This window comes from Lithobates pipiens, unplaced genomic scaffold, assembly GCF_037356315.1.
Source record: "Lithobates pipiens isolate NorthernLeopardFrog02 unplaced genomic scaffold, aLitPip1_a1.2 Scaffold_16, whole genome shotgun sequence".
NCBI classification, from domain to species: Eukaryota; Metazoa; Chordata; class Amphibia; order Anura; family Ranidae; genus Lithobates; species Lithobates pipiens.
The window spans coordinates 621410694-621554872 of record NW_027507748.1 but is presented as its reverse complement, the minus strand read 5'-3'; the positions used below and the strand labels follow the sequence as shown (position 1 = coordinate 621554872).

The 144179-nt window shown below is 46.0% G+C and overlaps 1 long non-coding RNA gene across 1 annotated transcript; it reads right to left on the bottom strand.

The window, feature by feature from the left end:
* Positions 1-48510: 48510 nt before the first annotated feature.
* LOC143984482 (uncharacterized) lies at positions 48511-136708 on the bottom strand. The gene is made up of 3 exons (XR_013274880.1): positions 136671-136708; positions 109856-110022; positions 48511-48598 (listed from the first exon to the last, which is right to left on the bottom strand). It is a non-coding gene; the product is annotated as an uncharacterized LOC143984482 (long non-coding RNA).
* Positions 136709-144179: the final 7471 nt, after the last annotated feature.

Here is a 144179-nt window from a genome sequence, read left to right as displayed (position 1 = left end):
GGTCATAGTTGGGTCTGAGGCCAGATTTCAGCAAACAATGACGTCCCTGGAAGCGGCCCGTCCTGGCTTGCCCCCCCCCAAAGCGCCCATGAAGTGCGGAATATTGTTCGGGGGGGGGGGGGGTGCATTGCTTTGCCAGCACATGTTGAATACATTTTACATTTAATCTGCTAAAATCTGGATTTTGATTTCCTGCTTGTGTTTCTTTTTTCTGTCTCCTAGTGCACTTGTAGTGCCAAGTGGTTTGTACATTATCTAACACCCATTGACACCGTAAACACCAATTTAAACACAACAAATGGTATTGATCATTGAAAGAAGAAGCCACACATTGTTGAGTAAAAATCCTTTTACTTCGTACACATTCACATGTGCGTTGTAAAACATTTTTTGTAAAAAAGTATAACATTTTGAGTTATCTACATTTTTTTTAAGGTTACATAAACAGCCATGTTTCAAAACAGAACATACACAACTCTGGAACTTACAAAGCCCACCACTGAAAAATGGAAAGGCAAGATCACACATTATATTGTCCAAAATGTGTGGATCTTGCCTTCAACAGGGGGGGTGAAGTCACCCCTGTAAAAGCCTAATTTTGAAGATGCACACAAATTAGGAGTCAAACTGGGGATTTACATTCTGATCCCATGCCTAATGTCAACATGTGCTCCCATCATGGGGGATAAATGGATGTGTTTTGGGGGTCGACCCCTTACTCTCACCTACATGAGTATTGAGGAAGGGGTTGCAGGCACAAAACGTGTACATTGATATCCCCTGATGACAGATAGCACATGTTGACATACTGTGTGCATCTTCAAAATTAGGCTTTTTTAAAATGTTGTCAAAATGGAACAAAAAAAAACACAAAATGGTGCCTTTTTTGTAAATTAAATTATTCCAAGGACATCAATCATGTTCTTAAGTTTTACTTCAATATCCATAGTTTTTTTTTTTTGATAATGTCTAAATCCTGACTACACCACATTATGTTCTGGAATAGCCTTTGGGCACTCTCACTGGTGAAATGATCTGATTGTTCTTCCACAACCTGTACATCACCTAAAAATTAAAAAAACACACCATGTATTAGAAATATGCAAGCATACATCTCTTATAACCTGAAGCTGGGGTGTCAGACAGACGGTGTTCCGGCGTGCAGGGAAAGAGCTAGATAGGCAGGGACAGTGTGTTCTTTTCTCAGGCATCTGCAGGAGTTAAAGTGGGTGTTGTGTGCCTCCAGCACAGTATACACCTGTATCTACCCTTTATTGCTGGTGTTCTCTAATACAGGCATCTGCAGGAGTTAGTGGGTGTTGTGTCCCTCCAGCACAGTATACACCTGTATCTACCCTTTATTGCTGTTGTTCTCTAATACAGGCATCTGCAGGAGTTAGTGGGTGTTGTGTGCCTCCAGCACAGTCTACACCTTTATCTACCCTTTTTTGCTGGTGTTCTCTAATACAGGCATCTGCAGGAGTTAGTGGATGTTGTGTGCCCCCAGCACAGCACAGTATACACCTGTATCTACACTTTTTTGCTGTTTTTCTCTAATACAGGCATCTGCAGGAGTTAGTGGGTGTTGTGTGCCTCCAGCACAGCACAGTATACACCTATATCTGCACTTTATTGCTGGTGTTCTCTAATATAGGCATCTGCACTTTTAAAGTGGGTGTTGTGTGCCTCCAGCACAGTCTACACCTGTATCTACCCTTTATTGCTGGTGTTCTCCAATACAGGCATCTGCAGGAGTTAGTGCGTGTTGTGTGCCTCCAGCACAGTATACACCTGTATCTACCCTTTATTGCTGGTGTTCTCTAATACAGGCATCTGCAGAAGTTAGTGGGTGTTGTGTGCCTCCAGCACAGTATACACCTGTATCTAACCTTTATTGCTGGTGTTCTCTAATACAGGCATCTGCAGGAGTTAGTGGGTGTTGTGTGCCTCCAGCACAGTATACACCTTTATCTACCCTTTTTAGCTGGTGTTCTCTAATACAGGCATCTGCAGGAGTTAGTGGATGTTGTGTGCCCCCAGCACAGCACAGTATACACCTGTATCTACACTTTTTTGCTGTTGTTCTCTAATACAGGCATCTGCAGGAGTTAGTGGGTGTTGTGTGCCTCCAGCACAGCACAGTATACACCTGTATCTACACTTTTTTGCTGGTGTTCTCTAATACAGGCATCTGCAGGAGTTAGTGGGTGTTGTGTGCCTCCAGCACAGCACAGTATACACCTATATCTGCACTTTATTGCTGGTGTTCTCTAATATAGGCATCTGCACTTTTAAAGTGGGTGTTGTGTGCCTCCAGCACAGTCTACACCTGTATCTACCCTTTATTGCTGGTGTTCTCTAATACAGGCATCTGCAGAAGTTAGTGGGTGTTGTGTGCCTCCAGCACAGTATACACCTGTATCTACCCTTTATTGCTGGTGTTCTCTAATACAGGCATCTGCAGGAGTTAGTGGGTGTTGTGTGCCTGCACCACAGCACAGTAAACACCTGTATCTACACTTTTTTGCTGGTGTTCTCTAATACAGGCATCTGTAGGAGTTAGTGGGTGTTGTGTGCCTCCAGCACAGCATAGTATACACCTGTATCTACCCTTTATTGCTGGTGTTCTTTAATACAGGCATCTGTAGCTTTTACAGTGGGTGTTGTGTGCCTCCGGCACACTATACACTACCCAATTGCTGGTTTTCCCATCTCCCTGCAGGCCATTACTATGTCCAGAAGGCCAACAAGGAGAAGCAGACAGTTATGAGCCAATATAAGAGAGCAAGCTGGCTCTGTGTCTAGAGATATCAGCACGTGGCCATGGGACATGCTTGTCCATATTTTCGGCATCATACCAAAGACTTGGTAGAGTGGATGACCAAGCCCTCTTCATCCTCCTCATTCTCTCTCACCCAAGCTCAGGGTACTAGCAAAGCAGCTGCCAATGCGTCCTCTTCCCTCATCTCAATGTCATCAGTCACTCCTTCCCTAGACCCACCATGTCCTCCTGATGAGTGCCCCGAACTGTTTGAGCACAGTGTTGGGTACATGCTCCAGGAGGATGCCCAGCGTTTTGAAGGCTCTGATGATGATACCCAGCTAGAGGAAGGCAGTAGCGTGAGCGCAGAGAGAGGGGATGCTCAAGAAGGACAGCAATCTGGCAGTCATGTTCCACCAGCTACAGCATACTGCCAGGTTTGCTCCAGTGATGAAGAGGGAGGGGATGATGAGGTCATTGACTCCACATGGGTGCCTGATAGGAGAGAGGAGGAGAAGGCACATCTCCAACGAAGCAGGATGCCCTCCGGGGGCCAGGAGCACACCGACTAAATCACACCGCAGTGCTCCACCTGTGCAGGGCACTGCCTCTGCGTGTTATTCCAAAAGTTCTTTGGTGTGGCCCTTTTTTGAGACCAGTGCATCAGATCGTACCGCTGCTATTTGCAACATATGTCTCAAGCGTATCTCACGTGGCCAAAACATCAGCCGCTTGGGCACCACATGCTTGACCAGACATATGTAGACCTGCCATACAGCTCGTTGGCAAGCATACCTTAAAGACCCACAATAAAGAACAAAGTGGACCTCTCCTTGCTCCTCATCAGCTGGGATCTCAAACCCCACTAGACACTCAGTCCTCTCTGAAACCTGCACTGAGAGGAATGAAGGTGTAGAATTAGGTGTGTCACAGCCAAGTACTTGCGGGCACTCTGATAGTAGTACACCCACGTCTGATTGTAAAAGGCAAATTTCCCTGCCCCAGCTGCTGGACCATCAAAAGAAGTTCACTCGCAGCCATCCACATGCCCAGCGGTTGAATGCTAGCTTGGCTAAATTGCTAGCACTTCAACTGCTTCCTTTTCAGTTGGTAGACTCGGCCCCCTTCCGTGAGTTTGTGCAATGTGCGGTTCCTCAGTGGCAGGTCCCCAAACGCCACTTTTTCTCATGGAAGGCGATTCCGGCTCTCTACCGGCATGTGGAAGGCAATGTCCATACCTCGCTGGACAGGGCGGTCAGTGGTAAGGTGCATATTTCCGCTGACTCATGGTCCAGCAGGCATAGACAGGGACATTACCTATCTTTCACGGCCCATTGGGTCACTCTTTTGGTAGCTGGGAAGGATGCAGGACAAGGCGCAGTAGCGTTGGAGGTTGTTCCGCCACCAAAATGCTACTACTGGTTGTGACACACCTCTCTCCTCCACCCCTACTCTTCTTCTTCCTCCATGGCCTCTTCCAGTGCTCTGTCCTCAGAACCAGCGGTGCTCCGTAGGCGTTCAAGAGGCTATGCAAGTACGCAGGCAAAAAGATTCCATGCCGTGTTTGTGCTAGTTTGTTTGGGAGACAGGAGCCACACTGGGGCAGATATTTTGTCAGCTCTGCAGGGGCAAACCAAGAGGTGGTTGACGCCATGCCAGCTTAAGCCAGGAATGGTGGTTTGCGACAATGGCACCAACCTCCTCTCCGCCCTCCGACAGGGACAACTGTCCCATGTGCCCTGTGTGGCTCACATCCTTAACCTGGTGGTGCAGCGGTTCTTGGGCAGGTACCTGGACTTACAGGATGTCCTGAGGCAGGCCAGAAAAGTCTGTGTGCATTTCTGCCAATCATTTAATGCCAGTGCTCGGCTGGCTGAGCTCCAAAAGGAGTTGAACCGCCTTATATCTGACATGCCCACCAGGTGGAACTCAACGTTGGCCAATGCTGCAGCAGTGGCACGCGCAGCAGAGGGCCATCAATTAGTACCTGTGCGACTACGGCACCAGGACAGGGTCAGGGGAGCTTGTTTTTTTTCATCACGCCAGTGGGGCATGATCAGGGATGCATGCACTGTCCTGTCACCATTTGAGGAGGCCACGAGGATGGTGAGCAGTGACAGTGCATGCATCAGTGACACTGTGCCTCTTGTTCACCTGTTGGAGCATACGCTGCATGGAATAATGGACAGGGCACTTGAGGCAGGAAGGGGAGGACTTCCTAGCCTCTCAAGGCCCCCTTTATCCAGACATTGTTCCTGCTGCCCTACTCATCACACAGGAAGAGGAGGAGGAGGAGGAGGAGGAGGAGGAGGCTTGCGTCAGCATGGAGGTGGAGTCTGGCACTCAGCATCAGCAGCAGCAGCCTTTTAGGGATGATTTACAGTACCAAGAAACTTGTACGTGGCTGGGAGGAGGTGGCTGCGGATAATGTTGTCCTTAGTGACCCAGAGGTCTCTGGACCAAATGCCTCAGCTAACCTATGCTGCAAAGCCTGCGGAAGGATCCTCGTATTCTTCAGATTAAGGAGAGGGACCATTACTGGCTGGCCACTCTCCTTGATTCACGGTACAAGGGTAAGGTTGCGGACCTTATCTTGCCATCGCAGAGAGAGCAGAGGATGAGACATCTTCGGGAGGCCTTGCAGAAAGGTATGTGTAATGCATTCTCAGAGACTGGGAGGTTACAAACTCCTCGTCCTGGGCAACATTTTGCTGAGGCTTCAGTCAGTCAGAGAAGGAGTGGTGGAGAAGGTGGCCGTCTGACCGATGCGTTCAGACAATTTTTTAGTCCGCAGCCCCCAAGGTATGATCGATTTCAGCAACCATCGGCAGCGTCTGATTTACATGGTGCAGGAATACCTAGGGGCAAGGTCAGACTTGGACACCTTTCCCACCAAAAATCCTCTGGCTTACTGGGTTTTGAGGATGGATCACTGGCCAGAGATTGCACCCAGTGTTCTTTTGAAGCTCACGTTCAGTGCTGCTGGTGGCTTTGTAACCGATCACAGGGTGTGCCTGTCCACCGGCTCGGTTGATCGACTGACCTTCATAAAGATGAATCAGTCTTGAAACACCACCAGCTACCAAGCACCTGAAGCTGATGTAACCGAATAATTTTTTTTTAAATATCACATCCTTTCAAGACTGCCTATGCTGATGCTGAGTGACTGTCCTGTTATGTTGACTGACTATCCTCTTCCTCCTCAATGATCATGTTGATATCTTGGAAGAACATTTTTGGTTCTGGGTGATGCCACCAGCCCAATTTTTCAGCCCCTGTTTAACTGGGGCATGTAATTAAAATTTTTGATGCAATGCTTTGCAGGACGGCTCATTCCTGCACTCCAACTAGAGTATATGGGAGAGGTTGCAGTGTCGTGGCACCAGTACCAGTGCCTAAGTCCCAATTTTTCAGCCTCTGTTTAACAGGGGCATGTAATTACAATTCTTGATATAATAGTTCACAGCAGGGCGCTCCAGCGCCCACAAAGAGTCACGTTGAGGGCTTACAGTGTTAACTTGTGACAACACCAACACCTTATTTCTGCAGAGAATATAGGGCAGGCCCCTACTTTTAAACATCCAACTTACAAACGTCTCCTACTTGCAAACGGAAGGAGACAACAGGAAGTGAGATGAAAAAAGATGGATGCCAAAAAAAAATAAAAAATTATACAGGGGTGATAACTCTTCCCTATGTTTTCCAAAAAGCTTAAAAATAGATTTTTGGACTGGACCTACACTTTAAAAATGTGCCAGTTCAAAATTACAAACAGATTCTACTTAACAAACCTACGCAGTCCCTGTCTTGTTTGCACCGCCTGTATACTGCTGTTCTGAGTATATAGGGCCTGGGAGGCCCCAAGCCTTTCCTGTTTTTAATTTGGGTACGGGGTTCCCCTTAATATCCATACAAGACCCAAAGGGGCTGGTAATGGGCACCCATGCCATTTTTCTCAAAGATTTTCATCCGTGTTGCCAGAACCAGATATTACATTAAAACCGCAAGCAGTTTTAAATGACTTTTTTTCAGTTAAATGTCATTTTGTGCAGGGACTGTTCTAAACACGGGAAACACATGCCACTTCACAGGCATACTATAGACACCCCCAGGCACGATATTTAAAGGAATATTTCACCTTTTTTTTCACTTTAATCGTCATTAAAATCAGTGCTCCCAGAAAACTGACATTTTAAAAAAATTGTCATTGACCCATGTCCCCTGGGGCAGGAGCAAGGTCCCCAAACCCTTTTTGGACAATATCTTGCATATTAGCCATTCAAATTAGCACTTTTTATTTTGAACGTTTGAGTCCCATAGACTTCAATGGTGTTCTAAAGTTTGCACGTATTTTCGGTCCGTTTAAAAGTTCTGGTGCAAACCGAACTGGGGGGGGGGGGGGGGGTGTTCCGCTCATCCCTACTCCCCTATGAGAATGAAACAAAAGGTATAGTTAGCACACAGATATTTGAGGCAACAGATATGAATGATAAACATTGCTTAGAAGTGGGGTACAATTGTCTGTTTGGGCAGAATTCCAAGTTGAAGACATGATTTATTCCTTTACTAAGGCTTTGGATTCTCAAGTATCCAATGGAGTACCTGTATTTGACACCCTAAAAAGTTTGTTCTTGTGTCCCACACTAGTGCACCTGAGTCCTGACGTGTAAACAGCTGCTGAGTGTCCTCTCCATACATTACACTGAATCTAGTTTGCCATTCCTTCTAGGTTCAAACACATCTAGACAACAATGTCCTAAACCTCTTTTATTAAATTCAAAATTAACATGAACAAATGTATTTAATCAGGTATCTGGGAAAACATCTTATTTATTTGGGAAATGAACAATGTTTAGTATGACCGATTACCGTGCGTATGAACATAAAAGTTTTAAATGTACAACACCATAAAGAAAAACACATGGTGCAGCATGCAATATTAATAATAATAGGAACACACGACAAATACTTACTTTTTCAAAGAACTTTCTTGATCTTTCTATACCGATCCTGCTCCCTTAATTTGAGGTCTGACCAGCGTTTCCTCAATTGATCCTTGGATCGTCGTACCCCAAAATTCCTGTACAGACTCTTCACAACTTTAGTCATGATCTTGGCCTTTCTCAGATTTGGGTATGGATCATAATTCCCATCATAGTCGTTCCTCCTCAAGATGTCGACCATCTCCAACATCTCAGCAAAGGACGTATTTGTGGCCTTAAATCTCCTCCGGGATCGGGACGTTCCTGGATACGAGCTTTCCTCCCCCTCATTACTGGAATTATGCACCTGCTTTGTCTCCGCCATGTTTCTCTCCCACTGCGATGAAAGAGACAGGGCGGGGAATATTCTAGAAAGAACCTCAGGGGTGGGCGATGCTGGCGCAGTGTATATAAAGCTTAACACATGTGTGTCGTAACTACGTTCTGTGTGCAGAGGAAGGAGGAACGGAAGCGAAGAACACTATAACGAAGGTAAGATTTTAACTTTGGTGACATGAGCGGACTATACTGAATCTAGATTTATGCCTATATTGGCTTAAAAGATTATCCTGACATGAGTGTTTTTGTCTTTTGTTTTGTCTTGCAGAGAAAATTTATCCATTTAAAGACCAAGAATTCTTGGGGCGAATTCATGGATAAATACCGAGATATGAGAAATCTATGGGAGGTGAAAACCCCTTTATTTCACAACAAAGCAGCTGGGAAGTCAACACTGGAGAAGCTGCTTGAATTTGTAAAGACCCGGGCCCCCAATGCAGATATGAGGTCTCTGGAAACGAAAATTGATAGCTTGAGAAGCACCTATAGGAAGGAGTATCAGAAGGGCCAGCAGTCCCTGAGGTCAGGAGCAGCAGCAGATCAGGTGTATGTACCCAGTCTGTGGTACTATAACAGGATGCATTTTCTTGATGACCAGATTGAGGGCAGGGAATCGTTTACAACTCTTCTGGCACCCCTTCCCTCCAGCCTTCCATCCAGCCTTCCCTCAACCCCAGCTAAGGCTTCCGTGGACCAACCTGGGCCTTCCATCCAGGAAGAGATTGAGGAGCCCAGCTGGAGCCAGGTATAGGATTATTATTATACATATTTTTTATGTGAAAATTATGGTTGTTAACTAGATGTTATTATTGATAACAAATTAATGATTTAACAAAAAGTGTTTCAGATATCAATAGACAGTAGTGACCAAAAATGATTGGGGCAGGAATGAAAAATGCTGGGCTCAGAATCAGTCTTTTCTATTTAGTAACATTACATTTGCAACAGTCATGAACTGAAAATTGTGTGTGTTTGATGAATAAAAAACTAAAACTATATCCCTTTTTCATACACAAGAAGACCTCAGACAGGACAGGGCTCTGACAAGTGGCACAGGAGGAGGCGGGAGAAGGTGTCAGCCAGGAGGTGGCAGGGCCCAGTAACACCCAAACCCAGGTGCCTCCCCTCCTCCTTTCATACAAAAGGCCCAGGAAGGGGACTAAAACAGAGGAGGCAGCACTGGCCCTAACGTCCTGAAATCCCCCTTGATGCTGTAGAGGCCTATGGCATCTACATAGCCTCCAATTTACAGCAAATGGAGAAGGGCCAATGGTGCAAATGTGAAAAAAATTATTTCTGCAACCTTCAAAAAGGGGTTGAGTGGCAAACTAAATGATGATGACCATCTGTGTGCGGTCTCCCATCTTCCTCCTCCTACCACAAGTCCACCTCCAGAGCCACAGCCTCCAGGGAAGGCTACATGGAAGGCAGTACAGAAGACAAGAAAATGATTGCCTGCCTTCAGTCTGGTCTGACAGAACATGCAGCCTGTTGTAGTACCACAGCCTGGGTACACATGTCATCTGCTGCTGTTCCTGTTCTCTGGGATTCCTGGACCAGATTGACCTCCTTTTTATATGGACTTCTCAAGCTACTAAGTTTTTGAGCCACAAAGTTGATGTGTGCCTTGGGGGCCAAAGACTTTGCAGATTCAAGCACTTTCTCCAGCATTGCCTTCATATTTCCTTTCTTATTATGATGGAAAATAAATTGTGATTTTTTTTTCAGAAAATAGTTGCCTATGTGTTTTTCTTCAAATTGCAAATATAATTTTTTTTGGGTGAGTAGGCAGGTACATTTCAAAAATACAATGTCAAAATTAACAAGGGACACCAACACCAAACAGGTTTACAAATACAACATAATAATGGTGTTGTGGAAACGTGACATAAAAAAATAAAAAGGAGAGCACGAGAAAATAATACAATAATCCAAAAATGTATATTAAAGAAAAAAAACATATATATTATGTAGATCTGGCTTAAATTCAAATAAAGATTATTCAGGAGATACCTAGAAATAATAAAGAAATACATTTGTGATAACCCTGTGTGAATATGAGCAGCAAAACAACTTAATTCTTCTAGCATTATAAAGAAGAGAATGCGCGGCATTGTACAATTTAAAAATTTGCAGTGTGAAGAATCTGCTATCTCCATTACGAATGCTAGTTTTACCAGACTGAGTGGTTCCGACTGGATTCTGAGCATGTGTGATTTTTGGCATGTCGGAATTGCGTACACATGTTCGGAATTACCGATAGAACGTTTTTCCGTTGGGAAAATTGAGAACATGCTATCAATTTTTGGCTGGCGGGAATTCTAATGGAGCATACACACGGTCGCATTTTCCGATGAAAAGCTCTCATCAGTCTTTTTCTTTCTGGAATTCCGATTGTGTGTACGTAGCATTAGAGTCCGTGGTCACAGAGAGACCTAAGAAATGCAGAAAGTGACACATTTTATGGAAATGGAAAGTTTTTGAGGAGAGCATTTTCAGTTTGGATCAACAATGTGCCAAAGTGTAAGGGCCTTGATGGGTCACAAAATGTCCTATTCTATACAAGCCTTTGTTTAGCCAACAACGATAGGCTTTGATGATTGAGTGGGTTAAAAAGGTGAAACTAATTTAGGGTTATTTCACACTCGATCCCGGGGAGTTATGGAGTTGCCCTTTAATGTGATTAACAAAAGATTTTTCAACTGACAGCAAACTTGCTCTATGTACAGATTTACAGGATTTATATGATTTAAAAAACATCATTCAAATTAAGGGAGTGATTTGTCAGTGGAATGCTATTTTTAATCAAAATGTTGGATCTTTTTTTTTGTTTTATCCCAATTTTTTAAAAGTAAAATTAAAAAAAAATTTTTTTTTTTTTTAAAAGGGCTCTAAGGCCGCGTACACACGAGAGGATTGTCCGTCCAACTTAGTCCGCTCGTGTGTGGGCTTCAGCGGACTTTTTCAGCGGACAGTCTGGCGGACTAAGTCTTTCGGAATTTCCGTAATACAGTCCGTCCAACTTTGGTTTCAGCGGACAGTCCGCTCGTGAGTAGGCAAGTTGGACGGACTAAGTATGGCGCATGCTCAGAAAGGATTTACACGGCCGAAGGTTGCATTGCAGTGTATTGGACGTCGTATTTCTAGTCCCGTCGTACGTGCTGTACACGTCATCGCGCAAGCTTTCAGCGGACTGTCTGTTCATCGTGTGTGGTCAAGTCCGTTCATTCAAAAGTAGGACGGACTGTCTGTCGGATTGTCTGACGGACTTAGTTGGTCAGACAGTCCGCCCGTGTGTACGCGGCCTAAGGAAGGTGCAAATAATCAAATTTATCTGAAAAGTATTTTTATTGGTATCAAAAATATATATCTTAAAAAACAGTAAAAAAGGTATCCTCAATACAATGCATAAACACTTGCCACCTTGGACAAATTTGATCTCAAAGATTTATAAATGTTTGCTCGCAAACTTACACTACAAAGTATTTATAACAAACAAGAAGGAGATCACACTCAGGGTAAACCTAAAGAGGAACAAAAAGGTAATTGATCAACTCATCTCAATTTTAGAAGAAAATGACCAGACCAATTTAATAGACTGTAGACTTGTGCACAGCAGAAAATTTTGTTTCCTTTCGATTCGTTGTCATTTGTAAAATACATCATTTCGTTCTGTTATATTCGTTATGTTACGTTAATACGTTTTCGGATAATTCGTTATTATTCGTAGAGTGTCGAATTCATTCGTTCGTATTCGTTGAAATTCGCTATTTATGCATGTATAGACATTCGTGATAATGATTTGTAGTTTGTAAAGTCGTTTGTTTATTGAATCTTTTAACACACACAATGACAACGTCTCTTCTCCTCGGCTCAGATACAATACAACACCCTTCTCACTCGGTTCTCAGGAATGCACTTTGCCAGTAATCCATCCTCTGGCACAAAATTAATTAGCTGATTGGACTATAAGATTTACTTTGAGCTGACCTTTTGTTTCATTAGATCTTTAAAGAATTACCAAATCATGTCGAATTCATTCGAATTCATTCGTTATAATTCTTTCATATTCGTTGTTATTCGTTATTTTTCTATTCGGACATTCGGATGCATCCGAATGTCGGAAAGATGCAAAATTCGGCCGAATTTCGATTCGTTACAAAACGAATTGCGCAAGCCTAATAGACTGTGTTGACATGGATAAACTTCTGGACAAATGTGCTCAAAGGACAGATCTACCACCTCCAACAGGATCAATGCTCAGAAAAAAAAAATAAAAAAATCGGACTGCTTTCCCTCTCCCAGTATTAACCCAAATGTGGTGTCTTTTCTCAGATTAGTCTCTAGGGGTATTGACAAACCACTGCAATCCAAATATGAACAAAATTTAACCTATGAGAAGCCCTTAAGGACCTTGCCAATAATCTCTCTTTAACCATCAAACAGTCAGACAAGGGAGAGAATATTGTGGTAATGGACAGTAAACAGTATGTACATATGTGTAGAAAGATTTTGGACAATACCCAATGGTATAGACCTATCGCTTCTAGACAAATTCAAACACTCAATTCTATGAATTCGTTGACAATGCCTTTGCCAATGGCACCATTTTCCAAAAAAGAAATTATCAAAAAGACATTTCCCTAAGGTCCCCATCTATTGCTGCCTCCCTAAAGTTCACAAAAGTCTTTTCAATCCACCTGGGAGACCTATCATCTCAATGACAAACACTTAAGACCCATTTAACCAGTCTTCCTTCACTTATGAAAGATACCATATATTTTTTTGAAAATTCTTGAACATCTCTGCATTCCCACACACTCCTATTTGGTCACTATAGACGTTGGGGCCCTATACAGTTCAGTTCCCCACAATCTTGGTCTGGCTGCCATTAGACACATGTCCTTTCTCAGAGAACCCAGGTTGACTGGGCCTATAGCGACTTCATCGTGCAGACTTTGGATTTTGTCCTCAACCACAATGTGTTTGCCTTCGATGGATCCCTTATTTTCCAGGTGCAGGGGGTTCCAATGGGGACATGTTGTGCCCCATTGTATGACAACCTGTACCTGGGGGAATGGGAAAACATGATCATGTCAAATTAATGGCTTTTGATATATGTGGACCACATAACCATCTGGTACGATACATCAATGACATTTTTGTGTACCCGAGTACCTGTCACAGTCCATCTGAGTACCCAAGTACCTGAGCACCTGTCAGCCCATCTGAGTACCCGAGTACCTGTCCCAGCCCATCTGAGTACCCGAGTACCCGAGTACTTGTCTCAGCCCATCTGAGTACCTGAGTACCTGAGTACCTGTCCCAGCCCATCTGAGTACCCGAGTACCTGAGTACCTGTCCCAGCCCATCTGAGTACCCGAGTACCTGTCACAGCCCACCTGAGTACCCGAGTACCTGTCACAGCCCATCTGAGTACCCGAGTACCTGTCACAGCCCACCTGAGTACCCGAGTACCTGTCACAGCCCATCTGAGTACCTTAGTACCTGTCACAGCCCATCTGAGTACCTTAGTACCTGTCACAGTCCATCTGAGTACCTGTCACAGTCCATCTGAGTACCCGAGTACCTAAGTACCTGTCCCAGCCCATCTGAGTACCCGAGTACCTGAGTATCTGTCAGCCCATCTGAGTACCCGAGTACCTGTCAGCCCATCTGAGTACCCGAGTACCTGTCAGCCCATCTGAGTACCTGAGTACCTGTCAGCCCATCTGAGTACCTGAGTACCTGTCAGCCCATCTGAGTACCCGAGTACCTGAGTACCTGTCAGCCCATCTGAGTACCCGAGTACCTGTCAGCCCATCTGAGTACCCGAGTACCTGTCAGCCCATCTGAGTACCTGAGTACCTGTCAGCCCATCTGAGTACCCGAGTACCTGTCAGCCCATCTGAGTACCCGAGTACCTGAGTACCTGTCAGCCCATCTGAGTACCCAAGTACCCGTCAGCCCATCTGAGTACCCGAGTACCTGTCAGCCCATCTAAATACCCGAGTACCTGAGTACCTGTCAGCCCATCTGAATACCCGAGTACCTGTCAGCCCATCTGAGTACCCGAGTACCTGTCAGCCCATCTGAGTACCCGAGTACCTGTCAGCCCATCTGAGTACCCGAGTACCTGTCAGCCCATCTGAGTACCCGAGTACCTGTCAGCCCATCTGAGTACCCGAGTACCTGTCAGCCCATCTGAGTACCCGAGTACCCGTCAGCCCATCTAAATACCCGAGTACCTGAGTACCTGTCAGCCCATCTGAGTACCCGAGTACCTGTCAGCCCATCTGAGTACCCGAGTACCTGTCAGCCCATCTGAGTACCCGAGTACCTGTCAGCCCATCTGAGTACCCGAGTACCTGTCAGCCCATCTGAGTACCCGAGTACCTGTCAGCCCATCTGAGTACCCGAGTACCTGTCAGCCCATCTGAGTACCCGAGTACCCGTCAGCCCATCTAAATACCCGAGTACCTGAGTACCTGTCAGCCCATCTGAGTACCTGAGTACCTGTCAGCCCATCTGAGTACCCGAGTACCTGTCAGCCCATCTGAGTACCCGAGTACCTGTCAGCCCATCTGAGTACCCGAGTACCTGTCAGCCCATCTGAGTACCCGAGTACCTGTCAGCCCATCTGAGTACCCGAGTACCTGTCAGCCCATCTGAGTACCCGAGTACCTGTCAGCCCATCTGAGTACCCGAGTACCTGTCAGCCCATCTGAGTACCCGAGTACCTGTCAGCCCATCTGAGTACCCGAGTACCTGTCAGCCCATCTGAGTACCCGAGTACCTGTCAGCCCATCTGAGTACCCGAGTACCTGTGAGCCCATCTGAGTACCCGAGTACCTGTCACATTCCATCTGAGTACCCAAGTACCTGAGCACCTGTCAGCCCATCTGAGTACCCGAGTACCTGTCCCAGTCCATCTGAGTACCCGAGTACCTGAGTACCTGTCACAGCCCATCTGAGTACCTTAGTACCTGTCACAGTCCATCTGAGTACCTTAGTACCTGTCACAGTCCATCTGAGTACCTGTCACAGTCCATCTGAGTACCCGATTACCCAAGTACCTGTCACAGCCCATCTGAGTACCTGTCACAGTTCATCTGAGTACCCGAATGCCTGTCACCAGCCCATCGGAGTACCCGAGTACCTGCCACCAGCCCATCGGAGTACCAGAGTACCTGTCACCAGCCCGTCGGAGTACCCAAGTACCTGTCACCAGCCCGTCGGAGTACCCAAGTACCTGTCACCAGCCCGTCGGAGTACCCAAGTACCTGTCACCAGCCCGTCGGAGTACCCGAGTACCTGTCACCAGCCCGTCGGAGTACCCGAGTACCTGTCACCAGCCCGTCGGAGTAACAGAGTACCTGTCACCAGCCCATTAGAGTATCCGAGTACCTATTTGCAGCCCATGCCTCATAGAATACACATTGGGGTGTTTGCTTTCCAAAATGGGGTCATTTTGTGGGTAATTTCTCCAGGACCTAAAAAAGTGTAATAGGTAGGAACGAAATTAGATGTGTAATTTATGCTCCTAGAACGCCTGAAGGTATCACTTCCATGTTGGACTTCTGTATATGGCCAGGCTGTGTAAAAGTGTCACACATGTGGTATCGCAATACTCAGGAGGAGTAGCAGAATGTGTTTTGGGGTGTAATTTTTGCTATATACATGCTATGTGTTAGAAATATCTTATAAATGGACAACTTTGTGTAAAAAAAAAAAAAAGATTTTAATTTTCTTTCCACGTTTTCTGAAGACTTGTGTAAAAAAATTAACCACTCAAAAGACTCATAATGCTTCATAGAATATACTTTGGGGTGTTTGTTTTCCAAAATGGGTTCATTTTGTGGGTAATTCCATTGTCCTGGTGCTCTGGGGCCTTCACAAATGTAATAGGTCGTTAGGAAATTAGAGGTGTCATTTAGGCTCCTAGAACACCTGACGGTGCTCCCTGCATGTTGGGCCTCTATGTGGACACGTTGTGTAAAAGTCACACACTTGTGGTATTGCCATACTCAGGATGAGTAGCAGAATGTATTTTGGGGTGTAATTTTTGCTATTTACATGCTCTGAGTTAGAAATAAACTGACCAATTTGTGTAAAAAATAAATATGTTTTCATTTTCTTTCCACGTTTTTTGAAGATTTGTGGAAAAAAAATTAACTGTTCAAAAGACTCATTATGCCTCATAGAATATACGTTGGGGTGTCTGCTTTCCAAAATGGGGTAATTTTGTGGGTAATTCTACTGTCCTGGTGCTCCAGGGCCTTCACAAATGTAATAGGTCGTTAGGAAATTAGAGGTGTCATTTATGCTCCTAGAACCCCCTACGGTGCTCCCTGCATTTTGGACTTCTCTGTGTGGCCAGCCTGTGTAAAAGTCCCACACATGTGGTATCGCCATACTCGGGAAGAGTTGCAGAATGTATTTTGGGGTGTAATTGGAAGTATTCATATGCTGTGTATGAGAAATAACTTGTTATTATGACAATTTTGTAAAAACAAAAAAAAAAAAACATTCTTCTTTTTCCCAAGAATTGTGGGAAAAAAATTACAACTTCAAAAAGCTCACCATGACTCTTACTAAATACCTTGGACTGTCTACTTTTCAAAAAGGGGTCATTTGGGGGGTATTTGTACTTTCCTGACATTTCAGAGCCTCAAGAAATGAGATAGGCCGTCAGTGCATCAGGTGTGATCAGACGTGATCAATTTTCAATGATTTGCACCATAGCTTGTAGACTCTATAACTTTCAAATAGACTAAATAATATCCACTAATTTGGTTTATTTTTACCAAAGAGATGTAGCCGTATAAATTTTGGCCCAAATTTATAACAAAAATGACTTATTTGCAAAAATTTTTTTTAATTTTCTCTATTTTTTCACGTATGCCGCAAAAAATAAAAAACCCTGTGGTGATTAAATACCACCAAAAGAAAGCTCTATTTGTATGAAAAAAATGATAAAAATTTTTGTTTGGGTACAGTGTTGCATGACTGAGTAATTCAAAGCGTGAGAGCGCTGAAAGCTAAAAATGTATCTGGTAAGGAAGCTGTATAAATGCCCTGTATTGAAGTGGTTAATCGGCATTCCTTTCACATACACCTGTCCACTGAGTCCCAAGCTGGCAGAGACCATCATGGCCTCCTTAATGATGTCCTTTTGCATTACATAACAGAATATCTCCCTAAATGCTTGCAGCTTCCTCAAATGCCAGGGCCCATAGTCATCAAGAGGCTAGCATTCAGTCCCCTCCAAAAGCCCCTGTCCCAGGTGAGTCTATTACAATTACTACTGGGCGAAACGGCCTACATTGGCTTGTGGTTTTCACCATCTTTCATGTGTTTATGTATTGTATTGAGGATACCTTTTAAACATTTTTTTAAACATATATTTTTGATACCAATAAAAATACTTTTCATATAAATTTGATTGTTTGCACCTTCCTTAAGCCACGTACACACGTAGCCGTCTGTCCGACGTACTTAGAGCCGTCTATCCGACGTACTTAGTCTGGCGGACTTCCCGCCAGACTGTCCATCGGACTTTCCGAACGGGCTACTTGCCCACACACGGCACTTTTTCAGCGGACTAATACGGCGTACTAAGTTCGCCGTACTATCCGCCCTACTGAACGGACTCGCAAAGAGTCCGACCCCCGAAGTCGGAAGAAGAGGGCGGCGGCGAGGAAGAAAGCCAGACTCCTCCGCTAGTAAAAGAGCTACAAGAAGATAGCGGAGGAGTCCGGCGAGAAGACCCCCGAAGACGGAAGACCCCCGGAGCTGTGCAATAAACTATTTTATCTTGTGTGTTGTGTTTTTTTTGTACTTTGTTTTACAGGTGAATGGGTAGGGGTACATTGTACCCCATACTCATTCACATAGGGTGGGGGGCCGGATTCCGATAAGCCCCCCGCCCGCAGACCCCGACAACCAACGGCCAGGGTTGTCGGGAAGAGGCCCTTGTCCTCATCAACATGGGGACAAGGTGCTTTGGGGTGGGGGGCCGCGCGGCCCCCCCTTCCCCAAGACACCCCCCATGTTGAGGGCACGTGGCCTGGTACGGCTCAGGGGGGGGCGCTCGCTCGCCCCTCCTTTCCTGGCCGGCCGGGTAGCGTGCTCGGACAAGGGTCTTTTGTGGACTTTGGGGGGACCCCCACGCCGATTTTTTTCGGCGTTGGGGTTCCCCTTTAAGTCCATACCAGGTGGCGGGGCCAGCGACGTCTCCTTCGCGGGCCCCGCCTACCTGGAGACCCGCTCGAAATGAGCGGACTTTTCTCCGGGCGGGAAAAGTCCGTTCATTTCAAAAGTACGGCGGACTGGCATACACACGGCCGGATTGTCCGCCGAAATGCGAGTCCGGCGGGAAGATTGGAGTGCAAAACTACATTCTAAGTCCGCCGTACTTTCGGGTCAAAAAAGTATGCCGGAGGCTACACACAGGGGGATTGTTTGGCGGACTTGAGTTTGCCGGACTTTTCCACCCGCTTGTTTGATTGTGTGTACGCGGCATTAGAAACCTTAAAGTCTCATATGTGAGGGAGCTTTCTTTTTCTCTCAATCTATCAGGGATGTAGCCACTATTTTAACAGAGTTGAACCTCTTCCTTTTTTATATCTGAAAAATTGCTAGTTAATTATTACAGTAATCTTCTGGCTTCAATACTGTCTTAGTCTCTGATGTGTAACAAATATGCAGATTATCAAAAAATCTAAATACTTATATGAATACTTCTGCTTTAACAAGTAAAAGTCAAATCAGTGTATCAGTATGATAGCCAGGCAGCTAACATTTTCAGGACCACCAACAGTCACCTTCCATATCTGTATTAGGATTGGTTTTCTAAAACTCTATTAAATCTCCAAATCCCCTGGTTCCCTGCTACATATTTCTAAACTGTTCTGAAAGCTAGGTACATTGCAGGAATTGTGCTGAGCATTTCCTTTGAAATAAATAACTTTTTTTTATAAGCAGATTTGGCATGAAATAAATATTGGAAATGAAATTATAAAGAAATACTATTACAAGACTTGGTTTTAAATATGGTATTTACATTGATTTTAGATGCTTAGATGTCTAAAAAACAATTCTACAACTGGCCCATTATTGTACGTCTTAACTGTTATATCCTCTAATATAAAAATATCTTCAGTCAGTGCAAAAATTAATCAGTAATCTCCTGACGTAATTCAATATCAGCCACACCGAAGTAAGAAACTAACAAGGTTTGAGGTATATTGATGCAGCACCATGAGAGACAGTAATATTTTCACAGTGATAACTGGTGAAAAATTAATCTATGTTCACATGATTATATGTTGAGAAAGCATTATTTAGATCCACTGACCTAAATGGCCTGAGAAAGCATTATTTAGATCCACTGACCTAAATGGCCTCCCATTTACAGATTCAAAGTAGGTATACTCATCAAGATAGAACTAAGGGAAGTGCCCCTGATGGCTTATTTGTCCATAGAGCAGGTTCTGTGTTTAGAAATATATTAATACATAAATACTGCTGGAGTTTGGAGATTCTGCAATAAATAAGCCAGGTCCAGAAATCACCAAGATTTTTGTGTAGCACAAACTGCAGGGTTGTCATCCTTACACTTGTGCGCAGTCCAAAAAAAAAAAAAAAAAGTGTCAGCGCACTTCACCTGAATGCTTGTTCAAGGTCAACGATTCACAAAGTAAAGAAGCAAAGAAAGGATCTAGGTCTCTAAATGTGCATCTTTAACCCCTTCCCACCGAGCGTACTCAGATCTGCGTACTCGGCTTCCTGGGGTTATACCTGCAGGCATCATCCTGGTAAAGTTTTTTCCAGCGGGCGATTGGCTATCCAGCCATAACAACTGAAGTGGCTAAAAGCCGCTCAGCTGTTATGCCGGAGGAGCGGGAGGGGACGCCCCCCCTTCCACCGCCTCCCGCCACTGTTACCGGTGCTCCCGCTCAATCGGGAGCACCGATTCACGATGCGATGCCCCTGGCTGCTGGGGAGGAACTGGAATGAAGCCGTAATCAGCTTAATTCCAGTATCCTAATAGTAAACACGGAAGCGACGTCATGACGTCACTTCCCGTTTACTCGGCTGCCAATGGCGCCAGTTTTAAAAAAAAATATCCGGTATTCAGAATCACCGTTTTCAGCAATCTGAATACATTGAAGTGTAAAGGAGGGATCGGGGGTCTTTTAGACCACCGATCCCTCCATAAAGAGTACCTGTCACCACCTATTACTGTCACAAGGGATGTTTACATTCTGTGTGACAGCAATAAAAGTGATCAATTTAAAAAAAACCCGGGAGCTCGCAAAGCAAAGTACACGCATACGGAAGTCGCGCCCGCATATGTAAACGGTGTTTAAATCACACATGTAAGGTATCGCCGCGATCGTCAGAGCGAGAGCAATAATTCTAGCACTAGACCTTCTCTGCAACGCTAACCTGGTAACTGTAAAAAAAATTAAAGCGTCGCCTATTGAGATTTTTAGGTATTGTACTTTGTCGTCAATCCACGAGTGCGTGCAATTATAAAGTGTGACGTGTTTGGCATCTATTTACTCGGCGTAGCATTATCTTTCACATTATGCAAAAAAATTGGGCTAATTTTACTGTTTTTTTTTTTTTAATTCATGAAAGTGTCCCTTTTCCCAAAAAGTTGCGTTTAAAACACCGCTGCGAAAATACAGTGCGACATAAAATATTGCAACAATCGCCGTTTTATTCTCTAGAGTCTTTGCTAAAAAATATATATATATAATGTTTGTGGGTTCCAAGTAATTTTCTAGCAAAAAATATGGATTTTAACTTATAAACACCATATGCCAAAAATAGGCTTAGTCAAGAAAGGGTTAAAAGAATGAAAGCAAGAACAGCAATTAATTTTCTATACAGAATTTCCTTTTAGCCCCTGTTCACATCGGCATGATTTGACATGCGATTTGACAGGTCAAATCGCATGTCAAATTGGAGCCTATTCCCGGCAATAGGAGCGTTACAATCGGTGTGACACTGAATATTTGTGGCTCCGCACCAATTTCCAAAAATAATTCCTGCACTACTTTTGGCAACTTCTAGGGCATTTTAAATAGACATCTGTACATGAACCCACGATTTCAGAGCCAAGTTCAGTGTGAACGAGAGCTCAAGAAGAAGGCCCCTTTCACATGGCTTTCCGATTAGGTCCACCTGTCAGTTTTTCAGGCGGACCCGATTGGATGCTTTATTCACTCTTATGGAACGGCTCATGTCATGGGTGACATATCAGCTGACACCCGCCACTATCCGATGCTGTCTGTGAAATCCAGACGGATGGTGGCCCTATTTTCCATCTGTCTGGTGGATGGGATTGAATATGATTTCCCCATAGAGGAGAGCGAAGCTCTCACAGTTCCATCTCAGCACAGTGAGCAGAGGTGAACCTGTCATCTGCCTGCTCAGAGGGGATCAGTGGATTGATCTCCCACTAAGCAAAGCGGAGTCCACTGGGCAGACCATCAATGTGAAGGGACCCTTTGAATTTAGCTATCAGTCCAAGGTGAATTCAATGATTATAATTACAGGTAAAGACAGATATGGCGATCAATTTTACCACCTCTGATCTTTATGAACTATTGATGCTGATATTCTTCAGTATAGTTGAACGTGTGAGACACCACTGATTATATTGCCACACTAGGGATGATTTGGAACAATTTCATGCTGTTTGTTTTTTTATCCTCTTCCCCAAAGGGGTTGGGGGTTTTCTCTTTCTGGTTTGGTCTTCCTTTTTTTATTCTTACACCTTCTTTCTTCCCTTTTGCACTTTTCTACTGCCTGCCTCTTGGATTTTTTTTCTCTAGCTCTTTTTGGCTCCTTGGACTCTGATAGACCCTGGTACTGGGTCCTAGCCTGGTCTTTTATTGTTCACAGTCACTGTATTGTCCTAAAATTTTGTGTCATGATGTTTGTAATATGTCCCTGAGTTTCCCTGGGACATGTGCCTCTGTGGAGACAATAGGGTTTTTGATAATTGCTGTATTTTTGGATTCTGGCAGTCTACTTGTGTCCTCTTGATACACTGGGGTTGATTTACTAAAACTGGAGAGTGCAAAATCTGTGCATAGGAACCAATCAGCTTTCAGGGTTTTGTCAAAGCTTAAAGGGGTTGTAAACCTTCATGTTTTTTCACCTGAATGCATCCTATGCATTCAGGTGAAAAAACACCTGGCAGGTGAAAAACACCTGGCAGTGACCAGTCCCCCAGCCCCCCGTTTTACTTACCTAAACCCTGTAACTTAACCCGGTGGGGACACATTGTCTCTTTGCAGGTTCCTTGTAAGGTAGAGAGGGGGAAGAGGGAACCCAGCCCAGGCCCCCCTGGGACTCGTGAGCTACGGAGGAATGAAGCTGGGGCATCTAATCAAGACTGGCAGACAGTGGAGCAACAAATTATACAGAAGAGGCAAACTTTGGAGAATGTCCAAATTTAGTCCAAAATGACCATGTGAGGGCATATACCTTCTGCCTTTAGAACTACTTTCTTAAAGAAGAGCTCCAATTTGTTAAAAATCAACAGCTACAAGTATTTTAGCTGCTGACTTTTAATATAAGGACATATACCCATCCATGGATCCAGTGATGGCGGCACCCGAGACAGTTCTTCACTGCCGGTTTCCTACTGCTCATGCATGTGCTGCCCTTGGTGAATGGTCCCACAGTCCTCAGGGACCTGTGTGTGTCCCAGAAGGCTGTGGGGGGGGAAAGAGGAGGGGCCGAAGATCCTCAGATTGCCACGGCGATCTGTTCCAGAAGTGGGAAAAGGTACCTGTCAGAACCAGATATCCACCCCCCCAAAAAGTACCAAATGTGGCAGTGGAGGGTACAAAGAAGAATAGCTTCCTCTTTTGGGTGGAGCTCCGCTTTAACCACTTCATCCTCTGGCCAATTCTGACATTCCTCTCCTACTTGTAAAAATCAGCATTTTTTTGCTATAAAATTATTTGGAACGCCCAAACACAATATATTTTTTTTAAAAGCAGGGGCTCTAGAGGATAAAAGTGTGGGGGTTGCACTTTTTTATGCCACATGGTATCTGCGCAGCGGTTTTTCAAATGCAATTTTTGGGGGAGGGATCCACTTTAATGAATCTTAAAGCACAAAAACACAAAAGAATATATAATTGTTTGGCAAAATATAAATGATAATGTTACGCATAGTAAATAGATACCTAACATGTCACGCTAAAATTGAGGATGCTCATGGACTGATGAAGAACAACAGTTGATTAAATTATCGGTAGACCATGCGTTAAAAGCCTTTACAGGTTACAAGTTAAGAGTTACACAGGAGGTCTGGTGCTAACATTATTGCTCTCCCTATAACATTTGTGGCAATACCTCTCATGTGCAATGTGTGGTGGCTTTTTACAGTAAATAGCCTAGCACTGGGATGATGCCTTTAGCTGCAGGTATAAACACTTCAATCTGGCGATGTATGGGTACATCGCGGAGGCTGAAGTAGTTATACTATCTCCCATTTTTAGGTTTACATATGAGACAGCCACATGCCTCTTAAAATCTGTTCGAAATGAGACACTTGTCGTTGTCATTTAAGTTTAAAATTGTGATAGAAAGGGTTGCATGACAGAAATGCTGAAATCTCTGCCATTGTTATTACAGGCATGGATTCACCCATTGCTCACCGAACACGAGTTGCTCTTCAAAAGCAGCGAGAGAATGCCAGGCCCAATAGAAGTCGATCTCCAAGGGACCGCATCATTGCTAAGGACCAGCCTGCACCAGCCAGACCACCGGCCAGGGAGTATCAAGTGGTACCCACCTGTTCCATCTGTTTAAGTGAAATGGATGTGGGAGAGGACAATACAACTCTAACCTGCTCTCACCTATTTCACTCGACCTGCATTGGAACATGGAGGGTGCAAAGCAATACATGCCCCATTTGCAGAGCTATAATTGTTTTTTTACCTCCACAGCATGCAAACAGAAGAGTGCCCCGGAGAATCGCGTTCTGGGAGCTAGCCACCCTAACTCTAGAAGACTTCCTCAACCTTCAGATTGCATATGAAATTGATGACTTTGCTCATAACTGTGTTGTCCTCTATGTGTAACACCATTTTTTGGTTTCACGTTTACAGGATAGTGAAAAGTAGTGTTAAAAACGAAAAAACATATTTTTTTAAATGCATAAAAATGTATATTATTATTATATGCATAAAAAAAATATGGAGCCAGGCCCGGCGGGGCACTAGGCGGATGGAGCCAGGCCCGGCGGCGCACTAGGCGGATGGAGCCAGGCCCGGCGGCGCACTAGGCGGATGGAGCCAGGCCCGGCGGCGCACTAGGCGGATGGAGCCAGGCCCGGCGGCGCACTAGGCGGATGGAGCCAGGCCCGGCGGCGCACTAGGCGGATGGAGCCAGGCCCGGCGGCGCACTAGGCGGATGGAGCCAGGCCCGATGGCGCACTAGGCGGATGGAGCCAGGCCCGGCGGCGCACTAGGCGGATGGAGCCAGGCCCGGCGGCGCACTAGGCGGATGGAGCCAGGCCCGGCGGCGCACTAGGCGGATGGAGCCAGGCCCGGCGGCGCACTAGGCGGATGGAGCCAGGCCCGACGGCGCACTAGGCAGATGGAGCCAGGCCCGACGGCGCACTAAGCACATAGAGCCAGGCCCAGAGGAGCACTAGGCGGATGGTGCCAGGCACGTAGAGGCACTAGGCACATAGAGCCAGGCACGGTGGGGGCGCGGAGCGCGGCCCAGTGGGACAAACACCTGGTGGGGCACTAGGCAGATGGAGCCAGGCCCAGTAGGGCACTAGGCATATGGAGACAGGCCCGGCGGTGCACTAGGCGGATGGAGCCAGGCCCGGCGGGGCACTAGGCGGATGGAGCCAGGCCCGGCTGGGCACTAGGCGGATGGAGCCAGGCCCGGCTGGGCACTAGGCGAATGGAGCCATACTCAGCGGGGCACTAGGCAGATGGAGCCAGGCCCGACGGCGCACTAGGCAGATGGAGCCAGGCCCGACGGCGCACTAAGCACATAGAGCCAGGCCCAGAGGAGCACTAGGCGGATGGTGCCAGGCACGTAGAGGCACTAGGCACATAGAGCCAGGCACGGTGGGGGCGCGGAGCGCGGCCCAGTGGGACAAACACCTGGTGGGGCACTAGGCAGATGGAGCCAGGCCCAGTAGGGCACTAGGCATATGGAGACAGGCCCGGCGGTGCACTAGGCGGATGGAGCCAGGCCCGGCGGGGCACTAGGCGGATGGAGCCAGGCCCGGCTGGGCACTAGGCGGATGGAGCCAGGCCCGGCTGGGCACTAGGCGAATGGAGCCATACTCAGTGGGGCACTAGGTGGTTGGAGCCAGTCCTGGTGGGGCACTAGGTGGACTGAGCCAGGCCCGGTGGAGCACTAGGTAGATGGAGCCAGGCCCGGCTGGGAACTAGGGGAATGGACCCAGGCCCATAGAGGCACAAGGTAGATGGACCCAGGCCTGTAGAAGCACTAGGCGGATGGAGTCAGGTATGTAGAGGCACTAGGCGGTGCCAGGCTCATAGAGGCACTAGGCGGATGCAAGCAGGCATGGTGGGGCACTAGGTGGATGGAGCCAGGCCCGTAGAGGCATTAGGCAGATGAAACCAGGCCCAGTGGTGCACTAAGCGGATGGAACCAGGCCTAGTGGGGCACTAGGCGGATGGAACCAGGCCTAGTGGGGCACTAGGCGGATGGAACCAGGCCTAGTGGGGCACTAGGCAGATGGAGCCAGGCCCGTAGAGGCATTAGGCAGATGGAACCAGGCCCAGTGGTGCACTAAGCGGATGGAACCAGGCCTAGTGGGGCACTAGGCGGATGGAACCAGGCCTAGTGGGGCACTAGGCGGATGGAACCAGGCCTAGTGGGGCACTAGGCGGATGGAACCAGGCCTAGTGGGGCACTAGGCGGATGGAACCAGGCCTAGTGGGGCACTAGGCGGATGGAACCAGGCCTAGTGGGGCACTAGGCGGATGGAACCAAGCCCAGTGGGGCAGTAGGTAGATGGAGCATGGCCCATCGGTGCACTAGGCAGATGAAGCCAGACCCAGCTGGGCACTAGGCCAATGGAGCCTGGCCCATAGAGGCATGAGGCAGATGGACCAAGGCCCGTAGAGGCACTAGGCGGATGGAGCAAGGCCTGGCTGGGCACTAGGTGGATGGAGTCAGGCCCGGCTGAGCACTAGGCAGATGGAGCCTGGCCCAGCTGGGCACTAGGCAGATGGAGCCAGGCCTGTAGAGGCACTAGGCAGATGGAGCAGGGCCTGTAGAGGAACCCGGTGGATGGAGCCAGGCCCATAGAGGCACTAGGTGGATGGAGCCAGGCCAGGCCCAGTGGGGCAGTAGGTGGATGGAGTATGGCCCGGCGGGGCACTAGGTGGACGAAGCCAGACCCGGCAGGGCACTAGGCAAATGGAGCAAGGCCGTAGAGGCACTAGGCAAATGGAGCCAGGCCCGGCTGGGGACTAGGTAGATGGAGCTAGGCCCGGCTGGGCACGAGGCAGAGGGAGCCAGGCCCGTAGAGGAACTAGGCAGATGGAGCAAGGCCCATAGAGGAACTAGGCAGATGGAGCAAGGCCCATAGAGGAACTAGGCAGATGGAGCAAGGCCCATAGAGGAACTAGGCAGATAGAGCCATTCCCATGGAAGCACTAGGCAGATGGAGCCAGGCCCGTGGAAGCACTAGGCAGATGGAGCCAGGCCCGTGGAAGCACTAGGCAGATGGAGCCAGGCCCGTGGAAGCACTAGGCAGATGGAGCCAGGCCCGTGGAAGCACTAGGCAGATGGAGCCAGGCCCGTGGAAGCACTAGGCAGATGGAGCCAGGCCCGTGGAAGCACTAGGCAGATGGAGCCAGGCCCGTGGAAGCACTAGGCAGATGGAGCCAGGCCCGTGGAAGCACTAGGCAGATGGAGCCAGGCCCAGTGGGGCACTAGGCAGATGGAGCCAGGCATAGTGGGGCACTAGGCAGATGGAGCCAGGCATAGTGGGGCACTAGGCAGATGTAGCATGGCCCGGTGGGACACTAGACAGATGAAGCCAGACCCAGCTGGGCACTAGGCGGATGGAGCCAGGCCCATAGAGGCACTAGGCGGATGGAGCCAGGCCCATAGAGGCACTAGGCGGATGGAGCCAGGCCCATAGAGGCACTAGGCGGATGGAGCCAGGCCCATAGAGGCACTAGGCGGATGGAGCCAGGCCCATAGAGGCACTAGGCGGATGGAGCCAGGCCCATAGAGGCACTAGGCAGATGGAGCCAGGCCCAGTGGGGCACTAGGTGGATGGAGCTATGACCAGTGGGGCACTAGGCGGATGGAGCCATGACCAGTGAGGCACTAGGCGGATGGAGCATGGCCCGGCAGGGCACTAGGTGGACTAAGCCAGACCCAGCTGTGCACTAAGTGAATGGAACCAGGCCCATAGAGGCATGAGGCAGATGGACCAAGGCCTGTAGAGGCACTAGGTGGATGGAGCAAGGCCCAGCTGTGCACTAGGCAGATTGAGCTAGGCCAGCTGGGCACTAGGCAGAGGGAGTCAGGCCCGGTGGGGCACTAGGTAGATGGAGTCAGGCCCGAGTGGGCACTAGGCAGATGGAGCCAGACCCAGTGGGGCACTAGGTGGTTGGAGCCAGGCCTGGCGAGGCACTACGTGGATGGAGCCAGGCCTGGTGGGGCACTAGGCGGATTGAAGCAGGCATGGTGGGGCACTAAGGTGACGGAGCCCATAGAGGCATGAGGCAGATGGACCCAGGCCCATAGAGACAGGCCCGGCATGGCACTAGGCGGATGGAGCCAGGCCCAGTGGGGCAGTAGGCAAATGGAGTCAGGCCCGTGGAAGCACTAGGCAGATGGAGCCAGGCCCGTGGAAGCACTAGGCAGATGGAGCCAGGCCCGTGGAAGCACTAGGCAGATGGAGCCAGGCCCGTGGAAGCACTAGGCAGATGGAGCCAGGCCCGTGGAAGCACTAGGCAGATGAAGCCAGGCCCGTGGAAGCACTAGGCAGATGGAGCCAGGCCCGTGGAAGCACTAGGCAGATGGAGCCAGGCCCGTGGAGGCACTAGGCAGATGGAGCCAGGCCCGTGGAAGCACTAGGCAGATGGAGCCAGGCCCGTGGAAGCACTAGGCAGATGGAGCCAGGCCCGAGGAAGCACTAGGCAGATGGAGCCAGGCCCAGTGGGGCACTAGGCAGATGGAGCCAGGCATAGTGGGCACTAGGCAGATGGAGCCAGGCATAGTGGGGCACTAGGCAGATGTAGCATGGCCCGGTGGGGCACTAGACAGATGAAGCCAGACCCAGCTGGGCACTAGGCGAATGGAGCCAGGCCCATAGAGGCACTAGGCGGATGGACCAAGGCCCATAGAGGCACTAGGCGGATGGAGCCAAGGCCCATAGAGGCACTAGGCGGATGGAGCCAGGCCCATAGAGGCACTAGGCGGATGGAGCCAGGCCCATAGAGGCACTAGGCGGATGGAGCCAGCCCCATAGAGGCACTAGGCGGATGGAGCCAGCCCCATAGAGGCACTAGGCGGATGGAGCCAGGCCCATAGAGGCACTAGGCGGATGGAGCCAGGCCCATAGAGGCACTAGGCGGATGGACCCAGGCCCATAGAGGCACTAGGCGGATGGAGCCAGGCCCATAGAGGCACTAGGTGGATGGAGCCAGGCCCATAGAGGCACTAAGAGGATGCAGCCAGGCCCAGTGGGGCACTAGGTGGATGGAGCCATGACCAGTGGGGCACTAGGCGGATGGAGCATAGCCCGGCAGGGCACTAGGTGGACTAAGCCAGACCCAGCTGTGCACTAAGTGAATGGAACCAGGCCCATAGAGGCATGAGGCAGATGGACCAAGGCCTGTAGAGGCACTAGGTGGATGGAGCAAGGCCCAACTGTGCACTAGGCAGATTGAGCTAGGCCAGCTGGGCACTAGGCAGAGGGAGTCAGGCCCGGTGGGGCACTAGGTAAATGGAGTCAGGCCCGAGTGGGCACTAGGCAGATGGAGCCAGACCCAGTGGGGCACTAGGTGGTTGGAGCCAGGCCTGGCAAGGCACTACGTGGATGGAGCCAGGCCTGGTGGGGGACTAGGTGGACGGAGCCAGGCTTGGCTGGGAACAAGGTGAATGGACATAGGCCCATTGAGGCACAAGGCAGGTGGACCCAGGCCCCTAGGGGCACTAGGCGGGTGGAGCAAGGCATATAGAGGCACTAGGCGGAGCCAGTCTCGTAGAGGCACTAGGCGGATTGAAGCAGGCACGGTGGGGCACTAAGGTGACGGAGCCCATAGAGGCATGAGGCAGATGGACCCAGGCCCATAGAGACAGGCCCGGCATGGCACTAGGTGGATGGAGCCAGACTCAGTGGGGCACTAGGTGGTTGGAGCCAGTCCTGGTGGGGCACTAGGTGGACTGAGCCAGGCCCGGTGGAGCACTAGGTGGACTGAGCCAGGCTTGGCTGGGAACAAGGCGAATGGACCCAGGCCCATTGAGGCACAAGGCAGATGGACCCAGGTCCCTAGAGGCACTAGGTGGGTGGAGCAAGGTATATAGAGGCACTAGGCAGAGCCAGGCTCATAGAGGCACTAGGCGGATTGAAGCAGGCATGGTGGGGCACTAAGGTGACGGAGCCCATAGAGGCAAGAGGCAGATGGACCCAGGCCCATAGAGACAGGCCCGGCATGGCACTAGGCGGATGGAGCCAGGCCCAGTGGGGCAGTAGGCAAATAGAGTCAGGACTGGTTGGGCACTAGACAAATACAGCCACACCCGTAGAGGCACTAGGTGGATGGAGCCAGGTTCGTAGAGGCACTAGGTGGATTGGGCCAGGCCCGTAGAGACACTAGGTGGACGGAGACAGGTCCATAGAAGCACTAGGCGGATGGAGCGAGGCCTATAGAGGCACTAGGCTGATGGAGCGTGGGCCGGAGGGGCACTAGGCAAATGGAGTTTGGCCCGGAGGGGCACAGAGGAGTAGATTCGTTTACAGGGGAGAAGATTTTAGTATAGTGAATACATTATATAGCAAAAAAAATTATATTTCCTTATCTCTATAAAAATGTATATTTACTTCTCTTCATAAAAATTTATATTTGTTACAACAGTGCGGATTAAGACAGGGTGGAGCAGATTAGGGCAGGGTAGAGCGTATTATATTATAATGTACACCAGGGGTATTCAATTAAAATTCACGGAGGTCCAATCCATAAAATGTTCCTCCAGCCGATGTCCAAACCAATCGCCTGTTTGTGCGATGACTAAGATTATTCACATCACAGCCCCTTTGACAATCACAATTTTTACACCACAGTTTTCCCTTGACAGTGGTGTCCTCTGTGCCCATCACATCACCCCCCCCCCCCCAATAATAGTGTCTCCTGTCCCCCTTCACATAAACCCCCCAGTAGTGTCCTCTCCTCCCACCTTCACACCCCCCCACAGCAATGTCCTCTGCTCTCATTCACATTGCAGTCCCCCCTAAGCTCTGTCCCCATTGACATTGTAGGCCCCCTCAGCTCTGCCCCCCCCATTGGCATTGCAGCCCCCTTAGCTCTTCAGCCCCCCACTGACCTTGTAGCTCCCTTCAGCTCTGCTTCCCCCATTTACACTGCAGCCCCCCTCAGCTCTGCACCCTATCACTTTGTAGCCCCCTCAGCTCTGCTCTTACTATTCACATTGCAGCCCCCTAAGATTTCCTCCACCCAGTCACAATGCAGCCCCTCTAAGCTCTGCTCCCCTATTTCACATTACAGGCCCCCACAGCTCTGTCCCCCCATTCACAGTGCAGCCCCCTTATCTCTATACCCCCATTCACAGCACAGCCCCACTCAGCTCTATACAGGTGAAGACAAAGCAGCCTTGGATGGAGGGCAGAGGCAGGTACTGACGGAGTTAACTTTTCAAGTGTCCTAGCAGGTGATTGGTCGCTAGAACCGCCTCTCATCCTAACAACCAATCACCTGCTGGGACACTTAAAATGGTAACTCCAGCAGTCCCCACCATCCATCCAAAGCTACTTTGTCTGCCGACCTCTGTCTAGCATTGTCCCCAAGGCTGCCATGCCTTGATGACAGTGGCGATAAACAACTGGCTCCTAAATGGTGGAACCGCGGCGGTCCGGATATGACAGCAACTCTGCATTCAGCCCGCTATTTAGTGATGCCTAGTGTACATTATTAAAAAAGAAAAAAAAAAAACTGTATATTTGCTTACATCTATAAAAAAAAAGTGTGTGGATTAGGGCAGTGAGGAGCCAATTGGGGCAGGGAGGAGCCAATAATAGCATAGTGTACATTATAAAACAAAACTAAACTAAAAAAACACAAAAAATATATAAATTTGTTTATATCTATAAATATATATATTTATTAGGATTAAGGCAGGGTGGAGGGGATTAGGGCAGGGTGGATTTGGGCTGGGTTATAGGACAGGGTGGAGGGGATTAAGGCAGGGTGGATTTGGGTTGGGTTATAGGGCAGGGTGGAGGGGATTAAGGCAGGATAGATTTGGGCTGGGTTTATAGGGCAGGGTGAAGGAGATTATGGCAGGGTGGATTTGGGCTGGGTTATAGGGCATGGTGGATTTGGGCTGGGTTATAGGACATGGTGAAGGAGATTAAGGCAGTGTTAATTTGACTGGGTTATAGGGCAGGGTGGAGGGGATTAACTAAATTTATACTAAACTAAATTTATAAACTAAACTAAAAAAAACACAAAAAATATATAAATTTGTTTATATCTATAATATATATATTTATTAGGATTAGGGCAAGGTGGAGGGGATTAAGGCAGGGTGGATTTGGGCTGGGTTATAGAGCAGGGTGGAGGGGATTAAGGCAGGATAGATTTGGGCTGGGTTTATAGGGGAGGGTGAAGGAGATTATGGCAGGGTGGATTTGGGCTGGGTTATAGGGCAGGGTGGAAGGGATTAAGGCAGGGTGGATTTGGGCTGGGTTATAGGACATGGTGAAGGAGATTAAGGCAGGGTTAATTTGGGCTGAGTTATAGGGCAGAATGGAGGGGATTAAGGCAGGGTGGATTAGGGCAGGGTTATTGGGCAGGATGGAGGGGATTAAGGCAGGGTGAATTTGGGATGGGTTATAGGCAAGGCCGGACTGGCCTACCGGGATACCGGGAGATTTCCCGGTAGGCCGCCTGCTCTGGGGCCGCTTTTAGTTGCAGCTGCATCCCCCGATCTCTACTGCGCATCACAGCGCTGGCTGGCTCTGTGTTCGGCACCCGCTCTGTAACATGGCCCCGCCCCCCCAGACCAGCTTGCGTGATAGTAGAGAGAATCAACGTTCCACCTATCACATGAGCCGGTCTGAGGGGGCGGGCCATGTTACAGAGCAGCCGCCGAACACAGAGCCACTGCCAGCCAACGCTGTGTTCAAGAGGCTTAGATGCTGCCCAGACAGCCCGCCCTGTGTGCCTGGATAGGAGGATCAGCAGAGGAGAATGTTCTTTCTGCCCCCCCACCTGCTCTCCAGTTCTCCCCATCCTTCTCTAGCCACCATCCCAGTGCTCTTCACCCCCCTACTCTCCCCCAGTGCTATCCCCCAGTGCTCTTCACCCCCCCAGTGCTCTTCACCCACCCCAAGTGCTCCCCCCAGTGCTCTTCTCCCCCCCAGTGCTCTCCCCCCTTTTCTTCCCCCCCAGTGCTCTTCACTTCCCCCAGTGCTCTCCCCCCTGTTCTTCCCCCAGTGCACTCCAATCCCCCAGTGCGCTCCTCCCCCCATGCTCTTCACTGCCCCTAGTGCTCTCCACTACCTCAGTGCTCTTCCCCCTGTTCTCCACTCCCCCAGTGCTCCCCCCTGTTCTCCCCCCCAGTGCTCTCCACTCCCCCAGTGCTCCCCCCTGTTCTTTCCCCCCCTCAGTGCTCTTCACTCCCCCCCAGTGCTCTCCCCTCAGTGCTCTCCACTCCCCCATGCTCTCCCCCCTGTTCTTCCCCCCAGTGCTCTCCACTCCCCCCAGTGCTCTCCCTCCTGTTCTTCCCCCCAGTGCACTCCACTCCCCCCAGTGCTCTCCCCCCTGTTCTTCCCCCCAGTGCACTCCACTCCCCCCAGTGCTCTCCCCCCTGTTCTTCCCCCCAGTGCACTCCACTCCCCCCAGTGCTCTCCACTCCCCCATGCTCTCCCCCCTGTTCTTCCCCCAAGTGCTCTCCACTCCCCCCAGTGCTCTCCCCCTGTTCTCCCCCCCCAGTGCTCTTCACTCCCCCTAGTGCTCTCCCCCCTGTTCTCCCCCCAGTGCTCTTCTCCCCCCCAGTGCTCTCCCCCCTTTTCTTCCCCCCCGTGCTCTTCACTTCCCCCAGTGCTCTCCCCCCTGTTCTTCCCCCAGTGCACTCCAATCCCCCAGTGCGCTCCTCCCCCCATGCTCTTCACTGCCCCTAGTGCTCTCCACTACCTCAGTGCTCTTCCCCCTGTTCTCCACTCCCCCAGTGCTCCCCCCTGTTCTCCCCCCCAGTGCTCTCCACTCCCCCCAGTGCTCCCCCCTGTTCTTTCCCCCCCTCAGTGCTCTTCACTCCCCCCCAGTGCTCTCCCCTCAGTGCTCTCCACTCCCCCATGCTCTCCCCCCTGTTCTTCCCCCCAGTGCTCTCCACTCCCCCCAGTGCTCTCCCTCCTGTTCTTCCCCCCAGTGCACTCCACTCCCCCCAGTGCTCTCCCCCCTGTTCTTCCCCCCAGTGCACTCCACTCCCCCCAGTGCTCTCCCCCCTGTTCTTCCCCCCAGTGCACTCCACTCCCCCCAGTGCTCTCCACTCCCCCATGCTCTCCCCCCTGTTCTTCCCCCAAGTGCTCTCCACTCCCCCCAGTGCTCTCCCCCTGTTCTCCCCCCCCCCAGTGCTCTTCACTCCCCCTAGTGCTCTCCCCCCTGTTCTCCCCCCCAGTGCTCTTCACTCCCCCTAGTGCTCTCCCCCCTGTTCTCCCCCCAGTGCTCTTTACTCCCCCTAGTGCTCTCCCCCCTGTTCTCCCCCCAGTGCTCTCCACTCCCCCCAGTGCTCCCCCCTGTTCTTTCCCCCCCAGTGCTCTTCACTCCCCCCAGTGCTCTCCCCCCTGTTCTCCCCGCCAGTGCTCTTCACTCCCCCTAGTGCTCTCCCCCCTGTTCTCCCCCCAGTGCTCTTTACTCCCCCTAGTGCTCTCCCCCCTGTTCTCCCCCCAGTGCTCTCCACTCCCCCCAGTGCTCCCCCCTGTTCTTTCCCCCCCCAGTGCTCTTCACTCCCCCCAGTGCTCTCCCCCCCAGTGCTCTCCACTCCCCCCAGTGCTCTCCCCCCCAGTGCTCTCCACTCCCCCCAGTGCTCTCCCCCATGCTCTCCCCCCTGTTCTTCCCCCAAGTGCTCTCCACTCCCCCCAGTGCTCTCCCCCCTGTTCTTCCCCCCAGTGCACTCCACTCCCCCCAGTTCGCTCCTCCCCCCGTGCTCTTCACTCCCCCTAGTGCTCTCCCCCCTGTTCTCCCCCCCAGTGCTCTCCACTCACCTCAGTGCTCCCCCTGTTCTTTAACCCCCAGTTCTCTCCCCCCAGTGCTCTCCACTCCCCCCAGTGCTCTCTCCCCTGTTCCCCCCGTGCTCTCCACTCCCCCCAGTGCTCTCCACTCCCCCATGCTCTCCCCCCTGTTCTTCCCCCAAGTGCTCTCCACTCCCCCCCAGTGCTCTTCCCCCTGTTCTTTCCCCCCCAGTGCTCCCCCCAGTGCTCTTCCCCCTGTTCTTTCCCCCCCAGTGCTCCCCCCAGTGCTCTTCCCCCTGTTCTTTCCCCCCCAGTGCTCCCCCCAGTGCTCTTCCCCCTGTTCTTTTCCCCCCCACTGCTCTCCCCCCTGTTCTTTTCCCCCCCACTGCTCTCCCCCCTGTTCTTTCTCACCCCCACAGTGCTCTCCCCATCCCTCTCTAGCCCCCACCCCAGTACTCTCCAGCCCTAAATTCTCCCCACTTCTGTTCTTTCTGGTCCCCCTGGTGCTCCCAAGCTCCACCCATTGCTCTCCAGCCCCCCCCCCCCAGTGCTCTCTACCCCCATGCTCTCCAGTCCTGTTATTTTTGGCACCCCCCAGCACTCTCCACTCCCCACCCCTGTACTCTCCACCCCCCCTGCATTTTGCCCCCACCCATGTGCTCTCCAACCCTGCCAATACTCTCCACCTCCCATAATGCTCTCCAGTCCCCTGTTCTTTTCCCCCTGTTTTTTGTGGCCCTCACCGGTGCTCTCAAGCCCCCCCCCCCCATTGCTCTCCACTCTCTCCTACTCTTTGTACCCCCCAAGTACTCTCCACCCCTGTTTTTCTGCCCCCCAGTGCTCTCAGCTTTCTGCACCCCACACTCTTAGCCCCCTCAGTGCTCTCAGCCTAAGATGCTCTCCACCCCTGTTCTTTTTGGCCCCCCCAGTACTCTCAAGTTCCCCCCCAGCACTCTCCGCTCCCCACCCCTGTGATCTACACTACCCCCTGCTCTTTGCCCCCACCCATGTGTTCTCCAACCCCGCCAGTACTCTCTGCTCCCCCTTCTCTCCAGCTCTCACCCAGTGCTCTCCACTTCCCCAGGTGCAGAGGACAGGCCGATTGGGGCCGGAAAATGAGGACGGCTGAAGGTGCAGATGGCCAGGGATCACTTCATCTCACAGCAAACAGATCCTCTGGAAGGAGCACCATCCCCATCCAAAACGAGAACAGACCCTGCCTGCTGCTGCCTGTCATGGATATCCTGCTGGCATGCAAGGTACCGTACCGAGCATCAACAACACACCTTCCCACAGACAGAGACTGCAGACTGGGACATGGGGCACAGGAGGGGCTGCATTCATGGGCACAGTGAGGCTGCATTCATTGGCACAGTGAGACTGCATTCACGGCACAGTGAGGCTGCAATAATGGGAACAGTAAGGCTGCAATGGTGGGCATGGTGAGGCCGCATTTGTGAGCACAGTGAGACTGCATTCACGGGCAGAGTAAAGCTGCATTTGGTGGGCACACACCCCCCTTACCTTAGTGTATTCTTTCTGTGGAAGGTGGTCCCACCCCCCCCCCCCCCACGTTTTGAGTTCCTGGGGTCCCCCTTGATGAATGTCCACTTACCACTTTTAACTGGAATTCGCACATACACATATATATACACACACACATACATACATACATACATATATCCCTATGTGATTTAATATCTATATATAATACACTCTTCATCAAATGTGCTTTAAAATGTATGGTTTTCCTTTTCATGAACAAGAAAATAATGACGTTATGCTGTTGGGCTGGTATAATAATGCTGTGAGACTGGTATGAAATTTTTTCCAGGGCTGGTTTTTATTCCCAGTCCGCCCTTGGTTATAGGGCAGGGTGGAGGGGATTAAGGCAGGGTGGATTTGGGCTGGGTTATAGGGCAGGGTGGATTACGGCAGGGTTATAGGGCATGGTGGAGAGGATTAAAGCAGGGTGGATTTGGGCTGGGTTATAGGGCAGGGTGGGGCTGATTAAGGCAGGGTGGATTTGGGCTAGGTTATAGGTCAGGGTGGAGCGGACTATGGCATGGTGGAGCGGACTACGGCAGGGTGGAACGGATTAGGGCTAGGTTATAGGACAGGGTGGAGTGGATTAGAGCTGGGTTATAGGGCAGTGTCACGTACCTGGTGATGGAGCCTGATATGCAGAGGGCGGCCTCTCTTACAACTCTGACTTGGAGCCCCTGATAGAGCTGACAGGAAGCACCGAGATGTAGAGCCGCATGAGTGCCTGGCAGGATCGCTGAACCTGGAGCTGGCTCTGAGCACTCGGCCGGGCTTTAGAGGTGTCTGTAGGAATCCCAGATCAGTGGTAGGCAGGTAGCTGGAACAAGTAGACAACCAGTCCCCACAGGCAGGAGTGCAGATGCAGCCGAAGGGATGGTGGCACCATCAAGGCTGAAGAGAAGGCAAGTACAGGCAGGCCAGGTCATACACAACGGGCACGTCAGGAGCAGGGGCTAAAGCAGAAGCGGAATCAGATTACAGGCCGGGTCATCAACAGGCTGGCAGCGTAGTGGCAGAAGGAGCAGGCAGGTGCGGAGTGGGGGACAAGCCGGGGTCGGATGCAGGCAGGAAACAGGAACGTCAGGAAGCAAGCCGGGTCACAACAGGAACAGAAGGCAGGTAATTAATTGCAGGTTACACAGGGAACGCTGTAGAGCAGAGAGCACTGAGCCTGGAAACTGGCTGAGTTTAAATAGCCTGTTTGGGCGGCAAAAGCTGTCACATGGTGCGTGCGCACCAATGGCATCCTGACAGGGGCAGAGGTAATAGGTCATCTTCTTCTGCAGCCATCTTGGGTGCTGGCTTGCCCTTCCTGACATGAAGAGGTGACAGGTCGTCTTATTCGGCAGCCATCTTGGGTGCTGGCATGCCCTTCCTGACAGGCAGGCTGGAGTGAATTACGGCAGGGTGGAGAGGATTAGGGCAGGGTGGAGCAGATTAGGGTAGAGTAAATTAGTGTAATGTAGTGTAGAGTAGATTAGTAGAGTGTAGTGTAGGGCCTGGCCAGAGAGGGATTACTTTGACGCAGTTGGCCAGCTTAAACATGCATTGCAATGCATGTGAACTAAAAATCCCTATTTTTATGTAACATTTGCTAGAAGGGTATATAGCTTTGTGCAGAAGGTTCACCTTTAGCAAAAACTTTTAACTTCGTAGCAGTGTATTTTTACTGGAAATTGATAAACAGTTGTGCTAATTGTTACGAGAATGCTGCTAGGGTGATCCCTGGCATTGTTACTTACAATTCCCTGCACATGTGTACTCCCTCATCCTGGTCACAGTAGCTCTGAGCTCACGCCTCTGACTTTTTCCCATCAACAATGTCCAAACTTTTTCTTAGTTTTGAGTGGGGAGGGATTAGGACACGTGTCAGGTTTTTATTGCTGTCTGTGTCCCTATCAGTTATTACATTATGAGGAAGAAATATAGAAGCCACCATTGATATTTAAAAAAGTGATGTCATCCTTATCACCTGTAAGAAGCATGTAGGAAAGGAGAGGAGTAAGACAACAAACCTGGATCAGTAATGACAGATCACATGAGCACACACGTTATGGAATTGTATAGAGCTCATCACAGTGAGTGACAGGAATGGGCCAAAGGAGGGGTCTGAATAGGTCCAGAGCTGTGCACACCTCGGCCACCTCCAATCTTATCACAGCTTTTTCTCGGATCAGTTCGTTCTACAAAAATGGGGGTGCTCATCACTGCTCCGCGTTTCTTGACTTTCAATCAATCAACAGGAGTCGGATGCATGGAAAAAAAAAAAAATGACAATAGAACATCTATTAGGATATAAGGCCCTCATTGTAGGTAAGGCGTAAGCAAACAGGAAACACCAGTCTCCAGATTACTCACGGAAAACCGCCGGTGGATCACCACTCTCAGGAAGGGTTAAGTCGGTAGACTGGGTCACCACCGGGGGTTGAGGCAGAGAATATCCCCCAAGAAGATAAGCTTCAAGCCCGAGGAAAAAAATGGCAGTTGAGGATACCGGAACTTTCCAACACACCATCATGTGGGAGCGAAAAAACATGTTGCAAAGGGTGCCCAATTCTGAAAAGGGAAGGAGAGTGTGAATAATTACGTGTAAAAGGTGAGGGCAATGTTGCATCCATGGGTATACACCAAGGGATGGGTGTGTGTGAATGTGAGTTGTATGTGGTGCACTAAAGCCCACTGATAAGAATGGACCAAATAAATGTGAAATTAAATAGGGCACATCTAAAAAATCAAGAAATTGGCTAATGTGTACCATGTGGTGTGTTGAAAAAACAACAAACAATACCCAAAATTTAGAGAAGCAAAAAGGCCAATTTGGCAGACTGGTGTATATAAGTAAAAATAGTGAAGTGATTAGCTGTCTGGTAATGGTGGGGCGCATGGAAGGTCACCACTCAACTGCGGTGGTGTATGGAGTGAACCGGCAATCGGCCGCCACCAAACACCCTGGGTAAAGGGCGTGTTCATGCCAGCGTCATGTGAAGGCGTCAAGGCAGCATATAGGAGGAAGGGGGCACATCCCTCCGCAATACACCGATCATGGTGGGTGCCCACCCACCTGCCCATCGCTGCAGCACGGGTTGAAAAAAATTTTTTTTTTTTTTGTACTCACAGTAAAATCCTTTTCTCTGCAATTCACCCACCGGCACAACTCCTCTCTGTAACAAATGGATTGTTAGCCTTATCACTAGGAGAATACTAGGCCTAGTTGTAATACAACACTCAGAACTCTTAGTTCTGCCCAGGGGGGTGGTCCCTCAGGCTAAAAAGCCCCACCCTGCAAAGCAGCATCAGTACATCAACAAGCAGTATAACGTAAATATAAAAGGAGGGACAGGTGCTGCGTCGGTCACTGAATTACAAGGAAAAGGATTTTATGGTGAGTACAAAAAATCCTATTTTCTCTTATATTCACCGACCGACACAGCTCCTCTCTGTAACAAATGGGACCTCCCCAGGCAGTGCCAAAACAAGGGATGGGAAAAACAGCATAAAAACTTCATCCATCATGGCAAGTGGGAACTAGTGAAACTAAGCTCACAAAAAAAACAGCAGTGCGTGGAAAACCACCACAAAAAAACAGGGTATCCTCAACAGGATTGATCCCCAAGACCACACCAAACTGCGGAAGTAATGCAACAGTGCATTAACATACAGTTATCGAAAAACCAGGAAAAAATATCTATTGCATATTCAATTGCAACTACACGGCCGCCTGCAAAACTTTTCGGCCAAAACAGGCATCAGCCGATGCACTGACGTCTACCTTATAGAATTTGGTAAACGTGTGGACAGATGACCAGGTCGCCGCCTTACACACCTGAGCGACCGACGCTTGGTGTCGGAAGGCCCAAGATGTTCCAATTGCCCTTGTGGAGTGGGCCGTTACCGGTAAGGGGGGCACCTGCCCCTTCAAGGTGCAGGCTTGTACTACAATCTGTCTGATCCACCTGGAAATGGTGGCTGATGAGACCGCCATGCCTTTCTTTGGACCAGTCACCAAAACAAACAGTGAGTCTGACTTCTGAAAGGGAGCTGTGGCAGACAAATACACCTTCAGAGCCCTAACCACGTCAAGAGTGTGAAGGGCCACCTCCTTCGGGTGCTTCAGCTTAGGACACAGAGATGGTAATACAATGTCCCCATTAATATTAAAAGTGGAGGCCACTTTCGGTAGAAAGGACGGTTGCGGACAAAACACCACCTTATCCCTATGGATGACCAGATAGGGCGACTTGCAGGACGAGGCCCCCAGTTCCGAAACCCTCCTGGCCGATGTGATGGCCACTAGAAAGACCACTTTCTGGGAAAGAGTCAACAGGGGAATCTCCCTGATATTTTCAAACGGAACAAAGCATAGATAACACCAGGTTCAAATCCCAAGGGGGTAACGGTAGACGCAAAGGAGGGACTTCGTGTCACACCCCCCTGAACGAAGGTACTCACTAAGGAGTGCAATGCCAGGGGTCATTAAAAAAAGACAGCTAAGGTTGAGATTTGCCCTTTGATGGTGCTTAATGCAAATCTCTGGTTAACTCCTTGCTGGAGAAACAGCAGGATCCTGGATATGGAAAAGGAGCGCAGATGCCATCCTTCCTCCTCACACATGGAGATGTAGGCCTTCCAGGTACAATGGTATATCTTCCGAGAAGAAGATTTCCGTGCTCTCAACATAGTTGGAATCAAAGAGTCCAACAGACCCCAGTTCCTCGACACCTGGCTCTCAATAGCCATGCCGTTAAAGCCAGTGATGGTAAAGCAGGATGGAGAATTGGACCTTGAGACAGGAGGTCCTCTCGCAACGGCAATCGCCAGGGAGCGTCTGCCACCAGATGCACCAGGTCTGCGTACCAAGGATGCTGAGGCCAATCTGGGGCAAGCAGTATTACTGGAATCCCCTCAGATTCCACTCTGCGAATCAGACGTGGCAACAGTTTCAGTAAAGGAAAAGCATAGATCAGCTGGTACTGATCCCACGGAGCCACCAGCGCATCTGACGCAACGGCCCACGGATCTCTTGTCCTGCACACGAATCTTGGCATCTTCCAATTGAGACAGGAGGCCAGTAGATCCACATCTGGTGTGCCCCACCTCAGGCACAGCAACCTGAATATCTCTGGATGCAATGCCCATTCTCCTGGGTCCAGCATCTGTCGACTTGCCAGTTCTCCACTCCTGGGATGTAAATGGCCAACAGGGCCGGTACGTGTTGCTCTGCCCACCGAAGTATGTGAGCGACCTCCCGTGTAGCGGCTGAGCTTCTTGTTCCCGCTTGGTGATTGACGTATGCCACAGTCATGGCGTAGTCTGACTGTATCCTTATCGGACGCCCTTGAAATCTCATCAACCATGTGTAGAGGCACAGCCTGATCGCTCTCAATTCGAGCAGATTGATCGCCAACTCAGATTCTTCCATCGACCAGAGGCCCTGAGCCAACCGAACCCCCATAACTCCACCCCAGCCTGATAGACTGGCGTCCGTTGTGATCACCATCCATTTCAGAGAAAGGAACGATTTTCCGGCCTGAATCACCGGGGACCTCAACCACCAGATCAGTGAGTCTCTGACTGACTGGCTCACCTGGATCTGTTAATCCAGGGACAACTGAGATTTGTGCCATTTTGTCAAAATCTCCTTCTGCAGGACTCTAGTGTGGAACTGGGCATAAGGTACTGCCTTGAAGGAGGCTACCAAGAGCCCCAGTACTCGCATGCAAAAGCGGAGCGACGAATGCAAGCGGTTCATCAGCAGTTTGACCGTGGATCTGAGAGTCTGCAATTTGTCTGAAGGGAGAAAAACTCTCGCTTCCCTGGAGTCCAACAGCAAACCTAGGTACTCCAGATGCTGGGTCGGCACTGTCACCGACTTTTTGAGGTTCAACAGCCACCCAATTCTTGCAGGGTCTGCATGGTGATCGCCACATCCTCCTCTAATTCTGCCACAAACTGGTAATGGGCTTCCCCGACTGCAAATCACAGAAATTTTTGATGCCGAAGGCATATGGGTATGTGCGGGTATGCATCCTGGATGTCTAAGGATGCCAGGGAGTACCCTTGGTGGAGTGCAGCAACTACTGAGCGAACTGATTCCATTCTGAACCTCTCCACTTTCTCAAAGTGATTGAGGGCTTTTAGGTCCAAGATCGGATGTACCCCTTCCTTCTTGGGAACCACAAACAGATTTGAGTAGTATCCCTGGATGTACCAATCACCCCGCGATTCAGCAAATCCCTTACTGCTCCCAACAGGGCCTCCCAGCGAACCGGGGATATGGGTATGCTGGAGGGGAAGAATCTGTTTGGTGGCCAAGAGAGAAACTATCTTGTAGCCTGTGGAAATCAGATCGCAGACCCATTGGCCGGATAATCGGGAGGACCACCAGGCTGCATACTCCTGAAGGCAACCCCCCACCCGAGACATGGGTGGGGGCAAACCTTCATGCGGGAGCACTTTTATTCGCAGGCTTGTTAGGCTTGTGGTTCCAGGGACGTTTTTGACTGTCCGTGGGTGTCTGGTCGGGCTGGGGACATTTTGTCGAAGCTCCGGGCAGACGAAAAAGCCAATTGTGAGCGGAAAAAGAGGGCCCTTGCCTACGGCGTAGCTCCTTAGCCTTCCTGGCATGAGGGAGTAGGGTACTCTTACCACCGGTGGCATTTTTAATAATGTCATCTAATGAGGCTCCAAAGAGCCGGTCGCCAAGGAAAGGAAGATCCGTCAGGGCTTTTTTGGATGCCTGGTCAGCAGATTCCTTGTAAATGAACTTGTTAAAATAAGTCAGATACGGGAACACCTTAGGTGAACGTGCTGGCTTGTGGGACCCAAAAGGGACTGGTACATCAGTAGAGGGAATCTTCAGGGTATCACGCAGAGCTGTGATAAGTGCTCCAACAAGCGCTTTGTCCCACCCAGACCCAGACGGGGACTCATCCTCACTGTCCGAATGGTCCTGGTCAGCGTCGTCTGAAAAGACAGAGCAGGGGTCACCGGCCTCAGCAGGACCCGAGTCTGCATCAGAGCTTTCCCCAGAGGACGGGGGGCAGGGGCCACTTTTTAGCACCTTTCTTCCCACGCACCGCCTCCATATTGGCAACAAACTAATTGAGGACCGCCGTCACAGTGTCCATGGGAACTGCACAGTCCGCAGGTGACCTGGTTGCAATTGCCTGGATTTCAGGGGAAGAAACACCAGTTTCTGAAGCCATGCTGACCCTACCGTGTCTGCCACCCGAAGGGGACTTAGGACAGCGACAGTCCCTCCCTCCTTTCTTCCATTGACTCAGGGGTTCTAACCCGTCAGACTCACCACCCTGGGGAGTTCCACGCTGTTCACAGCAGTGCCTGTAGACCCCTAGTGCTCCCAGGAGCAGAGGAAACCAAAACTGTGCCGATGGCAGTTCGTCAGAACAATCGTTACAACGATCTGAAAAAACATGCTCAGACTACACAGAAAGGCTGCCCGGCATCCAGTAACGACAAACAGGAAGCTGAGAGCACATGTAGCTTCTGCTGGAGAACACTGAAATGGGCTCAGGCTTCTAGAAGATGGCCGTCAGTGTCCTGAATAGGAAGCACTGAGAAAATGGCCGCTTCAAGCCCAGAAGACATGCTGCCCTCACCCACACCTAAAATGGCCGCCAGCCAGCTCCATGGGGGACAGAGACAAAAATGTGGCAGAGACACATCGCTTTACTGAAAACACAGTCAGACCGCACAGGCACCTCCCGGTAGCTAAACACACAGGATCCAGGCACCACCAGCCAGCCAGCCCCCTATCCCAGGTGAGAGCCCTCAGGGACACACACACACACTGCTCAGTACCACATGCAGCAGCCCCCCCTGTGAGGGGAGGAGGGAAGATAGGGTCAGGGAAGAGAAGAGAGGGATGTGAGGGACCCCCGAATCAACCTCCCAGGGAATGCCCTGCTGCTCAGCCCTGCCAGGAGAGGGAGAGCTGTACTTACCAGTCCTGAACAGCTGGGAAACATTCCACTGTAGACCTACTCCTGATCAGTACAGGGTAGGCTACTGGCCTTGGCATACTATGACGCAGACATCAGTAGCTCAGTCATATGTACGGCCCGGAGCATAAAAGCTCACGACCACCTCTGGAGCTGAGGTATGCCGTGGCCTGCCGAGCCGTAGCTGCGACCTGCACACGCTCAACGGCCGGACTGGGGAGACTACAAGGATAAGGGTATCCAGCCTGTCACCCAGCCTGCTGTTGAAAATAGATCACAGGATCATTCATCTTGTGCAAAAACCCAAGCTTCTGCGTAAAAAAGCACAGGCCGATGGGCCCGCAGGGTTCCTAGGTCCTTCTCCTTTGCTAGGCAAAATAAAACTGATGCTGCTTTGCAGGGTGAGGGTTTGTAGCCTGAGGGGCCGTACCCCTGGGCGGAACTACGAGTTCTGAGTGTTGTATTACAACTATGCATAGTATTCTCCTAGTGATAAGGCTAACAACCCATTTGTTACAGAGAGGAGCTGTGTCGGTCTGTGAATATAAGAGAAATAACATCTTCCCACATCAAGGCGTCTCCCGTCACTGCGTGCGGGACGTGAAACCATGACGTCAATGCGCTGAGGTCACAGCCCGCCCCATCATGTGACATAAATGGGTGGGGGGCGGCGAATTGGGCGCATCGCAACCCCATGACTGAGACCAGGAAAGCCAGCCTCTTACAGCCATATGGAAAGAAATTACTAGGAGGGATATTGGTAAACAATAATTTTAATCACTTGAATCAGAGAATGGGGGTTGATAAATGTAATTAGTTTAAGAAGGCATAAATAAGCCAGTAATGTAATGTAATGTAAGATTGAGAGTAATCAAAAAGGTGACACATATGTACACAATTAAAGATTATTAATGTATTGGGTTGGTCAGGTCACTTTTTGAAAGGGTGTCTTCCACCCTGTATTTATGGAAAAAAGGAGTTTTGTGACCTGTCCCAACCCAGATACAACAAAGACATGCTTCCATCCCTGCTTTATATGGAAAAAGAGAAAATATTAGACGGGACTTTAAATGAGATATGTTTAAGAAGTTGATGGTGGTTATTTATTAGGAAGTAAATTAGATTTGGTAAAAGACAGTGTCAAATTGGTGATCCATAGTGTTAAAAATATCAATATGCAATAATATACTGAATAGTGTAATCACAAGGGATTTACATAATATATTCATATAAAAATATTTAATATGATTAAATGCTGGACATGATACAATTTATATGAAAAAAAAATCAAATAATATACATAATTGGTACAATTAATACAAAAGTCAGTACATGAAAAAATTAGGAATATAACAAATTTTTTGAAGCATCCATTGGTTGTTAACTCAACGCGTTTCTTGGATTTCAACCAATCATCAGGAATCGAATGCATGGAAAACTAAAAAATGACAATATAACATCTCTTAGGATATAAGGCCCTATATGTAGGTAAGGAGTAAGCAAACAGGAAACACCTGTCTTCAGATTACTCGCGGAAAACTGCTGGTGGATCACCACTCTCGGAAAGGGTTAAGTCGGTAGACTGGGTCACAAAGCTTCAACCGGGGTTGAGGCAGAGAACATCCACCAAGAACATAAGCATCGAACACGAGGAAAAAATGTCAGCCGAGGATACCGGAACTCTCCAACACACCACCACGTAGGAGCGAGCAAACATGTTGCAAAGCGGCGCCCAATTCTGAAAAAAAGGGAAGGGGAGTGTGAATAATTACGTGTAAAAGGTGAGGGTAATGTTACATCCATGGGTATACACCAAGGAATGGGTGTGTGTGAATGTGAGTTGTATGTGGTGCACTAAAGCCCACTGATAAGAATGGACCAAATAAATGTGAAATTAAATAGGGCACAGCTAAAAAATCAAAAAACAAACAATAAACAAGCTCATATTTTAAACCTTTCATTAGACAAACATTTAGTTAGCTGTATATTTGCTGCTCAGAATATCGGACCATTAAAAATTAAATATTTGACCAAAATAATGTCTGTGACTTTGTCTAATAGCACCTTTGCATAAAGCTACAGCTCTGATATATTGGGATGAACCCTTCATTACTGGGTCCAGCTTGCATAAATATATTACAGTGGCTTGTTTTCTATCATGCTGTTTGTGTAAGAACTCCAGTTTCATATTTCAAAAAGACAACTTTTTCCTGGCAGTGTTATAATAAATGATAACAATACCCTGCGGACATGCTGAAATGTCCATAAATGTCCATAAATCCAAAATATTCTTCTGCTTATACCCACTGCACTTACAAGGAAAAGGGGCACATAATTTCACAATCCACACATTCTGCTTTGGATTTCAGAAATAAAAATAAATAAAAACAAAAGGACCGACAATCTGTATGATGGACCAGAAAGCTCTAAATTTTTGATTTTATTTATTATTGCTCTCACATCATGGACCACCCATCAAGTTATTATCAAACCTTAAGATTTCATTTTTGCAGAAAAACTTCTTATGTATCCTATCCATCTTGGCTTTGTTAAACATTATATTATATAATTATATATTGTCTGAAAGCAGACACCCTAGAGAATAAAACAGTAGTACCTCAAAGGCAATATGAAACACAAAATTTCAGTTAAAAATACACTACAGTTAATTTCTGGGAAAACAAGCTCAATAAAATGACAGCATTTTTGGTAAAATATAAAAGATGAGTTTGCACTGAGTAAAAAGATACCCAGCATGTCAAACCTTGAATTTGTGTGTACACAAACTATTGTACTATTGTACTATTTTTTTACTATTTCAATTTTCACATGGGCGCTACCACAGGCGTGGGGAAGCAATTCGGGCCGCAGCATATCTGCCCGAATTCTTCCATCTGACAGGCAGGAGCCTGGTTGTCAGTTTTACATAAATCCTGGTAGCTTTAGCAAGTGGGAATGTGTGTAAAATCCCCCCCCCCCCCCCGTTGTCAGGTCTGCACAATGTATGGACCGGATAACAAAAGGCTTAAAGATAAGAATTAAGGGCAAAAAAAAGGCAAATTAGTTTATCATTACTATGGCAGGGTGGAGCAGGCTACAGCAGGGTGGAGCGGACTATGACTGGGTTATAGGGCAGGGTGGAGTGGATTAGGGCTAGGTTATATGGCACGGTGGAGCGAGTTACAGCAGGGTGGAGAGGATTATGGCTGGGTTATAGGGCAGGGTGGAGGGGATTAAGGCAGGGTAGATTTGGGCTGGGTTATAGGGCAGGGTGGAGCAGACAACGACAGGGTGGAGCAGACTACGGCGAAGTGAAGCAGACTAAGGCAGGGTGGAGCGGACTACGGCAGGGTGGAGCGGACTACGGGAGGGTTATAGGGTAGGGTGGAGCAGACTACAGCAGGGTGGAGTGGACTACAGCAAGCTGGACTAGGGCTGGGTTATAGGGCAGGATGGAGTGGATTAGGGCTGGGTTATAGGGCAGGGTGGAGTGGATTAGGGCTGGGTGGAGAGGATTAGGGCAGGGTGGAGCAGATTTGTGTAGAGTCAATTAGTGTAATGTAGTTCATTTAGTATCTTTAGCACCTTTTGTGGGAACTTACTTTTAAATTCATAGTAGTGTATTTTTACTGAAAATTGATAAACATTGCTAATATTGTGTGCCTTGTTGCTAGAACATTGCTAGGGTGATCCCTGGCATTACTGCTTGCACTTCCAAATCCCTGCACATGTGTACTCCTTCCTGGTCACAGTAGCTCTGAGCTCAGTGCTCCTCTGACTGAGGAGAGCACAAACAACGTATGCACAGGAATTATCTTAGCAATATTATAGCATTAAGGCAGGACAGAGTAGGTGCCATCTCTGAGAGGTACGTAAATGGTCTACATCAGGAGTAGGCAAAATGGGGCCCTCCAGCTGTTGCTAAACTACAAGTTCCATCATGCCTATGGCAGTGATTGTAACTGCCAGGCTTGCAATGCCTCATGGGAAATGTAGTTCCACAACAGCTGGAGGGCCCCAGGTTGCCTACACCAACAGAAGGGGCATAATTCAGCTTTAATCACAGTACACAGTTGGCTTCATCAGATTCTGAGACAGGTGAGCTAAAGTGGGCCAGAGATTTGCAACTTTCTTTCCTTCCACAACAGGTTGCTCATTTTTCCCCATCAACAATGTCCAAACTTTTTCTTAGTTTTGAGTGGGGAGGGATTAGAACACCTGTCATGTTCTTCACCTGTAAGAAGCATGTAGGACAGATCAGACCTTTCTGCCAGCTGATTATAGGGGAGTGATGAGGGAGGAGTAAGGTTCAGGAGGAGGATGAGAACCCTGGATCAGTAATGACAGATCACATAAACACACACATTATGGAATTGTACAGAGCTTATCACAGAGAGTGACATCTGCACAGGAATGGGCCAAAAGGAGAGGTCTGAATAGGTGCAGAGCTGTGCATACCTCGGCCCCCTCCAATCTGATCACAACTTTTTCTCAGATCAGTCCATTCTACAATGTGCGGTGCTCACCACTGCTCCGCGGTCTGCTTCACCCTAGAGAATAAAACAGTAGTAATTCCAATTTTTTTATGTCACAGGATATTAACGCAAAGGTAAAATATGAGTTTGTACCAAGTAAATAGATACCCAACATGATACCCAACATGTCAAACCTTGAATTTGTGTGCGTACAAACTATTGTACTATTTTTTTACAATTTAAAACATTTGTTTTTTACTGTCACACTGGCACAATTACCACGGGTGTAGGAAAGCATATCCACCTGAATGCTTCCATCTTACAGGCAAGAGCCTGTATGTCAGTTTTACACACAATCCTGGTGGCTGTAGCCACTGGGAATGTGTAAAATCCCACCGTTGTCAGGTACGTATGACGTATGCACCTAACAGCTAAAGGGTTAAAGATAACAATTAATTAAAATATTAATATTAATAATATTAAATGTAAATCAATGCACACAAAACAATTCGTAAATAGAGGGGATAACATTCAATAAGGGAGATCACATTTGTAAAATGAAGGTAAAAAAAATAAATAAAAAAGGCACGTTTGCTTATTATGAGACACAATCAGCTTGGCTTTTTATTAGAACCTGAAAAAACCTTGGTAGGAACAAAAAGCACTTTAGGCCTCATGCACACTGGACGCTTTGGCCAAATCTGCTAGATGTCTATCTTCTGGCATCAGGATATTACACATTTGGGCATCAATTAATTTCATTGGCCAAAAAAAAAAAATTTATCCTGTCCACTGAAGTGAATTAATGCTCAAGTGCTAAACAAACCTAGTGTTAATAAGCATTGGGAGGTTTTTTTTTTCTGGATAAATGCTCATCATTTTTTTTTATGTGTTCAGATTTGTGCCCTTAACCACTTGCCGACCGCCTAACGCCGATGTACGTCGGCAGAATGGCACGGGCAGGCATAAGCACGTACATGTACGTGATTTGCCTCCCGCGGGTCGGGGGCCCGATCGGGCCCCCGCCCGGTGCCTGCGGCGGTCGGTTTTCGTTCGGGAGCGATCCCGGACGAGGGGACGGCCATTCATTCATGGCCACCCCCTCGCGATCGCTCCCGACGAATAGAAATCCCCGGTGACATCACTTCCTCTCCTGTAATGTAAACACAGGAGAGGAAGTGATGTATTCTCTCCTCCGTGTCGGTATTTTTCGTTCCGACACGGAGGAGAGCGGATCAGTGAGTTGCACCAACACATCCCACACACAGTAGAACATGCCAGGCACACTCACACCCCCCCTTTACCCCCCGATCACCCCCCCAATTACCCCTGCCCCCCAGTCACAGTGACACCAATGTCATTTTTTTTTTTTTTTTTTTTTTTTTTTGCATTGGTGTCATTTGTGACTGTAATAACTGTTAGGGCAGTTAGAGTTAGCCCCCTTTAGTTCTAATGTACCCCCCTAACCCCCCCAATAAAGGTTTAACCCCGTGATCACCCCCCGTCGCCAGTGTCACTAAGGCTGGGTTCACATTGCAGCGGTTTATGAGAACGAATGTGATTCGCACCGCACTGCAGTGCAAATCACATCCGATCTCTGTGCGATTCGAGTTCAGCCATTCGCCGCACCCGCCGCACCCGCCACACCCGCCGCACCCGCCGCAAATTCGCACGGGACCCTTTTTTTGGCCCGCAGCAGAATCGGATCGCATGGGTGTTCACACCATGCGATCCGAGTTTGCAGATCGCACTGCGATATGCGAACTGATCTGGGGGTGTCAGTAACATTTCACTGACACTCCCAGCAGTTCGCATAGGGCAGTGTGAACTGCCGCCGGGAGGCATGCGATGCGGGAACCCGCCGCGGATTCGCGGCGTTTCCGCATCGCTCCAGTGTGAACCCAGCCTAATAAGCGATCATTTTTCTGATCGCCGTATTAGTGTCCCAGGTGACGCTAGTTAGGCAGGTAGGTATTTAGGTTCGCCGCAGCTTTTTATAGCGCCAGGGACCCCCATATACTACCGCATAAAGCCCCCTGATTGCCCCCTAGTTAACCCTTTCACCAGTGATCACCATATAACTGTTACAGGTGACGCTGGTTGGTTAGTTATTTTTTTATAGTTTCAGGGCACCCGCCATTTATTACCTAATAAAGGTTTAACCCCCTGATCACCCGGCGGGTGTCATTTGTGACTAATAACTGTTAGGGCAGTTAGGGTTAGCCCCCTTTAGTTCTAAGGTACCCCCCTAACCCCCCCAATAAAGGTTTAACCCCGTGATCACCCCCCGTCGCCAGTGTCACTAAGGCTGGGTTCAGATTGCAGCGGTTTGAGAACGGATGTGATTCGCACTGCAGTGCAAATCACATCCGATCTCTGTGCGATTCGAGTTCAGCCATTCGCCGCACCCGCCACACCCGCCGCACCCGCCGCAAATTCGCACGGGACCCTTTTTTTGGCCCGCAGCAGAATCGGATCGCATGGGTGTTCACACCATGCGATCCGAGTTTGCAGATCGCACTGCGATATGCGAACTGATCTGGGGGTGTCAGTAACATTTCACTGACACTCCCAGCAGTTCGCATAGGGCAGTGTGAACTGCCGCCGGGAGGCATGCGATGCGGGAACCCGCCGCGCATTCGTGGCGTTCCCGCATCGCTCCAGTGTGAACCCAGCCTAATAAGCGATCGTTTTTCTGATCGCTGTATTAGTGTCACAGGTGACGCTAGTTAGGCAAGTAGGTATTTAGGTTCGCCGCAGCTTTTTATAGCGCCAGGGACCCCCATATACTACCGCATAAAGCCCCCTGATTGCCCCCTAGTTAACCCTTTCACCAGTGATCACCATATAACTGTTACAGGTGACGCTGGTTGGTTAGTTATTTTTTTATAGTTTCAGGGCACCCGCCATTTATTACCTAGTCTCACTAGTGTACCCCTAAATTTAGGGGTGTCTACTTTCCAAAATGGGGTCATTTGGGGGGGGTTTGTGCCATCTTGGCATTTTATGGCCTTCAAAACTGTAACGCCCTTAGAAAGCCTGAAGGCGGTGCTTGGTTTTCGGGGCCCCGTACGCGGCTAGGCTCCCAAAAAGTCCCACATATGTGGTATCCCCGTACTCAGGAGAAGCAGCAGAATTTATTTTGGGGTGTCATTTCACATATGCCCATGGCATGCGTGAGCAATATATCATTTAGTGACAACTTTGTGAAAAAAAAAAAAAAAAAAAAAAAGTTTGTAATTTTCCCGCAACTTGTGGCAAAATATAAAATATTCCATGGACTCAACATGCCTCTCAGCAAATAGCTTGGGGTGTCTACTTTCTAAAATGGGGTCATTTGTGGGGGTTTTGTGCCATCTTGGCATTTTATTGGCCTTCAAAACTGTAATAGGTAGTGAGGAGTGAAGTCAAATATTTACGCCCTTAGAAAGCCTGAAGGCGGTGCTTGGTTTTCGGGGCCCCGTACGCGGCTAGGCTCCCAAAAAGTCCCACATATGTGGTATCCCCGTACTCAGGAGAAGCAGCAGAATTTATTTTGGGGTGTCATTTCACATATGCCCATGGCATGTGTGAGCAATATATCATTTAGTGACAACTTTGTGAAAAAAAAAAAAAAAAAAAAAAAGTTTGTAATTTTCCCGCAACTTGTGGCAAAATATAAAATATTCCATGAACTCAACATGCCTCTCAGCAAATAGCTTGGGGTGTCTACTTTCTAAAATGGGGTCATTTGTGGGGGTTTTGTGCCATCTTGGCATTTTATGGCCTTCAAAACTGTAATAGGTAGTGAGAAGTGAACTCAAAAATTTACGCCCTTAGAAAGCCTGAAGGCGGTGCTTGGTTTTCGGGGCCCCGTACGCGGCTAGGCTCCCAAAAAGTCCCACATATGTGGTATCCCCGTACTCAGGAGAAGCAGCAGAATTTATTTTGGGGTGTCATTTCACATACGCCCATAGCATGTGTGAGCAATATATCATTTAGTGACAACTTTGTGTAAAAAAAAAAAAAAAATTTTTTTTTTGTCATTATTCAATCGCTTGAGGCAAAAAAATAAAATATTCAATGGGCTCAACATGCCTCTTATCAATTTCCTTAGGGGGTCTACTTTCCAAAATGGGGTCATTTGGGGGGGTTTTGTACTGCCCTGCCATTTTAGCACCTCAAGAAATGAGATAGGCAGTCGTAAACTAAAAGCTGCGTAAATTCCAGAAAACGTACCTTAGTTTGTAGATGTGACAACTTTTGCGCAAACCAATAAATATACAATTATTGACTTTTTTTTTTACCAAAGACATGTGGCTGAATACATTTTGGCCTAAATGTATGACTAAAATTGAGTTTATTGGATTTTTCTAATAACAAAAAGTAGAAAATATCATTTTTTTTCAAAATTTGCGGTCTTTTTACGTTTATATCGCAAAAAATAAAAATCGCAGAGGCAATCAAATACCATCAAAAGAAAGCTCTATTTGTGGGAAGAAAAGGACGCAAATTTTGTTTGGGTACAACATTGCATGACCGCGCAATTACCAGTTAAAGCAGCGCAGTGCCAAAGTGTAAAAAGACCTCTGGTCATTTACCAGCAAAATGGTCCGGTCTGAAAGTGGTTAAACACACCTGCGTCTGAATTCCTTTAACTGGCTATGTATGCATGATCCATACAGGGGCATTTTGGGTGCATAAAAAAAAATTAAAACACTTGTAAAACGAGTATTTAGGAGGGACTCAAGTGTGCATGAGGCCTTAGAATATTAGGATGCAAAATAATAGATCTTAGTTTCCAATCTCACATTGGCATGTACAATTACATGTGGAAACCCCAGTGAAGGTTCCTGGCGATTAGCTGAAAGCCCTGGCCCCAGGGCCAATTATTGCATGTAATCCCTCCAATCACTTCATGAGGAATGAGGGGTAGACAACTCCTGCAGCTAATTGCAGGCACTACCATATAATTGCTCATGGAGCAGACACTCATCCAGTGCTAAATACTTGCGGGTAATTGCTGCTTGAGGGAGGGATGGGGTAGATGTGAAATAGGTGGGGATGTGTGAAGAAGAATCGATCAGATACAGGGGTGGATTAGGTATGTGAATGATTGGTGACAGATGGAAATATAAATATTGTAATGAGAGATGAGGATGGAGAAAGATGGAAGAATAGTGGAGGCGGAAGAAGGCAAGTGGTGAGACAGATATGAACCTAGTGGGGAAATGAGCAGAGATATGGCAGATGCACAGATATTAGTGTATAATTAACGGATGGGGTGATGTGGAAGACAAAGCCCCTGTACATGGGACAAAGGGAAAAATTCAGGAAAGTCCCATCTGGGACTGTTTGGAGGGATGGAAATGGGTTTGCATACAACAACCTGTACAAATCAATGACAGGCTATATAATGGGGGTGGTAGTGACATAGCCCCAAATCCACAATGGCTCAAAAGTGATATGGTCCAGAAATATTTGGACAGAATAAAGGTGGATAAAGCACCTGGACCTGATCGCATCCACCCACGGATCCTAAAAGAATTAAGCTCTATAATTTCAAAGCCATTGTATCTAATTTTTAGGGTCTCATTAAATGACAGGAATAGTACCACTGGATTGGCGCAGGGCCAATGTGGTGCCTATATTTAAAAATGAAACAAAGTCTTTACCAAGGAACTACAGACCTGTTAAGCCGCGTACACACGTAGCGGTATTTCCGACGTACTAAGTCTGGCGGACTTCCCGCCAGACTGTCCGTCGGACTTTCCGAACGGGCTACTTGCCCACACACGGCACTTTTTGAGCGGACTAATACGGCGTACTAAGTCCGCCATACTATCCGCCCTACTTTTGAAATGAACGGACTCGCCCACACACGCAGAGGAAAGTCCGCTCATTTCGAGCACGTCTCCAGGTAGGCGGGGCCCACGAAGGAGACGTCGCTGGCCCTGCCGCCTGGTATGGACTTAAAGGGGAACCCCAACGCAGAAAAAAAAAATCGGTGTGGGGGTTCCCCCCAAGTCCACAACAGACCCTTGTTCGAGCACGCTACCCGGCCAGCCAGGAAAGGGGGGGCGAGCGAGCGCCCCCCCCCCCTCCTGAGCCGTATCAGGCTCACCCCAAAGCACCTTGTCCCCATGTTGATGAGGACAATGGCCTCTTCCCGACAACCCTGGCCGTTGGTTGTTGGGGTCTGCGGGCGGGGGGCTTATCGGAATCCGGGAGCCCCCTTTAATAAGGGGGCCCCCGGATACCGGCCCCCCACCCTATGTGAATGAGTATGGGGTACAATGTACCCCTACCCATTCACCTGTAAAATAAAAGTATAAAAAAAATACTTTATTGCACAGCTCCGGGGGTCTTCCGTCTTCGGGGGTCTTCTCGCCGGACTCCTCCGCTATCTTCCTGTAGCTCTTTTGCTAGCGGAGGAGTCCGGCTTTCTTCCTCGCCGCCGGCCTCTTCTTCCGACTTTGGGGGTCTTGTCCCCCTCTTCGGTTCTTCTGCCGGGCCACCGCGCCTTCTTCTAGCTCTTTTACAGGCGGTGGCCCGGTCTTCTGTCGCCGCCGCCTTCCGTTCTTCTTCTTCTTCTTCTTCTTCTTCTCCTCCAGGAGATGTTGACTCGACGATCTCTCCGGCTGCAATGCCAGGGACCCGCTGCGCTGCCACTTATATAGGGACAAGGGGCGGTGTCACATGGGTTTATGTCACATGGGTTGGTCACATGGGTTGATGTCACATGGCGACAGTCCCAGCATCCTCCGGGACTGTGACATCGTAAGGGGGCGGGGTCACCATGTGACACCAACCCATGTGACATAAACCCATGTGACACCACCCCTTGTCCCTATATAAGTGGCAGCGCAGCGCGTCCCTGGCATTGCGGCCGGAGAGATCGTCGAGTCAACATCTCCTGGAGAAGAAGAAGAACGGAAGGCGGCGGCGGCGACAGAAGACCGGGCCACCGCCTGTAAAAGAGCTAGAAGAAGGCGCGTGGCCCGGCAGAAGAACTGAAGAGGGGGACAAGACCCCCGAAGTCGGAAGAAGAGGCCGGCGGCGAGGAAGAAAGCCGGACTCCTCCGCTAGCAAAAGAGCTACAAGAAGATAGCGGAGGAGTCCGGCGAGAAGACCCCCGAAGACGGAAGACCCCCGGAGCTGTGCAATAAAGTATTTTATCTCGTGTGTTGTGTTTTTTTTGTACTTTTATTTTACAGGTGAATGGGTAGGGGTACATTGTACCCCATACTCATTCACATAGGGTGGGGGGCCGGTATCCGGGGGCCCCCTTATTAAAGGGGGCTCCCGGATTCCGATAAGCCCCCCGCCCGCAGACCCCAACAACCAACGGCCAGGGTTGTCGGGAAGAGGCCCTTGTCCTCATCAACATGGGGACAAGGTGCTTTGGGGTGGGGGGCCGCGCGGCCCCCCCTTCCCCAAGGCACCCCCCATGTTGAGGGCACGCGGCCTGGTACGGCTCAGGAGGGGGGGGCGCTCGCTCGCCCCCCTTTCCTGGCCGGCCGGGTAGCGTGCTCGGACAAGGGTCTTTTGTGGACTTGGGGGGGACCCCCACGCTGATTTTTTTGGCGTTGGGGTTCCCTTTTAAGTCCATACCAGGCGGCGGGGCCAGCGACGTCTCCTTCACGGGCCCCGCCTACCTGGAGACCCGCTCAAAATGAGCGGACTTTTCTCCGGGCGGGAAAAGTCCGCTCATTTCAAAAGTACGGCGGACTGGCATACACACGGCCGGATTGTCCGCCGAAATGCGAGTCCGGCAGGAAGATTGGAGTGCAACACGGCATTCTAAGTCCGCCGTACTTTCGGGTCAAAAAAGTATGCCGGAGGCTACACACAGGGGGATTGTTTGGCGGACTTGAGTTTGCCAGACTTTTCCACCGGATTGTTTGATCGTGTGTACGAGGCATTAGTTTAACTTCTATAGTTGGGAAGATACTGGAGAGATTAATAAAAGACCACATAGACGAGTTCTTGCAGGAAAAAAATATTTTAAGCAACAGACAGTATGCATTCATGAAAGACAGAAGTTGTCAGACAAACCTGATTTCTTTTTATGAGGTGGTAAGTAAAGCCTTGGACAGAGGGGTGGCGGTGGACGTGGTATACTTGGATTTTGCAAAAGTGTTCGATACAGTTCCGCACACACGGCTCATGTGCAAGGTAAAGTCTACAGGTTTGGAAATATCAGTTTGTAAATGGATAGAAAACTGTCTAAAAGACAGAATTCAGAGAGTAGTGGTTAATGATTCTTACTCTGAATGGTCTAAGGTTATCAGTAGTGCACCCCAAGGTTCAGTGCTGGGACCCTTACTTTTTAATATCTTTATAACAGTGGAATAACGTCCTTACAGGATGTCTCCAATTTACAAGCCGACCTCAATGCTCTGTCTAATTGGGTGGGTATGTGGCAGATGAGGTTTAATGTTGAGAAATGTAAAGTTATGCACTTGGGGGCTAAGAATATGTATGCATCATACATACTGGGGGGAGTACAACTGGGGGAATCCATCGTGGAGAAGGATCTGGGGGTTTTGGTAGATCATAAGCTCAATAACAGCATGCAATGCCAAGCTGCGGTTTCCAAAGTGAGCACAGTCCTTTCTTGCATTAAGAGAGGTATGGACTCCAGAGAGAGATATCATTTTGCCCCTGTTCAAATCTTTAGTAAGACCTCATCAGGAATATGCAGTTCAGTTTTGGGCACCAGTTCTCAAAAAGGTTATTGGGGAACTGGAAAAAGTGCAGAGAAGGGCAACCAAACTGATAAGAGGCATGGAGGAGCTCAGCTATTAGGAAAGATTAGAGGAACTGAATTTATTCACTCTTGATAAGAGGAGATTAAGGGGGATATGATCAACATGTACAAATATATAAGGGGTCCATATAGTGAACTTGGTATTGAGTTATTCACTTTACAGTCAACAAAGAGGACAAGGTGGCACTGTTTACGTCTAGAGGAAAAGAGATTTCATCTCCAAATACGGAAAGGTTTCTTTACAGTAAGAGCTGTGAAAATGTAGAATAGACTCCCTGCAGAGGTGGTTCTGGCCAGCTCAGTAGATTGCTTTAAGAAAGGCCTGGATTATTTCCTAAATGTACATAATATAACTGGGTACTAACATTTATAGGTAAAGTTGATCCGGGGAAAATCCGTTTGCCTTTCAGGGGATCAGGCAGGAATTTTTTCCCCTGCTTGAGGAAATTGTATCATGCTCTGCTGGGGTTTTTCGCCTTCCTCTGGATCAACTGTGGGTATAGAATAGGATTGTATGATATTTTTTTTGTGGTTGAACTGGATGGACTTGTGTCTTTTTTCAACCTGACTAACTATGTAACTATGGTCTGAGGCTTGACCTCCTGGCCTATGGCACACTTTTTTGGGTTAGCCATGAGACTTGCTTCCCTAAGGAAATATACCACTGCTTTTACTCGTGGCAGGAGTGAGTCCCAATCTGGGCTGTGGATGACCACATTGTCCAAATAAGTGGCTGTGCATGGGCGATGTGGTCTCAAAGTTTTGTCCATCATTCGCTGGAACAATGCAGAGGCCCCATGCAGATCAAAAGGCATCTGCTTGTACAGAAAAGGGCCCTCAGGAGTAGAAAAGGCAGTCTTCTCCTTGGCTGATTCAGTTGGTGGTATTTACCAATAGCCTTTCGTTAGGTCTAGGGTTGTTATGTAGCAGGCCTGTCCTAACCTGTCCACGAGTTTGTCGACCTGAGGCATTGGGTATGCATCAAATTTGGACACACTGTTGAGTTTCCTAAAGTCGTTACAAAACCTGAAAGTGGCATTGGGTTTTGGCACCAGCCCTATGGGGATTGACAAGTCACTGTGGGACTCTTCTATCATGTTCAACTTTAACATATTTTTGATTTCCTTTATGACTGTCTCTCGTCTGGCCTCTGGGATTCTATATGGCCTCATATTTACGGGAACCCCATGGTTCCATCACTATTTCTTGCTGGATCATGTTGGTCAGTCCGTGTAAGAGGGAGAAAAAGTCTATTTTTTTTTTTACACAAAACCCCCAATGTCACTTTGTTGTGCCACTGACATGGAATACGTTATGGGGATGTCAGGTGTCACCAGTACCTGGTCTGTTGGGGGTGGGGATGCGGCCAATAAAATCTCTCTGTCCTTCCAGGGCTTTAAGAGATTTGCATGATAAATTTGTTGTGGTTTCCTTTTCCCTGGTTGGTAGACTTTGTAGTTTACCTCCCCTACCTTTTGACAACCTCAAAGGGACCCTGCCACTTGGCTAGGAACTTATTTTTTACAAATAATTGAAGAGCTCTGGATGGCCGCACTCCAAAATAAATTCAAATGCCTTTTATGCATGAAGCAGAATCACACAAAAGTGGGTCACAGCAAAGCAACAATAGCTAACGCGTTTCACACTACCAAGAGTGCTTACTCATAGCTAACAAACATGGAAACATATGACAATTAAATATAATTCATAGTTACACACATTGAATTGATTAATTGATAAATTAGCTGAACAGCTGATTCAACTAAGGAGCCAGCATGACTCCGTAGCCATGTTCGTCTTCTCCCCCTCAGCTCACGTGTCATATTCTGGCTGCTACCGTCCATGTAATCTCTGGTTTCGTTCATTGGTAAGTATTGGGCCGTTTTGCTCTGGCCCATTCTGCCATTGTCCTTACATTTACCACTGTGACACCTCTTTTTGTCCATTTAGATACATCTCATCCGCATCCACCCCTGATGAGCAAGCAATGACCTTGCGAAACGCGCGTCAGGTTTCTGATTCCACCTTTGAGCTCTTGTATGGTATACATACCGGGGGGCTGCTAGATGTTGCCAAAGAAACGTGGGAAGGAGAGAACATATGAAGCAAGCCCAGAAGGCCCAGAGGAGGGTCTATGATCGGGGTGCCAAGGTACGTACTTTCAGCCCGAGGACAGAGAGGCACTGGTTCCCACAGTTAAAAAGCAAGTTCAAATGTGAGAGAACCACCGCTCCAGGTAAGTCCACAAATCCAAGAAAACAGCCCCTCCAGGAATAGAGCAACCCAGGTGCAGGCATGGCATATAGATTTGCATGATAAATTTGTTGTGGTTTCCTTTTCCCTGGTTGGTAGACTTTGTAGTTTACCTCCCCTACCTTTTGACAACCTCAAAGGGACCCTGCCACTTGGCTAGGAACTTATTTTTTACAAATAATTGAAGAGCTCTGGATGGCCACACTCCAAGATAAATTCAAATGCCTTTTATGCATGAAGCAGAATCACACAAAAGCGAACGCGTTTCATACTACCAAGAGTGCTTACTCATAGCTAACAAACATGGAAACATATGACAAATAAATAGAATTCATAGTTAAACACACATTGAATTGATTAATTGATAAATTATCTGAACAGCTGATTCAACTAAGGAGCCAGCATGACTCCGTCAAACACATAGCTCTAACCCTCAACATGTGTCACTGAAAACCCAACATTTGTTCCATGTCTGTATGATGTGTGTAAGCAAAAAAAGTAATATTATATATATATATATATATATATATATATATATATATATATATATATATATATATATATATATATATATATATAAAACATTTGCATCTAAAATGAAAACAAGAGATTGGAGTTGTGCCCCAATAACCAAGATTTCCCCATGGGTTTGATCTATTTAAATCATCAATTCATTTCATTGTTCTTCACTGTATTTGTATTTTGGGATGTACTATTGGTATGTTACTAACTATGTGTAATTATGCTATTATAATACAAATTATATATAATAATGTTAATAAAATATGAATTTGATTATGTTATTATCATATTATTTATTTTTTATTTTTACGTATTATAACATTGATTTATTATTAACTTACTTGATTGTACTATTTCCCCCTGCATCGCCAATAAATTATTATTTTATTGATTGATTTAATTGACCCTCAATGTCTTGTTTCATATAAAGTCCCGCTGCTGCCCCCTCGTTGTCCCTTTTTCCCTTCTGTTTGTTTAAATATCGGGGATGGAGTTCGGTGTACTGGATGGTCACGGCTCATATAAAGTCCCACCTGTATCTTCTCTGTGTAATAAGAGATTGGAGTGGATGAATGAGTAAATGGAGTGTGTGAAAAACACAAGTGACATTATAATATGTGTATGGAAAACACTAAGTGTAATCATACATTAGGTCACTGCGTATATGATCAAAGCGAAAAAGTGCATGAAAAAGATGATTACAAATCATATACGGATATACGAAATAGATTGAGAGAGAAAGGGTTAAAATATAGCCTTTTATACCCCAGTAAATTACGAGTGATTGATGGGACACCCTTTTTTTTTGAAACACCGCTCTTAGCAGCAGAATGGCTGGACACGAAGTAGCAGGACATTAGATAGATTGATTTTAACTGTGTCCTCTCTTTTTTTTTCCTTCCCTTCCTTTTTAGTAATTTGTAAAAAAAAAATTCTTCCCCCCCCCATGATTCATATATTCATTGGTCTATACATTGATCCCTTAAAGTATAAGGTTTATTTGTTACTCAAATCCATACGAATACCAATCTATGAACAAATAACAGATACAGATACAGATATAATTTGTTCATGGATTGGTATAAATTGGTATTGGTAACAACCAAACATTATACTTTAAGGGATCAATGATAGACCAATGATTATATGAATCGCGGGGGGGGAGGGGGACTATGTTTATATTTTTTTGTAGATATATGAATATGGATTACACATTTTTTGGAGAGTAGTGGAGATCACATACATGGAATTATGGGGGAGTGGGGGAGGGGAAGGGGAGAAAGAGTAAAAGAACGGAAAAAAAACACAAAACGGTAAGCACTAAAGATATTCTAATATTGAATAATAATAACAATATATGTTTTTTTTTTTTTGTTTTGTTTTTTTTATATGACACAGGAAAACATATATAAATAGGACAATGGCACATGGGAATATAGAAGTGGTGGTTGGAAATAGATTGCTAAACGGAATGTAGAATGTGTATATGTATTTATTTTCTTTTTTCCTTTCTTATTTATTTATTTATTTTTCTCTTCACTGAATATTATCAAAAACATACGTTAAATATTTTTTTTTTTATATAGTAGGATGGCACCTGGGAAACAAAGGAGGGTGGTTGGAAGAGGAGCGTTGCACAAATATAGAGGGTTTTTTTTTTCTCCCCCCCCCCCCCCCCTTTATTTTCTGTTAAGTGATAAATATTATATATATCAACATAAAATAACAAAATGTTATATATATATATATATATATATATATATATATATATATATATATATATATATATATATATATATTTTTTTTTTTTTTTTTTTTTTGGTTTCTTTTTATGTACAATTGTGATATGGTAAATTATGATAATTGTTATATAGATTGATAATATAATTTTTGGAATGATAAAAGGGAAGGACAAAGGAAAATTATTTTTTATGTATAAAGGTGCAGTTTGAGACCCATTAATAGAGAGCCCGTCCCACAATGGAATGGAAGGGCGACAGTTTTTTTGTAGTTTTGTTTGGATATGTTGGGTACTAAATATGAAATATATACTATGTTCAGTGATGAACGGGTAAGGAGAAGTTCCTCTCCATTCCCATCCATGAATGGATGGGGTTGCAGAATAGGAAAGGGAGTGGAAAGGGACAGGGTGGGATGGGAGGAGGGGGGTGAAGTGAATGTGGAGAGGGGAGTGGAAGGAGATGGGGCAGAATGGGGGGAGAGAGGTGAAGGAAGTGTAAGGGGGAAGTATGGATGGGTGCAACAAGGATGTGGCTTAAGAACCCTATGGATGTTCTCTATGATGTGGTGGAGGTGTTTAACCTTCCCACACTTCCAATATAATGACAGGTAAAAATAGCTATTCAATACTCTCATGGAATGTCCGAGGATTGAACTCGAAGTTTAAGTGAGCATTAATGCTTCAATATATAAGAAAATATAATCCTCAATTGATCATACTTCAGGAGACACATTTAATGGGTAAAAGATTAATAACTTTAAAAAAAAAGCCTGGATAAAAAAAGCATACCATGCCACGTATTCCTTCTATGTTAGAGGAATATCCGTTTTAGTAAATAAAACTTTTCCGGGAGAAATAGAGAAGGCCTTTATAGACATATAAGGGAAATATGTTATTTTATTCTATACAATTGGGCAGCAAAGATACATTACAGTAGCAATGTATATACCACCCCCATTTGCGGTGGGAATTTTGAATGAGAAATAGAGTAAATAATCAAATATCTCCCAGCAAAGTTATTTTTTATTGGAGATGTGAATTCAATTCTATTGCCAGAGCTGGATAGACCAAAACCTCCTAAGCAATATTCAGCGAACTTGTATAATTGGGCTCAGGTGACAGGAGTAACGGAAATTTGGAGATGGAGAAATCCAGAAAAAGAAAAAGAGTCTATTCCTGTTTTTTCTGCCTCCTATAAACAGTGTCTAGAATAGATTTAGCATTTGCAGATGTAACAATGTTAATGGACATTTCAGAAGTAACATACTTACCGAGTGGCCTATCAGATCATTCTCCCTTTTTTGTCAATACGTGTCCCCACCCTGAGGAGTGCATCATTGTGGAGGTTAACTCCGCAGTGGGTGTCGCACCCTGACATAGAAGTAAAAATGGCATCCCTAATGATGGAGTACTGGGAAAATAATGCAGGGTCATCCTCGATGGACATTGTCTGGGATGCGTTTAAGCGTATATACGGGGACAATACATCTCAAATATCGCTGCGGTTAATAAAAAACAGAAGGTTAGGATACAGGAATTGCAAAAACAGATAGAAATAAAAAAGGAGAAATATGTTCAAGACTCCTGTGTTGTAAATTTTGAGCAATTGATGGCTGCACAAAGAGACCTCCATTTACATATGGAAGAACTAACAAGGTTGAAACTACATAAAAACAGAGATTTATAGCAAGATTAGCGCAACAAGAATATCAAACTACAACTATATCAGAAATCGAAACCCTACAGTAAAAGAGAGTGAAAGAACCTGAGGAGACCTTCTCTCCCCTCTGACTTCCGCCCGACGGCTATGGTGGACCCTATGGACTGGGTAGCCCTCGGGTGGTTGTCGGATATGGAGAGAGAGGCATTGATATGTCCGATTACAGGTGAGGAGATCATAAAGGTCATACATACATTCCCAGGGGAGAAAGCACCAGGCCCAGATGGAATTCCTATTGAATTTTATAAGAAATATGGAGCTTTATTAGCTCAAAAATTAGCAGAAGTATTTACAAGTGGTCTATTGAAAGGAGTCCTTCCAGACTCAATGAGGTATGCACATATAACCTTATTATAAAAGGAAATTAAAGACCCAAACTATGTTCTTCATACAGGTCAATAGCTTTATTAAATATAAATCTAAAAATACTGACGAAAATATTAACATTGAGATTACAAACTTTATTAAATGATATCATAGATTTGGAGCAGACAGGATTCATGCCAGAGAGAACGACAGATGTTAACCTACGTAGATTACATACAAACATACATACCCACCACGTATATGAGGGATCTAGAACGGTGGCCTCTCTGGATATAGAGAAGGCCTTCGATACGGTTGAGTGGCCTTTTTTTTGGGAAATACTTAGAAGGATAGGATTTCCATTAATATTTATTAAATGGATACAAACAATATATTAAAAGCCCATGTCATCGGTAAAATTGGGAAGAAGGCTCTTGTCCCCATTTCAGATGCATAGAGGCACGAAGGCAGGGCTGCCCTCTCTCTCCGGCACTCTTTGCGATTGCAATAGAGCCAGTGGCAGATGCTCTTAGGACCTCGCCGAATATTCAGGGACTTCGGATTGGGGGCTGGAGGAGAGGGTAGCCCTGTATGCCGATGATATGTTGCTGTTTTTGAGAGATGCGGGTCCTTCATTGAAAGGAGCTCTAGAACTACTGAATATTTTTTCAATGTTTACAGGGCTTAAACATTAAAAAGTGAATTGGGATAAGTATTTGTTATTCTCTATTGACAAAGGGGCACAAGACACAGCTCCCCCAGATCTACCGTTAAAATGGGTATCAGAATTTAAGAATTCCGAACGTTTGGGCCGTTCGCGGCAAAATTCGTGTGGCCCACAATGCACTGCGATGGCGCAGTGCATTGCTGGCTCATGATTGGCCAAGCATGCACTGTGACCCCGCATGCTTGGCCAATCGCAGCGCCAGCAGCGAGGAGAGCCATGATTGGCCACGGGCGTCCTGCCTGTGGCCAATCATAGCTCAGGCTGTGTAGTGCACGCCCCACACTATATAAGGCCGCCTTTGAGGCGGCCTCGTGTAGTGTGTTGGCATCTGAAGCAGTGGGTGTTCTGTGTACCTTCAACACAGTTACACACCAATCGTTTTTGGCTGATTTCCTATCTTGCTCTTGTGTAGTGGTTATTGTCTGTGCCCTGACCGCAGTATACACCACTATATTCACCTCACCTATATAGCTAGTGATCTATCTTTAATAATAGAGCTTGCAGTCAGTAGTGTCAGGAGATAGTGCGTGCTGTCTGCGTGCTCTGTACCCAGTACATACCGCTATAATCCACCTACATAGCTGTTCTCTATTTGGGCCCAATTGTCATCTGCAGGAGTTATTGGAAGTTGTGTGTGCTTCCAGCACAGCACAGTATACATCTGTATATACCCCTTTAACTCTGCTGTTTTCTGGTTATTGTCTGCGTGCCCTGAACGCAGTATACACCGTGATATTCACCTCACCTATATAGCTAGTGGTCCATCTTTAATAATAGAGCTTGCAGTCAGTAGTGTCAGGAGATAGTGCGTGCTGTCTGCGTGCTCTGTACCCAGTACATACCGCTATAATCCACCTACATAGCTGTTCTCTATTTGGGCCCAATTGTCATCTGCAGGAGTTATTGGAAGTTGTGTGTGCTTCCAGCACAGCACAGTATACATCTGTATATACCCCTTTAACTCTGCTGTTTTCTGGTTATTGTCTGCGTGCCCTGAACGCAGTATACACCGTGATATTCACCTCACCTATATAGCTAGTGGTCCATCTTTAATAATAGAGCTTGCAGTCAGTAGTGTCAGGAGATAGTGCGTGCTGTCTGCGTGCTCTGTACCCAGTACATACCGCTATAATCCACCTACATAGCTGTTCTCTATTTGGGCCCAATTGTCATCTGCAGGAGTTATTGGAAGTTGTGTGTGCTTCCAGCACAGCACAGTATACATCTGTATATACCCCTTTAACTCTGCTGTTTTCTGGTTATTGTCTGCATGCCCTGAACGCAGTATACACCGTGATATTCACCTCACCTATATAGCTAGTGGTCCATCTTTAATAATAGAGCTTGCAGTCAGTAGTGTCCGGAGATAGTGTGTGCTGTCTGCGTGCTCTGTACCCAGTAGATACCGCTATAATCCACCTACATAGCTGTTCTCTATTTGGGCCCAATTGTCATCTGCAGGAGTTATTGGAAGTTGTGTGTGCTTTCAGCACAGCACAGTATACATCTGTATATACCCCTTTAACTCTGCTGTTTTCTGGTTATTGTCTGCGTGCCCTGAACGCAGTATACACCGTGATATTCACCTCACCTATATAGCTAGTGGTCCATCTTTAATAATAGAGCTTGCAGTCAGTAGTGTCAGGAGATAGTGCGTGCTGTCTGCGTGCTCTGTACCCAGTACATACCGCTATAATCCACCTACATAGCTGTTCTCTATTTGGGCCCAATTGTCATCTGCAGGAGTTATTGGAAGTTGTGTGTGCTTCCAGCACAGCACAGTATACATCTGTATATACCCCTTTAACTCTGCTGTTTTCTGGTTATTGTCTGCGTGCCCTGAACGCAGTATACACCGTGATATTCACCTCACCTATATAGCTAGTGGTCCATCTTTAATAATAGAGCTTGCAGTCAGTAGTGTCAGGAGATAGTGCGTGCTGTCTGCGTGCTCTGTACCCAGTACATACCGCTATAATCCACCTACATAGCTGTTCTCTATTTGGGCCCAATTGTCATCTGCAGGAGTTATTGGAAGTTGTGTGTGCTTCCAGCACAGCACAGTATACATCTGTATATACCCCTTTAACTCTGCTGTTTTCTGGTTATTGTCTGCGTGCCCTGAACACAGTATACACCGTGATATTCACCTCACCTATATAGCTAGTGGTCCATCTTTAATAATAGAGCTTGCAGTCAGTAGTGTCAGGAGATAGTGCGTGCTGTCTGCCTGCTCTGTACCCAGTACATACCGCTATAATCCACCTACATAGCTGTTCTCTATTTGGGCCCAATTGTCATCTGCAGGAGTTATTGGAAGTTGTGTGTGCTTCCAGCACAGCACAGTATACATCTGTATATACCCCTTTATCTCTGCTGTTCTATAAAAAAGGCATCTGCAAGAGTTAGTGGGTGTTGTGTGCCTCCAGCACAATATAAACTACCCAACTACTATTTTACCCAACTCCCTTCAGGCCATTACCATGTCTGGAAGGCCAGCAAGGAGAGGCAGACAGGTGCGAGCCGATAAAAGAGGGCAAGCAGGCTCTGTGTCTAGAGACAACAGTGCTGGTCGTGGACGTGGTGCATTGTCATCAGCACGTGGCCATGGGACATGCTTGTCCTTCTTTTCTGCAGCTGGACATGTTGAACCGCAACATGCCAACGACTTGGTAGAGTGGATGACCAAGCCCTCTTCATCCTCCTCATCCTCTCTCACCCAGTCTCAGGGTAGTAGCAAAGCAGCTGCCAACACATCGTCTTCCCTCCTCTCAATGTCATCATCAGTGACTCCTTCCCTAGACCCACCACGTCCTCCTGAGGAGTCTCCTGAACTCTTTGAGCACAGTGTTGGGTACATGCTCCAGGAGGATGCCCAGTGTTTGGTGGGCTCTGATGATGACACTCAGCTAGAGGAAGGCAGTAGCGTGAGCGCAGAGAGAGGGGATGCTCAAGAAGGACAGCAATCTGGCAGTCATGTTCCACAAGCTGCAGCATACTGCCAGGTTTGCTACAGCGATGAAGAGGGAGGGGATGATGAGGGCACTGACTCCACGTGGGTGCCTGGAAGGAGGGAGGAGGAGGAGGAGGAGGAGGAGGCACATGTCCAACGAGGCAGGATGCCCTCCGGGGGTCAGCTTAGGGGCAGCACACCAACTGAATCACACCGCAGAGCTCCGCCTGCGCAGAGCGCTTCCTCTGCGCGTTATTCTAAAAGTTCTTTGGTGTGGGCCTTTTTTGAGACGAGTGCATCAGATCGCACCGCTGCTATTTGCAACATATGTCTCAAGCGTATCTCACGTGGCCAAAACATCAGCCGCTTGGGCACCACATGCTTGACCAGACATATGTTGACCTGCCATGCAGCTCGTTGGCAAGCGTACCTCAAAGACCCACACCAAAGAACAAAGCGGACCTCTCCTTGCTCCTCATCAGCTGGCATCTCCAACCCCACTAGACCTTCAGTCCTCTCTGAAACCTGCTCTGAGAGGAATGAAGGTGTAGAATTAGGTGTGTCACAGCCAAGTGCTTCCGGGAACTCTGCTAGTGGTACATCCACATCCGATTATAGCAGGCAAATGTCCCTGCCCCAGCTGCTGGACCGGCGAAAGAAGTTCACTCCCAGCCATCCACATGCCCAGCGGTTGAATGCTAGCTTGGCTAAATTGCTAGCACTTCAACTGCTGCCTTTTCAGTTGGTAGACTCGGCCCCCTTCCGTGAGTTTGTACAATGTGCGGTTCCTCAGTGGCAGGTCCCCAAACGCCACTTTTTCTCACGGAAGGCGATTCCGGCTCTCTACCGGCATGTGGAAGGCAATGCCCTTGCCTCGCTGGGCAGGGCGGTCAGCGGTAAGGTGCATATTACCGCTGACTCATGGTCCAGCAGGCATGGACAGGGACGTTACCTGTCTTTCACGGCCCATTGGGTCACTCTTCTGGCTGCTGGGAAGGATGCAGGACAAGGTGCAGTAGTGTTGGAGGTTGTTCCGCCACCACGCCTCCAAAATGCTACTATTGGTTGTGACACACCTCTCTCCTCCACCCCCTCCTCTTCTTCTTCCTCCATGGCCTCTTCCAGTGCTCTGTCCTCAGAACCAGCGGTGCTCCGTAGGCGTTCCAGGGGCTACGCAAGTACGCAGGCAAAACGATGCCATGCCGTGCTTGCGCTGGTTTGTTTGGGGGACAGGAGCCACACTGGGGCGGATGTTTTGTCAGCTCTGCAGGGGCAGGCCGAGAGGTGGTTGACGCCACGCCAGCTTAAGCCAGGAATGGTGGTTTGCGACAATGGCACCAACCTCCTCTCCGCCCTCCGACAGGGACAACTGACCCATGTGCCCTGTGTAGCTCACGTCCTTAACCTGGTGGTGCAGCGGTTCTTGGGCAGGTACCCCGGCTTACATGATGTCCTGAAGCAGGCCAGGAAAGTCTGTGTGCATTTCCGCCGATCATTTAATGCCTGTGCTCGGCTGGCTGAGCTCCAAAAGGAGTTGAACCTGCCCAAGAACCGCCTTATATGTGACATGCCCACCAGATGGAACTCAACATTGGCCATGCTGCAGCAGCTGCACACGCAGCAGAGGGCCATCAATGAGTACCTGTGCGACTACGGCACCAGGACAGGGTCAGGGGAGCTTGGTTTTTTCTCACCACGCCAGTGGGGCATGATCGGGGATGCATGCACTGTCCTGTCACCGTTTGAGGAGGCCACAAGGATGGTGAGCAGTGACAGTGCATGCATCAGTGACACTGTACCTCTTGTCCACCTCTTGGAGCATACGCTGCATGGAATAATGGACAGGGCACTTGAGGCAGAACAGAGGCAGGAAGAGGAGGACTTCCTTGCCTCTCAAGGCCCCCTTTATCCAGACAGTGTTCCTGCTGTGCCACCCATCACACAGGAAGAGGGTGAGGAGGAGGAAGAGGAGGAGGAGGATGATTGTGTCAGCATGGAGGGGGAGGCTGGCACTCAGCATCAGCATCAGCAGCAGCAGTCTTATAGGGATGATTTACAGTCCCAAGAAACACGTGGACTTGTACGTGGCTGGGAGGAGGTAGCTGCGGATCATGTTGTCCTTAGTGACCCAGAGGACTCCGGACCGAATGCCTCAGCTAACCTACGCTGCATGGCCTCCCTGATCCTGCAAAGCCTGCGGAAGGATCCTCGTATTCTTCGGATCAAGGAGAGGGACCATTACTGGCTGGCCACTCTCCTTGATCCACGGTACAAGGGTAAGGTTGCCGACCTTATCTTGCCATCGCAGAGGGAGCAGAGGATGAGACATCTCCGGGAGGCCTTGCAGAAAGCTCTGTGCAACGCGTTCCCAGAGACTGGGAGGTCACAAACTCCTGGTCCTGGACAATGTGTTGCTGAGGCATCAGTCAGAAGGAGCGGTGGAGAAGGTGGCCGTCTGACTGATGCTTTCAGACAATTTTTTAGTCCGCAGCCCCAAGGTATGATTGGTTCCAGCACCCATCGCCAGCGTCTAATTTACATGGTGCAGGAATACCTAGGGGCAAGGTCAGACTTGGACACCTTTCCCACTGAAAATCCTCTGGCTTACTGGGTCTTGAGGATGGATCACTGGCCAGAGCTTGCACAGTATGCAATTGAGCTACTGGCCTGTCCTGCATCCAGCGTTCTTTCGGAACGCACCTTCAGTGCTGCTGGTGGCTTTGTTACCGATCACAGGGTGCGCCTGTCCACCGAATCAGTTGATCGACTGACCTTCATCAAGATGAATCAGTCTTGGATCACCCACAGCTACCAAGCACCTGAAGCTGATGTAACTGAATAATTTTTTTTGAAATACCACATCCCTTCAAGACTGCCTATGCTGATGCTGAGTGACTGTCCTGCTATGTTGATTGTCTATCCTCTTCCTCCTCCGCTGATATGTTGGAAGAACATTTTTGGTTCTGGGTGATGCCAGCAGCCCAATTTTTCTGCCCCTGTTTAACAGGGGCGTTTAATTACAATTTTTGATGCAATGCTTTGCAGCAGGGCTAATTCCTGCAATAAAACTAGAGTATATGGCAGAGGTTGCAGTGTGATGGCACCAGTGCCTAAGGCCCAATTTTTCTGCCCCTGTTTAACAGGGACATGTAATTACAATTCTTGATATAATATTTCACAGGAGGGCCCCTTCCTGTGCCCACCCAGAGTAACGGTGAGGACTTATAGTGTTGTGGCACCAGCACCACAACCACCAAAGGTCAATTTTTCTACCACTGTTCAACAATGGCATGTAATTACAATTCTTGATATAATCGTTCACAGCAGGGCGCTCCAGCACCCACCAAGAGTCACTTTCAGGGCTTACAATGTTGTGGCAAAACCAACACCTTGTTCCGCCATTTCTGCAGAGCATATAGGGCAGGCCCCTACTTTCAAACATCCAACTTACAAACATCAGACAGCAGCAAGTGAGATGAAAAAAGATGGACGACAAAACAAATTATACAGGGGTGATAACCCTTCCCTATGTTTTCCAAAAAGCTTAAAAATAGTTTTTTTTGACTGGAGCTACACTTTAAAAATGTACCAGTTGAAAATTACAAACAGATTCAACTTAACACAACAAACCTACACAGTCCCTGTCTTGTTTGCACCGCCTGTATACTGCTGTTCTGAGTATATAGGGCCTGGGGGCCACACGCATTTCCTTTTTTTAATATGGGTACAGGGTTCCCCTTAATATGCGTACAAGACCCAAATAGGCTGGTAATGGGCAGGGAGGGCTACCCATGCCATTTTTCTGAATGATTTTCAACCATATTGCAGGAACCAGATATAACATTAAAACCGCAAGCAGTTTTAAATGGTGTTATTTCCGTTTAATGTCATTTTGTGCAGGGACTATTCTAAACACGGGAAACACGTGGCACTTCACAGGCATACTACAGACACCCCCCAGGCACCATATTTAAAGGAATATTTCACTTTTTTTTTCACTTTAATCGTCATTAAAATCAGTGCTCCCGCCAAAACGGCCGTTTTTAAAACCTTTTTTTGCATTGACCCATGTCCCCTGAGGCAGGAGTCAGGTCCCCAAACCCTTTTTAGGATAGTATCTTGCATATTAGCCGTTAAAATTAGCACTTTCCATTTCGAACGTTCGAGTCCCATAGACTTCAATGGGGTTCTAACGTTCGTTTCGAACGCGGGGTCCTTTTCGAAAGTTCTGGTGCGAACCGAACCGGGGGGTGTTCGGCTCATCCCTACTCCTGCACATTTACGTTGGCAGAATGGCATGGCTGGGCACAAGCACATACAGGTACATTGCTCTTTAAGTGCCCAGACATGGTCCTGAGTTCCGTGACCGCGGGACCAGGGGACCCGATCGTCACTGGTGTACCACGATCGGGTCACAGAGCTGAAGAACGAGGAGAGGCCTGTGTAAACAAACCTCTCCTCGTGTTTCCTACTGAGCCTGTCACTGATCGTCTGTTCCCTGTTATAGGGAAAGACGATCAGTGACATCAGACGCCAAGCCACGCCCCCCCTACAGTTAAATAAAAACACACATACACACTTAACCCCTCCCCGCCCCCTATTGGTTAACTCCTTCACTGCCAGTGTCATTTACACAGGAATCAGTGCATTTAAATAGCTGTATAAATGACAATGGTCCCAAAAATGTGTCAAAAATGTCTGATGTGTCCGTCATAATGTAGCACAATAAAAATCGCTGATCGCCGCCATTACTAGTAAAAATATATATATAAAAATGCTATAAGACTATCCCCTATTTTGTAAACGCTATAACTTTTGCGCAAACCAATCAATAATCGCAAATTGCAATTTTTTTTTACCAAAACTATGTAGTATTTGTGGGGAAAAAAAGACGCCAATTTTGTTTGGGAGCCACGTTGCACGACTGCGCCACTGTCAGTTAAAGTGACGCAGTGCCGAATCGCAAAAAGGGGCTGGGTCCTTTTGCTGCAAATTGGTCCGGGGGACTGCCTATTAGAACTAGTAGGGAATAACATCACCCCTATAGGAAGGAGAATACAGGTGGGTCTGTTGCTTTTTTATGCTAGAAAGACAATAGTGCTGAATTGGAAGAAGGCAGAAGCCCCAACGTTAACACAGTGGGAAAATGTAGTAAATAGTAATCTATCACTATATAGGGAAACATATTGGATTAGAGGACATGGAGAGAAATATGAGAGAGTATGGGCAAGTTGGATAGAAAATTCCATAACGGCATCAGGATAAAACAGTATGAAGATAGGGCAAGCCACACCAAAAGGGGGAAAAGGGGGGGGGGGGGGTAAGAGGGATATGAATGTATAAATGTATATGTATAATTTTATAGTATTTGAGGACATGACTATGAATGGATTTTATGGAAGCTCCTAAGAGAACGATGAATGTAAATGGTGAAATGTATAATGGATATGTAAAAAAAACTAAGATATTAAAAAAAAAACAAAAAAAAAAAAAACAACCATATATAATAAGCAAAACAGTCAAAAAATGTACCTAATAATAAAAGCAAGATGAAAATAATTTTTTGACTGTTTTGCACATTATATATGATTTGTAATCATCTTTTTCATGCACTTTTTCACTTTGACCATATAAGTAGTCACCTAATGTATGATTACACTTAGGCCGCGTACACACGGGCGGACTGTTGGCTCAACTTTGTCCGCTGAACAGTGTTTCAGCGGACAGTCCGCTTGTGTGTGGGGCTTCAGCGGACAGTTTCAGCGGACAGTTTGACGAACAAAGTTTTTCGGAAATTCCGAAAAACTGTCCGCTGAAACTTGGTTTGAGCGAACAGTCCGCTCGTGTGTAGGCTACTTTCGAAATGAGCAAACTGTTCCCGCTCGGAGGGAAGTCCGCTCATTTCGAGCGCGTGTGCAGGTAGGCGGGGCCCGCGAAGGAGACGTCGCGGGCTCCGCCGCCTGGAATGGACTTAAAGGGGAACCCCAACGCCGAAAAAAATCGGCGTGGGGGTCCCCCCAAAGTCCACAACAGACCCTTGTCCGAGCACGCTACCCGGCCGGCCAGGAAAGGGGGGCGAGCGAGCGCGCCCCCCCTCCTGAGCCATACCAGGCCGCGTGCCCTCAACATGGGGGGGTGCCTTGGGGAAGGGGGGGGCCGCGCGGCCCCCCCACCCCAAAGCACCTTGTCCCCATGTTGATGAGGACAAGGGCCTCTTCCCGACAAACCTGGCCGTTGGTTGTCGGGGTCTGCGGGCGGGGGGCTTATCGGAATCCGGGAGCCCCCTTTAATAAGGGGGCCCCCAGATACCGGCCCCCCACCCTATGTGAATGAGTATGGGGTACAATGTACCCCTACCCATTCACCTGTAAAATAAAAGTACCCAAAAAAAAACAACACACGAGATAAAATATTTTATTGCACAGCTCCGGGGGTCTTCCGTCTTCGGGGGTCTTCTCGCCGGACTCCTCCGCTATCTTCTTGTAGCTCTTTTGCTAGCGGAGGAGTCCGGCTTTCTTCCTCCCCGCCGCCGGCCTCTTCTCCCGACTTCGGGGGTCTTGTCCCCCTCTTCGGTTCTTCTGCCGGGCCACCGCGCCTTCTTATAGCTCTTTTGCAGGCGGTGGCCCGGTCTTCTGTCGCCGCCTTCCGTTCTTCTGTCGCCGCCTTCCGTTCTTCTGCCGGGCCACCGCGCCTTCTTATAGCTCTTTTGCAGGCGGTGGCCCGGTCTTCTGTCGCCGCTGTCGCCGCCGCCTTCCGTTCTTGTTCTTCTTCTTGTTCTTCTTGTTCTTCTCCAGGAGATGTTGACACGTCGCTCTCTCCGGCTGGAATGCCAGAGCCGCGCTGAGCGGCCACTTATATAGTGACAATGGGGCGGTGTCACATGGTATATGTCACATGGGTTGGTCACATGGGTTGATGTCACATGGGGACTATGACATCGTAAGGGGGCGGGGTCACCATGTGACCAACCCATGTGACATATACCATGTGACACCGCCCCATTGTCACTATATAAGTGGCCGCTCAGCGCGGCTCTGGCATTCCGGCCGGAGAGAGCGACGTGTCAACATCTCCTGGAGAAGAACAAGAAGAACAAGAAGAAGAACAAGAACGGAAGGCGGCGGCGACAGCGGCGACAGAAGACCGGGTCACCGCCTGCAAAAGAGCTATAAGAAGGCGCGGTGGCCCGGCAGAAGAACGGAAGGCGGCGACAGAAGAACGGAAGGCGGCGACAGAAGACCGGGCCACCGCCTGCAAAAGAGCTATAAGAAGGCGCGGTGGCCCGGCAGAAGAACCGAAGAGGGGGACAAGACCCCCGAAGTCGGGAGAAGAGGCCGGCGGCGGGGAGGAAGAAAGCCGGACTCCTCCGCTAGCAAAAGAGCTACAAGAAGATAGCGGAGGAGTCCGGTGAGAAGACCCCCGAAGACGGAAGACCCCCGGAGCTGTGCAATAAAATATTTTATCTCGTGTGTTGTTTTTTTTTGGGTACTTTTATTTTACAGGTGAATGGGTAGGGGTACATTGTACCCCATACTCATTCACATAGGGTGGGGGGCCGGTATCCGGGGGCCCCCTTATTAAAGGGGGCTCCCAGATTCCGATAAGCCCCCCGCCCGCAGACCCCGACAACCAACGGCCAGGGTTGTCGGGAAGAGGCCCTTGTCCTCATCAACATGGGGACAAGGTGCTTTGGAGTGGGGGGGCCGCGCGGCCCCCCCCTTCCCCAAGGCACCCCCCCATGTTGAGGGCACGCGGCCTGGTACGGCTCAGGAGGGGGGGCGCGCTCGCTCACCCCCCTTTCCTGGCCGGCCGGGTAGCGTGCTCGGACAAGGGTCTGTTGTGGACTTTGGGGGGACCCCCACGCCGATTTTTTTCGGCGTTGGGGTTCCCCTTTAAGTCCATTCCAGGCGGCGGAGCCCGCGACGTCTCCTTCGCGGGCCCCGCCTACCTGCACACGTGCTCGAAATGAGCGGACTGTTGCCTCGTGTGTGGGCGAGTCCGCTCATTTCAAAAGTTGCGCGGACTTAGTACGACGAACAAAGTTTGCCGTATTTGTCCGCTCAAAAAGTGCCGTGTGTGGGCGTGTTCGTTCATTCAAAAGTTTGAGCGGACTGTTTGACGAACTTAGTTTCGTACGCCGCCTTAATGTTTTCCATACACATATTATGTCATTTGTGTTTTTCACACACTCCATTTACTTATTCATCCACTCCAATCTCTTGTTTTAAATTTAGATGCACATTTATATATATATATATATATATATATATATATATATATATACTTTTTTGCTTACACACATCATACAGACATGGAACAAATGATGTTGGGTTTTCAGTGACACACGGTGAGGGCTATGTGTTTGACGGAGTCATGCTGGCTCCTTAGTTGAATCAGCTGTTCAACTAATTTATCAATTAATCAATTCAATGTGTGTTTAACTATTAATTATATTTATTTGTCATATGTTTCCATGTTTGTTAGCTATGAGTAAGTACTCTTGGCAGCGTGAAACGCGTTAGCTATTGTTGCTTTGCTGTGACCCACTTTTGTGTGATTCTGCTTCACGAAATAAAAGGCATTTGAATTTATCTTGGAGTGCTGCTGTCCAGAGCTCTTCAATTATTTGTAACAAGTATATGCCATGCCTGCACCTGGGTTTCTCTATTACTGGAAGGGCTGTTTTCTTGGATTTGTGGACTTACCTGGAGCGGTGGTTCTCTCACATTTGAACTTACTTTTTAACCGTGGGAACCAGTGCCAACACTCTGTCCTCGGGGCTGAAAGTACATACCTTGGCACCCCGATCATAGACCCTCCTCTGGGCCTTCTGGGCTCGCTTCATATGTTCTCTCTGTCCCATGTTTCTTTGGCATCATCTAGCAGCCCCCCGGGATATATACCATACAAGAGATCAAAGGTGGAATCAGAAAACCCAACGTGCGTTTCGCAAGAGCATTGCTTGCTCATCAGGGGTGGATGTGGATGAGATGTATCTAAATAGACAAAAAGATGTGTCACAGTGGTAAATGTAAGGACAATGGCAGAATGGGCCAGAGCAAAACGGCCCAATACTTACCAATGAACGAAACCAGAGTTTCCATGGATGGTAGCAGCCAGAGTATGGCACGTGAGCTCAGGGGGAGAAGACGAACATGGCTACCCCTAAGGGGGATGCCAGGTGGCAGACATGGCATAGGTGAAGGTGAATGGTCCTAATTGTCTCAGTATGTAACCAGATAGATATCAGCTGTAAACATAGATGTATATGTCTCAATGATTTGCCAAATTTAGTAAGATGAAGAAGTTATATAATGTAGTGATATTTTGTATGAGAGCATGTATACTCTAGCATAAGTATATATGTCAAGCCTTACTAAATAAGCTGAGTAGACAAAAGTTGTACAATTATTTGTATAGAAACATATGTGAACGGACCTGATCCAATAATGGAGCATACATAGAGACCATGAGTAAAAAATTGAATCCTGAAAAAATATGTTTGTCTGGGAAATCAACCCCTAAAGTAAGAAAAGAGGAAAAAGGTTGTGTGTAAAGCAGTTTTAAATGAAACAAAAAGTGCAGGGTAGGGATGAGCTTTGAGTTCGATTCAAACTCATGTTCGACTCGAACATTGCCTGTTCGCCTCTTCGGTGAACAGTGAACAATTTGGGGTGTTCGTGGCAAATTCGAAAAGCTGTGGAACACCCTGTACAAGTCTATGGGAGAAATCTAAAGTGCAAATTTTAAAGGCTAATATGAAAGTTGTTGTCCTAAAAAGTGTTGGGGACCTGGGTCCTGCCCCAGGGGACATGTATCAATGCAAAAAAAAGTTTTAAAAATGGCAATTTTTTTGGGAGCAGTGATTTTAATAATGCTTAAAGTGAAACAATAAAAGTGTAATATTCCTTTAAATTTCATACCTGGGGGTGTCTATAGTATGCCTGTAAAGGGGCGCATGTTTCCTGTGCTTAGAACTGTCCCTGCACAAAGTGTAATTTGCACAAAGTGTCATTTCTGCAGGAAAAAAAGTCATTTTAAATCACTCGCGGCTATAATGAATTGTCGGCTCCCTGTAATACAGAGAACAGTCATTGAAAGTCATTGATAAAAAAAAAAAAAAAAAAAAATCGTGGGGTTCCCCCAAATTCAATTACCAGGCCCTTCAGGTCTGGTATGGATATTAAGGCGAACTCCACGCCAAACTTTTAAAAAAATGGCGTGGAGTTCCCCCTAAAAATCCATACCAGACCCTTTATCTGATGAATGCAACCTTGCAGGCTGCAGGAAAAGATGAGGGAATGAGAGAGGCCCCCCTCCTGAACCGTACCGGGCCACGTGCCCTCAACATTGGGAGGACGCTTTGGGGTCTGGGACCCCTCAAAGCACCTTGTCCCCATGTTGATGAGGACAAGGGCCTCATCCCTACAACCCTGGCTGGTGGTTGTGGGGGTTTGCGGGCGGGGGGCTTATCAGAATCTGGAAGCTCCCTTTAACAAGGGGACCCCCAGATCACACCCCCCCCGTTTGAAATGGTAAGGGGGTACAAAATTACCTCTACCATTTCACAAAGAAAGTGTAGAAGAATGTTGAAAAAGGACACACACACCGTTGAAAAAGTCCTTTATTAAATATATATATATATTTTTTAAATAGAAAGATTCCGACGGTGGTAATCCACTCTTGCTATCCAGCGATGGATAATCATCTCTCCGGGGTCCAGCGATGGCTGATCTGATCTAGAGAATATATATATATATATACACACACACATACACACACACACACATATACAGAAGAGGGATTGCTGCACAAACAACAGTAAATTTATTGATAAAATTTACATCACATCAGGTATAATTCAGGTGACGTTTCGGGCTAAGCATGATATCGCCCTTCCTCATGACCACATACCTGCAGGTATGTGGTCATGAGGAAGGGCGATATCATGCTTAGCCCAAAACGTCACCTGAATACCTGAATTATACCTAAATTTTATCAATAAATTTACTTTTGTTTGTGCAGCAATCCCTCTTCTGCTTTTTTATATTGAGTCTTTGGGACAGACTCGATTGCTGGCACACCTGTTTCACTGACCGTGTGTGCATCTCACCTACTACATATACATATATCGTTTGGGGGTTCTGAGTACTTTTCTAGCAAAAAAATTATGATTTTTGTATGTAGGAAAGAAGTGTCAGAATTAGCCTGGGTGGCAAGGCGTTATTTACCATAAGTAAGTAATATACAAATAATTACTATATATTGTTTTTAAGGTAATTTACTATACTTTCAAAAAACGGTACTCAAGCAGAATAGAGATGGCCTTGCGGTTTGCCCGGCGGTCAGTTCGCGGCGAACTTTGCTTGTCCGCGATTCGCCAAACCGGCGGACTTCTGGTGCTGTTCGCGCCTGACATATTCGTTTACATTGTGAAGAACTTTGACCCATGACACATCCATCATGGGGTAAAGGACAGCCAATTGAGACATTTCAGCACATGGACATACCCCCTACCTTATAAATAGACCTGATCTGGCAGCCATTTTACATTCTGTCTTTTGTCAGTGTAGGGAAAGGTCCCTGCACAAAGTGTAATTTGCACAAAGTGTCATTTCTGCAGGAAAAAAAGTCATTTTAAATCACTCGCGGCTATAATGAATTGTCGGCTCCCTGTAATACAGAGAACAGTCATTGAAAGTCATTGATAAAAAAAAAAAAAAAAAAAATCGTGGGGTTCCCCCAAATTCAATTACCAGGCCCTTCAGGTCTGGTATGGATATTAAGGCGAACTCCACGCCAAACTTTTAAAAAAATGGCGTGGATTTCCCCCTAAAAATCCATACCAGACCCTTTATCTGATGAATGCAACCTTGCAGGCTGCAGGAAAAGATGAGGGAATGAGAGAGGCCCCCCTCCTGAACCGTACCGGGCCACGTGCCCTCAACATTGGGAGGACGCTTTGGGGTCTGGGACCCCTCAAAGCACCTTGTCCCCATGTTGATGAGGACAAGGGCCTCATCCCTACAACCCTGGCTGGTGGTTGTGGGGGTTTGCGGGCGGGGGGCTTATCAGAATCTGGAAGCTCCCTTTAACAAGGGGACCCCCAGATCACACCCCCCCGTTTGAAATGGTAAGGGGGTACAAAATTACCTCTACCATTTCACAAAGAAAGTGTAGAAGAATGTTGAAAAAGGACACACACACCGTTGAAAAAGTCCTTTATTAAAAATATATATATATTTTTTAAATAGAAAGATTCCGACGGTGGTAATCCACTCTTGCTATCCAGTGACGGATAATCATCTCTCCGGGGTCCAGCGATGGCTGATCTGATCTAGAGAATATATATATATATATACACACACACATACACACACACACACATATACAGAAGAGGGATTGCTGCACAAACAACAGTAAATTTATTGATAAAATTTACATCACATCAGGTATAATTCAGGTGACGTTTCGGGCTAAGCATGATATCGCCCTTCCTCATGACCACATACCTGCAGGTATGTGGTCATGAGGAAGGGCGATATCATGCTTAGCCCAAAACGTCACCTGAATACCTGAATTATACCTAAATTTTATCAATAAATTTACTTTTGTTTGTGCAGCAATCCCTCTTCTGCTTTTTTATATTGAGTCTTTGGGACAGACTCGATTGCTGGCACACCTGTTTCACTGACCGTGTGTGCATCTCACCTACTACATATACATATATCGTTTGGGGGTTCTGAGTACTTTTCTAGCAAAAAAATTATGATTTTTGTATGTAGGAAAGAAGTGTCAGAATTAGCCTGGGTGGCAAGGCGTTATTTACCATAAGTAAGTAATATACAAATAATTACTATATATTGTTTTTAAGGTAATTTACTATACTTTCAAAAAACGGTACTCAAGCAGAATAGAGATGGCCTTGCGGTTTGCCCGGCGGTCAGTTCGCGGCGAACTTTGCTTGTCCGCGATTCGCCAAACCGGCGGACTTCTGGTGCTGTTCGCGCCTGACATATTCGTTTACATTGTGAAGAACTTTGACCCATGACACATCCATCATGGGGTAAAGGACAGCCAATTGAGACATTTCAGCACATGGACATACCCCCTACCTTATAAATAGACCTGATCTGGCAGCCATTTTACATTCTGTCTTTTGTCAGTGTAGGGAAAGGACACTGTGTGGAGCAGGGACAGTCAGTCTAATCACTAGCTATTACTATTAGGTCCACAAAAGTCCTTTTAAGGACTGGTATAGGTATACAGTATATAGGGTTGTAATACACTTATAATATACTTTCTTTCAAATATAGAAAGCATATTATAGTGCACTGACTGCATGCAGTGCTGCGGACCGATTCTGCAGCTGTCGTTAGGGAGGGACAGTTTGGCGTTTGGAGCAGGGACAGTCTGCAATTCACTAGCTACTAGCTAGCTACTATTAGGTCCACAAAGGTCCTTTTAACGACTGTTATAGGTGTACTATTTGGTGTGCAGTATATAGGGGTATAATACACATATAAAATACTTTTGAATATAGAAAGCATAGTATAGTGCATTTCCACTGTGCAGCATTGTGACTGCTAAGCGGTTTGGCAGCGATACTACAAAGAGTGACAAACGCAATTAGAAAAAAGTATTATAACTGGTACGATAGACCAGTGGCCCCCCAAAACGACAGATTGAAGCGGGGTGTTATATACCTTCTTTCACATATACTGCATTTCTCTAGAGACTTTTGTCACAGGGTCATTTAAAAAATGACAGGCAGAAGAAGAGGCAGGCCCTTCTGCAGGGGTGGTAGGGGTAGGGCAGGAGCAACAGGCTTGAGCCAAAGTGGCAAATTGCAGAAGGTGCGTTCGATTACGTCAAAGGACGCACCAGACTTGGTTGAGTGGCTCACTCAGCCTTACTCTTCAGCACCCTCCTCATCCTCTCGATCTGCACCCTCTTCTTCACTCTCTGCTGTGTGCATCCCCAAAGACACTACCACCAACACCACCACCAACATATACCCTCCGCTTGAGTCACAGGAATTATTTTCCAATCCATCACAAGACATTTCTGATGCGCAGCCACTCTTGGCATTGGATCAGGAAGAGGAGGTAGCAACAACCGCCACTCAGCAGTCTGACAACAGTACCCAGATCAGCCCAAGGAGGTTGGTCCCCAGTGTTGCTGCCTACTCCGAGATCTCTAATTATACTGATGGGGAAGGTGACATTGATGTTGACGTGTCTAGTGATGTCACGTGGGTGCCCACAAGAGAGGAAGAGGAGGGGAGTTCAGAGGGAGTTAATGACCAGCAGATAGGGTGGAGAAGCAGGCAGAACTTACATTGCACAGGAGGGACAAACCAGACTGGTAATGTTTCAGGAGCGAGGCATCAACCATGTACGGTCACATCTGGCGCTCCCAGGATGCCGGCACACGGCTCCGCAGTGTGGGCTTTTTTAAACCTGTCCGCTGCTGACAATAGTGTTGCCCTCTGCAGCCTTTGCAGTCAACGCATAAGTCGCGGTAAGCCCAACACTCACCTAGAGATGACCGCCTTAAGAAGGCACATCACCGAGCCCAGTGGGAGCAACCGAACCCACAAAGCCACACTCCAGGCTCTCACCATCCAGCCTCTTCTACTTCTCCTCTCTCCTCAGAATTGTCCTACACTCCACCTTCCATCATGCCGTCCTCATGTTTTTCTGGGAAAAGGCAGGCTTTTGTCGGCCAAATGTTTGAGCGTAAAAAAATAATGACGCTGGATAACCCTCTTGCCCAGCGGTTGACCGATGGCTTGTCAGAACTGTTAGCCCGCCAACTACTGCCATATAAACTGGTGGACTCGGAGGCCTTTCGAAAATTTGTGGCCATTGGAACACCACAATGGAAGGTCCCATTAAGGAAGTATTTCTCACAGAAGGGCATCCCAGAGCTATATGGCCATGTTCAGCGGCAAGTGAATGTATCTCTGGCACACAGTGTCTGACCACAGACACGTGGTCTAGCAAACACGGGCAGGGAAGGTATATAACTTTTGCTTCCCAGTGGGTGAACCTTCTGACGGCTGTCAAGCATGTAACCCGTGGCACCCATGTAGATTTGGTTTTACCGCCATGGATTGCATGCAGGCCTGGCTTTTATTCTACTCCTCCTACTCCATTCTCCCTGTCCTCCTCCTTTTCCGCTGCTAGCATCTCTTCCGCTGCGCCGTCCAAGATTCCCATAACCTATTCGACATGCCAGGTGAGACGTTGCCATGCTGTGCTGCGTCTGTTGTACCTGGAAGCCAAGGCCACACTGGCCCTGCACTCCTTTCAGCTTTGCGTTCACAGGCAGATCAGTGGCTAACACCGCTCTATTTGACAGTTGGTAAAGTGGTGTGTGACAACTGTGCCAATCTGCTTAGTGCATTGAAACAGGGCAAAATTACACACATGCCATGCATGGCACACATCTTAAACTTGGTCGTGCAGCGATTCATTGTCAAATACCCTGGGGTCCAGGACATCTTGTGGCAGGCAAGGAAAATCTTGGCCCATTTCAGAAGAGAGCTGTCAGAATGGAGCACTTCCAGTCCTTGCTTAGAGAAATGCTTCATTCTGCTTTTGCGTGTGCTGGCAGAGGAATTCCCACTCCCAGAGAAAGAGTTGCGGGTACCAATCCAACAGTGTCTGCAAGAAGAGGGAGGTTTGAAGATGTGTTGGTCACTTCTGATATGAGGTCATTCTTTCAGCCGACCCATCGACAGTGTCATCCGGATACAGCATCAGGGAACGCCTAGACCGACAGGTGTCCAACTACATCAAGTTAACGGCCGATGTGGACGCTCTGAGAAGTGATGAACCCCTGGACTACTGGGTGGGCAGGCTTGACCTCTGGCCAGAGCTTGCACAATTTGCAATGGAACTGTTGGCTTGCCCCTCGTCCAGTGTCCTATCCGAAAGGACGTTCAGCGCAGCAGGGGGGATCGTGACCGATAAGCGTACCCGCCTAGCTCACGACAGTGTTGACTACCTCACATTTAGAAAAATAAATGAGGCATGGATCTCGGAAGAATTCAACACATGTGACCAGTAGACCATGTATATGCATAACTCTATAAACGATTTATATAATCTAGCACACTGACCTTTTTTCTACCTTTGGCTCACTTGTACAAAAAAAGCACACCATACTATATGCCCGTACCCTACTGTTTGAAGAGGTTGAGCGGTGTCATATTTTTGGGCCCTGCAGCGAGTTGCTGGTATCAGTGCTCTCTATCTCGATGCTGGTGTGGTGTGCTCTCTATCTCGGTGCTGGTGTCAGTGCTCTCTATCTCGGTGCTGGTGTCAGTGCTCTCTATCACGGTGCTGGTGTCAGTGCTCTCTATCACGGTGTCAGTGCTCTCTATCACGGTGCTGGTGTCAGTGCTCCCTATCACGGTGCTGGTGTCAGTGCTCTCTATCACGGCGCTGGTGTCAGTGCTCTCTATCACGGCGCTGGTGTCAGTGCTCAGTCTCTATCGTGGTGCTGGTTTCAGACAGTGAGGGAGATAGCAGCGGAGTTCATTCACCTCCATAACATCTCACAGCATGTTAGAGCAAAAAGAACACCATCTGGATCAGGCCAGCCTATATTCAAGCCATCTCTTCTATGATACCGAATTCCTGAGATTAGCAGATATCAATCCCAAATCAAGCTACAGAGGAAGTCTGGGCAAGGCTGCATGGATCCGTCAATGGAGCCAATTCCCAGAATCTCTTGAATTGAAAATGAGATAAAGCGACAGCTATGTTATTATGTATTTCGGATATGTGTCTTGCTTTCAACCAGATATTGAACCTCATGTAATTTAAACACTAAGAAACAGTTTAATAGCCAGTTCAGATTTAGATGATAGAATATTGATAGCAAAGAGTACACCTTTGTTATCCGTATGCAAAATTACTCTACGGTTTATAAACTTTCTAGATCACTATTGAAATTATAGCTGACAATAAGTCAAGGAGGACTATGTTATGCAAAATGTCTTGATGCAACCAACTTGAGTGTCATTCAGAGGCACACCAATGGCCATCCATAAAGCTCCAAAGCCTGATGAACCCGTGGCATCAGTAAATAAATTCAACTGAAAATCCTGTGTAATGCCACATACACATGACCGGTTTTTCCTTCAGAATAAACTGGCGGTTTTTCAGACGGAGTTCCACTTAAACGGTCTAACCTACACATGATCACACCAAAGTCTGATCTTCTAGAATGCAGTGAGGTACAACACGTACAAAAGTCCGATGAGGCCCACACACGATCAGAATATACGATGAAAAGATTACGTAGGACTTATTCTGACGAAAGGTCTGACCGTGTGTACACGGCATAAAAGATTGTTGCCAGATGGTTGACCCATTAAAGTTGTAAAGAAAAGAATCCCAAGCTTTTAAGTCTTCTTTGACACTTTTAGAGATGCGAACATGTGAATAGGGTTTTTTTAAACCTTTAGTGTCCAAAGCAAATTGCCTAGAAAAATTCTGGCTATTGGGATAACTCTAGCTGCAAATACAAAGAAACCCAAAGAAACCCAATAAAGACTGGGCTTCTTTTAACAACACCTTGGTCTTAGACAAAAATAATGAGTTTCCGGTTCCCACACGTTTCTAATGGAAAACTGAACTCCATTAATGAGGAGTCGATAGTGATCCCAAAAATTCAATAGTAGTGGTAGGAAAAATCATCTTTTCATGTGCAAGTGGAATTCCGAGGAATTCACTGACATGAAATTCATTTATTCAGCGACTCAAGAGGTATGGGGGAGTCCGCTAGACCAACTAACAAAAAGTAATCTAAATAAATAATGTAGAAAACCCCCTGAAGGGGAATGTATCATCAGAACCCAATGTAAAAACATAAAGTTTTTGAGAACAATGCACCATTTTGGAAATGGTGGGTGAAAGAACGGACCAGCTATTCTTCCTTTCATAACTTCTTTAGAGCTCTTATCCCAAACAATTTCAAGATGAATCACAGCAGAACATCAATTCTTAACCAAGGTGCATTCCTTCCCTGAGAAGGAGGGGGCCAAGAAACCTTCCTTGGAGCCATTAATTATGCGCCATCGAGCGGTCTGGGTAACGATCTAACCAAGGTAATATTCTTGTTAAGCTCACTGGTGTCTTGTTTTTTTTTTCACCAGCATCCCGGGATAGCAGTGGGAGATAGGTTGCTGATGTTTTCCGAAAATATCTGCTAGCAGGGTGGTTCCCATTACTGTAAGAGCATTCATGCCTATATCTGCAGTTTAATAAGAATTTGCATTGCTCTTCATTGAAAGCAAAACAGAAGCCTTTACAAAAGGCATTCTGTGAACTAGTCACTGCTCTTGGCGTGAATTGCAGCTTCTGTGGTAGCATGAAGTTCAACCATAAGCCTACATCTTTGGCCCCCCATTGTAAAGAGGGGTGAACAACCAATTTCTGCTTGAAATTCGCATCATATGTGTACCATGCTGTACCACCAAAATGACGAAAGGCTTCAGAAGCTATATCTACATGCTGGAATAAGCCTGAGCATTTCTGAGGAAATTGTTCTCCCAGCACTGCTGCATAAATGACGAAGGCCTGCAAACAATTCTGAAAAGTTTTGGGGATACTCCTCCTCCTTGTCTCCTCTGTACTGTCTTTTTCTTTCAGATTTAGATTCTTTGGACACAGGTAATAATGACAGCAGATCAATGAAATCACCCCCCCCCCCCCAAATTTTTTCCTTAACAGAGTTGGCTAAGTAGAAGCCCAAAGGTGAAATTTAACAAGGCATAGGTTATTTAAAGGAAGATTCCACAACTATAGAGTGAGAGGGGTGTGAAGGGGGAGAAGGGATAACAGATTTACGAATATTAACAGGCTTCTTAAGCCTTGTACACACGGTCAGAGAATCCGTCGGAATTGGGCCTTATCGGACCGTGTCGTCAGATAATCCGACTGTGTGTGGTATGCATCGGACTGATTCCGTCCGAATCTCCGTCGGACCCAATTTTCCAACATGTTGGAAATATTTCCCGACCAACTGGGCCGGTCGGACATACTCCGATCATGTGTAGAGAATTTTGATCAGACCAAGTGCCACGCATGCTCAGATCAAATTCCTACATCAAAGCTATTGGCTACTAGCCTGAACGTAGTCCCATCGTAACGAAATTACGTCATCACGTTCTGAAAGATCGGATTTTTCGACAACTTAGTCCGACCGTGTGTATGCAACAGTTTCAGACAAGATCCAACGGACAAAATCCGACGGGCAAAATCCGACGGACTTGGTTGTGGAAATCTCCGACCGTGTGTACGAGGGCTTAGACAGGCTACAAGCTCCGCTATCCCTAAAATTCCTATTGATGGGAGGATCTAATACATTTTACCAGATTGGGCTAATTAATGATATAGATGATATCATTTGAATGTAAAATTGCACTATTTAACTGTGCCCCCATAGAATTAGCGCTGGTATTAGCAAAATTCAGTGCACCAGAATCCTGTGCTCCTTCAACCTCTTTAGCAAAAGCACCAACTGTGTGTGCCCCGTCAAGATTTCTTAATATACTAGATAACGAATTGACAATTACATGTAACTCAGACATTGACATTAGACAGTGTCTCACCAACAGAAGAACTCCTCAGTTGCTCACTGCTGGCCGCTGCAGAGGCTGGCTGAGTATCCATCCTCTACCTCTTTTTTCTCCCTGGTTGTTGGCGCGGACTGCGCATACTTGCTGCTGTCTCCTCCATACTTGTAGAAACTGTGATGGTAGATAGCTTAGGCGGAGCCGCGGTCTGACACTCCTCCAAGCAGTATATAAGCCACTCCTCATCTCCTAAACTTTCGGCTCTCTCAATGATGCAGCAGAGGAGGCTCTCTCTTCTCTCAGGCGAGCAGAGTTTCATCCTTCCGAGTCCCAGTCCTGTCCCAAAGGGTCTGCAGGTAACAGCCAGGCTTATACTTGTTCCAGAATCACAGGCTTTGGCAACCCGCCAATTTGCTGCTTGTTGCTGCGCAGGGGAACTGCTGCTGTATCCACTGACAACCTGTAAACGATTAATAGGGAAACATGCATTCCCCTTTGAGCTCTCCCATGTGGGTCCTTCATATTGCATGGACATGTCATTCTCCCTCTTAACTGTGTGAGAAAAGCGAGATTATGGGTAAATCCTATACCCATAAAACCCATATTTTATCGTTGTAGTTCGGAGGGCTGGTCTGGAAGGGATCATGTGTCTTTTAGACACATGCCCCTTCTGTGACACTGCAGTGAAAGGAGAACCTCCACTGCAGCATTTTTTATTGGACAGCTTGTTCCAATGGTCCATTGAGCTCAGTGCCTCTGACAATAAGTGAGAGACACTGTTAGCTCATCCTGTCAGTCTGCTGCAAACAGAGTGTACCAGCTTGTATTTAATCTGGCCACTCTGTATGTAGCTTCTCCTCCCCTCCCCAACTTGCAGGGGGAAGCCACTAACAGCCAGGAGGAGCTACGCTGCTCTCCCCTCCTGTCAGAAGAGTGCCGGTATATACAAAACAGAAGACCGGATCTCTCTTACTGTAGATCGCATTGCACTGTACACACACATCCCCCTCTATCCACATTTGCTGCTGCCGGGATGTGAGCAGCCCATGGAGGAGATGGGGGTGGTGTGTGTACAGTGCAATGCGATCTACAGTAAGAGTGATCCGGTCTCCTTTACTGTATAGATCAGCACTCTTCTGACCGGAGGGGCAAGCAGAACACAGTTCATATCCTCCTAGCTCTTCATTTCTCACTGCTCCAGCCTCCAGGCTGCCATCTCCTCGTCCCAGCTGTAAGTGAGGTCGGGGGCGGGGGAAGGGGCAAGGTACTGTATGTGCTCACAGAACCTACAGGAGGCAACAATGGACTGTACTTCATATTCATCATGGTTCTCAACCTTTATAGGGTGAGGAAGTGGCACAGAGGTGGTAAAGCGGTTGCAGACCAAAGGTTTTAATAAGAACACATGAAATACATTAGAAATATGCATATTAGAAAGAAGGTCTAATGCGTAAGCCACTGGGTTAATCCTGCGAATAATACGGAAAGGCCCAATAAACTGAGGTGCGAACTTCAGTGAGGGAACACAAAATCGGAGGTTGCGAGATGACAGCCAGAGCCTGTCACCAACCTTAGGAAGGCGCAGGCAGGCATCTGCGGTCAGCATGGCGTCTGTACCTATCAGTCGCATGTAGCAAAGCCAACTGGATTTGTGCTCAAGTGGAATGATGCTTCTCTAACGCAGGAATACTCTGCGGAACAAATGAGTCAGGCAACATGGAAGGTTGGAAACCATAGTTCGCCATAAACGGGGACAATCGGGAAGCAGAATTCAAGGCACTATTGTGGGCAAACTCTGACCACGGTAATAGGTCTGACCAGTTGTTATGATGGTCAGAAAAATAGCAACGTAGGAATTGCTCCAAGGACCGATTGGGTTCTTTTGCGGCCCCATTAGACTGCGGGTGATACGCAGAGGAAAAGGCAATCTGAATTCCCAACTGTGCACAAAAGGCTTGCCAGAACCGGGACATAAACCAACTACCCCTGCCCCAGACAATCACCTTGGGTAGCCCATGTAAGCAAAAATGGAAGCCATTTCCTTAGAAGTGGGCAACTTCTTAAGTGGAATGAGACATTTTTGAAAACCGGTCAACCACCATAAGGATAACTGTGTTGCCCTGGGAGTTGGGTAACTGCACAATGAAATCCATAGACAGGTGGGTCCAGGGCCTCTCTCCATTGGGTATGGGTTGTAGGAGGCCCACTGGAAGATGTCATGGAGTCTTACTCTGAACACACATGGAACAGGCAGCTACGAAGGCGGTTACATCAGCCTGTAGACTAGGCCACCAGAATTGTTGGGAAATGGCCTAAAAAGAGTTGATTCTTCCAGTGTGACCAGCAGTCTTGGGAGAATGGTAAGTCTGGAGCACGGCAGTATGGAGACTCTCTGGGACAAAGCAGCGGCCACAAGGTTTCTCAGGAGGAGCATGGACCTGAGCAGTAAGAATTTTGTCACCCAAAGGAGAAGTGAGACTGGTGCGAACCATAGCCAGAATACTATCAGGAGGAATCACAGGAACCAGAACGGTCTCCATCTTGGAAGTGGAGGAAAATTGTCGTGGCAAGGCATCAGCCCTTACATTCTTAGTATCGGGTAAGAATGAGACAATGTGATTGAAACTTCAAAATAGAGCCCATCACACCCTTCTGGGACAGAGGTGTTTAGCCTCAGACAAGAATGGGAGATTCTTATGGTCAGTAAGAATGAGAAATGGCACAGTGGTATCTTCGAGCAGATGTCTCCATTCTTTCAGGGCTAAAATGATCGCCAACAGCTCTCTGTCACCAATGTCATAATTGCAGGTGACAATTTCTTGGAAAAGTAGCCACAAGGATGCAAAGCACTCTCAGAGGTAGGACACTGAGACAGAAGGGCGCCAACACCAGTCTCAGAAGCATCAACCTCAAGGATAAAAAGGTAATGTAGGATCAGGATGTGCCAACACAGGAGCAGAAACAAAGGCAGACTTGAGACTCTCAAAGGTCTTAATGGACTCCGGAGACCAACTCTGTGGGTTACCGTCCTTTCTGGTCATGTCAGTCAGGGGCTTGACCAGAGACGAGAAGTTACGAATACATTTCCGATAATAGTTGGCAAAGCCCAGGAAACACTGCAGAGGACATAAACTCACAAGTCGGGGCCACTGTAGGACTGTCAAAAGATTCTCCATTGAAAAACCAGCAGTGGAAATTACATAACCCAGGAATTTAACCTGTTCACAATGGATCTCACACTTCTCCAGCTTACAATAGAGAGTGGTCTCTCTTAGTTTCTGAAGTACGTGACAGACATCTGTGTGGTGGCTTTTCAGGGGCTTGGAAAATATGAAGATATCATCAAGATAAACCACTACACATAACTGCAACAAATCTCAAAGGACATCATTAATAAATTCCTGGAAAACTGCTGGGGTGTTACAAAAGGCCAAAAGGCATTACGAGGTACTCATAATGGCCTGTTCTGGTATTAAACGCAGTTTTCCACTCGTTGCCCTCCTTAATCCTCACAAGATTGTATGCCCCTCTTAAATCAAGCTTTGTGAAATCCGCTGCTCCCTTGAGGCAGTCAAATAACTCCGTAATTAACAGAATCAGATAGGCATTCTTAATTGTGAAATTATTGAAACCCCTATATACACACAAGGTCTCCGTTCACCACTCTTTTTCTTCACAAAGAAGAAACAATCACCACCAGCAGAAGACGAGGCTTTGTGGATGAAACTTTGAGAAAGTGTGTCTGCAACATACTCCTCCATAGCCTTATACTCCAAGACCGACAACGGGTAAACTTGGCCATGAGGGGGTATGGCACCAGGTTGAAGGTCAATTGCGCAATCATACAGTTGGTGTGGAGGCAAACTAACTGGCAGAGAAGAGAGTGAAGAGGTGCACAGGACATTGGTTACCTTCTGGAAGCATGTCTCACTGCATTGTGGTGACCAGGAGAAAACCTCAGCACAGAGCCAATCAAAAGGGGGGTTGTGCCTATGTAACCAAGGATAACCAATAACCAGCGGAAACTTAAGTGAGGAATTAACTTGGAATTGGATTATCTCATGGTGAAGAGCGCCTACGGCCATGGACAATGGAACTATTTCATGAGTCACATGGGCATGCTGTAGAGGTCTCCCATCAAGAGCCTCAATGGCAAGTGGAGTGTCACATAGCTGCAGCATAATCGTGTGCTTCGATACAAAGGTAGCATCAATGAACAGACCTGCAGCCCCAGAGTCGAATAGAGCCTGTATCTCAATGGACGACTCAGCACAAGAAAGAGTGACTGAAACCAGGGGTTTATCCTTCTGGATAACTGGGGATGAAACAACGCCACCTAAGGTTTGTCCATGACAGACCTTAAGGTTTGGGTGTTCATTTGACGGGTTGGACAAGACTTCAAAAAGTAAACTGCCTGGCCACAATAAAGTGACCTGCCTGGCCTCCTCCTAAAGGTTCTCTCATCCGCAGAGAGAAAAGTGCATGGGTTCACCTTCACTGACCAACTCGGTACCAGGAGGCATAGGAGGTGAGGGAGGCACAAGTGGCACTGCAAAGCTCGGAGACAAATGTACAGGAGGCTTCCACAAGCGTTCCTTAAAAGAGAGTCTCTCTGAGTCTGGAGTCAATGAGGATGGCAAACATGATCAACTTCTCCAGTTCAGTGAGTATATCTCGGGTTGCCATCTCATCCTTGATGGTATCCGAGAGACCATGAGAAAAAGCAGCCATAAGGGCCTCATTGTTCCACACAACCTCTGCTGCCAGAGTATGGAATTCAATGGCGTACTCGACAACAGTTCTCGTACTCTGTTCGATGAACATGAGGCACTTGGCAGCAGAAGCGGAGCATGTGGGAACGTCAAATACCCTTTTAAAAGAAGCCACAAACTCAGGGTAGCTCAAGACAACAGGTTTTTGCATCTCCCATAGAGTGTTTGCCCAGACCAAGGCTCTCTCAAAAAGCAAAGATATCAAGAAACCTACTTTGCTTCTGTACATGGGAAACGCCTGGGGAAACATCTCTAAGTATATCTTAACTTGGTTGAGAAACCCTCTGCAGCAGAACTAGACATACCTCTTATAGAGGTAATACTCGAGGCGGGTGCCTGCACAGACACTGGAGCAGCAGCAGCAGATTCAGCTTGCAGCATAGGTTTTACCAGGGCAGCCACAGTGGGAGATTCCAGGTGACCCGTGCGACTCAGTAGCACTTGTAACGCCATGGCAAACTGAACCATGCAGTGATCCAGTTCATCCATTCTGGGAAAAATATTACCAACAAGTGGGTTGACTGCATCTTCTGAATTCATGGCCTTTGCCTACTGTCAGAAACCATGAAATCAGGCCGAGACAGAAGTACAGTTAAATCACACTTGTTTAGTAATAAAAGTAAAAAGAGCAAACTTAGTGAAAAACATAGCCAAAGTTCAGTAACCAAAAACGGATAGTCAGTCAAGCCAGAATTCAGGGATCAATGTAGTGGAACAGCAAGCAGGATCTGGAGCCAGAAGGGATGTCAGCAAAGCAAGTCTTGAACAGAATCACAGGAGATAGTTTCTGTGATGTTGATTAAGGAGAAGGCAGAGATCCACTGGGCTGAACGGCTTAAGTAGGTAGGACTGATGAGCAGGATATCAACAGCTGAGTAACTGTGGTGAGATAGGAGCTGGTAATTAGCCAACAGCTGAACGGCCAGCTCTGAGAAGGAAGGGATGAGCCCAGCCCTGACACTGCTCCACTGATCCCCCTGCTGTCCAGGCCGCCTGTGCGCCCAGCCCCCCTACAGGAGGGCTAGTGGTCCCCCCCCCCCCATCAGTGGCCCTGCTCTTAGGGTAGCAGCATACCAAGAACAATTTAATGTTCCCAACTTTGTGGGAAGAGTTTGGGGAGGGCCCCTTCCTATTTCAATATGACTGCACAGCAGTGCACAAACAAGGTACATAAAGACACGGATGAGCGAGTTGAAGTGTATCTAAACACAAAAATAAAAATTTTGTGTTTTGGAGCTTACTAGTCCTTAAATATGTAAACTGCATTAGTGGTAGCATTAGTTAGCTTGTTTTCCCCTGTGATCTGGCCAGTAATGCCGCGTACACACGATCGAATTGTCCGGCGGACTTGGTCCGCCAGACCACAGTACGCCAGACAATTCGATCGTGTGTGGGCTCCAGCGGACTTTTTCATCGTAAAGTCCGGTGGACTTAGAAAGTAGTTTTGACTCAAAATTTGTCCGCCGGACTTGGCTTTCAGCAGACAATCCGTTCGTCAGTGTGCTAGTCCGGCAGACTAAGAATGACGCATGCTCGGAAGCAAGTACGAGAAGGAAGCTATTGGCTACTGGCTATTGAACTTCCTTTTTCTATTCCCGTCGTACGTGCTGTACGTCATCGTGTTAGAAATCGCCGGACTTTCGGAGTGTCCGTGTGTGGCCAAGTCCGTTCAGATTGTTTGCCTGGATTGTTTGCTCGACCAAGTCCGCCGGACAATTCAATCGTGTGTACACGGCATAACACACTCCTTGTCGTAGGCTGTGTCCACTCTGGGTGGAGGAACGAGAGAGGGACATTTGAACAGCAGCATAGTAAATCTGGGGGGTAGTGTTTGATCCACTAGCAGATTTAAATGGACTTGACTAACATATTAAATCCAAACTCCAGCTAACACTTATTAAGCTGTAACAGCAACAGTTTGTTTTTTATTTTTGGGATAAAGGTTTTACATAACTAAAATTAAATGCTTATCATTGTAAGCATCCTTGTTAGTGTTAAATGCCTTGTCTTAAGTGGTACAGTTTTTTTTGTTCAGTCAGCTAGCTAAACTGAAAAAAACTGTACAGATTTCCCCACCCACACATTCAAAATGAATCCCGGAATCCTCCCTGCTGTGTCATTGTATTCTGACAGCAGGGTGCCCCCACCATCAGAATACACTGATCAGCGCTGCAGCCCATTGGCAAAAATGTTACAGCAAGTCCATTCATAGAAAGTCAATCAATAGATCAACTTCTCAAATGGGAATGGACATATGTGGATCAAAATTTGGCCCTATCAGCAGGAGCCGATCCATATATGGCCAGCTTTAGTCCTCTAATTGTTTTCTGGACAGCTTGATTTGTCAAAGGAGGTTGAAAGATAACAAACAGACGTACTGGCTGGATCGCCAGGTTAAAAAAAAAAAAAGGGAAAAAGAAAACAAATACACATGTAAGAATTGGTAGGCCTCAATATATAGAATATTTATTTTTTGGATTAGAAACACTTTACAATAAAACTAACCACATGTTACTCTTCCCCAGGTTAAGAAACTGTACAATACCTATTCAATAATGATGAACAAAATCACCCTGGAAAGTGTGGATTAAAGAGTTCCCATCTGCATGGGGGACACTCAAACGGGTACCTGGAGGCCACCGCTATCTCCTGTCTCTGTATATCACCCCACTGGCTGTGATTAACAATAGTAGGATCCAATGGCTCCCACTGCTGTTTCAGCCAATGAGGAGGAAGAGACCTGGGAGAGCCGCTGCTCTTGTGCACATTACTGGATTGAGATGGGGCTTAGGTAAGTATTAGGTGGGTTGGGGAGACTACTGCACATAGGAGGTGTTTTTTACCTTCATGCATGGAATGCATGAAGGTAAAAAAATCTTGAGCCTTTACAACCACTTTAAAGTGTCTACAAGGGAAATTGTGATTCGAATGATTCCTTCTCCCACATGTTGCCCCAAAGAGGTTTTTTTGGCACATTTTGATGACAAAACTGCTATTGTATGTATAATTTGTAATTTATGTAAAACATATGTGATATGATTTGAATTAATGTTTTTTTTTTTATAAACCTTTGACTATTTACTTCTGATGCTGTCCCAATAAAGTAGGTTGTTTGACACCTGTAAAATTCTACCCTTATTCAGCTGAACTATCAGCACCTGCAATGCAAATATATTTCTGCCTATAATACCCCGTTGGTCAGTGTAAGGTTGAGGTGAAGTATGCAGAGGTTTAAGGGCTTTTTACAATGGAAAATCTTTTGTGTTTTTGTGGTCATTTTAATATTCCAAAAAATTTTGTTTGAACGTTATAATTGTGTGTCGTGTGGTACTGTTAAAGTTTGTGAAGCATTTACATTCACTTTTGATTGTATTAATATTTTAGATTCTATTAACCTTACTTGTTGATCTTTGGTCTTTTCAATGACTAAACAATATGGGATATGCTACCGATTTAAAATCTCATATGATTGATTGGTATATTCTGAACTTTGGAAGCTTGAAGCATGGCTAATCATAGAATATCAATGCACCACAAATTGTAAACATTTAATAAAGGTTATAAGATTTTTCATTTATTTTCATTTATTAGATTTATACTTTTTACATACTGCAATCAGCCACAGATCATTCCAGGAACAACAGCAGATTAAAAATCTATTTTATTTTAAAATAATTTTATGATTACATTTTATTTTTATATTTTTTGGTATAGCTTCATGTTTATTGCCTATTTACAAAAAGTACCATTTACATTACTTCTGACTTGATTCAATTTTCCATGTGCTTTATTGAATATTATAAATCAGATATTATCTCCTCTTTTACTGGTCTACTGTGAGAAAAGGAATTTAGAGTTTATTTTCATTATTTTTGTAAGTCTATTTTTTTCCTAAAATGTTTTATTTTCCACAATAACATTTTGAAAATGAATAAACTGTTAGGTTTGGTTCACATATATGCAGTACTGGAAATGCAGCGAAGACTGGGCATTTCCACACCGTATTGAAACCACATGGTGTTCATGCGAACCACTTGGTGTGTCAATGTTAAGTTAACAGCACCCCAAAACAGTTCACTAATGCACTGCAATTGACAGAATCAGAACACATGGATGAGAAAAAAAAGGGCCCTGCACCTTTTTTTGTGTGGATTTGGTGCGATTTGAGCTACACAAATGAATGGCTCAAATTTCACCACACAGACATCGAAAGTGATTTGAATAGAAATGCGGTGCAATTTCTATCTGAATCACATGTGTTGTCCTGCACCACATAAAAGCAAACCCAGCCTTACATGTACTGGCAATCCAGCAAAAATAAACCCTATATGAATAAATGTTTGAGTAAAACACACCATCACACATACATTATATGGTCAAAAGTGCATGGGCAAAACTCCACTTGTTGCCTAGTTTCAGAGACCTTTCACAAGCCACAATCAATATTAGAAGCCAAAAACCAGGGTCTGTGCATTAATTTGTAGACCTTTGTTAATGAACTACCACAGGAGATCTGAGAGCTGTGTAAAATCTACACCCTTATCTGAAATTAGGCAGCGTTTACTGCATAGGTATCTGACCTGGCCATTTTGTAAATAGGCAACTCCTATCCTCATATTGATTAGTTGTTCCAAATTAAAAATAACTACTGCAGTAGGGAATAGACATAAAAGATACACTCCGTATCTTTCCAAATAACTGTTCTGCTTTATCATGACACAATTAAAGGTTTTTATAGACGCGATTATGTAGGTATCACATTAATATTACAATTGTGCATTTATGGTAACAAGGGGCGTAACACAGCAGACTAATTCTAATCAGGACTCGAAAGAATGCAAACATGTAATGAAAACATTAGTGCTGTGTGCACAGTGAGGGCAGTGTGAAATACATACAAAATAGAATACAATTATATACAGAACTTACAAATTTCCATTACAATTAAAGTATTTGAATACATAGTACCCTAAACTGTGATTCCAAGAGGGAAACAAATCAAACACAGATTTCTTTAATTTAGACATTTTTGTGGTGTCTGGTGTGGATTTAGGTGACTTTTCCTTCAAGTTTTGCAAAACTGTACATGGAATAGACACTGTATTGAGTCCCCAACCATTTCCTTATATATGAATGTCTCAACAATCCACAAGTCACCTGGCTTTAGTTATAGATCCTTCCAAACTTTTAGGATCTGGAATTGGGGTGAAAACACATAAATGAGTTTGTCAAAAACCTTAAAAGATCAGCAATATTCTCTGTGAGATCCAAATGAAGGACTTCAGCTGCTGAGACAAAATATAAGCAAGTGAGTAACACACTCCTAAACCAAATCCCAAAGGGAGAGAGTCCAACATCCCCCTACGGGCTTGATAAAATATAAGAAAACATTCAGGCAAAAGTTGTCTAGTTTCTTACTCTATTTTTGCAGCTACGTTGTAAATGGTAGGGAGTGTAAAAATAAAACCTCAAAACTTCTAGTAAGCACTCTCTTATAAAAAAATGATTTCCTATGTTACTCTCTGTAGAGTCTGCACTCTGTACTTACAAACTACTTCTGATAATATTTTTTACTGTGGCCTTTGCAGTAGCATTTGCCACTGGACATCCAGAAAACATGTCCATACAGACAAAATGCATACTCATGATCCTGACTTGGGTATCTGGATATATCTTTTTGTTATCTCTGGAAGGGATGTTCAGCTTTTGGCAACACCTTTGGTAACAGGTAAAACAAGAAGTGGTATGTTATAAAAACAACTGTGGGGATCCCTGGCTCTATCCCATGCTCATTTACTAAGGCAGCCATAACTGCTTGTGACTGATGACACGGTCAATCTGTCAAGCCGGAGGGAAAAGAGTGACTGACAGACATAAAAGATCACATTTTTCCAAAATCCTATTTCATAAGAAGTTACCCCCAGTGGACCACTTGCTCTTCTCATTCTGGGGTCCTTAAAGTTTTATTATTAATCCCAGCTATACTGGGCCAGAACTAGGGTGGAATCTGAGTTTCACAGACCCAGCAAGTGTCCAGGGCTGTAAATGCAGCATCCTTAGTCGCCTGGTCTCCTTCCATGTGTGAGTTTTTAATGTTAGTATGGCTACCTCAGCAAGAACCTGGAAGGCTGAAAACAGCCAAATTAACTTAGCATGCTTGATTGGTTTATTTGCCGAAGTAAAAACAAATTTCTGGCCCTTCAAAGGGAACCAAAAGCTCTTTTTTGCTATAACATGGAGCTCAGCTTCTTGAGCTGGGGAAAAGGATCCAATGACTCTAAATACAGAGTATCCTTCTGGGTGATAAACTACATGCTCAGTATAAAATCTGGAATAACTCTACAAATAATGAAATATCTAGGTCTTCAGGGAGTGTGTCCTGCACTGGGCTCACATCAGCTGATTCCTACGTCATTAATTTAACACATGTGTATATCCTTTGTCTACAGCCTCCTCCAATAGAGGCAATAAGGTGGCTGGATTAAAAATGTACGCATTTTTCATTGTCAGATTTGTACATAAACAAATTCATATTTTGAACCTTTCATTAGACAAACATTTAGTTAGCTGTATATTTGCTGCGCCGAATGTGGGACCATTAAAAATTTAATATTTGACCAAAATAATATCTGTAACTTTGTCTCATAACACCTTTGCATAAAGCTACAGCTCTGATATGTTGGGGTGAACCCTGGCTTGTTTTCTATCATGCTGTTTGTGTAAGAACTCCAGTTTCATAAAGACAACTTTTTCCTGGCAATATTATACATTTCTCATTGCTTGCTCTGTTGTTAGTTTTAGCTAGATAACAAAAATCCTTAGTTTGCATCTGACATTATTTTCCTGATGTCATAACATAATAAATGATAACAATACCCTGGGGTCATGCAGAGATGTTCAATAAATCCTAAATATTCTTCTGCTTATACCACGGCACTTACAAGGAAAAGGAGTACATCATTTCAGGGACAACATAACATATAACCACCAATCAATAAAGTTCGATTAAGGAGAGTAAAATAGGTACCCTTTGTCCCGAAAATGCCTTACGGATCAAGGAAGTCTGATAACCCAAATGTAAGCAAAAGGCTTACCTCAGCCGGCTGATTATCAGATATTCCCGGGTCGTTCTTTTTCGTTAAACCCAGCAGGCTAAATATAACAAAACTGATGTGATCAAGAGGAGCTTGCTATACTAACTATCCAATTTTAGTACATGGATTCCCCCACTGAGCTATTGTGTTCTGACAGGGGACTGCCCTGGTCACACACTGGTCAGCGCTGGCAGCCATGGTTTTCCAGCATACCTGTTTGACAGTAGCCTGCCATTTAGTCAGCTTCTGTCGTACTGGCTGGTGTACACACAGGACACATGTCACATGTTTTCTGTGGAACCAACCAATACCTACCGATATTCAGTGTGTGTTTATCAGGGTTAAAACAAAATTGCACCCAAAAGATTGCTGCGGCAACCTATGTAATTTACGGCTACTCCCCCCCCCCCCCCCCCCCGCTGCCTTCTAGGAGACACACACAGGTCCCAGAAGACAGCAGGACCATTCAGAAAGTGTGCCGCGACTTGCGCATGCACAGTAGGAATCAGGCTGTGAAGCTGCAAGGCTTAATTTCCTGTTACCCTTAGTAAAGATGCCTGCACTTGAAGCCCATGGACATGTCAGCTTTGGGTGCTGACATGGCGGGCTCCCTGGACAGGTAAGTGTCCTTATATTAAAATTCTGCAGCTACAGAATTTGTATTTTGCTGCTGACTTTTTTTTTTTTTTTTAATACAGGCTGGAACTCTGCTTTAAGACAAGCTTTTCACATGGCTTTCTGATCAGGTCTGCCTGTCAGTTTTTTAGATGGACCTGATCGGATGCTCTATGCACCTCTATGGAGCGGCGGACGTCAGCGGTGACATGTCTGCTGGCACTCAATGCAATCTGACCTGATCCTGTCTGTCAAATCTAGACAGATGGAGGTTCTATTTTCCAGCTGTCTGGCAGATCAGATGAAAATGGACAGATGGTCCATTTTCATCCGATCTCTCCATAGAGGAGAGCGGGACTCTGACAGGTCCGTCTCTGCACAGTGAGCGGAGATGGACCTGTCATCCGCCTGCTTAGCAGGGATCAGCAGATCAATCCCTTGCCAAACAAGCAGAGTCCATCAAACAGACAAGCCCATGTGAAAGGAGCCTTTGGGTCTCAGATCCAATTTCAAATCTCCTTTAGAAGTCAATGAGAGGACTGAAAATGATTAAACAGCTTTGTCTGTGTTTAAATAAAAAAAGTTTATCTTTTGCCAAAGAATCTATGTTATGATTGTGTTTGTCTCCATGATAGCTCATAGTTATTTTATCTCTTACAGCATTAGAAAACATTTCTGAAAGAACAAGTTTTAAAGACATAAGATGTTGTAGAAAGATTTAGGACTATGGGAAGAAGTGAGTTATACCCAACACTTTTTAATCAGAAATTTCTGGCATACATAGTGTATATTTCCCAAACTGTAAAAACATACAGGTACATCCAAGTATGATTTAACAGTAATATATAATATTACAACGTGAACCCTATAATTCCATATTTCATTTTTACAGCATTTTTGTTGGCTCAGTTCAACAGTTTATTAGAAATTATGGAGACTCCAGTACTACAGTCCATCAGCTAAGCAGTTTGTCATTACTAACCATCAGTATTTGAACAGATGGTTTGTGTAATCTGCATGCTTAATGCATGAGCAATGTTTGTTAATATTATAAGTTTAAGTATTTGTTTTAGTTGGCCTTTACAAATCTACTCCTTTTATTCATTAACACAGTGACAAACATAGTACAAAATATGTTTCCCTTAGCACATTCTACAAAATTATGTTATTTATGGTCTGTAATTTACTGGAATCAGAAAGGTCGGATTTTAGCCTTACTAATATGAAATGTGCATGAGAGATCAAGTAAATCACCAAAATATTTAGTTCCTTAATATATTAAAGACTATTTGTTCAAGTAAAAATATTCTTTCTAGGAAAAATAAAATACAATGTCTAAGTCTAGGTTTGCATCTATGCAGCTGTGCTTGATGCCTTTTTCAGGCTCGTTTTGCATTTTAAACCCTCGATTTTTATGCTCTTTTTCATGCTGTTTTTATGCATTTTACATTTCTTTTCTTTAAACACACTGTAAACACACTTTATATAGCTGGTTGCTAAGGAGCGGATCAGAAAGCCGACCACCGCATCCCTAACAAGCAATGAGTCATCAGCTGTCAAAGGGATTCCCCTCTGAAAGCTAAATGTAAAAAAAAAATAAAAATAAAGAATTGCTAGAAAAAACAAATAGTGAAAGATAGGGGTGCAACGGATCAAAAAACTCATGGATCGGATCGTTCCTTGGATCAGAGTCACGGATCAGATCATTTTTCGGATCAGCAAATAATAATTTAATTTTCAAAAACCTATGAAAATTCCATAGTTTTATATATATATAATATAGTCCCCAATATAGTCCCCAATGTATTATCCACAATCTCCCCCACTGTAATATTGGCTGGGTATGGCTGAGCATGGCTGAGTATGGCTGGGTACGGCTGAGCATGGCTGAGTATTGCAGAGTATGGCTGGGTATCGCAGAGTATTGGCTGGGTATCGCAGAGTATTGGCTGGGTATCGCAAAGTATTGGGCGGGTATGGCAGAGTATTGGGCTGGTATTGAAGAGCATGGCAGGGTATTGCAGAGTATGACAGGGTATTGCAGAGTATTGGCAGGGTATTGCAGAGTATTGGCAGGGTATTGCTGGGTATGGAGAGATGACTGCTTCCATCCGATCTCTCCCCTTCACTGCACAGATTAGTACAGAGAGGGGAGAGAGGAACCGGCGTCATGACATGACGCCAACCGACGTCATAACATGACACCGGTTTGTTTACAAGTGATTGCTCCGTCGGAGAGATCACATTGTAAACGACCTGGGTGTAGAAAGATGGCAGCCGCTTTGGAGCTAGGCCGAAGCCGCAGCCTTTCCTAAGGCTGAGACAGTGGAGCGCTCTGCGGATCGCGGCATGTGCCGATCCGAGCAGGGTGACCCATTCAGATCACGGATCGGTGACGATCCGTTGCACCCCTAGTGAAAGAAAACAACCCTTTGGGACTGGTATGGATTTGGTGGGGACACTACCAGGATAAAATAATAAAAAAAAAAAATGTTGTGGGGTCCCCCCTAAAATCCATACCAGACCCTTATCTGAGCATGTAGCCCAGAAGATCAGGAAAGGGAGGGAACGAGCAAGTGCCCCCCTCTCCCAAACCATACCAAGCTGTATGCCCTCAAGATGGGGGGGTGCTTTGGGGCTGGGGGCTCTATTCTCCACCCCAAAGCACCTTGTCTCCATGTTGTTGGGGACAAGGGCCTCTTCCCGACAACCCTGGGTGGTGGTTGTGGGGGTCTGCGGGCAGGGGGCTTATCAGAATATGGAAGTCCCCTTTAAAAACAATCACCTATCATGGTTGAGCCTCATGATATCAATGGCTCAGCACCAATTGCACAGTTATGCACATGTCCAGGCATTATGGTCTCAAGTTGCACCTGTGGCTAAAGTTATTTTTCTATTGCATTACACCGGGGCTAAGTAAGTGTGAGCAGCCCACAAGAATTGATAGCAACATACAGAACCTCAGAGTCATGCAGGGCCCTTCAGGTATCTTTCACGGCTGGTAACTGTGAGGGATTGGCATCAAATAGTAAAGGAAACTAGCAGGGAACTCCTCATAAGAATCCAGGAACAAACTTTGAGCACAGGAACACACAGGTAAGTTCACATGAAAACTCATGTTTATTCATTAAACAATAATAAAAAAAATCTTCTCACAGGGCACATCAAACAGAACATTTTCACAATGCGAAAAGGGTTTGTAGATTCACAGTCCTTCGGTTTGTGTGGGATTTTTCTGGCTTATACAACTCAAATCTGGCTCTTATTTACAGAACCACACATTTTGAGCTTGTGTGGATGGACAATGCAACTTGTAACATCAATTTAAGACACTTCTAAGATCATTCAGAATTCACTGACCAATGCATTTAAGCTGCAGTTGACTTCCTGTTCTGCATTCAACTTACTTCAAGCCACTTTTGCATTCATTTAAACTTGAATAGGGAGAAAAGCAGTTCTGGCATGATCAAAAGCCCATTGACATTGACCCTTTGTGGTTGATTTATGAAAGTCAAATAAGCTGTTCACTTTGATTGGAAATTCACTCTTAGCGTAGTGAATGTGGTAAAAATTCACTTTGCAAAGAATAGCCAATCACATGCGAGGAAAATTTAAAAATAAAAACAGTATTTTTGCCTGAACATGATTGGCTGATGGAGATCAGCAGAGCTTCACATCATTCACTAAGCTAAGGGTAAATTCCCTCTCATAGTAGAAATTCCCGTGAAAAATTAACAACCTGTTTGGCTTTAGTAAATCAACCCCTTTATGTCACCAGGCGAATAAAGACCCCAAAGATGGTTGAATCACAGAATGTATAGCTGGGTACACACAGCCTGAATATCAGCCAGGTCAGTAGTAACTGGCCAACATTTGGACCATATGCACAGCTGTCCTTACGACAGAAGCAGCATATAAAACCAAGATCAGTTTGATCTGCTGCTACATAATCCAGCAATGGTTTTTAAACAAAGGAACCGAACTCCACAATTACTCTTAGCCGCTGGGATTACTGTTTCAGTAAAGAGAATTACCAGCTAAAAACAAAAGTTGCATTACTGGTCACCAAGTGGTTAAAGAGTCTAAAACTTTTTTCATGTAATACAAGATTGCAATGTTGGTGTCTATGGTGATAAGACACTGTACTGTCCATGGTCCTGAAATATCTGAAAACATCAGCAGCGCTCTTCTTGTTGTGTCACTTGTTAATTTATATTACTTCTACCTCTCTATCAGGCATATAGTCTGGTAAATCCATGGCTGGAGGAACAGCAAGAATGTGGACACACACAATGCAAATACCAGCCATGGGCAGCACAGTGGTGTCATGGTTAGCATTTTTACCTAGCAGCAAAAAGGGTCACTGGTTTGAATCCTGACCATGACACCATCTGCTTGGAGTTTGCATGTTCGCCCTGTACCTGTGTGGGTTTACTCCGGTTAACTCCCACACTCTAAAGAAATGCTGGTAGGTTAATCTGATCCTGTCTAGATTGGCCCTAGCATGTATGAATGTGTGGTAGGGACCTTAGGTTGTAAGCAGTGGTGGGACAAGGTATTTCAGTGCCCAGGGCGAGGATGCCAAAATGCGCCCGACCCCATGCCCTGAGCAGGGGGCAGAGCTAGTAAAAGTATTTGCAGCACACAAAAACATATGTGATGGTTGCAGATAGCGGAGAGCTTCAGTATTACTATTTACATTTGTGATTGGTAACTAATGAGTAACTTGGCTGCCCAAGGGTGATTTTTGAAGACTGTAAATGGTGCTCTAGAACTAATTGAAGCTGATCTCGGTCCTGCTTGAAAACCTCCTTCGATCTGCGGGCTGCAGTGCTGATCATTGCATTCTGACAGCAGAGGAGTCCTGCTGTCAGAGTACAACAACACAGAGGGGGGATTCCTCCATCCACCTTGTTTGAGTGGATGCAGGGATCTGTTCAGCCTGCTGGAAAAAAAAAAATATATATATATATTGTGTACTAGTGTTTCACTGCAATACAGATATCGGTGCTGATACTAAGCATTCGCATGAGTACTTGTACTCAATCAAATGCTCTGATACCTAAAACCAATATTTTGCATTGTAATTTGAGCTCATACAAAATGAATGTGCTCAAATCTCACTGTAAAGAATTTCATGCAATACGGTGGGATTCCGGTTCGAATCACATGTGGTTTCCCACACAGTTCCCCTGTGAGCCTAGGTTTGTCATAGTGACTTCATCCTGGGTTCACATAGGAGCAGTGCTTGAGACCACATGTAAACCTAAGCCCTCTTCAGGATCTAGTGACTAATGACCAATTGCCCTCCCTCGATACTATTAAAGAGACTTACAATGCCTCCTCCTTGGACCACTTTGCATTTCTGCAAATTTCATCATACGTACGACATTATCCGACCCCTTCTCATACGATACCCCATACAGACTGACAGTGGCAGGACACTGTATTTCTGTGCCCAGGCCCACAATGCCAAAATGCGCAGGAATCGCACCGCATTCCACAAGATTCTTTGAATGTGATATGAGCCCATTCATTTTGTATGGGCTCAAATCTCAACACAAAGGTTTCAATAACTGGTATTAGTACTTGAGCACAAGTATAGGTACTCATAATTGCCAGTACAAAACGGGTATTGGCGCAACCCCAGTGTGTACCCAGCTTTATACAATGTATCAGGGTGTTAACGATATATTAGGTATTATAAAGATAACAGGGAAAACATTTGTCATTGTTAGTACTCATGCACAAGAACACTATGCTGTAGGTGAGCATACACTATACAATCTGATTGTACAATCTCTGCACAACCTCCTTTAGATTTACCAAAACTTTGTAATATATGGACAAACCTAAACAATTAATTGTAGTATCCAATCGGGCAGGCCTTTGTACTACATAGTTGGTGGTAGATCCAATCAGCTTATATAGTGTATGGATCCGTTTTTTTTTTATTTTATTTTTTTTTTATTTATCAGTCCATGTCCGATAAAAAAAACTGAGCAGATCCATCCATCTATGCCCAGCTTTATTAGCTTCTGTGTAGAATCCCTGGTGGTTTCTTATGCCTGGGGAGCCCACCAAGCATCCATGTGTGTGGGTTCTTTAGGGGCCATTCACATGCAGTGCAGACATGTGTGTCCTGTGCAGGGCTCTCTTTTATCAGTACAGTGTGTACATTCCTGTGCCAGCTTCCTATTTACTTCTATTGGAACCCGAACCTGTATGTTATATTAGGATACAGTGGTTGTGTCCATGCAGCCTCATGTCCCAGTAGAAATGAATGGGCTGCTGGCATGGGGGATACAGCCCTGCATGTGAGGCGCATTGTTTGCACCCCTTGCGAATGTGCATGTACTAAAAATAGAATGTGAAAGAACAGTTGTCTCCACTGCAATGAACAGGGATATGAACCCTGAACATCATTTTCAGAAAATGTTACCTGTTAGCTGAGAGACAGAGGAGAGAACACCACTTAGTTTTGGCTGTGCAGCTATGGGGGGGGGGGGGGTCCGAAGGGCAGGGCACAGGAGGAAGGGTCACTATACAGAGGAGTAATGGGCTCTGAGATGTCAGAACAGACATGGGGACACTGAGAGATTAGGCAGGACTCAGAGATAGAGATGACTGGAGAGGGAGGAGAGAAGCCATTGTCCAGGCAAGGAGAGGAGCAGAAAAGTTCATCAAGAAAGCATGGACAACTGATGCCTTGATGTGCCCGCCTGCTCCATTCTACTGTCATTGAGGCCAGAAGTACAGTTTACTGTGCAGGCAGGGGGCAGGTGTAGTGCTACGATGTAGCCTACATGCAGGGAGAAAGCCGATCTCTGCCTGTGTTACATTCGGCAGCATGTTCTATGCTGGAAGAGATGTACCCAGCAAACTGCACCCTCGTTCCACAGGAAATGCACAGAGTCCTGACCTCAAGCCGATAGAATACCTTTTGTATGAATTAGAGTGGAGGCTGCAAGCCAGGCCTTCTTGTCCACAACAGTGCCTGACCTCACAAATGCCCTTCTGGAAGAATGGTCAAAAATTCCCATAGACACACTCTTAAACCTTGTGGATAGCTTTCCCAGAAGAGTTGAAGCTGTTATAGCTGCAAAGGGTGGGCCAACTCAATATTGAACCCTATGGACTATGACTGGGATACTATTAAGGTTCATGTGCGTGCAAAGGCAGACGTCACAATACTTTTGGTAATATAATGTATATAAAAAAAAAATGAAAAATGTATTTTTGAAAGTGGTTGTAAAGTCAAATAACAATTACTGCCAGCCCCTCTGTTCTGCTAAGTGCCCCTACACTGTGCACATGTTTGCATAAAATTGTCCCTGTAAATACCTTACTTCAGATTTGTTCTGGCCGATCAAGTGACCTCCAGCCACTTTCCTCCTCCTATCTAAGGGCAACAGCTGTGATCTCTGCTCAGACCCTCCTGCTGTAGCCCTAGAGTGGTTGGAGGTCACATGACCCACCAGAACCTGAATCTGAAATAAGGTATTTACAGGTACAATTTTATTAAAAAAAACATGTACACAGTGTAGGATTGCTTAGTAAAACAGAGGGGCTGACAGTAAATATTATTTTACTTTACTGTCAACTACTAATAGCGGCAGGAGGGCGGTGGCACTGGAGACAGCTCACACACACACAGGAGTTGACAGGCAGGGGGAGAGGGAGAAGAGAGCAGCGGGATGACGGAGGCATGCAAGCTGACCAAGGTAATCATGGATCATTAGCCATGATTACTGTGGTAAACAAACTAAGGGGGACACAGGAACGGGCAGGATCAATCAGGTTTTTTTTACATCATAGACAGGGACAGATTAGACAGCACAAGCACTGTGCTGTTTAACTTGCTATAAAGGGAAAAGGATCTCTTCCCTTGTTTTTTTCTTTTGTTTAGGGTTATTACCTCTTTAAGTAAGTTTATACTTGTAATGTCAGTTTTGCTATAGCACTTCATACAGAAAGAATGGGGGAAAAAAATGTAATCCCCCCACCTAAAATGCATACCAAACCCTGTGAGTTTGGTATTCATTTTAAGGGGGGCGCCCCACGCAAAAACAAAAAACATGTGTAAGATACCCTCAGGGCAGCCATTAGAAATGTATATAGCTTTAGGCCTGGGCCCCCCCCCCTGGGTCCGACCCCAACATTGCCCAGGCCAGCCCACTGGTCGTCCCACCGAAACCACCCACTGGCCATCCTACCAATTCCCTCAGTGCACCCACTTTTATTTTAACACTCTTACACCTTAATATAGGAAAAGTGGATTACAAGTCAATATTTAACAGTAAGGGAATACAACCCTCCCTTAGCCCTCATTTCCTCTGTGATACAGGAATCAACCAATATAACAGCTCTTGACTGACTAAAGCGCAATACCTTTATTCTCTTTAAAATCCAGTTTAAGTGGTCTGGAGGGATGGATGGTGCTGGGCATGGGTGGGGATGCATTGTGGAGACTGGTTTGGAGGGATGGATGGTGCTGGGCGTCGGTGGTTAGGCATTGTGGAGACTGGTTTGGAGGGATGGATGGTGCTGGGTGTGGGTGGGGATGCGTTGTGGAGACTGGATTGGAGGGATGGATGGTGCTGGACGTGGGTGGGGATCAGTGGCAGCTGGTGCTCAAAATTGTTGGGGGGCGCAAACAAACTGAAAAATACTGAACCCCCCACCAATTGTAGCCACTTGTGCCCATCAAGCGCATCCATTGTGCCCACCAAATGCAGCCACTGTGCCCATTGACCACACTCCCGCCCACGGATCGTGGCTCTGGCACCCCCCCACACGTGGATCCACGTGGGGGGGTGAGGGGATGCAGCCGGCTAAGCCTCTCAGAGCGGCGGCGACCTCCACTCCAGCACGAGTCTCCTCACTCCTCTTCCTAAGCACCAGGCATCCAATAGGATGGTGTGGTGCTATGGCCAATCAGGAAGCAGGCAAGCCTCCTGATTGACCAGGAAGAAGGTTAGTGTGAAAATTAATTCTCTATTGTCACACAATTGGGTGGGATCAGGGCGCACTCTCTGCCCCCCGAGCCGACCCTATTTTGAAGCCTATTAGAGCATTTGGCTCTAATCAGGTGCTTCAAAATATACCACCCCGCCATAGGAATCCATGCGTCCAACGTCCTGAAAGGGGCTAGGTGCATAAATGGGGGGGGGGAGGTGCCCGTGCACCGTCAGTGCACGGGCCGCCACTGGAGTGGATGCGTTGTGGAGACTGGTCTGGAGGGATGGAGTAGATGCTGGGTGGGGGTGAAGATGATTGAGTTGCGTTGTGAAAATGGATGAGGATGACTCTGGGGTGGGGATGAGAATTACATAGTGAAGAGGCTCTCCAAAATGTAACTCTCATCTGCACACAGAGTGATCCATTTTCACAATGCAACTCAATTATACCACATTACATTTTTTAAAACGTAACCTCCATGCAGCAATCTCGGATCTATCCTCATGGCACCTGTTATTGCTGTGTTGCTGTGTCCTGTATCCTGTGTCTCTATGACGAGCTGGCCACCTCCCTGCTGACCTGACCAATCACAATTCAAGTAAACCAGCAGCAACCATCAGGCTCTGCCTCAGCAGGATGCGATCACCTGCTGTGTGTCTGTGTGTAGAAGAATCCTCAGGAGAATACTCTGCAGCAGCGTGCATCGGCTGTCTTCAGCGGGGGGGTGGGGGGGGCAATGTTAGCTCTTAGAAGTTAAAGTGTTAAAGTGTCCGCCAGACTTGTGGCTACGGCCAGCGGGGGGAGGGCCTGGGAAGAAGTGAAGTCAAAGTGTCCTACCTTCTGGAGCGGTTCTGCTGTATGCTGTTGGGAGGAGCGGGCCCTGGCCAGCCGGGCCCTTAGGGACATTCGGGCCCCTTACATGTCTAATGCCTGTACCCTCCTGATGGCGGCCCTGGATACCCTAGGAGATCCATACCAGAACCTTAATCTGAGCATGCAGCCTAGCCTCTAAACTATGCCAGGCCACATGCCTTCGAAAGGGGGGTGCTTATTCCCATGTTGATAGGGATAAGGGCCCCTTCTGCTGGCAGCAGGTTTATCGGTATCTGGAAGTCTTCTTTGAAATTAAGATGGCCCTAGATAATACTCCCCTCTCACATGGATGAATAAGTAGAACACAGTTCACAGACAAGTAACCAAAAACTAGACGCTCCAATGTTTCACAAGTTGTTTATTAGGAAAAGGAAAATCCCCAAATAAGTCCCTCATTGTAAGTCTTTAATTTAATTTGACTTGTCAAAGTTAAAAAAAAAACAACATACCTGACAAACCATACCAATCCTAACGGTACTTCTTGTTGGAAGGTTTAGTCCAGAGTGGAGCTTTGGCTGGGAGTTGAGACGTTTAGCGTACTCAGGCAGGCCGGGTCAGCAAGGTACAGAGTCAGAATCCAGAAGCGTGGTCGGGGACAGTCAGGGTCATACACCAACTGGCAGAGTAATGTAGAACCATCAGACAAAGAGAGTAATACAGGGACAGGCAGAGGTCAAAGTCCAGAAGTTCAATAACTCAGCAGTATGTCACACACCCAGGGAAACAGATCCAATAAATGGGCATAGTCCACAGGAAGTACTGCAATTTAAGCTGATCTGACTGTGGCTTGATTGCAGCTGGAAGGCAGGTGGGGCTAGAGAGTAACGCAGTGCCAAAAAGTAAAAAAATAGCCTGGTCATGAAGGGGGGTAAATCTTTTGGAGATCAAGTGTTTATTGCAACGCACCTTACATGTATGAAGGGAGTCTTATTATATTCAGACAAACAACCTTAAGTAGGCTTACATCACTCTGAATGATTCTACCAGAGCATTAAAGTGGTTGTAAACACTTTACAACCAGGTTTTGCTACAGGTATGCCTATAATAAGGCTTACCTGTAGCTACCCTGGATTATCTACTAAACCTGCACGGTTTAGGAGCTATCTCTTGTATCTGCATGTGCCCACGTCATCGGCACATGAGTACCGATGCAACGCCACGTACGTGCCTTTGCTTCAGTTAGACTGTGCCGTTACCAGCGGCTCCCATGCAAATGTGTGGGAGTGACATCATCGCAGCTCCAGCCAATCACAGCACCGGAGCCCGCGATACCCAGAAGTAACTCCAGGAGCAATGTCGCCGGCTGGACCACTGCGTGGGCTTCAATCTAAGGTAAGTAATACATAATGAGCTAGTATGCTATGCATACTAGCTTATTATGCCTTTGTCTTGCAGTCTTTTTTTGTTTTGTTTGTGGGTTTACAACCACTTTAAATCATAAGTAATCCACATGTTGTCAAAGTACATTTTTTCATTTATTCACTCAGAGCTAAACAGTAACAATATATTTGCTGTAGCAGAAAATTTGGACAAATTGGGTAATTACAATGCAATGGGAAAAAGCATTTAACACATGTAATAAAGTCAGCTCTCAAATTATTTTTTGCTAAAAGTGTATAATAGGTAATGTGTTGGACATATCAAGCAAATGTGGCTTTGGGGTTTGGAAAAAAAAGTTAGAGGAGCACAGATCTACTAAAACAATTGGTTCTAAATCCATAATTTCAATACGATTGTCTCTTCACATCATCACACTTCTTCACCTTCTAATAAAGTGGCAGATTACACAGCAATCCTGCTTCATAAAAGAGTAAGGAATGATATGTGCCATGTGCATCTGTCATGTTAGAGAGCGATGCTTGCTACCAGCATAGGTCTACAAAACCAGAGCCATGTAGGTCTCTGCCTAGAAACTGCTACCCTCACTAACCCCTATTGGTAAAAATCAGGCATAATTCACAAACCCAAAAAATGTTCCAGTGTTTCTCCTTTACAAAGGCTGCAATTTTAAATCATAAATAATAAAACATTAAAAAATTATTACAATAGTCCAGATAGAAAAAGGCAGAAAAGACAAGGTGGTTAATATCTACAAAAAAAATGTTCCCCCAAGTTTATCTTTTAGGGGACCCCACTTTTATTCCTGCCTTTATTTCCCCAGAGAGCTTTTCATGGTGGCATACCAACTCCCTTAAGCCGCGTACACACGGGCGGACTGTCTGGCCTACTTAGTCCGCCGAAACACATTTCAGCGGACAGTCCGCTCGTGTGTGGGCTTCAGCGGACTTTTTCAGCGTGCAGTCTGGCGGACTAAGTATTTCAGAATGTTGGAAATACTGTCCGCTGGACTCGCATTTCGGCGGACAATCCGCCCGTGTGTGTGCCAGTCCGCCGTACTTTTGAAATGAGCGGACTTTTCCCGCCCGGAGAAAAGTCCGCTCATTTCGAGCGGGTATCCAGGTAGGCGGGGCCCGTGACGGAGACGTCGCTGGCCCCGCCGCCTGGTATGGGCTTAAAGGGGAACCCCAACGCCGAAAAAAATCGGCGTGGGGGTCCCCCCCAAGTCCACAACAGACCCTTGTCTGAGCAAGCTACCCGGCCGGCCAGGAAAGGGGGGCGAGCGAGCGCCCCCCTCCTGAGCTGTACCAGGCAGCGTGCCCTCAGCATGGGGGGGTGCCTTGGGAAAGGGGGGGCCGCGCGGCCCCCCCACCCCAAAGCACCTTGTCCCCATGTTGATGAGGACAAGGGCCTCTTCCCGACAACCCTGGCCGTTGGTTGTCGGGGTCTGCGGGCGGGGGGCTTATCGGAATCCGGGAGCCCCCTTTAATAAGGGGGCCCCCGGATACCGGCCCCCCACCCTATGTGAATGAGTATGGGGTACAATGTACCCCTACCCATTCACCTGTAAAATAAAAGTTCCAAAAAAAAAACACAACACAGGGTTAAAATATTTTATTGCACAGCTCTGGGGGTCTTCCGTCTTCGGGGGTCTTCTCGCCGGACTCCTCCGCTATCTTCTTGTAGCTCTTTTGCTAGCGGAGGAGTCCGGCTTTCTTCCTCGCCGCCGGCCTCTTCTCCCGACTTCGGGGGTCTTGTCCCCCTCTTCGGTTCTTCTGTCGCTGCCGTCGCCGTCGCCGCCGCCTTCCATTCTTCTTCTTCTTCTTCTTCTCCAGGAGATGTTGCCTCGACGCTCTCTCCGGCCGGAATGCCAGGGACGCGATCCGCTGCCACTTATATAGGGACAATGGGGCGGTGTCACATGGCTTTATGTCACATGGGTTGGTCACATGGTGACCCCGCCCCCTTACGATGTCATAGTCCACATGTGACATCAACCCATGTGACCAACCCATGTGACATAAAGCCATGTGACACCGCCCCATTGTCCCTATAGAAGTGGCAGCGGAGCGCGTCCCTGGCATTCCGGCCAGAGAGAGCGTCGAGGCAACATCTCCTGGAGAAGAAGAAGAAGAAGAAGAAGAAGAACGGAAGGCGGCGGCGACGGCGGCGACAGAAGGCGACAGAAGACCGGGCCACCGCCTGTAAAAGAGCTATAAGAAGGCGCGGTGGCCCGGCAGAAGAACCGAAGAGGGGGACAAGACCCCCGAAGTCGGGAGAAGAGGCCGGCGGCGAGGAAGAAAGCCGGACTCCTCTGCTAGCAAAAGAGCTACAAGAAGATAGCGGAGGAGTCCGGCGAGAAGACGGAAGACCCCCGGAGCTGTGCAATAAAATATTTTAACCCTGTGTTGTGTTTTTTTTGGTATTTTTATTTTACAGGTGAATGGGTAGGGGTACATTGTACCCCATACTCATTCACATAGGGTGGGGGGCCGGTATCCGGGGGCCCCCTTATTAAAGGGGGCTCCCGGATTCCGATAAGCCCCCCGCCCGCAGACCCCGACAACCAACGGCCAGGGTTGTCGGGAAGAGGCCCTTGTCCTCATCAACATGGGGACAAGGTGCTTTGGGTATGGGGGGGCCGCGCGGCCCCCCCTTTCCCAAGGCACCCCCCCCATGTTGAGGGCACGCGGCCTGGTATGGCTCAGGAGGGGGGGTGCTCGCTCGCCCCCCTTTCCTGGCCGGCCGGGTAGCGTGCTCGGACAAGGGTCTGTTGTGGACTTGGGGGGGACCCCCACGCCGATTTTTTCTGGCGTTGGGGTTCCCCTTTAAGTCCATACCAGGTGGCGGGGTCAGCAATGTCTCCTTCGCGGGCCCCGCCTACCTGGAGACGCGCTTGAAATGAGCGGACTTTCCTCCGCTTGTGTGGGCGAGTCCGTTCATTTCAAAAGTAGGGCGGATAGTATGGCGGACTTAGTCCGCCGTATTAGTCCGCTCAAAAAGTGCCGTGTGTGGGCAAGTTCGTTCATTCGAAAGTATGACGGACTGTCCGTCGGATTGTCTGACGGACTAAGTTGGCCAGACAGTCCGCCACATGTGTACGCGGCTTTACTTTAGCTGACCTCCAAATAGGAGGAACATTTGCTACTTTTGAGCTTCTACACACACAGAAACAAATCCCACACCGAGAATTCTACCAATCGGCATATTAGACATTTGTATACCACTCGCTATTGCCTCTCTCCAAACTCCCCAATTACATTTTTTGAAAGGCTTTGTTGTGACTCTCCTAGAGGTAAGAGTCTCATTTCGGATCTCTACAAATCAGCTGTCATTTCCAATTTTTCCAGTAAACTCCCTTATATGAGCAAATGGGAGACTTATTGTGCTACACAATTTACTCTGAAGGACTGGGATATTATGCTGGATAATTTGCGCAAATGTACTAAATCACTTGCAATTAGGGAGACCAAAGAGGAAAGGTTAATTCACACTATTTGTGTGTCAACTGTATGGGCTATTGCTCTACACTTGAAGTCCCCAATGGTTCCCTTATCTACAATTTTGGATGGAGTGGATATTATCATGTTAATGGTAAGGATCCTATATACCTAACAGGATAAGATGCTCTTGTAAATGGGATGCATAGAGGCACCACCTTCATATACTTGTACCTTGAATGTTTATGTTACCATAGGTTAAATGCTTAGTGCCATTGGACACACTTTTTCTATTTGCCTATTTCTGTAAATTAACTGATTCAGATGCTCTGGAGATTTTCTGTATGCTTCTAAATTGTTGTTTGCTTTATGGTATAAATTTGTACTTCTGACATATATCCTATCTTATATATTGTCATGATACGATTTATTATACATACTTTAATAAATAGTTTGTAAACAAAAATATAAAAAAAAATGACATAAGTTATTTATAGAAAAAAATATTATTAACTGGTTTTATTAAATGTATTAACATCCCATTCAATGTTTAATCCATAAGGGAAAAAAAAACATAGATAGTAGATCCATCTGTTTTTCATTTTACTTATCTACCTTTAGATGGAACATCCCCTCCAGTGTGAGATACATTTGTCAATCCCTAGGAATAGGGTCTCAGTCGGGTCTTAATTGTGGACCAGTACATAATGCTTCAATGCACTGGGATTAAATTTGATAAATCTGGAGATTTACTAAAATCTGATACAGTTGTGCATAGTAGCTAATTAGCTTCTAAATTTAGCTTGTTCAAATAAGCTTTGACAAAAAAAGCTGGAAGTTGATTGGTTTTTATACAGAGCTGCACTAGAGTTTGCACCCTTCAGTTTTAGTAAATCAACCCCACTGTGTCCTCAGAAGCCCTGACAAACATTCCCCATGTGCGCCTTCAAACAAATCAGCAGAGCTTGAGTGGGCCTAGCAACATATTGCAGTCCACAGGGGCAGTGCACTAAGTATATTATAGTAGAGTATTGTTGGAAGCACAAGTAATAAATAATATAATAGTGCAGGATCTTGAAGTAAAAGTGAATTGGAAAGAGGTAATTCTAATAGGTTAACCTTTCAGGTTGTGAAATGAAAGTAGGTCTAATTGGTGCATCAACCACATTCTGACCAATTTTGTCCCTCAACAAGGGTACTCCTCTGAACCAAATATTGGGCCTATCTCAAAAGAGAAGTCCCAATATTTTGTCATTTTAAAGGGACAGACCAACTAGTGATCAAAGACAAAGCGAAATCCTGGGAACTAATGGACCCGTTCTCTTTGCCCCTCAGCAAAATATCCCTCTCTATTTGTTCGAACATTTATAATTTCCTTGTCATATCCCTTGTCCAAACATCTACCATTAACTGCTTCCTGACCGGTGCACGATGATGTACGTCTGCAGAATGCCATCAGGTACATGCCGCCGACAGCACGTGCACGTGCTGGTTGGGACCACCGTGAGTCTTACCACAGGTCCCACGGACACGACCGCTGCGGGGATACCCAAGATTGTCTCACAGGGAGGAAGGGAGAACGGAGAGATGCCGATGTAAACAGCATCTCCCCGTTATGCCTAGCAACAAGTGACACTGATCTCTGCTCCCTGTGATTGGAGCAGAGATCAGTGTTCTATAAAACACAGCCACGACCCCCACAGTTATAAACACACCCCTAGGACACACTTAACCTCTACACTGCCAACTTCTGGTTAACCCCTTCACTGCCAGTGTAATTTACACAGGAATCAGTGCATTTGTATAGCACTGATTGCTGTATAAATGACAATGGTCCCAAAAATGTGTCAAAAATGTCCGATGTGTCCGCCATAATTTGCAGTCACAATAAAAAAAAATATAAATAAAAAAATCACTGATCGCTGCCATTACTAGTAAAAAAAAATGATAAAAATGCCATAAAATTATCCCCTATTTTTCAAACGCTATAACTTTTGCGCCAACCAATCAATAATCGCTTATTGCAATTTTTTTTACCAAAAATACGTAGAAGAATACATATCAGCCTAAAAAAAAAAGGAAAAATATATTTTTTATATATTTTTTGGGGATATTTATTATAGCAAAAAGTAAAACATAATGCATTTTTTTCAAAATTGTTGCTCTTTTTTTGTTTATAGCGCAAAAAATTAAAACCGCAGAGGTGATCAAATACCACCAAAAGAAAGCTCAATTTGTGGGAAAAAAAAGGACGTCAATTTTGTTTGGGAGCCACGACGCACAACCACACAATTGTCAGTTAAAGCGTCGCAGTGCCGAAACGCAAAAAAGTGCTCTGGTCTTAAGCCAGCAAAATGGTCTTAGATGAAAAAACTCACTCTGGGGAACTCATTTAAGCCAGGAATCATGATGTAACTACCCAAATGGATGAAGGAATTTCTGTCAGTAGAAAAAAAAAAGTTCTAGTAATGAGGCTCCCCTTATCTACTGTAATCTGAAGGTCCAAAAAATGTACCTGTGTCTTACTCACCTCAGAGCTGAGTGGAATCCCCAGATAAATTATCATTCAGTACTTGTCACGTATGTATATAGAAGCAAAGGTGCGCATCCAATAATGAACTAGTATTATGTTCAATATTCAACGATCAGCACCGCTTACCAGATCAGTTGGATCTCATGTTATAGAGATCAAACACGCTCAAAGCACATGCCTGCCAGCAGGGATAATCTCCTCCTTGGATTCCTCTTAGGGATAAGAGCCTTATCTGGTGCAGCGAGATATTATAAGGTACCTGTGATACACGAGCTGGTGGTGAAGTACAAAATCAGCAGGCTAGAGAGTAGTCAGGAATTCAGGCAGACATTCATATATGGCAGGGATCTGCAATTAGCGGACCTCCAGCTGTTGCAAAACTACAAGTCCCATCATGCCTCTGCCTTTGGGTGTCATGCTTGTGGCTGTCAGAGTCTTTCTATGCCTCATGGGATTGGTAGTTCTGCAACAGCTGGAGGTCCACTAACTGCATATCCCTGATATATGGTATTCAGTTACAAAGCAGTCACAACACCCAGGGAGCTAGTCCACGCAAACAGGCACTGACAGATAGGAAGTGCTGCTATTAATGGGCTATTTGATTGTAGATTGTCCACAGCTGACAGCAGGTGGGGCTAGTGAGTCCACAATGCATCAAACTGAGAGAACATAGCCATAACTCCAGAGCTCTTCTGTGGCACAACAAGTAAGACTGCTGCTGTGGGACCAGGAACATCCTGGTTCAAATACACTTAGGTACATGACAGATATCCAATTACATTGCAAGCATGGAGAGATGTAACATCCTTTCTCAGATGATCCTAGGTGGTCTCATTGGCAGAGGATGAAAGAAAAAGGCTCCATGGTGTGGTATGCCAATAAAATTTATTGAAAAAATAGCAACACTTACATCTTAGAAGACAGTAAAAAATAGACTTTCAAGCCAGCTGGCTGATATGTGGTGACATCAGAGACTAAGTGCTACACCCGACGCATTTCCCCATACAAGGCATCGACTGGGAACGGAGGCTCCATTCCCAGTCAATCCCCTGTCTGGGGAAACGCATTGGGCAAGCTGTCCCCATCAGGAGAAGACAGTGATTATCGCTAGCAGCATAGAGAATCTATGGACTTGGTATATTCAGCCTGCCCTTTAAAGGTTTGGATTATGGCTGGGTTCTGCTGAACCTGCTGAGATTCGGACCGTGCATGGCCGGCCTAAGTGTCGTTTCAACGCTTGTGTGACTACAATTGTCCAATAAGTGAACTAAAAAGTAATTTTATATACTTGTTTGAAGCTGTGATTTTTTTTTACATTTTTTTCTGATACTTTTTATAATACTGAGGACTGGTTCACACCAGAACAGTGCAGAAAAGCTGTCCACATTTGTGTGCAATTTCTGTACATTCCCCCTACAAATGGGCTGCAAGTCGCACCAGACCGCACAAAAAGTAGTGCATGCACTACATTTGAAAAACAAGCCATTGTGGTATAGTGGAACCATGTGATCTGGTGCCGCAAACGCACTGCCTGACTGATCTGCGCTTGGGGTGCCGTTAACCATTTGTTGGTGACTGTAGCAGATCACAAAGGCAGTGCATTTTGAAAGTGGTACTCCTTTCCCATACCGTGTTCTGGTGTGAACCATCTCTGAAAGTTATCTGGGAAATGTGCTGCTACTTTTCTTTTTAACATTTGAAACTAGAAAAATCCAATTTGAATATATATATATATATATATATATATATATATATATATATATATATATATATATATATATAAAATCTGTTTGTATTTTGCAGATGATTACCACTACTAAATTAGACGTGTTTTTATTTTTGCAAAAGCCAATGCGCTCATAACTTAAAGTACGTTTTGCTTGAAAGATCATGCTCATTGCAGTTTTGAATGTAAACTACACTTAAATGAGTTCCCAAGGCTGCATTCCTTGAGTGATCCCCTTTGCTGAGCCATGCAATAACACTGGCGTTCTCGAGGTAAACAAAAACGTTGTAATTCTGTCCATAATTGCTTTTTGTTCCCTTTGTGAAGATATGCAGGAAAATGATGAAACTTATTATAATTTCTTTGTTTATTTAACACTGGTTTTGCATGACATGCCTGGGGCTCAGTCACCCTTCAAGTATCTGTTGTCACATACCACATTTCATTGTTATGCTCTCAGCTATAAAACCATTTTGAAATACGCTGAAGCAGATAAAAACAAGAGAAGTATAGCAACTGTGAAAAAATTGTAGTAGCAAGAGCAAGTGCGTTAATAATTTTTTTTTTAAAAAAAGATGTAACACTTTTGACTATGTTACACCACAGGGAGGAGAGTTATTGCCTTTGTACAAAGCAAAAGAGGGGCAGTGAGACTGATTTACAATAAGATTACAGTTTGATTCAGATTTCCATCTCTGCTGCTCAGATATAGAATTTCTACAGTAGTACAGGATAATATTCTGTATACCGCTGTACAGGTGTGTGCTTTTTTTATCTTTTTATTTTTAAGGAGACTTATGTCTCAAGTGCAATATTAGATCATTTGTAGATGTCTGCAGAGTTGGCTGTCAAGGATTGCAGGGGTCACAAAAACACAAACAACTTTCCAAAACCCTTAAGAGGCAATCTGTTTGCATTCAGGGCCGGCACTCCCACTAGGTGGACTAGGCAGCCGCCTAGGGCGCACTGCCACCTAGGGGTGCAACCACAGCCGCTGGGTCATCTCCAGGGAATCAGAAAAGCCCCCTTGGCAGATGGTGGATGGTGCGGTGCGTGAGGTGGCTCCATCTGGCTGGCTGCATAGTCGCTGGGCGCGGAGAAGGTGCAGGCAGATTCCCACCACCCCCTCCCCCGGAGCGACCATGCCGGTGTCCAGTAGTCGTGGGTGTCAGCCCTCAGCGGCATTGTGCACAGAGACAGCCGGGATGAATCCACCCAGGTCTGGACTGGCCATAGGACACTCACTGGGCTGAGGCCGCCCCGCCGGGTCACTTTTCTTGCAGGAACAAGGAGCGCAAAGCTGCTACAGCAGCCCGTCCTGCTTCCCCAGTCTCTCCGCGGCCAGCAGCCAGAGCCTGGGGATGGAACCAAATGATCAGCTGATCTGATGGAGAAGTAGCTGGAGGAGGTTTGCCGTGCAGTAGGAGACCCCATCTCCTGATCCTGGGACTGATGTGCGCTGCCTGGCGTTCAAGTGACCTAAGGTAAGAACTTGTAAGGCGGGGGATGAGATGCTGGGGATGAAGACCTCCAGAACTTATAACTGGTGTGTGACCCCTCCACTTGGCTGCACTCCCTCTCCTTTCCACCTGCCTCCACTCCCTCCTAGCTGAACCCCCTCCTGTCCACCTGGCTCCGTCCCTCCACCTGGCTCCATCCTTCCACCTGGCTCCGTCCCTCCACCTGACTCCATCCATCCACCTGGCTCCGTCCCTCCACCTAGCTCCGCCCATCCACCTGGCTCCGTCCCTCCACCTGGCTCTGATCCTCCACCTGGCTCCATCCCTCCCCCTGGCTCCATCCTTCCACCTGGCTCCATCCATCCATCCTCCACCTGGCTCTATCCCTCCACCTGGCTCTATCCCTCCTCCCGGCTCCATCCATCTATCCTCCACCTGGCTCCATCCCTCCACCTGGCTCCATCCCTCCACCCTCTGCCTGGCTCCATCCTTCCACCATCCACCTGGCTCCATCCCTCCACCTGGGTCCATCCCTCCACCTGGCTCCATCCCTCCACCTGGCTCTATCCCTCCACCTGGCTCCATCCCTCCACCTGGCTCCATCCCTCCACCTGGCTCCACCCCCCCCCCCCCACCAGGAGTTCTGGTGCTAAAATTATTGAATTCATTTTGATTTTTTTTTTAGGGGGGTGGCGCAAGTTGCTGGTCTCGCCTAGGGCGCAAAATAGTTTGGCACCGGCCCTGTTTGTATTAGATAATCTGAGAATAACTGTAGTAGACACTGCTACTAAATAGATTTCCACTAGCTTCTGGGTCCTGTGCTGAGAAGCTGTTCTGTTGCATTGGGAACACAGGAGGTTGGATACTTGGCATGGGTGTCATTCAGAGAACATTGTGCATTTCCTCAGTGAATGCAAAGCATTGTCTGAGTGGATGAGGTGGAAAGGCACTGCCATGACAGTTTTAAAATTTAACCGCTTGCCGACCAGCTGCCATCACTTTACGGCGGCAGGTCGGCACAATCCCGCGAATCATCATAGCTATATGTCAGCTCGCAGGATCGGGATAGTAGGTGCGCACCTGCTGCACACACTTTGAATCCGCTGTGACCGCAGTGCACTGCTTGGCTATTGGTTTACAGTTTGCTGTGAGATATTCTTTTTAAGCTGGCACTTTTCTTTTAACATGTGAGTGGAAATATTCAAATGTGGTTGTGAGCTTTTTAATAAATTGGTTATAATAGTATCATGCTATGTGGACCACTTTTTATTTTTTTCACATATGAATATGCCTGGCCTGGAATAATCGTGGTATTGACCTAGGTGTAGTTCAAACAGCTTCTTTGCCAAACACGAGGGTGGGAGGCAACATCAGTTGGTGAGTGCGTTTTCATTGGGAGAGGTGTCACTGGCACGTCGGTGTGCTGGAAGATTGAAGGATTTTATGAAGATTGATTTCCTTTGTGTTCTATAATAGTTTATTCAATGGACTTTTAGTTATATATCACAACATCACGGGGTGTTATATTTAGAATCATCACGTTTTATTCATTTAAATTTGTTTATTGCATGAGTGCTACTAAATTTTTTCCTAATCAATACTTTGCAGCACATGTTTTAGGTATAATTTGTTTATTAATGTATGTTTTTCACTAAAGTAGCAGCTTTTTTATTTACTGATTATCCATTGGCGCAGTGGAGGTACAGAATTTTGGGGAAGGTTACATTCAGTACCAGCAGACCAGTATAAATCAACTGTGTTTACTCTTTTTAAATCATAATGGCAACAGAAACTACCCAAACGACCCTGATCAAAAGTTTACATACCCTGATGATTTTGGCCTGATAACACGCACACAAGTTGACACAAAGTGGATTGAATGGCTATTAAAGGTAACCATCCTCATCTGTGATCTGTTTGCTTGTAATTAATGTGTGTGTTAAAGGCCAATGAGTTTCTGGACTGCTGACAGACCCTTCCATCTTTCATCCAGTGCAGCATTGACATTTCTGGATTCGGAGTAAAAGGAAAAACAAAAGAATTGTCAAAGGATCTGCGTTAAAAGGTAGTTGAACTGTATAAAACAGGAAAGGGATATCAAAAGATGGAACAAGTTCCCCCACAATCGGGGTTTTTAGGCAGCAGAAAACAATAATAAATGCATATCAGGGTAACATGAGAAATATTTTAATATTTATTACCATGAAAAAATAGCAACATGGCACAGAGGTAAAAACAAAAGCTCCTCCTGAACAGTTAAAAGAGACTCCTATATAAAGAGTACAATAATAACAATGGATGTGCACAAGCAGACACAACTATAAATGACACTGTACAATATAACAACAGTAGAGGTATAGTTCTAACGCGTTTCAACCCAATCAAGGGGTCTTCTTCAGAGAAATGGTCTGTTATAAAACAAAGATGCAATAAATAAATACATCAAATGTTAATTATACTGGGGATACCTTATATTTTTTAGTATAATTTACCCAATACTGCACGTCCAAGGAGATAAACTAAATAAAGTGCTTTTAGTGGAGTTCCCCCTCGGGGTGGTGCCTCGATTTCCCTTCACGTATCAAGAGTGTTACCAAATCCAAAAATATCACGAAATGCCAGGAGGGAAAGGTCAAAGGTCCAGAGGCGTGGCTCACGGCAGGTCACACAGATACCTCACCACCCATGGGTATAGGGAGTGGGTGCGGACGTTGGCAGCTGGACAATATGGTGAGTCACACCTGTGATAGAATCCCAATCTATAAATAAAATTAGGGACATACATTTTTAAACGTATGAACACAAGGTGTATATATGGCATGAAACTATTGTCATACCTATAATCTATGTATAAAGAGGATAACCATACCTAGATGTTTTGGTATATCTATATGATAATTTGAGAAGGAAGAAAGGGGTGAAGGAAAACAACGCTCACAGACTCGGTTTCTGATAAAATCCAAAAAAAAAAAAATTCCAAAAAGGGGAAAAAGTGAAAAAAACTATTAAAAAATGATAAATAGATAAATAAATGAATCAATCAAAGAAAAAAGAAAAGAGAAAACGACAAAAACAAAAACAGCAAAAATAGGTGAGAAAGGATCGCTGAATAAGAAGAGTGCCAGTGAGGAAGTGACTAATGTGTGTATGAAGCAACAAAGCTGTATGTATACTAAGGTGAATGAAAGTGCAGAGTATGTAAGTAATGTGAAAGACAAAAAGTGACAAGGTGCCTAAAAGGAACCAGGTGTGTGTTGGTAAACGTGATGCTAACTTATGCATAAAAATTACATAAGAGAAAGAAAGGTGCTGGAGTGGTGAGAAAGTAAAAAAAAAAAAAAAAAAAAAAAAAAACAAAGGTGGACATGCTAACCTAATTAGGTGAACAAACACCATAGTAAAAATCGAGGCTATTACCTGAATGAATAAGATTGGTAAAAGGGTTCCCAAATGGGGAAGGGGGGGGACTGTGACCAGAAACCTAGCCCGGGAAAGGTAACAGACGCAGTCATTGACTCAATTATATGTGCAAAGGAGGTCTGCACTGTAGCCGTCATTCGGCTATAGCGCGGATCTCAAGAGGTTAAGGCAGCCCATAGATGATTCTTTTTTCATTCAAACAGTGAGTTCAATAAAAAAAAAAAATACTTGATTGCCCCCATCCACACATCTGAGGTCAATGAGGGAATTCTGCCACTGTGCTATTGTATTCTGAAAGTAGGGAGACTTCTCGGCCATCAAAATAAACTGATTAGCGCTGCTGACTATAGTCAGTGACATTGATTGAGTGGAAATTTTCCAACAGGGTGGTTGTACAGAAGTCAATTGGTACGGTAGATCAGCTTTTGTTCAACCAGCCTGCCTATACATGGATTTAAAAATTCAACGGGGACCAACTGAATTTTGATCCATGTATGGCCAGCTTAATTGGTTTTTATCAGTTGGTTTAGAATAAATGTAACTTTCTAAACACCCTTCTTCAATGTACACCAAAGTGGTCAAAAATTAAGTTTGCTTGATGTGCATCATCATGTTGAATTAAATAGATTTGTCATTTGAGTTCAGGCCCTGATCAAACTTATAAAGGGATCCGAAGCAATAACTTGGAGTGCAGAAATATTCCTTGAATGATATATTTTTGTTATTTGTATTTTTTTATTGGTGAAATGACCAGTCTTGACCCTTCACCACATGGTAGTCCCACTGTAGCTGACACCTGAGCCTTAACTACCTGTACTCTGAACTTCTATACATTACCTGATTAACAGGTTAATTTTTTACTGTGCCAGCCTGGCTACTCCATTTGAATTTGCTTCCTAGATCCTGACTTCAGCCTGCACTTCAGATTACCCTGTTATCGGATGCCTGTCTAATCACATTTCTGTCTGCCGCCTGTCTTCTTGCTCTTATTTTGGTACCATGCCTGGTTGTTTATCTGTGGACTTGCGTTCCTCTAATACTCATCCAGTCTGTTGTTTGTTGCTACTGGCAGCATAAGGGGTCTGCCAAATGCTACAAATCAGGGAGCATAGCCTACCCACTCAAGGCTACAGTCATTCATCAAGACATTGCTGTGATACATCAGTTCAACACACTCCCGCTTTTTCAGTATTTTGATGATCCTGAAACACACCTGCTTGTGATGATGGAATGCCCTCCTTGTTACTGATTACATATAGAAAATCTAATGAAAACAGAACCATTACCAAGATGTTTCCAACAGCCACATATTATATTCAAACCTGCCTTGGAAGTTTGAAAGTGACTGGTGGTGCAGAGAGGGAAAGTAAGTAACACAGCAAAGAAAGCAGGAAGTACACTCCTATAGACCTTCTACTGACACTGCAAGATGGCCTGTGCACACTATTTAGGTACAGAACTACAACGTACATTCTGTTTTTTAGCACACCTGCACTGGACTGGAATACATGCTTTTTCTCATTTATTGGCTTCATTTGTTGCCAGAAAATGCTCTTTAAATATACCATCCAGTTAATGGATTACATCCTGACAGATTACATTGCTGCCACAAGGATTAGCACAATTTGTTGTTTTTAACATCTGTCACTTTTTCCAATGCTTTAATTTTGGTGGTGCTTTACTTCCATTTTTTCCTTTGTACACTATTAGAAACTTGACAGCAGTGCTTTGTGTATTCATATATGCAAAAGGATAATGAGTACTTCTTTTCATTATTGCTGCATATTAAAATCCAGGATGCAAATTGCTCATAATAATGCTGTTCCGTGTAGAGATTTTTTTTAAACTCAAGTTAAATCATGTGCCCTGTGAGCGTCTTATTAGTTAAAAGGAAAAAGTGCGAATGTCTGCTTATTTTTTCAAGTAATTAGTCGCCTTAAATAGGCCCTCTCCCCATTTTCAGCTGGGCGCTGGAGTAATAAGCAAAGATGTGGCATGGCCATTGCCTCTGCTCTTCTACCCAGTATAATGTATCTCCACTGGGTACATACTTTGAGTTATTATTGCAGTGTTTACTTTAAAGTACATCTGTCAGGTTTAAAAAAAAAAAAAAAAAAAAAAAAAGTACAGCACATCTGTACAAGTGTCGTCTTTTTTTTTTAACCTGACAGGTAAAGACTGCTTGATCATATCACTACTCCTGAATCTTGAGACATTCTGATCGGCAAAGCTTCATAATTTCCTGTTAGTGTTGAAGCTTGCACACTCCATCCCACACATTTTTTAAGGCCCTTTGCTATGACAAGATATAATTACTTACCAACATGGACTTTTTATGCACTGATAGGCAGTTGTTAAAATACAGGTAAATGGTCTTAGTACTTTGTTACATCAATAAAAACTGTATCATTTAAAAATAGACAACAAATTTTACTTCCTTACAAAAATCTTACTCTTTACCTAACACAGAGTATTACAAGTACATTCAGGTGTCCCATTGCCTACTCTGTAACCATCACCTCCACAAATCTACACAAAACAAAGCTTGGATGTTCCTGGCGGATGGCACCCTGACCACCAAAGGTATCACCCACTTTTACAAAACAAATTATTGTTTACTAAAATGCAGTCCGTGGCAAAATGGGAAGGAGACATATGTCTTACTTTTACTGATACCCAATGGAAAACTGCTCAACCTCAGATAGTATATTACCCCTTCCCAGATACATGCATTGATCCAAATACATCTCCCCTATGCTGGAGGCAGGGAAGGGCTGGCAGCCTTAGGCATGGGGGGCAAGTCCAGGCAAGTGGCCCACCGAATCAGCTCACCATCCATGCCCACCTGTTTTTTCAACACAGCCTGATCAGTGCCCATCAATGCCGCCTCACCAGGGCCCATCAGTGCAGCCTGATCAGTGCCCATCAATGCAGCTCTATCAGTGCCCATAAATGCAGCCGGTTCAGTGCCCACCAATGCAGCTCTATCAGTGCCCGTCAATGCAGCCTCACCAGTGCCCATCCAATGCAGCCTCACCAGTGCCCATCCAATGCAGCCTCACCAGTGCCCATCCAATGCAGCCTCACCAGTGCCCATCAGTGCAGCCTGATCAGTGCCCATCCAATGCAGCCTCACCAGTGTCCAACAGCTCAGCCTGATTAGTGTCCATCAACACAGCCTGATCAGTGGCCATCAGTGCAGCCTGATCAGTGCTCATTCAATGCAGCCTCAACAGTGCCCATCAAATTTAGCCTCACCAGCGCCCATCAAATGCAGCCTCACCAGTGCCCAACAGCTCATCCTCATCAGTGCCCATCAATCCAGCCTGATCAGGGCTCCTCTAATGCAGCCTCACCAGTGCCCAAAATCTCAGCCTGATCAGTGCTGCCTGATCAGTGCCCATCAGTGCAGCCTGATCAGTGCCCAACAGTGCAGCCTGATCAGTGCCCATCAGTGCAGCCTGATCACTGGGGCAGGGTAAATGGAGTGTATTGGGGGGGGAGTTGGGATGTGGGGGTCAGCTAGGGATGTCAAAGTCTCTCACCTGGAAGCTCAGCAGGTCCCTGCATGCCATGGCCTCCTGGAGAGGTTATACTCCTGGTCCTGGGGCCAAGCTGCAGCCAGCGCCAAGCCCAGCAGCTGGAGTCAATCACGCGTCCCGACTCTCTGGTGTGCCCTGCCTCTAAGACTCCGGGTGTTGTAGCTTCTTCTACGCTGCTCTCACCACCGGGAGCTTTAGCGCAGATTACAACTCCAGGAATGCAACAGCGGCCAGGTGGCCATTATGGGCTTGAACCTGCCCCCTGGCCTGATTTCCTAAAGTGGAAAAAATGGCAGCGGGCAGAGGCCACCAGCTGTATTGAACATTAGTTAGGTCGGCCTGGGGGAAATTGCCACCCTGCCTCCAGCCTGCCCCTAGCAGAAGGAACTGCGGAGAGATAAGGAACCTCACTATCACTTACTGTGGTCCTGCACCAAGATTTCCACCTTTTGGAAAGATGTGTTTAAAATTATAGTAGAAGTTTAGCAGGATTCACATTCCCCCATCACCCGAATTAGCACTACTCAGCATTGGTATTGCCATTATACCTTCTCACCTACACTGCGTAACCATTCACATCCTCCTAGCAGCCAGACTGACAATTGTTCACCGCTGCAAATCTCATGACTATATACCTAAAAACGAGGTGTTATTCATTATGTCTGAGGGCTGTCTGCCAGTTGCAGACAAACATTGGGCAAACTGGTCAGAATGGTACAATCAAATATTTTCTGGTTAAACCTGAATTTTCTTTTTGTCGCATTCCTGTTCAGGTCAGTTATAATGTATCCTGTTACACTCCTGGCAAACTATATGACCCATACTTTTATTTTTCTTGTGTACTACCTTTTAAGTGGCAACCACTTCTTCCATACCTTCCATGTTCTATTCTCTGTATATAATATTTTTCAATAAAAACTCATTGATGTAAAAAAATAGACAACAATTAATTTATATACAAAGCCACCAATTACAAAGCCCTGCTACATAAATGTATCCATATACAACACCATAGAATGATGTGGTGGCAGGGTCCTCATTTTGTAAACATTTTGGAACTTGTAAAAAATCTCTACATGTCTCGGGAGTTGAAACACTTCTTTAGGAGCTAAAATTCATAATGTATTTCTAAACAGGTAAAGAAAAATAAATGATTGCAATCCTTTTTACATGTATGAAACTTTGTACACTTACAAAAGCAATAGTATGCAAGTTATGCCACGTACACACGACCGGTTTTCCCGTCGGAATAAACTCCGAAGGTTTCTCCGACAGAGTTCCACTAAAACTGTCTTGCGTACGCATGATCATACCAAAGTCGATTGTTAAGAATGCGGTGACGTAAAACACATACGATAGGACTAGAAAAAGAAAATTCATTTGCCAGTAGCCAATAGCTTCCATTTCGTACTTTCGTTTTTGGCCCGTCGGAAAAACAGCATACAGACGAGTGGTTTTCCCGAAAGGAATTGGTTCCATTGGAAATATTTAAAACATTTTATTTCTAGGTCTGTCAGAATTTTCGTCCAATGAGGCATACACATGATCGGAATATACGATGAAAAGCTTCCATCTGACTTTTTCTGCCGGACATTCCGCTTGTGTGTACGTGGCATTACAGTTTTTATTGATGTAACAAAGTACCAATAAAATGTAAATGTTTTTTAACTACTGCGTTTCGGTTCCCAAAAAATCCATGTTGGTTAGTAATTATTTCTCAAGAATTTTTAGAAAGTGACACCCAGCATATTTCATTAGCACATTCACCTTTGCCCCCTTGGTGCTGGTGCAACTCTAATCCTTTGCTATGACAGGCTGTCTCATTGATCTAAAGAAATTATGCAGGAGGGGCAGGCAATCAAATTCAATTGTTCCCTATGGGAAGTACAATATTATGTGTTTGAACTTATATTGATGATGATTTCACACTACATCGCGAATAAAAATGCAGGCCGTTTTTGCCGTGCTTTAGCTGTGCTTTTTGGCCAATTGCGGGGTGGATTTTACCTTTAAAAAAAAGGTAAAAAGTCCCGATTTGCAGCACTTTCAAAGCTCCGCCCATTCATTGCAATGGGCAGGGGCGTTTTGGGAGCGCTATTTACATCGCTCCCAACCCCAGCAAAGATGCTGTTTGTATGACTTTTTATAATGTCCCACAAACGCCCCGTCCCAGTGTGAAAGCACTCACTGCAAGGAATGGGAATCAGTTTTCAGGCGCTTTTTAGAGGCTATTTCTAGAGCTAAAATGCCTGAAAACTGCCTCAGTGTGAAAGGGGTCTTAAACTTACTTCATACATTTTACAAATGTGGGAGAATAGTGTAGATTTTATGGTTATAATTTTTTTTTACTGTACATGGTTACATAGTTGGTAAGGTTGAATAAAGAAACTGGTTCATCCAGTTCAGCATGCATGTCACTAAAATGTTCCATATCTCTGTACATTGTGCTCACTAAGAAACACATATAAACGTTTTTTGAATTTACCCACACTCCCCACTAACACCGTCAACTGAGGAAGGGTGTTCTACATCCTTACTGCTTTAACAGTAAAAAAAAAAAAAAACCCTAATACAGTTTAGGATTGAACAGCTTCTCATCCAACTGTATTGTGTGGCTACATTTTTCTTTAGAGACCTAAGATTAAATAGTTAAAGATATAGTCACCATTTAAAGTAACAAACATGTTATACTTACTTGTTCGCTACAATAATTTTGCACAGAGTAGCCCTGAACTTCCCCTTCTGGGGGTCCCCAACTGGTGCTTTTGGCTTCTTCTCTTCTTTGATTGCCCCCCCCCCCAGCAAGTTCTTGCTAGGGGGAGCAGATGTGCAAGCTCGCTCCTGAGCCAGGATGTGCTTGTTCACAGACACACAGTGTGGCTCAGCCCTGCCCCTGCTTCCTCCTCACAGGATTTGATTGAGAGCAGAAGAAGCCAATGGCTCCCACTGCTGCCTTAGTGCTTGTGGAGAGAGAGAGAGAGAGAGAGAAAGAGAGCAGCAATCTCTCTCTCTCTCCACAAGCACTAAGGCAACAGTGGGAGCCACAGTGCTGGATAGAAAAAGCACCCAGGCAAGTATTTCTAATGGCTGCCCCGATATCACCATGTAAGCAGCCTAAGCAACAATAGGCTGCAATTAAATACAGAACAGTACAAACTCAAGGTTCATAAGGAATGCAGATTAGTGTGTTGCTGCCATTACAGTTCCATTGTTCACGTGAGGTATATATAACATATTAACTAAGGCCAGTGATAAACATCATCTTATTTTAACCCTTTCATGATTAAGCCTATTCTTGACATTTGGTGTTTACAAGTTAAAATCCATATTTTTTGCTAGAAAATTACTTAGAACCCCAAAATATTATATATTTTTTTAGCAGAGAATCTAGAGAATAAAATGGCGATTGTTGCAATATTTTATGTCACACGGTATTTGTGCAGCGGTGTTTTAAACGCAACTTTTGGGGAAAAAGGAGACACTTTCATGAATTTAAAAAAACGAAACAGTAAAGTTAGCCCGATTTTTTTGTATAATGTGAAAGATGATGTTACGCTGACTAAATAGATACCAAACATGTCACGCTTTATAATTGCATACACTCGTGCAATGACGACAAACTACGGAACCTAAAAATCTCCATAGGCAACGTTTTCATTTTTTTTACGGTTACCAGGTTAGATTTACAGAGGAGGTCTAGTGCTAGAATTATTGTTCTCGCTTGATCGCGACAATACCTCACATGTGTGATTTGAACACCGTTTACATGTGTGGGCGCGACTTCCGTATGCATTTTCTTTGCTGCGCAAGCTCGCGGGGACGGGGGCGCTTTGAAAAAAAAAATTTCTTTTTCATTTTAAAATTAATAAATTGTTTAAAAAATAAATAAAATTTGATCGTTTTTATTGCTGTCACAAGGAATGTAAACATCCCTTTTGACAGTAATACTGGTGGTGGTGACAGGTACTCTTTATGGAGGGATTAGGGGTCTAAAAGACCCCAAATCTCTCCTTTGCACTTCAAAGTATACAGATCGCATTTTTCAGTGATTCTGAATATTGCATATTTATTTTAAACCGGCACCATTGGCAGGCAAGTAAATGGGAAGTGACGTCATGACGTTGATTCCGTGTTTACAATCAGGACACTGGAATGAAGCCACTTATGGCTTCATTCCAGTCTGTCCCTAGCCACCAGAAGTGGCAGATTGTTGATCTGTGCTCCTTGTGCAACGGGAGCCCTGGTAAGCGCGGAGGGAGTGGAGGCATCTCCTCCCGCTCCTCCGGTATAACAGCCGAGCGGCTTTTAGCCGCATCGGTTGTTATTGCTGGAAAGCCGGTTGCCAGCTTTAAAAAACAGTACTGGGATGATGCCTGCAACTGCGGGCATCATCCCAGTATAACCCCCGAAAGCCGAGTATGCACATCTGCTCTAATGCAATTATGCTTTAACTGAACTTTAACTTGAACTACAGTATCTCACAAAAGTGAGTACACCCCTCACATTTTTATAAATATTTTATTATATTTTCATGTGACAACACTGAAGAAATTACACTTTGCTACAATGTAAAGTAATGAGTGTACAGCTTGTATAACAGTGTAAATTTTCTGTCCCCTCAAAATAACTCAACACAGCCATTAATGTCTAAACTGCTTGCAACAAAAGTGAGTACACCCTAAGAGAAAATGCCCAAATTGGGCCCAATTAGTAATTTTCCCTCCCCGGTGTCATGTGACTCATTAGTGTTACAAGGTCTCAGGTGTGAAGGGGAAGCAGATGTGTTCAATTTTGTGTTATCGCTCACACTCTCTCATACTGGTCACTGTAAGTTCAACATGGCACCTCATGGCAAAGGACTCTCTGAGGATCTGAAAAAAAGAATAGTTGCTCTACAGAAAGATGGCCTAGGCTATAAGAAGATAGCCAAGACCCTAAAACTGAGCTGCAGCACAGTGGCCAAGACCATACAGAGGTTTAAGAGGACAAGCTCCACTCAGAACAGGCCTCACCATGGTTGACCAAAGAAGTTGAGTGCACATGCTCAGCATTATATCCAGAGGTTGTCTTTGGGAAATAGATGTAAGAGTGCTGCCAGCATTGCTGCAGAGATTGAAGGGGTGGTCAGCCTGTCAGTGCTTAGACCATACGCCACACACTGCATCAAATTGGTCTGCATGACTGAAATCCCAGAAGGAAGTTTCTTCTAAAAATGATGCACAAGAAAGCCTGCAAACAGTTTACTGAAGACAAGCAGACTAAGGACATGGATAAACATGGATTAGTGGAGACCAAGATAAACTTATTTGGTTCAGATGGTATCAAGTTTGTGTGGCGGCAACCAGGTAAGGAGTACAAAGACAAGTGTGTCTTGCCTACAGCCAAGCATGGTCATGGGAGTGCTATGGTCTGGGGCTGCACGAGTGCTGCCCCTACTGGGGAGCTACAGTTCATTGAGGAAACCATGAATGCCAACATGCACTGTGGCATACTGAAGCCGAGCATGATCCCCTCCCTTCAGAGACTGGGCAACAGGGCAGTATTCCAACATTATAACGACCCCAAACACACCTCCAAGGCGACCACTGCCTTGCTAAAGAAGCTGAGGGTAAAGGATATAGATTGGCCAAGCATTTCTCCAGACCTAAACCCTATTGAGTGTCTGTGGGGTATCCTCAAACGGAAGGTGGAGGAGGGCAAGGTCTCTAACATCCACCAGCAACGTGATGTCGTCATGGAGGAGTGGAAGAGGACTCCAGTGGCAACCTGTGAAGCCCTGGTGAATTCCATGCCCAATAGGGTTAAGGCAGTGCTGGGAAATAATGGTGGCCACACAAAATATTGACACTTTGGGCTCAATTTGGAAATTTTCACTTAGGGGTATACTCATTTTTGTTGCCAGAGGTTTAGACATTTTTGGCTATGTGTTGAGTTATTTTGAGGGGACAGCAAATTTACACTGATATACAAGCTGTACACTCACTACTTTACATTGTAGCAAAGTGTAATTTCTTCAGCGTTGTCACATGAAAAGAAACAATAAAATATTTACAAAAATGTGAGTGGTGCACTCACTTTTGTGAGATACTGTACATATTACTGCGTTTAAAAGTTACATTAGAGGCCAACATACCCACATGGCAAAAAACCTGACCTGAGCGACACGCAGCACTATGTTACATACTCCTGGATGTTGTATGTTGTGCTTTATGATATGCTCCTGGTCTTTGTATTCTATAAGCTATGTTATAAATTACATACTCTTAACTGTGGTATTTTATGCACTGTGTGTTATGCTGAAAAGGACATCATATCCTTTTGTGCGGCAAGCCCCCCCTCTGCTGTCTTCTGGAACCTGTGTCCCAGAAGAAAAGCTGCCCATTCACAAAGCGCTGCGCGACTCACAAGGCTCCACTGCTGGTTTCCCTTAGTTAGAATGGTGGTGCCTGCACCTGATCTGCTGGACGAATCGGCCTCGGGGGGACGACATTGCAGGCTCCCTGGACAGGTAAGTGTCCTTATTAAAAGTCAGCAGCTACAGTGTTTGTAGCTGCTGACTTAAAAAAAAAAAAATTTGCAGGTGGAACACCACTTTAAAGAGTACTTTGTGGGTACAAGAACTGTGGCACATTTGTGTGGTGTATACTGTGTGCTCAGTCTATTAAGGAACCCCCAAAGTTTCTACATAAGGTAGTCACACCTACACCTATGGAGGACTTTCCTTTTGCTTAAGTTCCAAAGATGGTATTCCATAGCATGAGGTTCACTGAGGACTACTGCCCAAGTGTAGTAACACTGAGCTGGCTCACACTACTGCACATGGGTGGCAAATCCTCACAGATATGTACCCTCTGGTTGTATCTCTTTTATACTGCATGCATCTGCCCGTGACCCTTCTGCACAAATTCTTCACATAAGAATCAGATTGTTGCTGAGCAAGATTGGATGTGGCTGAAGAGCCTCAAAAAGTAAGCTGAGTGACATTGTTTAATTTATTTAGGTGCATAATGCAAAAGATTACCAGCTTTGCGTTATGTAATTAAAAATCTGGCACAATGTAATGGCTTCTAACTGGTTTTATTACACTTAAAAAAGCCTTCAATCCATTAGCAGCCACAACAGGTGTTAGAGAAAGGTCATTGTCAAAGGATTTTTTTCTAAACATTTAATGCATAATATATTTGATTTGTAATCGTGTTTTATCACTGTATTTTCTTGAAGAGCTATTGTGTTGAAGCACTTTTATATACATAAATAGTACACAAATAATTGTATTAATGAACAATACCTTCTTGGGGATGTTTGTGTACTTATTATGATAAATCTTCCTGCATATATAGTATTTTAAAATGAAATTGTGTGATGAACTATGCCTCTTGTAGAACCACTTCCCTAATTAATCTACTTCAGCTCTTTGGACATTCTTGTTTTCTTGGTTGTAAGGTAAAAGGGATCCGGGCAGCTGTGTAGCCATCTGATCACTTATACAGTGCAGGCAGTTCCCCCTTCTGTAGTTACCGGACTTTTCTGCTCTGCTTTCAAGGGCAGGGAAGACACTGACTTCTAACAGGGGCCCAATGTCTCCATAAAGAGTACCCGTCACCTACCCAGTGCTATTACATGGTTGTTTGTTAAGCCCTTGTGATAGCAGTAAACTTAAATAAAAAGGAAATAAATGTAACCAAAACTGCCATTGCACTGCACACACACCCACAAATGCACCACAGGGTGCTAACGTGTATGCAAACCACAATTGTGGTGAGGTGTCACCAGAAACGTCAGATTGAAAGCAATAACTCTAACGCCATAGCTCACGGTTAACTCCAAACTGATATTGAGTATAGGCTTTTAAAGTGTCAAGGAGATTTTTGGATACCATCATTTTTCCCATTATCACAGGCGCACCCAGTTTAAGACTTGACATGTTTGGTGTTGTTTTACTCAATCTTGACCCCATCTTTCAAATTTTACCAAAAATGGGGTATTATATTGTGTTTGTGTGCACAAAATTTAATTTTATTATATATTTTCATAAAAATATGTGTTTGATAAACAGTTGCGCAAATATCATGCAGCATAAAAAATTGCAATGACTATTTTTTTATTCTATAGAGCGTAATGTTCTGGGGGTTTTAAATAATTGCATAAAAATGAAAAAAATGTTCTAAAGGCAAAGTGGTTAAAGTACATTTCTTGCTTATAATGGATTGCTTGATGCACAACACAACTATGCAGTTTACAAATGAACTGTGCAATCTAGACTTCCCAACATTTATGTCAAGAGCATGATAGAGTTCAGCTTGACTTCTACTTGACTTTTTGGCCATGCCACAGATTCACTTTAAAGCTGTATTTCCCTGTGTGCCCTTTTAAAACAAAAACAAAAAAAGGTCCTCGGAGCAAAGCGCATTTTATAGGTGGGTGCCAAATAGGCCTATTTTGAATTACTTTGTTTCATCGGATTATTTTCTATACTGAGATCCACAGTCATGGTTAGTGCCAAACATATTTTAAAAACTGAAATGTTCTTGTCATAAATAATAAAAAAAACGAACTGTATAATTAAACTCTCCAAAACATTAAACTCTTCAAATATTGAGAGCATCAGCCAGCTAGTTATATAATATATGTACATAATTTCTCTGTGTGCTCTTATGGTAGTGAAATTCTGATTATTAATTCACCAAAACACTTTAGGTCATGACGTGATTAGTCTCATTCTTCCCACAGTGCCTCTTTTTTTACTTAATCTGGAACTGAAACCCATTTAGTTTTTTAAAAAGTTTATTTCAAAATGCAAATAGAAAAAAAAAATGCTGATGTAACTCTACCTAAAATGGAAAATAAAGTCTGTGGATGAATACAGGGAGCATAGCTAACCTGCTGAGTAGTATAGAAATGGCTGAATCTATCCCACTTAACTTCTATGTGAATTCTGAAACACACCTGCTTGTGATGCTGGAACATGCTCCTTGCTGCATTCCACATACCAAAAAGCGGGTGTATAAAATTCAAGTAAAAATATGTTTTTCCCAACCATCAGATACTTGCCTTGAAAGTATGATTGTGACTGGTAACATAGGAAGCAGGAAGAGAACTTGCACAGAAAAGGCTTACCCCTTACTGCTCACCTACTAGTCCTGTTAAAAATGTATGTGAAAATGTGAAAATATAACTGCAGCAGAGCAGATCCACTGCTGATTTGAAGCACCTGAAATATCTAGGAAAGAATGGAAAGGACTGGATCATCTTTCGAAAATTAGCTTTTATAATCAGTCATGTAGTCTTTTATCGGCACACCATTTAAAAGAAAGAAATTTACAGCTCAGTTAACCACTTGACTTCCGGAAGATTTACCCGACCAGGCTATTTTTTGTGATACAGCACTGCGTTACTTCAACTGACAATTGCAGGGTCATGCAACGATGTACCCCAAAAAAATGTGTGCCATTCCCCCCCCCCCACACAAATACAGTTTTCATATGGGTGGTATTTTTGCACTATAAACAAAGAAAGACTGACAATTTTAAAAAATATATATATTTTTTTTCTTTTTGCTATAAAACATATCCAGTAAAAAAATAAATAAAACAATTACATTTCTTCATTTTAGGCCAACATGTATTCTGCTACATGTTTCTTGGTAAAAAAAAAAAAAACAAACAAACAAAAAAAAAAATCCCAATAAGCGTATTTTGATTGGTTTAAAGCATAACTCCACTTTTGTTGAGAAAAAAAAACTTTCCCCTCTGGCTGATTTATGTACATTGCAAGGATTATAACAACCTTTGTTGCAGATTCCTACCTTTTGTTATTCTGAAGTAATCCATGCATGTTTTGTCTGTGCCTCTGTACTGAGTGGGTCTAATGGGAGTGATTTTATAATTAACTCTCAGGTGTGCAGCTGCAGGGCACAAATGAGGAAATCTGCTGGGCCTGCATCCCTTAAGACGTATTCCTATCGAAAGTATCTCTCCAAAAATTACATTTTTGTTGCAGGGGATGCCTGAAATCTGACTTGTATCTTAGGCAGACTTCTGGGAAAATTGGTGAGCCAATCACACAAGCAGGAAATTATGTTTCTGAGGCATGGTCAGTATACACTGTGTGTTCAGAAAAACCTCCTCATGTTACAATGCATTCTCAGAAAATTACAGTGGCTGCAGATTGAAAAAGAAAGGAAATTTTTAATAAATTATGTGTGCTATATTATTTTTTCTTTATTTGCTATTTTTTTCCCCACGAAAATGGAGTTACCCTTTAAGCAAAAGGTATAGCATCTACAAACTATGGGATATATACTGGAATTTTTATGTATTTATTTATTTATTATAATAGTAATGGCGGTGATCAGCGACTTATAGGGGGGGCGCGATATTGCAGCAGACAATCAGACACTGACACTTTTGACACTTTGCGGGAACCATTGACACTAATACAGTGATCAGTGCTAAAAATATGCAGTGTCACTGTACTAATGACACTGGCTAGAAAGGGGTTAAACATCAAGGGCAATCGAAGAGTTAACTGTGTGCCTAGCCAGTGTTTGTGTTTACTATGTGTGCTGCTTTTACTAGGAGAAGAGATGGATTTTAGCTCCAGTCTGAGTCTCTGCCTGACAATTGGCGGGGGCCAGTGGACATCGAGTGCCTGGCACCTGCAGACCGGCTTTTGCTGTGAATAATCATAATTGATCAAAAATAAACTTGCTGAAGCTTTGATATGAACTAAAACTTGACATCTGAAACAGTAAATTGCAAAATTATTTGTATTAAGGCAGATAAAGATTGTAAAGCCAACTGTTAAATAACAGAGTAGAGGAACTGTTAGCCCTTGAGCTGCAAAGGCGATAGCCCGTGGTATACACATGCTGCTGCTGTGATGCTTTGCTTCACAGCCATGGAAGGAATTATATCCCTTGTATATCCACGGTTGCAACACATTCAAGTGAATGTGGGCCCTTTTGCGGGAGTCCACTCGATTAAAGCAGGTGGGGAAGAAGCAATAAAACATGCTTCCCCACCACCTGTAAAATGTTCCCTGAAGAACGATCTAAACACGGATCATTCTTCAGAGAGCACTGCACATGTGAATGAAGCCTTATGGTATAACACTGGGACTGGTGTGGTGGTTGTAGGGGACTTTGACTGGACAGTTGGATAATTTCTCACAAATTGGCACCCACTCAAGATGAGATCAAAAATATACTCATTTAATATGGCTGATCGCAGTTGTTTTATAAGAAATAAAGGAGGATGTATTACAGTACATTCAGAGCTTAATGAGCTTAATTACTAATAAACAGAATAACAATTATAATAATAAGTGTCCATCTCCATATGATGTGCCATCTCATCATATTTTCTGTGAGAAAGGTACATATCAAAATGTCATGTCAAAGTGTTTTACAAATGTTCCCAAAACAATACTGACATTCTAATCTATTAGTCTAATCATATCTTGCAAGAAAACACATTCTAAGTCAAATTTAGATAATAGAAACATAATAGGAATAACATGGAGTTTTACAGAACAGACAGAAGAAACATCATTAACCCTTCAATCCCCTCTTTTATCATGAATGTGATCATTTTCTCCACATCATTTTGGAAATAAGCTTGCCCAGGCTTTATCATCAGCCTCATTGATCACCAAAGAGAAATTGTACATGATAAGCATAACCAAAATAATTACACAGACTACAAGTGGGTAGAAGAAAGTTTTCACCAACTCACCTCCTGTCGGAGACCAACCTGTGAACACGTCATGCTACTAATGATGGGCATCTTGTGACAACTGAGTAGTGGCTGCTTCAAGCTTACCTCTCAAAATGTTAGTTTTTACGATTGCCTGATGTACTGTCAAATTATATGTCTTAAGATATTGCAAAGATGTATTCTGTTGTTTGAGTATTTGCACAATTGGGCCTATGGGCAATGAGAAATTATCCACTGGGAGTGCATCTGACCTCCAGTAGATACTGTGGAAGTGTTCTGTGACTCTTTCCAACACAAAATTTTTCCCATGCCAGTACAAAAATTAAACATTGTGTATCCAGCCTGAAATGGGTAAATAAGTATGCATGGCGTGGCTTGGATATGGCGAGGTGAAGTCGCTTACTGCTTGAGCTCCCGACTCCAGACCCATTGATCAAGGCTGTTATGCCATTTTTACAGCCTTTATATATCCGGCCATGAGCTACCGCAGGAGAGGCAAATACAGGGGATCTTCTAAGTCGATTCCGGCTACCCAGATTGACCGATTCCTCAAAGAAAAGCCCAGAGCCGGCCTGGAGGCCTGCATCGAGGCAACACGTGGTGAGGCTGGACCATCGTCTTCTTCTCCAGGAGGTATGGCGTCCTCACAGAGCTCAAGCTCACAACCCATGATGGGGATCCTGACTCTGTTGAACTCCACACTATGCAGCCAGTCAGAGGCAGGACTATCCACGCAGCCATCGGGGGATGATTCGGACATACAAGCACTACTGAGGGCTCACCCCACCAAGGCAGACATGGAGGCTTTCCCTACCAAAGCAGACATGGAGGCACTAGTACTCAGAGTGGAGGAGCAGCATCGCCGTGACCTCCAGGAGATCCACTTGTAGGTACACAAGATAGATGAGTGGCTGACCAGAGAAGAAGAGGCTTCAGTGGGTGCACTAGAGACCCGAGTGGCACAGCTGGAGAGAGCACACCTAAGGCACCAAGACCAGCTGGCAGAGGTACAGCTCCACGCCAAGGATTTGGAGAACTGGAGCCGCCTCCAAAATCTGCGGTTCAGGGGAATACCCGAAGCGACTAGACCGGAGAATCTAACAGAGACAGTGCAGGCAATCATACATAAAGTACTGGATGGAGATGTTCCTGCAACCCTGGAATTTGATAGGGTGCACAGGGTGCTCGGCCCCTAACATGCAGATGTGGAACAACCCCACAAGGCTCTCTGCCATCCGCACTGTTACAGCCACAAGGAACAGATCATGCGTGCGGCCCGGTGGAATTCGATGGAGCACAAATCACAGTATACCCGGACGTGTCCCGAGCAACCATTCTGAGGAGAGCGATGCTGAAGCCCTTGCTGGAGAGACTTTGCCGATCTGAGCTGACATACCGATGGGGATTTCCTATCCAGCTGACCATCTGGAAAGGAAGCGCCTCCTTCAACTTATTGTGCCATGCCAAACTCCCGGATCTGTTTGCCTTTCTGGGAATGGAACTGATTCCTTTCCAGGACTGGTTGAGTCCCCTACCGAGCAGGGATCTCCGTTCAGCTCCCCAGAACACTCCCATGGGCCTCCCTCGATGATCCTCCGGATGTAGACAGAGGGAGCTCTCTCCAATCGAGAGGGGCAATCCGGAGCCGTGAGTCCTAAGGACACCTACACATAAGTGATGGGCAGCTCGGGTTGACTGCGCTACGGGACTGTAACTGTTTTTTTTTCCCACCAGAAGGTTCAGAGTTGTCAGCACTGTCTCCCCTCTCCCCGGCTATCCAGTGTCCCTCTGTGTCCCGTTCGGGACCCAGGGATGTCCCTTCCCTCTGCCCCCCGCTACCCTTCACACCACAGTCTGATACACAGGACAGATAGCACAGCCCCCCGGACTAAGACACGATGCCTTCCTAAAGTAGTCAGACTCCCACTGTTTCAGGATATGACAGCAGGAGTACTCCCAGATGCTAAACGGTTTCAACGCCCCATGGTAGGGAGACCCTGGAAGAGACTGGGAGTCTGACACCTATGGTTGTTGGGCTGGCTTTGGCTAGCATGAGCACTAGACTCTCACAACTGACATGGAACCCACAATAGCTGCTATGGGGAACTCTGCCCACGGACTAAAATCTAGCAAACTAGAGTGGCTCCAGCCCAGTCTGGGAGTACAGGACTCTGTATGCAGAACATTGTCAGCACATTGTGTCATGTCAGTCATCTCTATCGGGATGTGGATTGGGGGTGGGAAAGGGGGGGCAGGATTGTTATGGGACATGTGAAAGAAATTAGATTACTGTGTAATCTTCTATTGTGGCTGTGCAGCCCGCCACTCTGGCTCTTCAAGCACTGCTGAGGGGGCTCAGAAGGCCATTCTATATTCAGGACGGTCTCCTCATCATCACCAGTATTTTAGACGGGTCTTCCCAATGGGAACCCACCCAGAGAGAAGGACTGCGTCTAACGAGGGGGAGCCAGTGCTGAGCTGGACAACAGATGCTCAACCCAACGAGATAAGAGGGCGGAGTAATGTTATGAGGGCAATGTTGCTGCTGATTTAATTTTCTTTTCCCTTCTGCACAGAAATACCTGGATAACACCCATCTGGGGCTCAGAGTTGGACTGCATTGAGACCAGGTCTCTCAAACGCATTTTAGCCATTTGGGTTCGCTGATCTATCAGGATCCCGCTCTTTTTTTCTACTCTATTCTACCAACTCCCCCCTCTACCCGCCTTCTACGCCCCCTTTTACTCCCCTTCCACAACGCGCTTTCCCCCCTTTCCTTTTTATGTCTCTCCCTTCCTCCAGTCCAGAATTGGATCATGAGCTCACCAGCAACTCTTAGCCCTTGTACACACGGTCGGAGATTCCGACAACCAAATCCGTTGGAGTTATTCCGACGGATTAATTCCAGGCGAGGTCCGGAAGTGATGTTGCATACACAAGGTCAGACTAAGATGTCGGAATTTTGGGTTGCCAAGAACGAGGTGACGTAAGCCGTGTATGGCGGGCCTAGAAAAGGGAAGTTCAGCACCACGTCCGGCACCCTTTGGGCTCCTTCTGCTCATCCCGTGTGCATCGCGTGTTAATAGAAGTTTGGTAAGAGACGATTCACGCTTTTCAGACTTGTGATTCAGTTCGCTACTGCTCTTCAGTTTCTGCTTGTCTTTGCGTATCTGATAATCAGTGCGTGTAGTCAGTAAGTATTTGTTTCTCATTGTGGACTATATCTTGGTATAGTACGCTTTGATTTGCATTGCTTATTGTCTGCTTGCTTCTGCTATTCAGGTCGTTCTTTCAGGCATTGCTGTTTATCGGTGCGTTCTGTTGTCCGTTCTGACCAACCAACCGTTTTCAAACCATGTTTCATCTACGTACTCATCATAGAATTTGTGCTGTGCAGGGACTTCGTGTTGGGGTTCTTACTTTGACACAAGCCCGGTCCATGAACAGGGAGGGGAGGCGTTTGTGGACCAAGAATTGGTTGCGTCAGCGTGACCAGTTCTCGCACATGCCTTTGCTCCGTGAGATCCGGGAGAATAATCCTGATGATTTCAGGAATTATCTCCGGATGACGGACCCCATTTTAAACCGTCTGCTGGCTTTGCTGACCCCTTATATCAGCAGGCAGGATACCTGCATGCGGCAAGCCATCACTCCGGAGCAGAGGCTCATCGCCACGTTGCACTACTTGGCGACAGGGAGAAGCCTTCAGGACCTCAAGTTTTCCCCCAGGCTCTGGGGATCATTATTCCAGAGACCTGTTCTGCCATCATTCAGGTCCCGCAGAAGGACTATATGAAGGTAAGTTTTATCCTTTAACATCACATTCTCTGTATTTCATGATTGCTAATGTCTTGCATTTATTTCCTCATTCCCTAATTACCATCATTGCAATATGCTCTAATTCATATGCTCTGCCCCTTTGTCCTCATGCATATTTGCCTCACTAACTTCCCCACCATGCTCTTCTTGGCCCATAAAACTATAGTCTAGTCACTTACCAATGTCTTTTGTCAGCTCCATAGTATTGCTTTCCCCTAAACACCCCCTAAAATGTCTACAAATGTTATGTGTGTGCTTCAATTCATGCAGAGTGACATTTTTTTTTTGGTTGTGCCAAACTCATTAGGAACCCCCCTCCCCCCAACTGCTAGGTCAGCTGCTAGCAATCCTCTATCTGCTGACTTTACCAAACCCAATACACACTATATCTACCTTTTTGATGGTCACATTTATGGATGAATTCACCAAAGCATGTAGTGCAAGGGCCTGCCTCAATACTTTCAAATGCTATAATTTTTTGGGGTTTTTCTCCTATTATTATCTTGATAGGTAATAGCAGAATGTCAAAATGTGCTTCCATTTTGTTTTCTTTTTGGTATTATGACACTTCTTACCTGTCCGGAAGGCTGCCAATAGTGTAAGTAAGGAGGGGCTTCCCAAAGTATCACACATTATTTAGGCATTCAGCTCTCAATCAAGTGGAGAGGGTTACCTGTCCAAAACATCCCCCCCCCTCATTTTTTAGCAAGGGCCCATCAGATGGGGGGATGGGGGGTGGGGGGGTGATGACTCTGATACGGGGACCTTATACTTTAGGCTTTAAATACTCAGTTCCCAAAATGTTATACTGATCTTGGCCAAAAATGTTGGTGTCTAATCTGCTTGCAATGTTGGTTTGCAAAATTACTAATTTTTGGTCTTGTTTCACTCCACAGTGTCCTTCAATGCCACAGGAATGGCAGACTGTGGCCTCCCACTTTGCCAGTCGTTGGGACTTTCCCAATTGTGGAGGTGCAATTGATGGGAAACACGTCCGCATCGTCCCACCACCCAACTCGGGGTCATACTATTTTAACTACAAGGGGTTTAATAGTATCGTGATGTTGGCGGTGGTGTCTGCGACCTATGACTTCTTGTATGTGGACGTGGGGCAAAATGGCCGGATGTCGGATGGTGGAGTGTTCGCACGGACGGAGTTCTACTGGCGTCTCCAGAGTGGCAGTCTGGGCTTGCCACCCCCAGAAGAGAATCAGGAAGGACTCCCGTTCGTCTTCGTCGTGGATGAGACGTTTGCCCTGGCAAACCACCTGATGCGGCCTTTCCCGATGAGGACCCTCACCCCGGACCAGAGGATTTTTAATTTCCGCTTGTCCAGAGCCAGAAGAGTGGTGGAGAACACTTTTGGTATACTGGCCAGCCGGTTCCGCCTTTTTTTAACGCCTATCCACATGGCGGAATACAAACGAAATCACATTGTGCTGGCGTGCTGTGTTCTTCACAATTTCCTAAAAAGACATTCTGCAAACTATGCGGTCTCAGTTGTCCAAGAAGCAGACTTGATAGAAAATGAGAACCTCACGGGCCTTGAAGCTGCTCGTCCTGGCTTGCCCCCCCCCCCCAAAGCGCCCGTGAGGTTAGAAACCAATACATGGAATACTTTGTGGGTAGGGGGGCCATTGATATGCCAGACAATGTCTGAGCGGCATTTTAGGAATACATTTTTTTTTGAAACTCCAGTATTTGTTTTCATTTACTGCTTGGCTTGGTTTTAGGTGTCTCCTAGGTAAATTTATGTTTTTTCTTGTTGTGCCTTTTTA